Source organism: Scleropages formosus, chromosome 10 (assembly GCF_900964775.1).
Source record: "Scleropages formosus chromosome 10, fSclFor1.1, whole genome shotgun sequence".
Classification (NCBI taxonomy): domain Eukaryota; kingdom Metazoa; phylum Chordata; class Actinopteri; order Osteoglossiformes; family Osteoglossidae; genus Scleropages; species Scleropages formosus.
In genome coordinates this window covers 8,323,036-8,443,022 of record NC_041815.1, presented here as the reverse complement: position 1 = coordinate 8,443,022, position 119,987 = coordinate 8,323,036, and the positions used below count along the sequence as shown (strand labels likewise).

Below are 119,987 nucleotides of genomic sequence, written 5' to 3'. Positions count from 1 at the left end.
GGGTGCCTTGCGACGGACTGGCGTCCCATCCTGGGTGTGTCGCCTCCCTCTCCGGCCTTACGCCCTGTGTTGCCAGGTAGGCTCCGGTTCCCCACGACCCCGTATGGGACAAGCGGTTCAGAAAGTGTGTGTGTGCGCGTGCCTTTATGTGTACGGATAATTAAAACTTCAAAAGTGCAATATAATGCAGACAATTTTAAAGTGAGAGCAAGTAGTAAAGATTTTCAGGTTTTTCCAAGCTCCCCTTACTCTTTTGAAGACGGCAACTGTCATGACCACACCCGCACTTCAACCAGTAGTACCTGGCTCTGATTAAGCACCTGGCACCTTCAATCAGAGCAATCAGCTACAAAAGACACTTCTCAGCCTCTTCCCAGTTGTGGAATCTCTTTGAGACTACTGTCCTTTCTGTGCTCATAGCACTCACCATGGTCCATGTCCTGTTCCCCTTCGTCCTCGACTCCCGTTCTTCGTTCCTTGGCTCCTGACCATTCACCTTGTTTCTCGACTTGATCCACGGATCTTCGCTTTCACCCTAATCACCAATCAACCGACCATTCACCTGTCCTTGATAATAAGAACAAGTCTCTCCACTTGGCCTTAAATGAACGATCCTGCAGTTGGGTCCTGCCTTCCCCATATCCTTTGCTCTGCAGGACAGTAACAACATCAAAATCACTGTTGTTAAAATCAGCATTAAATGTGTCTTGTGCCAAATGTCTCACATTATACAGCTATTTTTACATACACGACAACTTGTATTTGGCATTGCAAACAGAGGAGGCTGAACCCCAGTGCAGTGCCAAAATTCCACCAGCATGTTGATTTCGCAGTCCATGGCACAAACACCTTAGAGCTTGTTTACACAAACAGTCACGGTGCTTACAAGGCTTTTTGAACACACAGACTGGAAGATGTTCAGAAAGGGTAATACATACCATAATATCACGGACTTGAGGAATACACAGAATCAGTGACTGGCTACATCAGTAAGTGCAAAGATGATGTGACTTCCTTGAAGACAATCGTCACACGTGCAAACCAGAAACTGCGGGTGACTGTTGAGGTGCGCTTGCTGTTGAAAACCCGAGACGCTGCCGTCAGGTCCGGCGACAAGGCAGCCTACTGCAAGGCTAGGGCCAATCCGTCTCGGGCTGTCAAAGACGCGAAGCGCAACTACGCAGGAAGAATCTCCTGTCACTTCCTAAATTCCAAGGACACAAAGCGCATGTAGCAAGGCATTCAGGCCATGACAGACTACAAAGTTACATCACTTGTCTGTGATGGTGATGCCTCGCTCCCAGCCGTGTTGAGTGTTTTCTACACACGGTTTGAAGCTCAGAACAACATGCCAGCAGGTGAGACCACCCCAACTCCCACCAACCAGGTACTTTGTCTGTCTGCAGTAGACATCAGGAAGACTCTGTCCAGAGTTAACTCTCACGGAAAACTGCAGGTCCTGACAACATAACTGGCCAGGTACTCAGGGAATGTGCTGTTTAGCTTGCAGATGTCTTCACGGACATCTTCAACATTTCCCTGACCCAAGCAGTTGTCACTGTGTGGTTCAAGACGACCACCGTCATCCCTGTGCCGAAGAAATCATCTGTGTCCAGCCTGAATGATTAACAGCCGGTTGCACTCATACCTATCACCATGAAATGTTTTGAGCAGCTTGTCATGAAACACATAACGTGGGGTCTTCCCACCACACTGGACCCATTTCAGTATGCCTACCATCCCAACCGTTCAACGGAGGACGCCGTATCTGCTACTATCCACCTTTTTCTGACCTATCTGGACAAAAAGGACAACTATGTAAGGATGCTGTTCATAGACTTCAGTTCAGCATTCAACACAATCATCCAGTCCATCAGGATCGGCATCTCCACCTCCAGCACCGCCACACTGAACACCGGCACTCCCCAGGGCTGTGTACTCAGTCCACTGCTGTTTACCCTGCTGACTCATGACTGTGCTGTGCAGTAAAGTTCAAATCATATCATCAAGTTTGCTGATGACACTATAGTTGTGGGCCTCATAAGCAACAATGATGAGTCAGCATACAGAGAGGAGGTGAATCAGTTCGCAGAATGGTGTGGAGACAGCAATCTATCTCTTAATGTGGATCAGACTAAAGATGACTGTCAACTTAAGGAAGACCCCAGTAGACCTCTCACCACTGCACATCAACGGACCAACTGGGTAGAGAGTAAAAAGCTCCAAGTTTCTTAGAGTGCACATGACGGAGGACCTCTCCTGGACTCTCAACACCACCTGCCTAGCTAAGAAGGCCCAGCAATACCTCCACTTCCTACAAAAGATGAATAGAGCCAAACCCCCCCTCCGATCCTCACCACCTTCTACAGAGGAACAATAGAGAGCATGCTGACCAGCTGTCTCACTGTATGGTACGAGAACTGCACAGCTTCCGACTGCAAGATCCTAGAACGGATTGTGAGGATTTATGGCTTCTGCTTTGCAAAAGACTGCCAGAAACACAAATACACAGTCTTCATTCTCAATCAAGATGTTATCCAGGACATAGAGCTCCCAGGTCCAAGCCAGTCCTTCAGAGCTGAACTCTTGTTTACTCTTGTTTTTAACCAGAGAGCCAGCAGTCTACCAAGGGAATACAGAACAGCAGATTTAAGTAGCAGGAGGTCGGATGTTGTGGAGTACCGGGTACCTGAAAGTGAAGAAGGCTTTGGTTTTAAACTGTAGGACCTACAGCTTTCAACAGTGGAACCTGGAATATAAAACTCTTTTGCCATTTTTGAATATCTGTCTGTACGAAAAAGAAAATGCATAATGCTCTTTATGTGATTTATTTCTTTTGAATAAAATTTATAGAGATTGTGAGTTCATATATAAAATGAATCATGGGCTGCCTTTTCAAAATCATTAATATTATTATTCAGTAATTATTTCAAAACACAATTATAACTTAGATCAGTATAGTTTTTCACTTATTACAGTGTTTAATATGTATGTATCATGTATATCGATTTTTGGGTAGATGACAGTCAAAGCACTATAGAAAGTTCTGTTGTATATCTGTAGATAAAACATGAACGTACACAGCTGTCTGTGCTTTATGATTTAATTTTGAAATAATGCTTTTCTTCAATATATGAAAAAAAGTTACTGCTAGATACTAATTGAAACATTTACATTCTCGCTTTCTCTAGGTGTTTTTGAAAGTGCCACACTGTGCAGCAAGATGTCGGAATATGCAGCAAGAAATATCTCTCATACGGACTTCATACTAAGTGGCTTCTCGGGACCCAAAGAGTGGAAACAACTTCTCTTCATCCCATTTTTCCTCTTGTTTGTAATGTCAATCACTGCAAACTCCATGATTATATTTATAATCTTATCGCACAGGGCTCTGCATTCTCCAATGTACCTGCTGATTTGTGTGATGGCTTTTGTTGATTTGGTTATACCAATATTCTTTGTTCCAAATATGCTTCTTAATCTCTTGTTTAACTGGAACCATATTTCTCTGATGGGTTGCCTGGTTCAGATGTTCTGCATTCACTTTTTTCAATCAGTGCAGTCTACTGTTTTGCTGTGGATGGCCCTGGATCGTTTCTACGCCATCTGCACTCCACTCCATTACAATGAACACATGAGATTCTCTGCATTCCTGAAATTTGTAATTATACCGATGCTCAGAAATGCAGTTTTCATTTCAGCAATAGTTGGCCTAGCTCGATCTTTGTCATATTGCCAGTCCAATGAGATTAAGCACTGCTTCTGTGAACACATGGCATTGGTCACCCTTGCATGTGGTCCCATATATGTTAACAGTGTTGTAGGACTGTGCCGCTTTCTTCATCTTAGCAGCTGATGTCCTTTTTATTGTTGTTTCCTATGTGAGAATATTTGTCTCTCTGTTTAAATCAGGCAGATCTTGTCAAAAAGCATTCAGTACATGCATCACTCATATTATTGTCATGTTTGTGGGTTTAATTTTTGCCTTAACATCGTTTCTTTCCTACAGAATAAAAAATGACATGTCCTTCAATAGTCATATGGTGATCAGCACAATGTATTTGCTTGTGCCTGCCTGTTTAAATCCAATAATTTATGGTATCAGGACAAAAGAAATAAGACAGCAAGTAATAAAAGCAATGAAGTGTGGAAAAAAGTCCCCATAAGACTCAAGTAAGCCAGTTGAAATAAAAAATATTGAATTACAAACATGTATCTTAACTGTATTTTTTAAATATCTTTTCAAGATGCACATCTTTGGTTGCCTATTAAATACTGTTAACTTGAAATTTCCTCATGAGAGAAATAATCTTAAAAATGATTTAAATGTATTTCTTGCAGAAGTCAATAGATCAAAACAATAAAGCAAGCTGTGATACATCCTCAAAAAAATAGTTTTGCCATTTTTGTCATCTTTCTGGGAACTTTTAATTTTTTCAACAAAACAGAAAAAATAGAACACGTCCTTGTGCGTCACTGTTAGTGGTTACAACACCAGATCATTCTGTTGCACAAATCACACACACACACATTTTCAGAACCGCCTGTCCCATACGGGGTCACGGGGAACCGGAGCCTACCCGGCAACACAGGGCGTAAGGCCGGAGGGGGAAGGGGACACACCCAGGACGGGACGCCAGTGCTTCGCAAGGCACCCCAAGCGGGACTCGAACCCCAGACCCACTGGAGAGCAGCACCCGGTCCAACCCACTGCGCCACCGCGCCCCCTCTGTTGCACAAATGATTCAGCAAAATAGTAAGAATATTATATTGTAAAAAAACAATACAGGCAATCAATAATACATAGAGCAGTCAGCAAACTTAAGTCAACAGCTTTCATAAATTGAAGTTCATGAACTACGGGTAATTTTACACGGTGCTGTTTGGTCGAGGAGGCATGCTGTGCAGCAATGATCAGGTCTGTCAGCAGCATGTATGGAGATGAGCTGACCATCCTTTTTCCTCTGTCTGTTGTGGCTTAAGTTTGTAGCTCTTACACAAGGTGTCAAGACGAAGGCTGATGGAGTTATTTAATAGGCTTATTAATATGTACTAGTAGTTGAATGCAAAGGTTGCTGCTTTGAGGGTACTTAGCCAAAATTGCTCTAGTAAAATTTTGTTGTTGTATAAATGGGTAAATAGTTGTAGGCTGCTTTGGAGAAAAGTGTCACATAAATGAATAAATGTAAATGTAGTTATGTGGCATTTTAAGACGAGATACGGATTAACACACATCTCAGTTGTGCTCAGGCAGGACAATCCACATGCTGGATAGTTCCTTGGTGATGAAGGAAGCACGGTATCGGGCAAAGGAGCAATTTTTGGGTGCATTGCTTAGGAACACTTGCTCTTTCATTCATTCGTGCCAGACATATTCAAAAAAAGGAGGACAGGCAGATTGAATTGGAAGACAAGGTGCCACTATTATTCCCCACCTCTAACTCCAAATTACTTGCCATGTTTAAAGGATCCTTCGCAGTCACACAGTGAGTAAGGGATGTAGATTATGAGGTCAATAAGAATGACAGGGTAATAGTTGGATCATCTCACTTCGTTAAAAAAATCAGTATAGCTAATTCACACATTCCTTGCAATGCCTAACTTGGACAAAGTCGAACATGGAATACTGGCTTTCCTCTCAGCACAAGCATGATTTAGTGACATTCTGGAATAAGCAAAAAGAGAATTCTGGTGTGTTAAGTCTCGCATTTTATTTAGATTTCTAAAACACTTGCATCTGCACTGGACTATGCATCTTGTTTAATATGGTTAAATCTCAACGTCGCTGCAAAAATTGGCAGGTGGGAGAAGTCATGACCACGCATGTCTTATCCTCTACCTCCCCACCACAACCCCACATTATTGAAAGGTTACACGCTAAATCTCAGTGTCAATTTTTTTTCTCTGTCAAACACATTTCAGTTAAAGAAACCAAAGTGACATGCTGAAGAACTTCATGAAACCAACTTGTCTTTCTACTGTTTGGAGCATTACATTTCTGTCACAAACATCAGCATTGACACTGCAACAGACATTAACATCTTTTTAGGTATACTGTACATAATTTTCCTGATACTGTGAACCCCATTATTTGAGCCTGGACCAAGGAAATAAGGAATGTCGTTCTAAAAATGTTCAAGGTGAGGTCACATAAAATTAAAAATATAAATGTGTCAGTACACACACACATTTTCTGAACCGCTTATCCCATACGGGGTTGCGGGGAACCGGAGCCTACCCAGCAACACAGGGCGTAAGGCCGGAGGGGGAGGGGGACACACCCAGGACGGGACACCAGTCTGTCGCAGGCACCCCAAGCGGGGCTTGAACCCCAGACGCACTGGAGAGCGGGACCTGGTCCAACCCACTGCACCACTGCACCCCCCCCATGTGTCAGCAGTGAAAGTTTAATCTTGGGGCATCAGCAACTTTTCCGTATAAAAAGCTTCAAACTGATAACACACACACACACACACACACACACACACTGTCTGTCCCATACTGGGAGCCGGAGCCTACCCGGAAACACAGGGCGTAAGGCTAGAGGGGGAGAGGACACACCCAGGACGGGACACCAGTCTGTCGCAGGCACCCCAAGCGGGACTCAAACCCCAGACCCACTGGAGAGCACATCCCACTCCAACCCACTGCCCCACTGCACCACTGCACCAACACACCACTGCACCCCCTCTCAACTGATTACACAATGAATATAATGTTTCAGCACAGCTTACAATTCAGTAGAGCTGAGAATGAAATTAGTCAGATTTGACAGCATATTAAATGAATTCATTCTTTTAAATAGCTGGTCATTTGAAACATGCAGTATAAAGAAAAAACACGAATATAATAAAAAAAACATGAATTTTCAGGAGGAAAACATTTTCTAATGCTCAGTGTGCATTATTTTGTGGTCATATGTTAGAAACTGTGACAAAATTAGCAAGAGTAGAAAACTCACTTGCATTAAATCAAAGCCTTTACATTTGTACAAGTTTTATTTGGGTGGCACATCGAGTAGTGTTGCTGTCTCACAGGGCCTCGGTGGTGTGAGTGGACGTGGGGTTCGATCCCTGCTCAGTCTGTGTGGAGTTTGCATGTTCGCCCTGTCTGCGGTGGGTTTCCTCCCTATTGTCCAAAGACATGCTGTTCAGGTTCCCCATAGTGTGTGGGTAACACAGAGAGAGTATGTTCCACTGGTGTATGGAGAGTGACCCATTGTTAGTATTGTAGCTAGCATGTAAGTCACTTGGTGGTTGGACTGCTGATAACACTACATAGAGTTCATTGAAGTCACTTTGGAGAAAAGCATCTGCTAAATAAATGTAATGTATTACAATATGGCTTTGGCTTTAATTTCAGCTGTAGGCCTAAGTCTGAATAACACCTGTATTTTGCAAGGGTGAACCATCAGAAGAAACATCTCTTGTGAAAAGTCAAAAGTTTCAACTCAAGATTAATTTTCTTTCAAGCTAAAGTACCATCTTCTGGTGAAAGAGTCTGAAGAAAAAAGATATTTTTTATAACACAAACATATTTTAGCTAGTTTTAAGAAGTTGTTCAAAGTCCATCATGTAACTTTAAAATGGCAGTTTATTTTAATGTATCATATAACAACGAAGTCTGAAACCATTGCTCAACTTCCAAGCATGCAGGGCCTTTCTGAGAGCAAAACTGTCCGCTGTCGATAAATAGGATGATGGTCCTGTGTTTCTGTCTGAAGGCCCTCTTCTAGGGGACTACCAAGGTAATAAAAAGGGTAATCTTAGGGACTCAATGCACAGCACACAACAGGTACGTAATGAGGACCAGTGATAAACAAGGATGTGTCCTAATTACTTCTTGCACCACTGTTAACACAATTAGGCTGCAACTTTTAAATGACCAACAGAAGGAGAAACAACACTCATGGGCAATCTTGAGGGCAGAGAGCTACTTCCATCAAAATACTTGAGTATAATTTTTCAAAACCCTTATACATTAATCAGGGAACACTTGTTGAAGGAGAGTGCCAACTTGGGAAAAAGGAAACAACCCAGGAAATCAGGACAATACCACACAGAAACATAGATCAGGTTCTTCTTTCATGCAGCTCTAAGTGTGATCAGTGCTGAGTAACTTTATGGCTTTTAACAGTGTCAAGTTGTGTACAGACTAATACCAAAGAGATTTTACTGTGTAAAATTGCTGCCAATGGTTACAACAAGTGGCAAATTTCCAAAGATATAAATATTTCCCAGTCTACCGCTTTCAGCTGTATTTTCTTCACTTTTCCCTTCATTTTGCTCAATGTATTTTTGTTGTGTAACAAATGTCACCAGTGATTACAATGCTAGGTGGTTAATGTCAATAAAACAAAATAAAACATGAATGTAGTACCTGCTCCACACATGCCAATCAATAATGAAACAAAATCTCTGCGTGTTGCTAATATGACTCTCTCAACATTCAGCATTAAACAAAACCGGAGACAATGCCTTATTTTCACCTACTTTATACTTGTTGTAATCATAATGTATCTCAAAGTCCAAATAGGTATTACAATGAGCCTTTCAAAGTATACTTGTAGCTGCAAAAAAAATTTACAGAACTTAACCAGATCTTTAAATTAATTCATCTATCTGATGCTTTTCTCCAAAGTATAAGCTGGTGGGAGGCAGCACACGGGCAGAGATGGAGTTGTATTGATGGAAAGCTCTTCAAATCCCCCTGCCTCAGACTAATTAATGACAATCAGCTGCAGCCACTTGAGTGAACTTCATGATGGACATTGAAGCAGCTGGTCTGAAAACTGTTGGAGAGGACTGCTTGGGGAATGTTTTTTGGGCGCTTTTTCTTTTTTTTTTTTTTTTTTTGCAGCTTCACATGAAAGGGCTCTTTTGGTTTAACTAAATCTGTTGTAACTTTTAGACACATGGGGGCAGTTGATAATGTAGTGGAAAATGCTGCTGTCTTTGGCTATAAAGGTTGCAAATTCAAATCCTGTGTACGGGTGTAGTATAGCTGAGCAAGGTACTTACCCTCCATTGCTCTTGTAAACATTACCCAACTGTATAAGTGGGTAAATAAGTTTAAGTAGCTTAACATTGTAACTTGCTTTGAGGTAAAGTGTGAGAGCGTAATAAAAGGAGAGGGTATTACAGCAATTAATTGCACCCAGCAGCATAGATGGATTATCTTAAACATGACTGGATTTAAACTTATTTTACATTGTAAGTAATTTATCTAGCAGTGTAAATCACCTTGGTGAATAAGGTGTGTGGACTGAAAACACAACATAGAGTTCATTGGAAGTCACTTTGGAAAAAAACATCTGCTAAATAAAAAGTGCAAATCTAGTGTCATAACGGGGGTCTGGAAAAAGCAACGGACACAGCTGCAGGCTCATTCATTTATCAAATGGACTAGGCACAAGAATGGTCCAGAGTTGTTCGGGGTCGATCGATCGGCAGATTGTTATGGCGAATAAAGGAGGCTGAACCCAAGTGCACAATCATTTATTCAGTACCAAAGGATTAGATGTGATCTCATGGTCAGGGACAGATCAAGGACAGATATATGGCTGGTCAATCGGTGAACTGAGCAGAGATGAGGATCTGAAGTCATGGTTGAGGGACAAGGCGGGTGGTCGTTACCAAAAAGACATGGAACGGAACTGGGGAATGATGATAAACAGGAGTTGGAAAAGGTGAGGTAGGTTAGAAAGGACAGTGGGAACAGTTGTCTCAAATAATATGCTGCACCTGGGAAGTGGTAGAATGGGGGTTTTTGTAGACTAGTGCTCCAGTTGAAGTCAGGTGCTTAATTGAAGCCTATCCTGTGGATGCATGGGTCAGAGAATTGTGTGTATATTTCGCCCAAGGTAAGCATCATATCCACTGTTGTGGCTTCTCTGTACAATAACTATGAAGTAACCGGCTGATGTCCTGTTGGAGCTAATCTACTTGTCCATTCACCTGGGGATGATACCCCGATGTTCGGCTCACATTCACTCCCAACTTCCGCCAGAAGGCTTTCCACAGCCGGGAGCTGAATTGAGGTCCTCGGTCATTCACGATGTCCTCTGGTAAGCCGAAGAGGCGAAACACGTGGAGGAAGAGGAGCTCGGCTGTTTCCAAGGCTGTAGGGAGCTTGGGGAGAGGTACCAGATGGCAGGCCTTGGAGAGCCTATCGATGATGGTCAGTATAGTGGTCTTACCTTCGGAACTGGGGAGATATTCGAGGAAGTCCAGGGTGATGTGGGACCACGGGTGATTAGGCACCGGCAGGGGGCTCCAGGAGTCCCCCGGGCTTCTGAGTCGACGGTTTGACTTGGGTGAGATCCTGCAAGCCTGAATGAAGTCTTGCACATCCTCTGGTAGGGATGGTCACCAAAAGTGTTTCTGCAGGAGAGTCTGGGTTTTGCTGAACCCTGGGTGCCCAGCCGCAGGATGATTGAGGGCCCACTGCAGAATGGTGAGGCGCACGCTGGTGGGAACATATTGTTTTCCGGCGGGCTTACCCAGCAGTACGGGTTCGGCTGCCTGGGCTTGGGCGAGGTCTTTGTGGAAGTCCCATTGCACAAGTGCTACGATGCAGGTCCTAGGTAGGATGAACTCTGGGGTTCATTTGGTTGACTCTTGCTCATGCATTCGTGACAGGGCATCCGTCTTGGTGTCTTACTGCCGGGCCTGTAGGTCACAATGAAATTAAAACGAGTCAAGAAGAGGGCCCACCTGGCTTGTTGGGGGTTCAAATGTCGGGCAGTTTGTAAATATTCCAAGTTCTTGTGGTTAGTGAAGACGACAAAGGGGTGTCTGGCCCCCTTAACCCAGTGCCTCCACTCTTCCAGGCAAGTTGACCGCCAGAAGCTCCCGGTTTCCGATGTCGTAGTTATGCTAGGCCTGGGACAATTTTTGGGAAAGAAGGCACAGGGGAAACAACTTGGCTGGGGCCCCGTGGCGTTGAGAGAGCATGGCTCCTACTCCCGTTTTGGAGGCATCGACCTCTGTGACAAACTGCACCTCTGGATTTGGGTGATAGAGGATGGGGGCTGATGTAAATCAGTGTTTTCAGGGTGTTGAAGGCTCGTTAAGCCTTCTCTGTCCAGGGGAGCCAAACCTTCTTGCTGGCGGCCAATGCAGTTAAAGGGGTGGCAACAGTACTGAAGCCTCTTATAAAGCGGCGGTTAAAAGTTGGCAAATCCCAGGAACCGTTGTAGAGCCTTCACGGTCAGAGGATGAGGCCACTGGAGGACGGTTTCTTACCTTGCCTGAGTCTATGGCAAGTCTGTCCGCTGCTGAGCACGAATCCCAGGAACGAGACTTGTGTCTGATGGAACTGGCACTTTTCCTCTTTAACGAAGAGGCGATGTTGAAGCAACCGACATAGGACTTGCCGCACGTGTGACACATGCTGTTCCATGGATTGGGAATAGATCAGAATATCATCTTGGCTAGACCAGAACACCATGATTCACCAGGTCTCTTAGGAGATGGTTAACAAAGGCCTGAACCACACTGGGCGCATTAGAAAGACGAAAGGCATAACCAAGTGACCAAGGGCGGTACTGAGCAGGCTTCCACTCAGTCACCCTCTCGGATCCTGATTAAGTTATAACACTTCGAAGGTCCACTTCGTGAATCATTGGCACAGTGGACGTGTTCTAGAGCGGCTGTGATTAGAGACAATGGGTTAGGGTACCGGACAGTTTATACGGTTCAACCCCCTATAGTCTATACAGGGATGGAGGCCACCACCTTTCTTCTCAACAAAAAAGAACCCAGCTGCAGCAGGAGAGGTTGGACGGACGCATTATACCTGCGGCCAGTGCCTCGGTTATGTATTGCTGCATGGCCTCTTGTTCAGGCAGAGGCAGGGGGTAGACCCGGCCTTGGGGGGGGGGGGGGGGGGGGGGTGTAGTCCCTGGGAGTAGGTCAATGGCACAGTCCCAGGGTCGGTGCGGATGTAGTGCGGCAGTAGTACGGAGGCCTGCTCCTTCCTAAAGACCTCCACCAGGTCTTGATATTCCCTCGGGACGTTCACCTGCTGGGGAGAGTTGAACACTCGTCAGAGGTGGCTCTGCATGGCAACCACAAACTGTTCTCATCACACTGAGGTCCCCAAGCCACCAGTTCCCCTGTGCTCCATCGGAAGATGGGGTCATGCAGGGTGAGCCATGGAAAACTGAGAATTACTGGTATCTCGGGCAAAGCGATGAGGTAGAACTGCAGATTTTCTTTGTGGCAGGCCTCCACCTCCAAGTGCAAGGGCTCGGTCCAGGTATTGACGAACCCTTGTCCCAGTGGCTGCCCATTGAGCATGCTGACTCTCAGCCGGACATTCCACCAGCGCCGGGGAATGCTGTTTTTATTCACAAAGCCTGCGTCCATGAAACAGCCCTCAGCTCCCAAATCAACGAGGGCGTGTGTCGTAACAGTGCGTTCCCCCCAGGACAAGACTATGGGAACTGTGAGACAGTTACACCGCAATGTCCTATTCACCTTAGGCTCTGAGCGGGCAGGACAGTCGGCACAGAAATGTCTGGAGCTCCTACAATAGAGACATAAATGGTCCCGGAGTCTGCGCTGTCATTCTTCAGGAGTGATTTGGCCGTGTCTGACCTGCATGGGCTCCGACTCGGCTCGGTTAGTGGAGGACCCTTCCATGGCCGGCTTTGGACGAGGGCTTCGATCCTGTGTGAGATTGTCCAGCATCGCCACCCGTCTTGATATAGCGATCAAGCATCCAGTTTTCTCCGCGAAAGGCCAGCTCCCTTTTCAACCCGTGGTTCAAGCCATGATAGAACTGGGCTAATAGAGCGGTTTTGCTTCAGCCGCTCCACTCAACCAGGGTCCGGAATTCGACGGCATAATTAGCAACACAGCGGTCGCCTTGACTGTGCTCTATGAGGTGTTCACTGGCGACCTGGTCTGTGTTAGGAAGCCCAAACACCACTTGGAAGCACGCCTTGAAATCCTGGTAGGAGCCCTTGGAACAGCTCCCCCATGCGCAGTGACCCGATCCAGAACTCAGCCAGTCAGGAGAGAGATCAGGTAAGTAATCCGGTTCTGGTCAGAGTGATAAACCTGTGGCAGACTGACGAAGATGAGTTCACACTGCATAAGGAACCCAGAACAACAAGACGGGGTGCCATCATACCTTACCGGAGTTGCCAGCCGCGGATTTTGTTCTGGAAGCTGGGGGGGCGGCGAGGCATACGCCGTAGGGGTGTGGTTGTTCCAGGCCAGTTCTGGTAGCATCAGTATCCCCCATTCGTGTAAAGCGCTTACCAGATCCTGAAAGGCTTCCTTCAGGCGGTTTAATGTCTGATCGTGTGTTACCAGCAATGCCCCTGGGAGGCAAGTGCATGCTGGAAGCACTCTTGCTCCACTGGGTCCGAGGCTGGGAACCTTCTGTTATGTTTTCCTCTCGGAACTCAGACGCCGGACCCAAGTGTGGGGCTCACAATGTTTTATTAAGGAAAATCCAAAACTCGTCAATAAACAGGCAGGGGTCACCAAGGCACAAATGTAGGCAAAAGGAGATGTTCTGCATTCACTTTCTTGAATCAGTTCAGTCTACTGTTTTGCTGTGGATGGCCCTGGATCGTTTCTATGCCATCTGCACTCCACTCCATTACAATGAACACATGAGATTCTCTGCATTCCTGAAATTTGTAATTATACCGATGCTCAGAAATGCAGTTTTCATTTCAGCAATAGTTGGCCTGGCTCGATCTTTGTCATACTGCCAGTCCAATGAGATTAAGCACTACTTCTGTGAACACATGGCACTGGTCACCCTTGCATGTGGTCCCATATATGCTAACAGTGTTGTAGGACTATGTGGTGTTTTTTTTCATCTCAACAGCTGATATCCTTTTAATTGCTCTTTCATATGTTAGAATATTTGTCTCTCTGTTTAAATCAGGCAGATCTAGTCAAAAAGCATTCAGTACATGCATCAACTCATCTCCATACACATGCTGCATGTCAGCAGCATGTGTATGGAGATGAGTTGAGCATCTGTTTATCCTGTGTGTGCTGTGGCTTAAGTGTGTAGCTTTTATACAAGGTTGTTGAGAGGAAGGCTGATGGACTTGTTGAAAGTTGAACTGGAATATTTTCTTTCCTCTCAGCACAAGCATGATTTACTGACATTCCGTAAGAAGGAAAAAGAGAATGCTAGAGTATTAAGTTTGGCATTTTACTTAGTTTATAAAACAGTTTCATATGCACTGGACTATGCAGCATGTTTAATGTGGTTTAACTCTCAATGTTGGTGTAACAATAGGCAGGTGGGAGAAGTCATGACCACGCATGTCTTATCCCCTAACCCCCTGACAACCACACATATTTGAAAGTTACACCCTAAACCTCTGTGTCATATTTTTCTCTGTCAAACACATTTCAGGTCAAGAAACCAAAGTGACATGGCTGAAAAACTTCATCCAACCAACTTGTCCCATACACCAGGTTTATTTTTGTAGGATTTCCAGAACTCTACAAGTACAGGCGGTTGCTTTTCTTACCATTTTCTTCATTTTTTTGCCCTAGTATATATATGGTAATAATATTATATATAAGGGGGTTTTTTTTCAAAAACCCCTTACGAAGAAAATAAAATCAAGGCTTCCCTTTACCCCGCCCGGTATGGGGTCACCTGGGCCCCACCCTGAAGCCAGGCCTGGGGGTGGGAGGGGGTGGCGCCTGGTGGCCAGGTCTATGCCCATGGGGCCTGGCCGGGCTCAGCCCGAAGCCATGACGTGGAGCTGCTCTTCAGTGGGCTCACCACCTGCCGGAGAGACCGTAAGGGGTGGGTGCATTGTGATTTGGGCGGTGGTCGGGGCCGAGTGCCCAGCCGACCCAAACCTCGAGCGCCAACTCTGGCTTTTGGGACTTGGAATGTCACCTCACTGGCGGGGAAGGAGCCTGAGCTAGTGCACGAGGTTGAGAGATACCGTCTAGATATAGCCGGGCTCACTTCCACTCACAGCTTGGGTTCTGGAACCACTCTTTTCGACCAAGGGTGGACTCTCCACTATTCTGGCGTTGCCCAGGGTGAGAGGCGGCGGGCAGCTGTGGGCTTATTAATAGCCCCCCAGTTCAGCCGCCATGTGTTGGAGTCTACCCCGGTGAAGGAGAGGGTCATCTCCCTGCGCCTTCGGGTCAGGGGACAGTCTCTCACTGTTGTTTGTGCTTATGTGCCTAGTGGCAGTGTAGAGTAACCGGCCTTCTTGGAGTCCCTGGAGGGCGTGCTGGAAAGCGCTCCCACTGGGGACCCTGTCGTTCTACTGGGGGACTTTAACGTCCACGTCAGTAGCGACAGTGGCACCTGGAGGGGCGTGATTGGGAGGAACGGCCTCCCTGATCTGAACCCGAGCTGTGAGTTGTTATTGGATTTCTATGCTAGTCACGGTTTAGCCATAACGAACACCATGTTCATGCATAAGGGTGTCCATCAGTGCATTTGGCACCAGGAGACCCTAGGTCGGAGGTCGATGATCGACTTTGTAGTCGTTTCTTCTGATCTTCGGTCATATATCTTGGACACTCGAGTGAAGAGAGGGGCTGAGCTGTCAACTGATCACCACCTGGTGGTGAGTTGGATTCGATGGTGGGGGAAACAGCTGGACAGACCTGGCAGTCCCAAACCATAGTGAGGGTCTGTTGGGAACGTTTGGCGGAGGCCCCTGTCAGAGAGGTCTTCAACTCCCACCTCCGACAGAGCTTCAACCAGGTCCCGAGAGAGACTGGGGACATTGAGTCTGAATGGACTATGTTCCACGCCTCCATTGTCGGGGCGGCAGTTCGGAGCTGCGGCCATAAGGTCTCCGGCGCCTGTCGCGGCGGGAATCCCCGAAACACGGTGGTGGACAGCGGAGGTAAGGGATGGCGTCAAGCTGAAGAAGGAGTTCTATCGGGCCTGGCTGGCTCATGGGACTCCTGAAGCAGCTGACGGGTATTGACAGGCCAAACGGAGCGTGGCTCTGGCAGTCGCCGCGGCAAAAACTCGGGCTTGGGAGGAGATCGGCAATGCCATGGAGGAAGACTTTCGGTCGGCCTCAGAGAGATTCTGGCAAACCGTCCGGCGACTCAGAGGGGGGAAGCGGTGTTCCACAAACACTGTTTACAGTGGAAGTGGTGCGCTGCTGACCGCAGCTGAGGATGTCCTCGGGCGGTGGAAGGAGTACTTTGAGGATCTCCTCAATCCCTCCGACACGCCTTCCGTAGAGGAAGCTGAGACTGGGGACTTGGAGGGGGACTCGTCCATTACCCTGGCTGAAGTTGCTGAGGTAGTCAAAAAACTCCTTGGTGGCAAGGCTCCGGGGGTGGATGAGATCCGACCCGAGTTTCTCAAGTCTCTGGATGTTGTGGGGCTGTCTTGGCTGACACGCCTCTGCAGCATCGCGTGGAGTTCGGGAACGGTGCCTCTGGACTGGCAGACCGGGGTGGTGGTCCCTCTTTTCAAGAAGGGGGACCGGAGGTTGTGTTCCAACTACAGGGGGATCACACTCCTTAGCCTCCCTGGGAAAGTCTATGCCGGGGTACTGGAAAGGAGAATCCGACCGATAGTCGAACCTCGGATCCAGGAGGAGCAATGCGGTTTTCGCCCTGGCCGTGGAACACTGGACCAGCTCTATACCCTCACTAGGGTGCTGGAGGGTTCGTGGGAGTTTGCCCAACCAGTCCATATGTGTTTTGTGGACCTGGAGAAGGCATTCGACCGTGTCCCTCGTGGCATCCTATGGGAGGTACTTCGGGATTATGGGGTTCGGGGCTCGTTGCTACGGGCTGTTCGTTCCCTGTATGACCGGAGCAGGAGCTTGGTTCGCATTGCCGGCAGTAAGTCAGACCTGTTCCCGGTGCATGTTGGACTCCGCCAGGGCTGCCCTTTGTCACCGATTCTGCTCATTATCTTCATGGACAGAATGTCTAGGCGCAGCCAGGGAACGGAGGGTGTCTGTTTTGGTGGCCGCGAGATCTCGTCTCTGCTTTTTGCGGACGATGTGGTCCTGTTGGCTTCATCAAGTCAAGACTTGCAGCGTGCACTGGGGAGGTTTGCAGCCGAGTGCGAAGCGGCGGGGATGAGAATCAGCACCTCCAAATCCGAGGCCATGGTTCTCAGTCGGAAAAAGGTGGATTGCCCCCTCCGGGTTAGGGGGGAGTTGCTCCCTCAAGTGGAGGAGTTTAAGTATCTCGGGGTCTTGTTCACGAGTGAGGGAAAAATGGAGCGGCAGGTTGACGGACGGATCGGTGCGGCGTCTGCAGTAATGCGATCATTGTACCGGTCTGTTGTGGTGAAGAGGGAGCTGAGTCGTAAGGCAAAGCTCTCAATTTACCGGTCGATCTACGTTCCTACCCTCACCTATGGTCATGAACTCTGGATCATGACCGACAGAATGAGATCGCGGATACAAGCGGCAGAAATGAGTTTCCTCCGCAGAGTGGCTGGGCGCACCCTTAGGGATAGGGTGAGGAACTCAGTCACCCGGGAGGAGCTCGGAGTAGAGCCGTTGCTCCTCCGCATCGAGAGGAGCCAGTTGAGGTGACTCGGGCATCTGTTCCGGATGCCTCCTGGACGCCTCCCTGGGGAGGTGTTCCAGGCTTGTCCCACTGGGAGGAGGCCTCAGGGGCAGACCCAGGACACGTTGGAGAGACTATGTCTCCCGGCTGGCCCGGGAACGCCTTGGGGTTTCCCCAGAGGAACTGGAGGAGGTGTGCGGGGGAGAGGGAAGTCTGGAGGACTCTGCTCGGACTGCTGCCCCCGCGACCCGCCCCCGGGATAAAAGCGGAGGAAGAAGAAGAAGAAATATTATATATTATTTAGATATTTATAAATATAATAGAAATATTCTGGCTTTATTTGGCAATTATTAATAGTGATTGTGATTAAAAAGTCAGAATTTGCACAGTCCAATCTATTTCTTTCCGTACTTAACATATATATCATCTTTGGCCGTTGTGAACATAGTTGTCCCTGCAGTGATTGTGCCAAATATGCTTTAGGTTTCAGTTTTGACTGGGATGAAATCTCCCATGGAAGGGTCCATAACTCCAGTGTTTCTCACTCACTTTTTTCCTCCGCGGAGTCCACCGTCCTCCTGCTTATGGCCATGGTGGCCATTTTCAATCCATGTGCTATGTGGAAATTGTGAACAACCGCTGCACTTAATGTCTGTAGCCCTGAACTTGATAAGGAGCAGCTTGTTCATGGTCCATCTTAGTGGTTTTTGCCTGCTCTTTTGCATTCTGCAGGTCAAACATCATCAGGGCCCAGCTACTGCGACCACATGGCCCTTGTTAGGCTGGCATGTGGAAATAAGGATAAGAAATGACAACATAGGCCTGGCAGTGATTGTTGTTTTTGTTGGCATTGACATTTCCATCATTGCCTTCTCATACATGCGGATTTTCAGCGTTGTTCTGCATGCTGCGGAAGGGGAGGACAGCTGGAAAGCATTCCACACCTGCAGTACTCACCTGATTGTTATGATGGCCTTTTACCTGTACATTTCTGTCACAAAGCATCAGCATTGATAGTGCACCGGACATTAAACACCTTTTAGGTATCTGTACAATAATTTTTCCTGCTACTGTAAACCCCATTATTTATGGAGTCCGGACCAAGGAAATAAGGAATGCCATTCTAAAAATGTTCAGGTGAGGTCAAATAAAGGGATAAATTTAAATGTGTCAGCAGTGAAAGCTTAATCTACTGTACTTTATTTGTCAAGTAAAATAGTGTAATCGATACCACCCACCGATTCAGATATTAGTTTCAGTTTCTTTTGTTGCCTGCATTCAAAATATTTGTATGACATTACAAGTACACCACACACACTCAATCTGAACCGCTTATCTCATACGAGGTCAGAAGGCTGGAGGGAGGAGGGGACGTACCCAGGACGGGACGCCAGTCCATCATAAGGCACCCCAAGCGGGACTCAACCCCAGACCCACAGGAGAGAAGGTCCAGTTTCAAACCACTGCACCACCTGCCACTCCCCAACAAAAACTGTATGCCATTAATTTAAAAAATAAACTGATAAGAAACTGAAACATAATTGAATTATGCTTTAGGTCCCCCTTTCAGTTTCCTATGTCAAATAAAGTATACCTTTTTAAAAAAAAAAAAAAATTAGGTTTCCCAAATAAGTAAATTTGGGTCTCTGTCTGTTGACTCTCACGTACACACACACACACACACACACACATTTTTTGAACCGCTTGTCCCATACAGGGTCGCAGGGGAACTGGAGCCTAACCCGGTAACACGGGGCGTAAGGCTGGAGGGGGAGGGAACACACCCAGGACAGGACGCCAGTCCGCCGCAAGGCACCCCAAGAGGGACTCAAACCCCAGACCCACCAGAGAGCAGGACCCGGTCCAACCCACTGCATCACCGCACCCATAAAGTCACATCAAAATAGTTTTCGGATGAAGAGCATCTGTAGAAGTTGACAAAAGGTTCAGCTTGGCTGTGGTATGCTGTAACCAGTGTAAACTCATATCACAGTTCCGTCACTGACATCAAGCATTGTACCAATACTGCCTGGAGTTGAACCTCCTTCGCCTTACAGTGCATACACTGACTTTAGCTGAAGCCCTATCCAAGACAATTACTGTCACACGGAACTGAGAACACAGGAATAGCTAGTCCCAAGTGCAGGATCGTTTGTCAGGAACCAAAGCAGGGTAGGTTTCAACATGTACGTAATGAGGACAGTGATAAACAAGGATGTGTCCTATCACTTCCTGCAACCACTGTTAACACAATTAGGCTGCAACTTCTAAATGACCAGCAGAAGGAAAAAACAAACACTCATGGGTAATCCTTGGAAGCAGGAAACTAGTTCCATCAAAACACCTGAGCCTAATTTTCTAAAAACCCTTATACAGTTAATCAGGGAACACTTGTTCAAGAGAATGTTGACTTGGGGAAAGGAAACACAAAAAATCAGGACAATATATAGAGAACACACAAAGGAAGTTAGTCTTTGTGCTCAGCTGTCATGTGGTTTGGTATTGAGTAACCTTATGGCTTTCAACTGGGTTATAAGCGTTGTGTGACATTAATACTAGAGAGACTATACTACACTGCTGTTTGTTGTTATAACCAGTTAAGTGGCAAATTTCCAATGATACAAATATTTCCCAATTTACGTCTTTCAGTTGTATTTTTTTCACTTTTCTCTACATTTTCTTCAATGCATTTTTGATGTGGAACAAATGCCACTAGTGATTACAATGCTAGGTAGTTGATGCCAATAAAACACACTAAAATAAAATAGGAATATAGGACTTGTTCTGCATGTGTCGATCAATAAAGAGACAAAAAAAACTGCATGTTTGTAAGATGAACTGGAGATGCCTTTTTATTTTCAGCTATCTTATACTTGTTTCAATCTTAATACATCTCATAGTCCATGTACATATTACAATAAAGCTTACAAAGTATGTCTGTAGCTACAAAAGAATTTTACAGAACATAACCTGATCTTTGAATGAATTCATGTAGCTGATGCAATTTAGGGTAGGGTGCCTTGCTCAAGGGTACTACAGTAGTAGAGACATTCAATCCAGCAACCGTGATCCAAGGCAGCAGCTCTAACCACTACACTACCGATGCCTCTATTAAATAACCACTGAACATTTTTTTTCTGTGAGCTGCTTTTTTGGTGTCAATAAAGTGCAGTTACTTTGTGACTCTGCCAAATGACATCAGTGTGCCTTTGGTGTCAGGAGCACCTCACTAGAGGGCGCAAGGCCCCTGTTTGTGTGGGTTCCATGTCTGACTCACGTCATTGTTATCTGAACTGTTACCTGATATTATTCCTTTATCAAGCCATTTGGTCACGTTTGGTCATGCCTTCCAGTTAGTGTTCTGATTGTCAAGTTTGTGGATCTTGTAATAAACGTCAACTATGTATTTATTTTGCTACTGCTTTGTAACAATTAACTCTCATCAGTTCACACTGACCACTCTTCTTTCTGCTTTTCATTCCTTCGAATTCTTTAACAACAATACACATGTTTGGTATATTTCTTCTTGCTGTCACATGGAGCTTCCGTGATGACAAATTCAACTTTTTCATGGATTGTAAATTGTGTAAAGTGTGTGTTCCATTGCATTTGAATTTTTATATGTGTTTAATGTCTCACATCACGGTACACACCTAGCTCCCTTGGATTAATTCCGACTCCCTCTTCTCTAGTCTCCGGCCTGCGCCATCACGCTCTTCACTGATGTAGAAAGCTGTTTCACAAGTTGTGACTGACCTGCCAAAGACTTTCTGTATGTCTTTGTGACTTGCAGGATATACACACATACAGAAGTACCATAAACGCAATACCTTTACCAATATCATGTACACATGCAGTAAAAACCTACCTCTACTTACTATGCTGGTAGCTAGGCCACCATAACACATACACCTAACAAACATAACTACATTCAGTTGCCATGATTCTCCTCTTTAAGTCCTTGCTTGACAGTGAAAAGGGACTTTCTCTGGAGCTCAAGAGCCCAGGGGGTTAAAAACTGTCCTCATTCTCTTCTCTCTGATTCCTTGTGCAGACTCTAGTTCAGAGTTACAGAAAAAAAAGACTATTAGAACCAGATAACCCAAGTTACAGTTCTCTGATCTCAAGAACTAGTACATTTTGTCACAGCCCCCAGACATTGGCTTCCTGCTGCCTTCTGGGTTACATTAAAAATTAGGTCAAAGGACCAGCACCCAACACCTGCAGAGCCTGGCCAAATCCCTACACCTTACCAGAACTTCTGTGCTTCTCCACCTCTGGCCACTTGCTTGTCCAACTCATGAGGGATCCAAATCAAAGGCCTGTCAGACCTCAGTTTCATGAAATAAACTCCCTTGTTTGCTTTGATAACCATATCATATTCTTGCAGTGTATAATAATCTATCCTGAGGCACTGCTTTCAAATGTCGCAGTTCAACAAAAGACTGAACATACACCAATAGCTGACCAACGCAAACTTGAAATATTTAAATTCATGTAAATTGGTCCATATATGAGCAGTCAATGGTAATGCACGTTTGAGGGATAATTAGGTGTTGACCTTAGCCTCAGAGAATTTAAAGGGTCTTTGTTGTTAAAAGTGCACTTTTAGTACAGCCCAATTCCAAAAAAATTGGGACGTAAGAAAAAGGCTAAGGAAATCAAAACTGAGCGATTATTAACTTTACTTTGATTTGTACTCAACAAAAGCGGTATAAAGAACAAGGAATTTAACATATCAGCTGCATAGTGCTGTGAAGATATGCATTTCTTCTGAAATTGCCTGCAGCACGTTCCAAAAGAATTGGAACAGTCGAGTGTTTACCACTTTGTAACGTCACCATATTTTTAACAACACTTAGGTATTTGGGCAAGTTAAGCAAGCATCATTTTCCCCCTTTCATCCAGTAGGTAGGTCTTCGGTGAAGCAATGGTACAGGACTTCTTTACCGTATTTTGCGCTTCATAAGTTGCTACACATTCCAATCGGAGACAAGTCAGGAGTGCAGGCAGGCCAATCTAGTTACAGTACTCTGCTTAAGCAGTCATGCACTTGTAATCTGGGCAGAATGTCGGGACAAACACCCCTGATAAAATGGCTCTGGGTGGCAGCATATGTTGTTCCACAATTTTGTTCATATCTCTCTGCATTAATGGTGCTCTCACAGATCTACAAGGTCACCCATGCCATGGGCCACTGACAAATCCCCGTATCATGACAGGCACTGCTTTTGGACCTGATGCTGATAACGCTTGGATAACCCTTTTTTCATCTTTGGTCTGGAGAACATGATGGTTTTCTTTTCCAGAAACTATTTGATTGTTCGCGAGCGTCAGACCACAAAATACAAGTGGTCTGTGCTGCGGTCCATCTCAGATGGCACCGAGCCCAGAGAGTTGAACTCTTGTTTATCTCTTGTCTTTAGCTTAGCACTCTACCAAGGGAATACAGAACTGTAGATTTAAGCAGCAGGGAGGTCGTGACTTGCTGGAATATCAGGTATTCACTGTGAAGAGGGTTTTGGTTTTGGACTGCAGGAGCCACAGCTTTAAACACTGGAACCTGGAATGTAAACACTTTGCCATTTTTTTTATTTCTCTCTGTACATGAAAAGAAAATGCATATAGCTTTTCAAATGATTTGTTCTTTGAATTAATATAATAAGATTGTGAAGATCAGAAAAAAATAAATCCTGGGTTGCCTTTTCCAAAATCATTAATTTTATCAATCATAATTATTTCAAACATAATTATAACTTAGGTCAGTATATTTTTCACTTTTTATAGTGTTTAACATGTATGTATCATGTATATCGATGTTTGGGTACATGCCCTTGAAAGTAGCGGAGAAAGTTCTGTTGTATACCTGTAGATAAAACCTGAATGTGCACAGCTGTTTGTGCTTTATGATTCACATTTGAAATATGCTTTCTTCAATAGACGAAAAAAGTTACTGCTAGATACTAATTAATTTAAACATTTACTTTTCTCGCTTTCTCTAGTTTTTTCAAAGTGCCACACTGTGCAGCAAGATGTCGGAATATGCAGCAAGAAATATCTCTCACACGGACTTCATATTAAGTGGCTTCTCTGGATCCAGAGAGTGGAAACAACTTCTCTTCATCCCATTTTTCCTCTTGTTTGTAATGTCAGTCACTGCAAACTCCATGATTATATTTATAATCTTATCGCACAGGGCTTTGCATTCTCCAATGTACCTGCTGATTTGTGTGATGGCTTTTGTTGATCTGGTTATAGCAATATCCTTTGTTCCAAATATGCTTCTTATCTCCTGTTTAACTGGAACCATATATCTCTGATGGGTTGCCTGGTTCAGATGTTCTGCATTCATTTCTTTACATCAGTGCAGACTACTGTTTTGCTGTGGATGGCCCTGGATCGTTTCTACTGCCATCTGCACTCCACTCCATTACAATGACCACATGAGATTCTCTGCATTCCTGAATTTGTAATTATACCGATGCTCAGAAATGCAGGTTTTCATTTCAGCAATAGTTGGGCCTAGCTCGATCTTTGTCATATTGCCAGTCCAATGAGATTAAGCACTGCTTCTGTGAACACATGGCATTGGTCACCCTTGCATGTGGTCCCATATATGTTAACAGTGTTGTAGGACTATGTGGTGTTTTTTTCATCTCAACAGCTGATATCCTTTTAATTGCTCTTTCATATGTTAGATATTTGTCTCTCTGTTTAAATCAGGCAGATCCAGTCAAAAAGCATTCAGTACATGCATCACTCATATTATTGTCATGTTTGTGGGTTTAATTATGGCCTTAACATCGGTTTCTTTCCTACAGAATAAAGAATGACATGTCATCAAATAGTCATATGGCGATCAGTACAATGTATTTGCTTGTGCCTACCTGTTTAAATCCAATAATTTATGGTATCAGGACAAAAGAAATAAGACAGCAAGTAATAAAAGCAATTGGAAGCAAATGTGGACAAATGTCCACGTAGCACTGAAGTAAGACAGTTTAAATAAAAATTACTGATTTACAAACATGTATCTTAACTGTGTTTTAAAATATTTTTCAAGAGACACGTTTGGTTTGCATACAAACTATTGCTAACTTCAAATTTTCTCAAGGGTGAAATTATTTTAAAATCATTTAATTAAATTTTTGCAGAAGTCAATGGATCATAGCAATAAAGCAAGCTCTGATACATCCCGAAAAAATAGTTTTGCCATTTTTGTCGTATTTTTGGGGACTTTTAATTTTTTCAAGAAGACAGAAAAAAAAACAACGTATCATTATGCATCACTGTTAATGGTAACAACGCCAGATCATTCTGCTGCACAATAGATTCAGCAAAATTGTAACAATATTAAATTGTAAAAAACAATACAGGCAATCAATAATACACAGAGCAGTCAGCAAACTTAAGTCCATAGCTGTCATTAATTGAATTTCATGACTTAATACTATTTTTACTACATGACTTACATTGTGGGGGTGTGATGGTGCAGTGGGTTGGACCACAGTCCTGCTGTCCGGTGGGTCTGGGGTTTGAGTCCCGCTTTGGGTACCTTGCGACGGACTGGCGTCCCATCCTGGGTGTGTCCCCTCCCCCTCTGGCCTTATGCCCTGTGTTGCTGGGTAGGCTCCAGTTCCCTGCGACCCTGTATGGGACAAGCGGTTCTGAAAATGTGTGTGTGTGTGTATTTACATTGTAGGGGGGTGCGGTGGTGCAGTGGATTGGACCAGGTCCTGCTCTCCAGTGGGTCTGGGGTTCGAGTCCCGCTTGGGGTGCCTTGCGACGCACTGGCATCCTGTCCTGGGTATGTCCCCTCCCCCTCCGGCCTTATGCCCTGTGTTGCCGGGTAGGCTCCGGTTCCCCGCGACCCCGTATGGGACAAGCAGTTCAGAAAATCTGTGTGTATTTACATTGTGCTGTCTGGTCTAGGAGGTATACTGTGCAGCAATGACCAGGTCTGTCAGCAGCATGTGTATGGAGATGAGTTGAGCATCTGTTTATCCTGTGTGTGCTTGTGGCTTAAGTGTGTAGCTTTTATACAAGGTTGTTGAGAGGAAGGCTGATGGACTTGTTGAAAGTTGAACTGGAATATTTTCTTTCCTCTCAGCACAAGCATGATTTACTGACATTCCGTAAGAAGGAAAAAGAGAATGCTAGAGTATTAAGTTTGGCATTTTACTTAGTTTTATAAAACAGTTTCATATGCACTGGACTATGCAGCATGTTTAATGTGGTTTAACTCTCAATGTTGGTGTAACAATGGGCAGGTGGGAGAAGTCATGACCACGCATGTCTTATCCCCTAACCCCCTGACAACCACACATATTTGAAAAGTTACACCCTAAACCTCTGTGTCATATTTTTCTCTGTCAAACACATTTCAGGTCAAGAAACCAAAGTGACATTGCTGAAGAACTTCATCCAACCAACTTGTCCCATACACCAGGTTTATTTTTGTAGGATTTCCAGAACTCTACAAGTACAGGCGGTTGCTTTTCTTACCATTTTCTTCATTTTTTTGCCCTAGTATATATATATGGTAATATTATATATATATTACAATATTTATAAATATAATAGAAATATTCTGGCTTTATTTGGCAATTTATTAATAGTGATTGTGATTAAAAAGTCAGAATTTGCACAGTCCCATCTATTTCCTTCCGTACTTACATATATATCATCTTTGGCCGTTGTGAACACTGTTGTCCCTGCAGTGATTGTGCCAAATATGCTTTTAGGTTTTCAGTTTGACTGGGATGAAATCTCCCATAGAAGGGTCCTTAACTCCAATGTTTCTCACTCACTTTTTTCCTCCGCAGACTCCACCGTCCTCCTGCTTATGGCCATTGGTGGCCATTTTCAATCCATTGTGCTATGTGGAAATTGTGAACACCGCTGCACTCAAAGTTTGTAGTCCTGATCTTAATAAGGAGCAGCTTGTCCATGTCCATCTTAGTGGCTTTGGCTGGCTCTTTGACATTTTGCGAGTGATGCATTTTTTGCCCTTAACAAAGGCTATTATCCAGCAGATGGCGAAGAACCTGCCGTATGTGCTCCGCATGCTCTGCTGCAGGAAGAATGGGAGAACACCAGTATGTCATCCTGGTACACAAGGACGCATTTGTTCAACAACCCAAAACATGGTTCATGAAAACTTGAAAAAATGGAGGGAGCATTTGCCAGTCCGAACAGCATTACCAAATACTTGTAATGACCCAGTGCGGTGCTAAACGCCATCTTCCACTCGTTGCCCTCCTTAATATGTATCAGGTTATTTGCGCTGCATAGGTCCAACTTGGTGAAAACCCGTGCTCCATGAACCTGTTCCAGGGCCACTGTGGTCAGTGGCAAGAGATGAGGGTATTTTACCTGTATCTCATGGAAATCGTGACAGTCTATACAAGGACTATTGAACTCTGGTGCTTAATTGAAGCCAGGTGCTGCTGGTTGCGGTGTGGGCGTGGTAGTGACAGTATCATGTGTGGTCTGTGTTAATTTGCGTGACATAATATAGATGTGACTACCCACACTAGAAGAAACAGATAACTGAAATAATTCTGTTGTTGAAATACACACACACACACACACACACATTTTCGGAACTGCTTGTCCCATACGGGGTCACGGGGAACCGGAGCCTACCCGGTAACACAGGGCGTAAGGCTGGAGGGGGAGGGGACACACCCAGGACGGGATGCCAGTCCGTCACAAGGCACCCCAAGCGGGATTCGAACCCCAGACCCACCGGAGTGCAGGACTGTGGTCCAACCCACTGCGCCACCGTACCCCCTTGTTGAAATACAAAACATGCAAATTTGGTTGTAAATTATTTGAGCTGCGTGAAGGTTCAGCCAGTTAATACATCGTTTATAACATGATGTATGTCAAATATGTCTATGATAGATATATAATTTCCAGAAGACTTATTCAGATCGATAAGCATTAACCTGAGCAAACCTTCATCTCGATGAGCAGCAGTTCTGCTCCAAGGGCCTCATATTGCTGAGTTTGTCACCTTGTGACATTAAGACTGTGAGTCTCAATATATTAAGTCTGGACTCCATTTATGAACAAGGTATTTACTCTGAGTGTGGTGGCGTGGTGGCGCAGTGGGTTGGACCACAGTCCTGCTCCCCAGTGGATCTGGGGTTTGAGTCCCGCTTGGGGTGCCTTGTGATGGACTGGCGTCCCGTCCTGGGTGTGTCCCCTCTCCCTCTGGCCTTACGCCCTGTGTTACCGGGTAGGCTCCGTGACCCCCTATGGGACAAGCGGTTCTGAAAAGGTGTGTGTGTGTGTGTGTGTGTTTACTCTGAATTGAGGTTGTAGAAAGTACCTAGCTGTAAAAATGGATAAATACTCTATTATGTGGGTTGGACCGGGTCCTGCTCTTTGGTGGGTCTGAGGTTCGAGTCCTGCTGGGGGTGCCTTGCGATGGACTGGCATCCTGTCCTGGTTGTGTCCCCTCCTCCAGCCTTTTGCTCTGGGTTAGGCTCTGGCTCCCCGTGACCCCATATGGAACAAGCGGTTCAGACAATGTGTGTGTGTACTGTATTATGTATTATACAAACCTAATATGGTTAGTCACAATGAAAAAGGTGTCACTATCACTGGGTGTTAATATGACAGATGAAAAATTCAAGGGATGCCATTCTGGGTTCACCTAGCTCTGTCAGTGCAGGGGAGCTCAGTATACTCAAAGCGCAATTCCCAGCCCTGTAAAGGGTTGAAAAGCTCATTTCATTTCACAGATTATTGATCAGCCTTCTATTGAATCACCTCTAATTTGTGTTGCATAGTGATTCCTGTTCTTCTGTAATTACGTTTCTTCAAGTCCAGTTCACCTGTGCGCTCCCATGAATCATCTCACAAGCCCTAGACTCTCCTTGTCACCAGATCTATGTTCCCTCATCTGGCAAGTTGTCCAGCCTCATCCTGGTGTGAAAAGTGCATATATTGTCAATCCAGTGAAAGAGAAGGCCATAAAACCGAATAGAATTTATTTTCCCTTGTTGGTGTCGCTCTTGCTTCTCTCAGTTGTTGCTGTAGTTTGCAGTAATGCTGAGACCTGGAAGGGAAATCCATAAACATACACCAAAAGTCACTTTTGGAGTGGCTTAAAAAGCAACATGGGTAATGCAATGTGATGGCGTAGCCCCGTCAAAGGCCAGACTGCAATCCAGTTGAGAAATTACAGCACAAAAAGTATTGATTGGGTCAATCTTTCTGCGTTCAGTTGTGTATGTTTCACTTTGACATTACACACGCGCGCACACACACTATTTGAAAGCAATTGTCCCGAGTGGGGTTGCGGTGAGCCGGAGCTTAATGAGAGGACACACCCAGAATGGGATGCCAGCCCATCGCAAAGTACCCCATGGGGGACTAGAAGCCCAGACCTGCCAGAGTGGGACCCGACCAAGCCCATTGCACCACCGCGCCCCCTGACGTTAGAGACGACTTTCTTAAATACGACATTGTTCCATGCTGGTCTCGGCAAGCATTTTTTTTGCTTTCAGCAGTTATTTACAATGAGGTCAGTTTTTTAGTGTATTCTTAGAATTTTTACCTCCAGTAGTAATTACTAACCTCTGGTTTTAAAGGGGTTATTGACTTTTCTTGGCTCAATTGCAATTATTTATTTTGCCGACACTTTTCTCCAATTATTTATCCATTTATACGGCTAGACATTTTTTTTTTAAGCGGAACAATTAGGGTAGGGTGCCTTGGTCAAGGGTACTACAGTAGTAGGTGACATTCAATCCAGCAACCGTGGATCCAAAGGCAGCAGATTTAACCACTACACTACGAGTTGCCTCTATTAAATAACCAACTGAACACTTTTTTCTGTTAGTTTCTTTTTTGGTGGTCATTAGAACGCAGTTATCTTTAGGACACTGCCAATGACATCAGTATGCCTTTGGTGTCAGGAGACCTCACTAGATGGCGCCAGGTCCCTGTTTGTGTGTGTTCTATGTCTGATCGCTCACGTCATTGTTCATACACCTATTCTCTATTCCTTTATCATCATTTGGTCACGTTTGGTCAATGCCTTCCAGTTAGTGTTCTGATTGTCAAGCTTGTGGATCTTGTAATAAACGTCAACTATGTATTTATTTTTGCCACTGCTCTGTAACAGTTAAACTCTCATCAGTTCACACTAACCAAGCTCTTCATCCTGCTTTTCATTCCTTGGAAATTCTTTAACAATACAACATGTTTGTGTATATTTCTTCTTGCTGTCACATGGAGCTTCTGTGATGAAAATTCAACTTTTTCATGGATTGTTAAATTGTGTAAAGTGTTTGTTCCATTGCATTTGAATTTTATATGTGTTAATGTCTCACATCACGGTACACCTAGCTCCCTTGGATTATTCGACTCCCTCTTCTCTAGTCTCCGCCCTGCGCCATCACGCCTCTTCAACTGATGTAGAAAGCTGTTGCACAAGTTGTGACTGACCTGCCAAAGACTTTCTGTATGTCTTTGTGACTTGCAGGATATACACACATACAGAATGTACCATAACGCAATACCTTTACCAAATATCATGCACACATGCAGTAAAACCTACCTCTACTTACTATGCTGGTAGCTATGCCACCATAACATATACACCTAACAACCATAAACTAACATTCAGTTGCCATGACTCCCATTTTAAGTCCTTGCTTGACAGTGAGAAGGGACTTGCCCTGGAGCTCAAGAGCCCAAGGGGGTTAAAACTGTCCTCGTTCTCCTCTCTTGTGCAGACTCTAATTCAGAGTTACAGAAAAAAAAAAGACTATTGAAACCAGATACCCCAAGTTACAGTTCTCTTATCTCAAGAACTAGTACATTTGTCACAGCCCCCAGACACTGGCTTCCTGCCGCCTACTGGTTACAATCAAAAATGGTCAAAGGACCAGCACCCAATACCTGCAGAGCCTGGTCAATCCCTACACCTTACCAGAACTTCTGTGCTTCTCCACCTCTGGTCACTTGCTTGTCCAACTCATGAGGGATCCAAATCAAAGGCCTGTCAGACCTCAGTTTCATGAAATAAACTCCCTTGTTTGCTTTGATAACCATATCATATTCTTGCAGTGTATAATAATCTATCCTGAAGGCACTGCTTTCAAATGTCGCAGTTCAAACAAAAGACTGAACATAACACCAATAGCTGACCAACGCAAACTTGAAATATTTAAATTCATGTAAATTGGTCCATATATGAAGCAGTCAATGGTAATGCACTTTTGAGGGATAATTAGGTGTTGACCTTGCCTCAGAGAATTTAAAGGTCTTTGTTGTTAAATGCACTTTTGTACAGCCCAAATTCCAAAAAAAATTGGGACAGTAAGAAAAATGCTAAGGAAATCAAAACTGAGCGATTATTAACTTTACTTTGATTTGTACTCAAACAAAAACAGTATGAAGACAAGGAATTTGTTTTAACAAATCAACTGCATAGTTTTATGAAGATATGCGTTTCTTCTGAAATTGCCTGCAACACGTTCCAAAAAAAATTGGAACAGTCGAGTGTTTACCACTCTGTAACATCAAAATGTCTTTCAGTAACACTTATTAAACACACTCTCACGCTCCCTTTTTCCCTCACTCGTGAACAAGACCCCAAGATACTTGAACTCCTCCAGCTGGGGCAAAAACCTGAGGGGGCATACCATCCTTTTCCGTGAGAGAACCATGGACTCAGACCTTGAGGTGCTGATCCTCATCCCCACCGCTTCACACTTGGCTGCAAGCCGTTTCAGTGCGTGTTGGAGGCAGCCATGTGACGTTGCCAAAAGGACAACATCATCCGCAAAAAGCAGAGATGTCACCTTCCGACTCCCACACAGAATACCCTCCTGGCCTCGACTGCGCCTTGATATCCTGTCCATGAAAACCACAAACAGGAGTGGAGACAAGACACAACCTTGGCGGAGTCCAACACCCACATTGAACAGGCTTGACTTAATGCCGAGTATGCAGACACAGCTTTCGCTCTGTATGTACAGAGACCGAATGGCCCGCAGTAGTGGCCCCGGTACCCCATACTCCCTAAGCACCTCCCACAGAATTTCCGGGGGAACACGGTCATAGGCCTTCTCCAAGTCCACAAAACACATGTAGACTGGATTAGCGAACTCCCATGCCCCTTCAATTATCTGTGAGAGGGTAAAAAGCTGGTTACACTGTTCCACCGCCAGGTTGGAATCTGCATTGTTCCTCTTCAATCTGAGGTTCAACTATCGGCCGGAGCTTCCTCTCCAGCACCCCAGCACAGACTTTCCCAGGGAAGCTGAGAAGTGTGATACCCCGATAGTTGGCAGACACTCTTCGGTCCCCTTTCTTAAAGATAGGGACCACCACCCCAGTTTACCAGTCCAAAGGCATTGTCCCCGAGGTCCATGCAACATTGACTCTGGCCCTGATTCCTGTTAGGGATGCATATCACTCGGGTTTAGGAGTTCTTCAAAGTGCTCCTTCCACCTCCCGACAATGTCCTCATCAGAGGTCAGAGTTTCTCCACTCCTGCTGAACACAGCCTGAGCGAAACTCCTCTGACCCCTTCTGAGCTGCCAGATGGTTCTCCAGAACCTCGTTAAAGCTGACTGATAGTCGTTTTCCATGGCCTCTCCAAACTCCTCCCATGCCCTGGATTTTGCTTCTGCAACCACAGCTGCCGCTGCCTTTTTCGCCTGCCGGTACCTGTCTGCTGAGTCAGGAGTCCCCAGAGCCAACTAGGCCCTAAAGGCCTCTTTCTTCAGCTTGACGGCTTCCCTCACCACCGGTGTCCACCAGCGGGTTCTCGGGTTGCCGCCCTGGCTGACACCAATAAGCTTTTGGCCACAGCTGTGCCTGGCTGCTTCCACAATGGAGGTTTTGAACAGGGTCCATTCAGACTCCATGTCCCCTACCTCCTCCGGGACATGGGAGAAGCTTTCCCGAAGGTGTGAGTTAAAATCATTCCGGACAAGGTCCTCCAACACTCATTCCCAGCACACCCTTATTAAACGTCTGGGTCTACCGGGTCTGTCCACCAGTTTTCCCCGCCATCTGATTCAACTCATCACCAGATGGTGATCGGTTGACAGCTCAGCACCTCTCTTCACTCCAGTGTCCAGAACATGTTGCCTCAAGTCAGATGAAACGACTACAAAGTCGATCATTGACCTTCAGCCCAAGGAGCTCTGCTGAGCATCCTTGTGTTTGAACATGGTGTTTGTTATGGACAAACCATGGCTCGCACAGAAATCCAATAACATTTCACCATTCGGGTTCAGATCGGGCAACCCGCTCTTCCCAGTTCCCCCCCCCCCCCCGCCAGATTTTCCAGTCATTGCCAACGTGAGTGTTGAAGTCCCCCAGCAGGACTATGGAGTCTGTAGGTGGGGCCATGTCCAGAATCCCACCCATCCTTTCCAAGAAGGCCGAATACTCAAAACTGCTGTTTGGTGAATAAGCACACGCAACAGTCAAAGTTTTCCTCTTTGTGAGCCTAAGTCGTATTGAGGCGATCCTCTCATCCACCGGGGCAAACTCCAACTGTATGGCAGCCAGCTGGGGACTTGTGAGTATCCTCACACCCGCCCAGCGCCTCTCACCCCGTGCAACTCCTGAGTAGGAGAGGGACCACCCCCTATTGAGGAGTTTGGTTCCAGAGCCAACACTGTGAGTGGAGGTGAGCCCAACTATATCTAGTTGGTATTTCTCAACCTCCCGCACCAGTTCCGGCTCCTTCCCCCAAAGTGAGGTGACATTCCACGTACCAAGAGCCATTTTTCGTTGCGAGGGGCTGCGACGCCATGCGCCACCCCGCCCCTTCCTGCCGCTAGGTATACATTGCGCCTGACCCCCATGCTGGACCTTGCAGGTGGTGGGACCACATGACCTCTCCACGATGCCTTTTCAGGCTGAGCCCGGCTGGGTTACTTGGGCTGCCCGGCCACCAGGCTCTCGCGTAGGAACACTACCCCCAGGCCTGGCTCCAGGGGTAGGTCCCGGTAATCCTACTCCTGGCAGGATAAACGTTCTTTTGTTCCCATTTTCCATAGCGGTTTTTTTTCGATCGTGTTAGTCTGGATCTTCACTCCAGACCTGTTCGCCTTGGGAGACCCTACCAGGAGCATACTGCTCTCGACAACATAGCTCTGGAGATCCCTAGATCACGCAAGCCCTTCGGCCACGCCAAGGCCCCAGTCCAGGAAGGGGTGATTGTGACTAAAAACTCAGAATTTGCACAGCCCCATGTATTTACTTATGTCTTCCTTAGCCATTGTGAACATAATTGTCCCTACAGTGATTGTGCCAAATGAAAATGTGTGTGTGTGTGTGTGTTTTCTGTTTGACTGGAATGAAATCTCCTTGGAAGGATGCTTAACTCAGATGTTTCTCACTCGCTTCTTTTCCTCCGTGGAGTCTACCGTCCTCCTGGCTATGGCCTTGGACCGACTAGTGGCCATTTGCAATCCATTGCGCTATGTGGAAATTGTGAACACTGCTGCGCTTGTAAAGTTTGTAGCCCTGACCTTGATAAGGAGCGGCTTGATCATGTCTATCTTAGTAGCTTTGGCCCGCTCTTTGACATTCTGTAGCTCAAACATCATCAGGCACAGCTACTGCGGCCACATGGCCCTTGTCAGTCTGGCATGTGGAAATAAGGATAAGAATGACAGCATAGGCCTGGCAGTGATTGTTGTTTTTGTTGGCATTGACATTTCCATCATTGCCGTCTCATACATGCGGATTTTGAGCGTTGTTTTGCACGCTGCAGAAGTTGAGGACCGCTGGAAAGCATTCCACACCTGCAGTACTCACTTGCTTGTTATTATGTCTTTCTACCTGGTAGGGAGCGTTACATTTCTGTCACATAACATCGGCATTGATATTGCAACAGATATTAACACCTTTTTAGGTATACTGTACATAATTTTTCCTGCTACTGTAAACCCCATTACTTATGGAGTCTGGACCAAGGAAATAAGGAATGTCGGAATGTCGTTCTAAAAATGTTCAAAGTAAGGTCAAATAAAGGGATAAATATAAATGTGTCAGCAGTGAAAGTTTAATCTACTCGACTGTATTTTGTACAGTAAAATCTTGTAATTCATGCCAACCTCCCTTTCAGATACTAGCTTCAGTTTCTTTGTTGCCGGCATTCAAAATATTTGTATGACATTGCAAGTACAAACAAAAGCCATACACCATTAATCTGAAAAATATGCTGAGAAGAAATTGAAACATAGAAGGAATTATGCTTTATTCCACCTTTCCCCCAGTCACGTCAAAATAGTTTTAGGATAAAGAGAATCTGTTGTAGTTTGAGAAAAGGTTCATCTCGACTGTGGTATGCGCTACCAGTGTGAACTATTGTCTTAGATTTCCATCAATGACATCAAGCATTGTACCAATACTGGCTGAAGTTTAACCTCCTTCTCCTTACAGTGCATACACTGACTTTAGTTGAAGCCCTATCCAATACAATTACAACACATGATATCCCTAATTACCAACGTGGCCTAAACACCAGAGCACATATTAACTAAAACCAAATGGTACAGAGAAATGATTGCATTTTAATTTTTCATTAAGCTAAAACAATACCTAAAATTCCACTCTTTTACAAATGGGATATGAACCAACACATCCCAAGGCATCAGCAACTTTTCCCTATAAAAGGCTTCAAATGATGACACAATGAATACATTGTTACAGCACAGTTTAAAATTCACTAGGAGGTGAGACTGAAGTTAGTCAGGTTTCCACAGTATATTAAAAGAATTCATTCTTTTAAAATAGCTGGTCATTTGAAACATGCAGTATGAAAAAGAACACAAAAGTTAAGAAAAAAAAGAATTTTCATGAGGAAAACGTTTTCTAATGTTGAATGTGAATTATTATGTGGTCATATGTTAGAAAACCTTGACAAAATTAGCTAGAGCAGAAACTCACTCTCATTAAATCAATGCCTTTACATTTGTACAAATAAAATTGAATAAATAAAGCAAATTTTGTACATGTACAAATTTTATTTGAAGGTCACAGCAAGTAGCACTGCTGTCTCACAGCGCCTCAGTGGTGTGAGTAGAGTCTGTGCGGAGTTTGCATGTTCGCCCTGTCTGCGTGGGTTTCCTTCCACGGTCCACAGACATGATGTTCAGGTTCCCCATAGTGTGTGAGTAACACAGGGAGAGTGTGTTCCACTGGTGTATGGAGGAGTGACCCATTGTTAGTATTGTATCTAGCAGTGTAAGTAACCTTGGTGAATAAGTTGTGTGGGCTGATAACACTACATAGAGTTCACTGGAAGTCACTTTGGAGAAAAGCATCTGCTAAATAAATGTAATATATTACAATATGGCTTTGGCTTTAATTTCAGCTATAGGCCCAAGTATGAATGACACCTGTATTTTGCAAGGTGAACCATCAGAAGAAACATCTGTTGTGAAAAGTCAAAAGTTTCAACTCAAGATTAATTTTCTTTCAAGCTGAAGTACTATCTTCTGGTGAAAGAGTCTGAAGAAAACATATTTTTCGTAACACAAAAATATTTTCAGCTAGTTTCAGGTACTTGTTCAAAGCCCATCATGTAAACTTTAAAATGGCAGTTTATTGTAGTGTATCATATATCAATGAAGCCTGAAACCATTGCTCATCTTCCAGGCATGCAGGGCCTTTCTGAGAGCAAAACTGTCCGCTGTCGATGAATAGGATGATGGTCCTGTGTTTCTGTCTGAAGCCCCTCTTCTAGGGACTACCACAGGTAATAAAAAGGGAAATCTAAGGGACTCAATGTACAGCACGCAACAGGCACGTAATGAGGACCAGTGATAAACAAGGATATGTCCTAATTACTTCTTGCACCACTGTTAACACAATTAGGCTGCGACTTTTAAATGACCAGCAGAAGGAGAAACAACACTCATGGGCAATCTTTGAGGGCAGAAAACTACTTCTATCAAAACACCTGAGCCTAATTTTCTAAAACCCTTATACATTAATCAGGGAACACTTGTTGAAGAGAGTGCCAACTTGGGAAAAAGGAAACAACCCAGGAAATACACACAGAAACACAGATCAGGTTCTTCTTTTCATGCAGCTCTAAGTGTGATGGGTGTTCAGTAACTTTATGGCTTTTAACAGTGTCATAAGAGTTGTGTACAGACTAGTACCAAAGAGATTTTACTGTGTAAAATTGCTGCCAATTGTTACAACATGTGGCAAATTTCCAAAGATATAAATATTTCCCAGTTTACTGCTTTCAGTTGTATTTTCTTCACTTTTCCCTTCATTTTGCTCAATGTATTTTTGTTGTGTAACAAATGTCACCAGTGATTACAATGCTAGGTGGTTAATGTCAATAAAACATGAATATAGGACTTGCTCCACACGTGTCAATCAATAATGAGACAGAAAAACTGCCTGTTTGCAAGATGATTCTCTCAACAGTGAGCATTAAACAAAACCAGAGATAATGCCTTTTTATTTTCACCTACTTTCTACTGGTTGTAATCTTAATGTATCTCAAAGTCCATTTACATATTACAATGAGCCTTTCAAAGTATACTTGTAGCTGCAAAGAGATTTACAGAACTTAACCAGATCTATAAATGAATTCATCTAGTTGATGCTATTCTCCAGAGTAATAAGCTGGTGGGAGGCACCATATGAGCAGAGGTTGTCTGAAAACTGTTTTAGAGGACTGCGTGGGAAGTGGTTTTTGGTTTTTTACAGGTTCACATGAAAGGGTTCTCTTGGTTTAACTAAATCTTGGTTATAATTATTACAGCTGCTGTTGAATGTAACTTTTAGAAACATAGGGACAGTTGATAGTGTAGTGTAATATGTTGCTGCCTTTGGTTATGCAGGATGCGGAATCAAATCCTGAGTACTGCTGTAGTATACATGACTGGATTTAAATTTAGATTCTCTGTATGCCTTTACGGGGGCGGTGGCGCAGTGGGTTGGAGCGGGTCCTGCTTTCCGGTGGGTCTGGGGTTGGAGTCCTGCTTGGGGTGCCTTGCGACGGACTGGCGTCCCATCCTGGGTGTGTCGCCTCCCTCTCCGGCCTTACGCCCTGTGTTGCCAGGTAGGCTCCGGTTCCCCACGACCCCGTATGGGACAAGCGGTTCAGAAAGTGTGTGTGTGCGCGTGCCTTTATGTGTACGGATAATTAAAACTTCAAAAGTGCAATATAATGCAGACAATTTTAAAGTGAGAGCAAGTAGTAAAGATTTTCAGGTTTTTCCAAGCTCCCCTTACTCTTTTGAAGACGGCAACTGTCATGACCACACCCGCACTTCAACCAGTAGTACCTGGCTCTGATTAAGCACCTGGCACCTTCAATCAGAGCAATCAGCTACAAAAGACACTTCTCAGCCTCTTCCCAGTTGTGGAATCTCTTTGAGACTACTGTCCTTTCTGTGCTCATAGCACTCACCATGGTCCATGTCCTGTTCCCCTTCGTCCTCGACTCCCGTTCTTCGTTCCTTGGCTCCTGACCATTCACCTTGTTTCTCGACTTGATCCACGGATCTTCGCTTTCACCCTAATCACCAATCAACCGACCATTCACCTGTCCTTGATAATAAGAACAAGTCTCTCCACTTGGCCTTAAATGAACGATCCTGCAGTTGGGTCCTGCCTTCCCCATATCCTTTGCTCTGCAGGACAGTAACAACATCAAAATCACTGTTGTTAAAATCAGCATTAAATGTGTCTTGTGCCAAATGTCTCACATTATACAGCTATTTTTACATACACGACAACTTGTATTTGGCATTGCAAACAGAGGAGGCTGAACCCCAGTGCAGTGCCAAAATTCCACCAGCATGTTGATTTCGCAGTCCATGGCACAAACACCTTAGAGCTTGTTTACACAAACAGTCACGGTGCTTACAAGGCTTTTTGAACACACAGACTGGAAGATGTTCAGAAAGGGTAATACATACCATAATATCACGGACTTGAGGAATACACAGAATCAGTGACTGGCTACATCAGTAAGTGCAAAGATGATGTGACTTCCTTGAAGACAATCGTCACACGTGCAAACCAGAAACTGCGGGTGACTGTTGAGGTGCGCTTGCTGTTGAAAACCCGAGACGCTGCCGTCAGGTCCGGCGACAAGGCAGCCTACTGCAAGGCTAGGGCCAATCCGTCTCGGGCTGTCAAAGACGCGAAGCGCAACTACGCAGGAAGAATCTCCTGTCACTTCCTAAATTCCAAGGACACAAAGCGCATGTAGCAAGGCATTCAGGCCATGACAGACTACAAAGTTACATCACTTGTCTGTGATGGTGATGCCTCGCTCCCAGCCGTGTTGAGTGTTTTCTACACACGGTTTGAAGCTCAGAACAACATGCCAGCAGGTGAGACCACCCCAACTCCCACCAACCAGGTACTTTGTCTGTCTGCAGTAGACATCAGGAAGACTCTGTCCAGAGTTAACTCTCACGGAAAACTGCAGGTCCTGACAACATAACTGGCCAGGTACTCAGGGAATGTGCTGTTTAGCTTGCAGATGTCTTCACGGACATCTTCAACATTTCCCTGACCCAAGCAGTTGTCACTGTGTGGTTCAAGACGACCACCGTCATCCCTGTGCCGAAGAAATCATCTGTGTCCAGCCTGAATGATTAACAGCCGGTTGCACTCATACCTATCACCATGAAATGTTTTGAGCAGCTTGTCATGAAACACATAACGTGGGGTCTTCCCACCACACTGGACCCATTTCAGTATGCCTACCATCCCAACCGTTCAACGGAGGACGCCGTATCTGCTACTATCCACCTTTTTCTGACCTATCTGGACAAAAAGGACAACTATGTAAGGATGCTGTTCATAGACTTCAGTTCAGCATTCAACACAATCATCCAGTCCATCAGGATCGGCATCTCCACCTCCAGCACCGCCACACTGAACACCGGCACTCCCCAGGGCTGTGTACTCAGTCCACTGCTGTTTACCCTGCTGACTCATGACTGTGCTGTGCAGTAAAGTTCAAATCATATCATCAAGTTTGCTGATGACACTATAGTTGTGGGCCTCATAAGCAACAATGATGAGTCAGCATACAGAGAGGAGGTGAATCAGTTCGCAGAATGGTGTGGAGACAGCAATCTATCTCTTAATGTGGATCAGACTAAAGATGACTGTCAACTTAAGGAAGACCCCAGTAGACCTCTCACCACTGCACATCAACGGACCAACTGGGTAGAGAGTAAAAAGCTCCAAGTTTCTTAGAGTGCACATGACGGAGGACCTCTCCTGGACTCTCAACACCACCTGCCTAGCTAAGAAGGCCCAGCAATACCTCCACTTCCTACAAAAGATGAATAGAGCCAAACCCCCCCTCCGATCCTCACCACCTTCTACAGAGGAACAATAGAGAGCATGCTGACCAGCTGTCTCACTGTATGGTACGAGAACTGCACAGCTTCCGACTGCAAGATCCTAGAACGGATTGTGAGGATTTATGGCTTCTGCTTTGCAAAAGACTGCCAGAAACACAAATACACAGTCTTCATTCTCAATCAAGATGTTATCCAGGACATAGAGCTCCCAGGTCCAAGCCAGTCCTTCAGAGCTGAACTCTTGTTTACTCTTGTTTTTAACCAGAGAGCCAGCAGTCTACCAAGGGAATACAGAACAGCAGATTTAAGTAGCAGGAGGTCGGATGTTGTGGAGTACCGGGTACCTGAAAGTGAAGAAGGCTTTGGTTTTAAACTGTAGGACCTACAGCTTTCAACAGTGGAACCTGGAATATAAAACTCTTTTGCCATTTTTGAATATCTGTCTGTACGAAAAAGAAAATGCATAATGCTCTTTATGTGATTTATTTCTTTTGAATAAAATTTATAGAGATTGTGAGTTCATATATAAAATGAATCATGGGCTGCCTTTTCAAAATCATTAATATTATTATTCAGTAATTATTTCAAAACACAATTATAACTTAGATCAGTATAGTTTTTCACTTATTACAGTGTTTAATATGTATGTATCATGTATATCGATTTTTGGGTAGATGACAGTCAAAAGCACTATAGAAAGTTCTGTTGTATATCTGTAGATAAAACATGAACGTACACAGCTGTCTGTGCTTTATGATTTAATTTTGAAATAATGCTTTTCTTCAATATATGAAAAAAAGTTACTGCTAGATACTAATTGAAACATTTACATTCTCGCTTTCTCTAGGTGTTTTTGAAAGTGCCACACTGTGCAGCAAGATGTCGGAATATGCAGCAAGAAATATCTCTCATACGGACTTCATACTAAGTGGCTTCTCGGGACCCAAAGAGTGGAAACAACTTCTCTTCATCCCATTTTTCCTCTTGTTTGTAATGTCAATCACTGCAAACTCCATGATTATATTTATAATCTTATCGCACAGGGCTCTGCATTCTCCAATGTACCTGCTGATTTGTGTGATGGCTTTTGTTGATTTGGTTATACCAATATTCTTTGTTCCAAATATGCTTCTTAATCTCTTGTTTAACTGGAACCATATTTCTCTGATGGGTTGCCTGGTTCAGATGTTCTGCATTCACTTTTTTCAATCAGTGCAGTCTACTGTTTTGCTGTGGATGGCCCTGGATCGTTTCTACGCCATCTGCACTCCACTCCATTACAATGAACACATGAGATTCTCTGCATTCCTGAAATTTGTAATTATACCGATGCTCAGAAATGCAGTTTTCATTTCAGCAATAGTTGGCCTAGCTCGATCTTTGTCATATTGCCAGTCCAATGAGATTAAGCACTGCTTCTGTGAACACATGGCATTGGTCACCCTTGCATGTGGTCCCATATATGTTAACAGTGTTGTAGGACTGTGCCGCTTTCTTCATCTTAGCAGCTGATGTCCTTTTTATTGTTGTTTCCTATGTGAGAATATTTGTCTCTCTGTTTAAATCAGGCAGATCTTGTCAAAAAGCATTCAGTACATGCATCACTCATATTATTGTCATGTTTGTGGGTTTAATTTTTGCCTTAACATCGTTTCTTTCCTACAGAATAAAAAATGACATGTCCTTCAATAGTCATATGGTGATCAGCACAATGTATTTGCTTGTGCCTGCCTGTTTAAATCCAATAATTTATGGTATCAGGACAAAAGAAATAAGACAGCAAGTAATAAAAGCAATGAAGTGTGGAAAAAAGTCCCCATAAGACTCAAGTAAGCCAGTTGAAATAAAAAATATTGAATTACAAACATGTATCTTAACTGTATTTTTTAAATATCTTTTCAAGATGCACATCTTTGGTTGCCTATTAAATACTGTTAACTTGAAATTTCCTCATGAGAGAAATAATCTTAAAAATGATTTAAATGTATTTCTTGCAGAAGTCAATAGATCAAAACAATAAAGCAAGCTGTGATACATCCTCAAAAAAATAGTTTTGCCATTTTTGTCATCTTTCTGGGAACTTTTAATTTTTTCAACAAAACAGAAAAAATAGAACACGTCCTTGTGCGTCACTGTTAGTGGTTACAACACCAGATCATTCTGTTGCACAAATCACACACACACACATTTTCAGAACCGCCTGTCCCATACGGGGTCACGGGGAACCGGAGCCTACCCGGCAACACAGGGCGTAAGGCCGGAGGGGGAAGGGGACACACCCAGGACGGGACGCCAGTGCTTCGCAAGGCACCCCAAGCGGGACTCGAACCCCAGACCCACTGGAGAGCAGCACCCGGTCCAACCCACTGCGCCACCGCGCCCCCTCTGTTGCACAAATGATTCAGCAAAATAGTAAGAATATTATATTGTAAAAAAACAATACAGGCAATCAATAATACATAGAGCAGTCAGCAAACTTAAGTCAACAGCTTTCATAAATTGAAGTTCATGAACTACGGGTAATTTTACACGGTGCTGTTTGGTCGAGGAGGCATGCTGTGCAGCAATGATCAGGTCTGTCAGCAGCATGTATGGAGATGAGCTGACCATCCTTTTTCCTCTGTCTGTTGTGGCTTAAGTTTGTAGCTCTTACACAAGGTTGTCAAGACGAAGGCTGATGGAGTTATTTAATAGGCTTATTAATATGTACTAGTAGTTGAATGCAAAGGTTGCTGCTTTGAGGGTACTTAGCCAAAATTGCTCTAGTAAAATTTTGTTGTTGTATAAATGGGTAAATAGTTGTAGGCTGCTTTGGAGAAAAGTGTCACATAAATGAATAAATGTAAATGTAGTTATGTGGCATTTTAAGACGAGATACGGATTAACACACATCTCAGTTGTGCTCAGGCAGGACAATCCACATGCTGGATAGTTCCTTGGTGATGAAGGAAGCACGGTATCGGGCAAAGGAGCAATTTTTGGGTGCATTGCTTAGGAACACTTGCTCTTTCATTCATTCGTGCCAGACATATTCAAAAAAAGGAGGACAGGCAGATTGAATTGGAAGACAAGGTGCCACTATTATTCCCCACCTCTAACTCCAAATTACTTGCCATGTTTAAAGGATCCTTCGCAGTCACACAGTGAGTAAGGGATGTAGATTATGAGGTCAATAAGAATGACAGGGTAATAGTTGGATCATCTCACTTCGTTAAAAAAATCAGTATAGCTAAATTCACACATTCCTTGCAATGCCTAACTTGGACAAAGTCGAACATGGAATACTGGCTTTCCTCTCAGCACAAGCATGATTTAGTGACATTCTGGAATAAGCAAAAAGAGAATTCTGGTGTGTTAAGTCTCGCATTTTATTTAGATTTCTAAAACACTTGCATCTGCACTGGACTATGCATCTTGTTTAATATGGTTTAAATCTCAACGTAGCTGCAAAAATTGGCAGGTGGGAGAAGTCATGACCACGCATGTCTTATCCTCTACCTCCCCACCACAACCCCACATTATTGAAAGGTTACACGCTAAATCTCAGTGTCAATTTTTTCTCTGTCAAACACATTTCAGTTAAAGAAACCAAAGTGACATGGCTGAAGAACTTCATGAAACCAACTTGTCTTTCTACCTGGTTTGGAGCATTACATTTCTGTCACATAACATCAGCATTGACACTGCAACAGACATTAACATCTTTTTAGGTATACTGTACATAATTTTTCCTGATACTGTGAACCCCATTATTTGAGCCTGGACCAAGGAAATAAGGAATGTCGTTCTAAAAATGTTCAAGGTGAGGTCACATAAAATTAAAAATATAAATGTGTCAGTACACACACACATTTTCTGAACCGCTTATCCCATACGGGGTTGCGGGGAACCGGAGCCTACCCAGCAACACAGGGCGTAAGGCCGGAGGGGGAGGGGACACACCCAGGACGGGACACCAGTCTGTCGCAAGGCACCCCAAGCGGGGCTTGAACCCCAGACGCACTGGAGAGCGGGACCTGGTCCAACCCACTGCACCACTGCACCCCCCCCATGTGTCAGCAGTGAAAGTTTAATCTTGGGGCATCAGCAACTTTTCCGTATAAAAAGCTTCAACTGATAACACACACACACACACACACACACACACACTGTCTGTCCCATACGGGGAGCCGGAGCCTAACCCGGAAACACAGGGCGTAAGGCTAGAGGGGGAGAGGACACACCCAGGACGGGACACCAGTCTGTCGCAAGGCACCCCAAGCGGGACTCAAACCCCAGACCCACTGGAGAGCACATCCCACTCCAACCCACTGCCCCACTGCACCACTGCACCACCACACCACTGCACCCCCTCTTCAACTGATTACACAATGAATATAATGTTTCAGCACAGCTTAAAATTCAGTAGGAGCTGAGAATGAAATTAGTCAGATTTGCACAGCATATTAAATGAATTCATTCTTTTAAAATAGCTGGTCATTTGAAACATGCAGTATAAAGAAAAAACACGAATATTAATAAAAAAACATGAATTTTCAGGAGGAAAACATTTTCTAATGCTCAGTGTGCATTATTTTGTGGTCATATGTTAGAAAACTGTGACAAAATTAGCAAGAGTAGAAACTCACTTGCATTAAATCAAAGCCTTTACATTTGTACAAGTTTTATTTGGGTGGCACATCGAGTAGTGTTGCTGTCTCACAGGGCCTCGGTGGTGTGAGTGGACGTGGGTTCGATCCCTGCTCAGTCTGTGTGGAGTTTGCATGTTCGCCCTGTCTGCGTGGGTTTCCTCCTATTGTCCAAAGACATGCTGTTCAGGTTCCCCATAGTGTGTGGGTAACACAGAGAGAGTATGTTCCACTGGTGTATGGAGGAGTGACCCATTGTTAGTATTGTAGCTAGCAGTGTAAGTCACCTTGGTGTGTGGACTGCTGATAACACTACATAGAGTTCATTGGAAGTCACTTTGGAGAAAAGCATCTGCTAAATAAATGTAATGTATTACAATATGGCTTTGGCTTTAATTTCAGCTGTAGGCCTAAGTCTGAATAACACCTGTATTTTGCAAGGTGAACCATCAGAAGAAACATCTCTTGTGAAAAGTCAAAAGTTTCAACTCAAGATTAATTTTCTTTCAAGCTAAAGTACCATCTTCTGGTGAAAGAGTCTGAAGAAAAAAGATATTTTTTATAACACAAACATATTTTTAGCTAGTTTTAAGAAGTTGTTCAAAGTCCATCATGTAAACTTTAAAATGGCAGTTTATTTTAATGTATCATATAACAACGAAGTCTGAAACCATTGCTCAACTTCCAAGCATGCAGGGCCTTTCTGAGAGCAAAACTGTCCGCTGTCGATAAATAGGATGATGGTCCTGTGTTTCTGTCTGAAGGCCCTCTTCTAGGGACTACCACAGGTAATAAAAAGGGTAATCTTAGGGACTCAATGCACAGCACACAACAGGTACGTAATGAGGACCAGTGATAAACAAGGATGTGTCCTAATTACTTCTTGCACCACTGTTAACACAATTAGGCTGCAACTTTTAAATGACCAACAGAAGGAGAAACAACACTCATGGGCAATCTTTGAGGGCAGAGAGCTACTTCCATCAAAATACTTGAGTCTAATTTTTCAAAACCCTTATACATTAATCAGGGAACACTTGTTGAAGAGAGTGCCAACTTGGGAAAAAGGAAACAACCCAGGAAATCAGGACAATACACACAGAAACATAGATCAGGTTCTTCTTTTCATGCAGCTCTAAGTGTGATCAGTGCTGAGTAACTTTATGGCTTTTAACAGTGTCAAGTTGTGTACAGACTAATACCAAAGAGATTTTACTGTGTAAAATTGCTGCCAATTGTTACAACAAGTGGCAAATTTCCAAAGATATAAATATTTCCCAGTCTACCGCTTTCAGCTGTATTTTCTTCACTTTTCCCTTCATTTTGCTCAATGTATTTTTGTTGTGTAACAAATGTCACCAGTGATTACAATGCTAGGTGGTTAATGTCAATAAAACAAAATAAAACATGAATGTAGTACCTGCTCCACACATGCCAATCAATAATGAAACAAAATCTCTGCGTGTTGCTAATATGACTCTCTCAACATTCAGCATTAAACAAAACCGGAGACAATGCCTTATTTTCACCTACTTTATACTTGTTGTAATCATAATGTATCTCAAAGTCCAAATAGGTATTACAATGAGCCTTTCAAAGTATACTTGTAGCTGCAAAAAAAATTTACAGAACTTAACCAGATCTTTAAATTAATTCATCTATCTGATGCTTTTCTCCAAAGTATAAGCTGGTGGGAGGCAGCACACGGGCAGAGATGGAGTTGTATTGATGGAAAGCTCTTCAAATCCCCCTGCCTCAGACTAATTAATGACAATCAGCTGCAGCCACTTGAGTGAACTTCATGATGGACATTGAAGCAGCTGGTCTGAAAACTGTTGGAGAGGACTGCTTGGGGAATGTTTTTTGGGCGCTTTTTCTTTTTTTTTTTTTTTTTTGCAGCTTCACATGAAAGGGCTCTTTTGGTTTAACTAAATCTGTTGTAACTTTTAGACACATGGGGGCAGTTGATAATGTAGTGGAAAATGCTGCTGTCTTTGGCTATAAAGGTTGCAAATTCAAATCCTGTGTACGGGTGTAGTATAGCTGAGCAAGGTACTTACCCTCCATTGCTCTTGTAAACATTACCCAACTGTATAAGTGGGTAAATAAGTTTAAGTAGCTTAACATTGTAACTTGCTTTGAGGTAAAGTGTGAGAGCGTAATAAAAGGAGAGGGTATTACAGCAATTAATTGCACCCAGCAGCATAGATGGATTATCTTAAACATGACTGGATTTAAACTTATTTTACATTGTAAGTAATTTATCTAGCAGTGTAAATCACCTTGGTGAATAAGGTGTGTGGACTGAAAACACAACATAGAGTTCATTGGAAGTCACTTTGGAAAAAAACATCTGCTAAATAAAAAGTGCAAATCTAGTGTCATAACGGGGGTCTGGAAAAAGCAACGGACACAGCTGCAGGCTCATTCATTTATCAAATGGACTAGGCACAAGAATGGTCCAGAGTTGTTCGGGGTCGATCGATCGGCAGATTGTTATGGCGAATAAAGGAGGCTGAACCCAAGTGCACAATCATTTATTCAGTACCAAAGGATTAGATGTGATCTCATGGTCAGGGACAGATCAAGGACAGATATATGGCTGGTCAATCGGTGAACTGAGCAGAGATGAGGATCTGAAGTCATGGTTGAGGGACAAGGCGGGTGGTCGTTACCAAAAAGACATGGAACGGAACTGGGGAATGATGATAAACAGGAGTTGGAAAAGGTGAGGTAGGTTAGAAAGGACAGTGGGAACAGTTGTCTCAAATAATATGCTGCACCTGGGAAGTGGTAGAATGGGGGTTTTTGTAGACTAGTGCTCCAGTTGAAGTCAGGTGCTTAATTGAAGCCTATCCTGTGGATGCATGGGTCAGAGAATTGTGTGTATATTTCGCCCAAGGTAAGCATCATATCCACTGTTGTGGCTTCTCTGTACAATAACTATGAAGTAACCGGCTGATGTCCTGTTGGAGCTAATCTACTTGTCCATTCACCTGGGGATGATACCCCGATGTTCGGCTCACATTCACTCCCAACTTCCGCCAGAAGGCTTTCCACAGCCGGGAGCTGAATTGAGGTCCTCGGTCAGTCACGATGTCCTCTGGTAAGCCGAAGAGGCGAAACACGTGGAGGAAGAGGAGCTCGGCTGTTTCCAAGGCTGTAGGGAGCTTGGGGAGAGGTACCAGATGGCAGGCCTTGGAGAGCCTATCGATGATGGTCAGTATAGTGGTCTTACCTTCGGAACTGGGGAGATATTCGAGGAAGTCCAGGGTGATGTGGGACCACGGGTGATTAGGCACCGGCAGGGGCTCCAGGAGTCCCCCGGGCTTCTGAGTCGACGGTTTGACTTGGGTGCAGATCCTGCAAGCCTGAATGAAGTCTTGCACATCCTCTGGTAGGGATGGTCACCAAAAGTGTTTCTGCAGGAGAGTCTGGGTTTTGCTGAACCCTGGGTGCCCAGCCGCAGGATGATTGAGGGCCCACTGCAGAATGGTGAGGCGCACGCTGGTGGGAACATATTGTTTTCCGGCGGGCTTACCCAGCAGTACGGGTTCGGCTGCCTGGGCTTGGGCGAGGTCTTTGTGGAAGTCCCATTGCACAAGTGCTACGATGCAGGTCCTAGGTAGGATGAACTCTGGGGTTCATTTGGTTGACTCTTGCTCATGCATTCGTGACAGGGCATCCGTCTTGGTGTTCTTACTGCCGGGCCTGTAGGTCACAATGAAATTAAAACGAGTCAAGAAGAGGGCCCACCTGGCTTGTTGGGGGTTCAAATGTCGGGCAGTTTGTAAATATTCCAAGTTCTTGTGGTTAGTGAAGACGACAAAGGGGTGTCTGGCCCCCTTAACCCAGTGCCTCCACTCTTCCAGGGCAAGTTTGACCGCCAGAAGCTCCCGGTTTCCGATGTCGTAGTTATGCTAGGCCTGGGACAATTTTTGGGAAAAGAAGGCACAGGGGAAACAACTTGGCTGGGGCCCCTTGGCGTTGAGAGAGCATGGCTCCTACTCCCGTTTTGGAGGCATCGACCTCTGTGACAAACTGCACCTCTGGATTTGGGTGATAGAGGATGGGGGCTGATGTAAATCAGTGTTTCAGGGTGTTGAAGGCTCGTTAAGCCTTCTCTGTCCAGGGGAGCCAAACCTTCTTGCTGGCGGCCAATGCAGTTAAAGGGGTGGCAACAGTACTGAAGCCTCTTATAAAGCGGCGTTAAAAGTTGGCAAATCCCAGGAACCGTTGTAGAGCCTTCACGGTCAGAGGATGAGGCCACTGGAGGACGGTTCTTACCTTGCCTGAGTCTATGGCAAGTCTGTCGCTGCTGAGCACGAATCCCAGGAACGAGACTTGTGTCTGATGGAACTGGCACTTTTCCTCTTTAACGAAGAGGCGATGTTGAAGCAACCGACATAGGACTTGCCGCACGTGTGACACATGCTGTTCCATGGATTGGGAATAGATCAGAATATCATCTTGGTAGACCAGAACACCATGATTCACCAGGTCTCTTAGGAGATGGTTAACAAAGGCCTGAAACACACTGGGCGCATTAGAAAGACCGAAAGGCATAACCAAGTGACCAAGGGCGGTACTGAAGGCAGGCTTCCACTCGTCACCCTCTCGGATCCTGATTAAGTTATAAACACTTCGAAGGTCCAACTTCGTGAATCATTTGGCACAGTGGACGTGTTCTAGAGCGGCTGTGATTAGAGACAATGGGTGAGGGTACCGGACAGTTATACGGTTCAACCCCCTATAGTCTATACAGGGATGGAGGCCACCACCTTTCTTCTCAACAAAAAAGAACCCAGCTGCAGCAGGAGAGGTGGACGGACGCATTATACCTGCGGCCAGTGCCTCGGTTATGTATTGCTGCATGGCCTCTTGTTCAGGCAGAGGCAGGGGGTAGACCCGGCCTTGGGGGGGGAGGGGGGGGGGGGTGTAGTCCCTGGGAGTAGGTCAATGGCACAGTCCCAGGGTCGGTGCGGATGTAGTGCGGCAGTAGTACGGAGGCCTGCTCCTTCCTAAAGACCTCCACCAGGTCTTGATATTCCCTCGGGACGTTCACCTGCTGGGGAGAGTTTGAACACTCGTCAGAGGTGGCTCTGCATGGCAACCACAAACTGTTCTCATCACACTGAGGTCCCCAAGCCACCAGTTCCCCTGTGCTCCATCGGAAGATGGGGTCATGCAGGGTGAGCCATGGAAAACTGAGAATTACTGGTATCTCGGGCAAAGCGATGAGGTAGAACTGCAGATTTTCTTTGTGGCAGGCCTCCACCTCCAAGTGCAAGGGCTCGGTCCAGGTATTGACGAACCCTTGTCCCAGTGGCTGCCCATTGAGCATGCTGACTCTCAGCCGGACATTCCACCAGCGCCGGGGAATGCTGTTTTTATTCACAAAGCCTGCGTCCATGAAACAGCCCTCAGCTCCCAAATCAACGAGGGCGTGTGTCGTAACAGTGCGTTCCCCCCAGGACAAGACTATGGGAACTGTGAGACAGTTACACCGCAATGTCCTATTCACCTTAGGCTCTGAGCGGGCAGGACAGTCGGCACAGAAATGTCTGGAGCTCCTACAATAGAGACATAAATGGTCCCGGAGTCTGCGCTGTCATTCTTCAGGAGTGATTTGGCCGTGTCTGACCTGCATGGGCTCCGACTCGGCTCGGTTAGTGGAGGACCCTTCCATGGCCGGCTTTGGACGAGGGCTTCGATCCTGTGTGAGATTGTCCAGCATCGCCACCGTCTTGATATAGCGATCAAGCATCCAGTTTTCTCCGCGAAAGGCCAGCTCCCTTTTCAACCCGTGGTTCAAGCCATGATAGAACTGGGCTAATAGAGCGGTTTTGCTTCAGCCGCTCCACTCAACCAGGGTCCGGAATTCGACGGCATAATTAGCAACACAGCGGTCGCCTTGACTGTGCTCTATGAGGTGTTCACTGGCGACCTGGTCTGTGTTAGGAAGCCCAAACACCACTTGGAAGCACGCCTTGAAATCCTGGTAGGAGCCCTTGGAACAGCTCCCCCATGCGCAGTGACCCGATCCAGAACTCAGCCAGTCAGGAGAGAGATCAGGTAAGTAATCCGGTTCTGGTCAGAGTGATAAACCTGTGGCAGACTGACGAAGATGAGTTCACACTGCATAAGGAACCCAGAACAACAAGACGGGGTGCCATCATACCTTACCGGAGTTGCCAGCCGCGGATTTTGTTCTGGAAGCTGGGGGGGCGGCGAGGCATACGCCGTAGGGGTGTGGTTGTTCCAGGCCAGTTCTGGTAGCATCAGTATCCCCCATTCGTGTAAAGCGCTTACCAGATCCTGAAAGGCTTCCTTCAGGCGGTTTAATGTCTGATCGTGTGTTACCAGCAATGCCCCCTGGGAGGCAAGTGCATGCTGGAAGCACTCTTGCTCCACTGGGTCCGAGGCTGGGAACCTTCTGTTATGTTTTCCTCTCGGAACTCAGACGCCGGACCCAAGTGTGGGGCTCACAATGTTTTATTAAGGAAAATCCAAAACTCGTCAATAAACAGGCAGGGGTCACCAAGGCACAAATGTAGGCAAAAGGAGATGTTCTGCATTCACTTTCTTGAATCAGTTCAGTCTACTGTTTTGCTGTGGATGGCCCTGGATCGTTTCTATGCCATCTGCACTCCACTCCATTACAATGAACACATGAGATTCTCTGCATTCCTGAAATTTGTAATTATACCGATGCTCAGAAATGCAGTTTTCATTTCAGCAATAGTTGGCCTGGCTCGATCTTTGTCATACTGCCAGTCCAATGAGATTAAGCACTACTTCTGTGAACACATGGCACTGGTCACCCTTGCATGTGGTCCCATATATGCTAACAGTGTTGTAGGACTATGTGGTGTTTTTTTCATCTCAACAGCTGATATCCTTTTAATTGCTCTTTCATATGTTAGAATATTTGTCTCTCTGTTTAAATCAGGCAGATCTAGTCAAAAAGCATTCAGTACATGCATCAACTCATCTCCATACACATGCTGCATGTCAGCAGCATGTGTATGGAGATGAGTTGAGCATCTGTTTATCCTGTGTGTGCTTGTGGCTTAAGTGTGTAGCTTTTATACAAGGTTGTTGAGAGGAAGGCTGATGGACTTGTTGAAAGTTGAACTGGAATATTTTCTTTCCTCTCAGCACAAGCATGATTTACTGACATTCCGTAAGAAGGAAAAAGAGAATGCTAGAGTATTAAGTTTGGCATTTTACTTAGTTTTATAAAACAGTTTCATATGCACTGGACTATGCAGCATGTTTAATGTGGTTTAACTCTCAATGTTGGTGTAACAATAGGCAGGTGGGAGAAGTCATGACCACGCATGTCTTATCCCCTAACCCCCTGACAACCACACATATTTGAAAAGTTACACCCTAAACCTCTGTGTCATATTTTTCTCTGTCAAACACATTTCAGGTCAAGAAACCAAAGTGACATGGCTGAAAAACTTCATCCAACCAACTTGTCCCATACACCAGGTTTATTTTTGTAGGATTTCCAGAACTCTACAAGTACAGGCGGTTGCTTTTCTTACCATTTTCTTCATTTTTTTGCCCTAGTATATATATGGTAATAATATTATATATAAGGGGGTTTTTTTTCAAAAACCCCTTACGAAGAAAATAAAATCAAGGCTTCCCTTTACCCCGCCCGGTATGGGGTCACCTGGGCCCCACCCTGAAGCCAGGCCTGGGGGTGGGAGGGGTGGCGCCTGGTGGCCAGGTCTATGCCCATGGGGCCTGGCCGGGCTCAGCCCGAAGCCATGACGTGGAGCTGCTCTTCAGTGGGCTCACCACCTGCCGGAGAGACCGTAAGGGGTGGGTGCATTGTGATTTGGGCGGTGGTCGGGGCCGAGTGCCCAGCCGACCCAAACCTCGAGCGCCAACTCTGGCTTTTGGGACTTGGAATGTCACCTCACTGGCGGGGAAGGAGCCTGAGCTAGTGCACGAGGTTGAGAGATACCGTCTAGATATAGCCGGGCTCACTTCCACTCACAGCTTGGGTTCTGGAACCACTCTTTTCGACCAAGGGTGGACTCTCCACTATTCTGGCGTTGCCCAGGGTGAGAGGCGGCGGGCAGCTGTGGGCTTATTAATAGCCCCCCAGTTCAGCCGCCATGTGTTGGAGTCTACCCCGGTGAAGGAGAGGGTCATCTCCCTGCGCCTTCGGGTCAGGGGACAGTCTCTCACTGTTGTTTGTGCTTATGTGCCTAGTGGCAGTGTAGAGTAACCGGCCTTCTTGGAGTCCCTGGAGGGCGTGCTGGAAAGCGCTCCCACTGGGGACCCTGTCGTTCTACTGGGGGACTTTAACGTCCACGTCAGTAGCGACAGTGGCACCTGGAGGGGCGTGATTGGGAGGAACGGCCTCCCTGATCTGAACCCGAGCTGTGAGTTGTTATTGGATTTCTATGCTAGTCACGGTTTAGCCATAACGAACACCATGTTCATGCATAAGGGTGTCCATCAGTGCATTTGGCACCAGGAGACCCTAGGTCGGAGGTCGATGATCGACTTTGTAGTCGTTTCTTCTGATCTTCGGTCATATATCTTGGACACTCGAGTGAAGAGAGGGGCTGAGCTGTCAACTGATCACCACCTGGTGGTGAGTTGGATTCGATGGTGGGGGAAACAGCTGGACAGACCTGGCAGTCCCAAACACATAGTGAGGGTCTGTTGGGAACGTTTGGCGGAGGCCCCTGTCAGAGAGGTCTTCAACTCCCACCTCCGACAGAGCTTCAACCAGGTCCCGAGAGAGACTGGGGACATTGAGTCTGAATGGACTATGTTCCACGCCTCCATTGTCGGGGCGGCAGTTCGGAGCTGCGGCCATAAGGTCTCCGGCGCCTGTCGCGGCGGGAATCCCCGAACACGGTGGTGGACAGCGGAGGTAAGGGATGGCGTCAAGCTGAAGAAGGAGTTCTATCGGGCCTGGCTGGCTCATGGGACTCCTGAAGCAGCTGACGGGTATTGACAGGCCAAACGGAGCGTGGCTCTGGCAGTCGCCGCGGCAAAAACTCGGGCTTGGGAGGAGATCGGCAATGCCATGGAGGAAGACTTTCGGTCGGCCTCAGAGAGATTCTGGCAAACCGTCCGGCGACTCAGAGGGGGGAAGCGGTGTTCCACAAACACTGTTTACAGTGGAAGTGGTGCGCTGCTGACCGCAGCTGAGGATGTCCTCGGGCGGTGGAAGGAGTACTTTGAGGATCTCCTCAATCCCTCCGACACGCCTTCCGTAGAGGAAGCTGAGACTGGGGACTTGGAGGGGGACTCGTCCATTACCCTGGCTGAAGTTGCTGAGGTAGTCAAAAAACTCCTTGGTGGCAAGGCTCCGGGGTGGATGAGATCCGCCCCGAGTTTCTCAAGTCTCTGGATGTTGTGGGGCTGTCTTGGCTGACACGCCTCTGCAGCATCGCGTGGAGTTCGGGAACGGTGCCTCTGGACTGGCAGACCGGGGTGGTGGTCCCTCTTTTCAAGAAGGGGGACCGGAGGTTGTGTTCCAACTACAGGGGGATCACACTCCTTAGCCTCCCTGGGAAAGTCTATGCCGGGGGTACTGGAAAGGAGAATCCGACCGATAGTCGAACCTCGGATCCAGGAGGAGCAATGCGGTTTTCGCCCTGGCCGTGGAACACTGGACCAGCTCTATACCCTCACTAGGGTGCTGGAGGGTTCGTGGGAGTTTGCCCAACCAGTCCATATGTGTTTTGTGGACCTGGAGAAGGCATTCGACCGTGTCCCTCGTGGCATCCTATGGGAGGTACTTCGGGATTATGGGGTTCGGGGCTCGTTGCTACGGGCTGTTCGTTCCCTGTATGACCGGAGCAGGAGCTTGGTTCGCATTGCCGGCAGTAAGTCAGACCTGTTCCCGGTGCATGTTGGACTCCGCCAGGGCTGCCCTTTGTCACCGATTCTGCTCATTATCTTCATGGACAGAATGTCTAGGCGCAGCCAGGGAACGGAGGGTGTCTGTTTTGGTGGCCGCGAGATCTCGTCTCTGCTTTTTGCGGACGATGTGGTCCTGTTGGCTTCATCAAGTCAAGACTTGCAGCGTGCACTGGGGAGGTTTGCAGCCGAGTGCGAAGCGGCGGGGATGAGAATCAGCACCTCCAAATCCGAGGCCATGGTTCTCAGTCGGAAAAAGGTGGATTGCCCCCTCCGGGTTAGGGGGGAGTTGCTCCCTCAAGTGGAGGAGTTTAAGTATCTCGGGGTCTTGTTCACGAGTGAGGGAAAAATGGAGCGGCAGGTTGACGGACGGATCGGTGCGGCGTCTGCAGTAATGCGATCATTGTACCGGTCTGTTGTGGTGAAGAGGGAGCTGAGTCGTAAGGCAAAGCTCTCAATTTACCGGTCGATCTACGTTCCTACCCTCACCTATGGTCATGAACTCTGGATCATGACCGACAGAATGAGATCGCGGATACAAGCGGCAGAAATGAGTTTCCTCCGCAGAGTGGCTGGGCGCACCCTTAGGGATAGGGTGAGGAATTCAGTCACTCGGGAGGAGCTCGGAGTAGAGCCGTTGCTCCTCCGCATCGAGAGGAGCCAGTTGAGGTGACTCGGGCATCTGTTCCGGATGCCTCCTGGATGCCTCCCTGGTGAGGTGTTCCAGGCTTGTCCCACTGGGAGGAGGCCTCGGGGCAGACCCAGGACACGTTGGAGAGACTATGTCTCCCGGCTGGCCCGGGAACGCCTTGGGGTTTCCCCAGAGGAACTGGAGGAGGTGTGCGGGGAGAGGGAAGTCTGGAGGACTCTGCTCGGACTGCTGCCCCCGCGACCCGCCCCCGGATAAAAGCGGAGGAAGAAGAAGAAGAATATTATATATATATTAGAATATTTATAAATATAATAGAAATATTCTGGCTTTATTTGGCAATTTATTAATAGTGATTGTGATTAAAAAGTCAGAATTTGCACAGTCCAATCTATTTCTTTCCGTACTTACATATATATCATCTTTGGCCGTTGTGAACATAGTTGTCCCTGCAGTGATTGTGCCAAATATGCTTTTAGGTTTTCAGTTTGACTGGGATGAAATCTCCCATGGAAGGGTCCATAACTCCAGTGTTTCTCACTCACTTTTTTCCTCCGCGGAGTCCACCGTCCTCCTGCTTATGGCCATTGGTGGCCATTTTCAATCCATTGTGCTATGTGGAAATTGTGAACACCGCTGCACTTAATGTCTGTAGCCCTGAACTTGATAAGGAGCAGCTTGTTCATGTCCATCTTAGTGGTTTTTGCCTGCTCTTTTGCATTCTGCAGGTCAAACATCATCAGGCCCAGCTACTGCGACCACATGGCCCTTGTTAGGCTGGCATGTGGAAATAAGGATAAGAATGACAACATAGGCCTGGCAGTGATTGTTGTTTTTGTTGGCATTGACATTTCCATCATTGCCTTCTCATACATGCGGATTTTCAGCGTTGTTCTGCATGCTGCGGAAGGGGAGGACAGCTGGAAAGCATTCCACACCTGCAGTACTCACCTGATTGTTATGATGGCCTTTTACCTGTACATTTCTGTCACAAAGCATCAGCATTGATAGTGCAACGGACATTAACACCTTTTTAGGTATGCTGTACATAATTTTTCCTGCTACTGTAAACCCCATTATTTATGGAGTCCGGACCAAGGAAATAAGGAATGCCATTCTAAAAATGTTCAAGGTGAGGTCAAATAAAGGGATAAATTTAAATGTGTCAGCAGTGAAAGCTTAATCTACTGTACTTTATTTTGTACAGTAAAATAGTGTAATCGATACCACCCACCGATTCAGATATTAGTTTCAGTTTCTTTTGTTGCCTGCATTCAAAATATTTGTATGACATTACAAGTACACACACACACACTCAATCTGAACCGCTTATCTCATACGAGGTCAGAAGGCTGGAGGGAGAGGGGACGTACCCAGGACGGGACGCCAGTCCATCATAAGGCACCCCAAGCGGGACTCAAACCCCAGACCCACAGGAGAGAAGGTCCAGTTTCAAACCACTGCACCACTGCACTCCCCAACAAAAACTGTATGCCATTAATTTTAAAAATAAACTGATAAGAAACTGAAACATAATTGAATTATGCTTTAGTCCCCCTTTTCAGTTTCCTATGTCAAATAAAGTATACCTTTTTTAAAAAAAAAAAAAAATTAGGTTTCCCAAATAAGTAAATTTGGGTCTCTGTCTGTTGACTCTCACGTACACACACACACACACACACACATTTTTTGAACCGCTTGTCCCATACAGGGTCGCAGGGGAACTGGAGCCTAACCCGGTAACACGGGGCGTAAGGCTGGAGGGGGAGGGAACACACCCAGGACAGGACGCCAGTCCGCCGCAAGGCACCCCAAGAGGGACTCAAACCCCAGACCCACCAGAGAGCAGGACCCGGTCCAACCCACTGCATCACCGCACCCATAAAGTCACATCAAAATAGTTTTCGGATGAAGAGCATCTGTAGAAGTTTGACAAAAGGTTCAGCTTGGCTGTGGTATGCTGTACCAGTGTAAACTCATATCACAGTTCCGTCACTGACATCAAGCATTGTACCAATACTGCCTGGAGTTGAACCTCCTTCGCCTTACAGTGCATACACTGACTTTAGCTGAAGCCCTATCCAAGACAATTACTGTCACACGGAACTGAGAACACAGGAATAGCTAGTCCCAAGTGCAGGATCGTTTGTCAGGAACCAAAGCAGGGTAGGTTTCAACATGTACGTAATGAGGACCAGTGATAAACAAGGATGTGTCCTAATCACTTCCTGCACCACTGTTAACACAATTAGGCTGCAACTTCTAAATGACCAGCAGAAGGAAAAACAACACTCATGGGTAATCCTTGGAAGCAGGAAACTAGTTCCATCAAAACACCTGAGCCTAATTTTCTAAAACCCTTATACATTAATCAGGGAACACTTGTTCAAGAGAATGTTGACTTGGGGAAAGGAAACACAAAAAATCAGGACAATATATAAAGAAACACAAAGGAAGTTAGTCTTTGTGCTCAGCTGTCAGTGTGGTTGGTATTGAGTAACCTTATGGCTTTCAACTGGGTTATAAGCGTTGTGTGACATTAATACTAGAGAGACTATACTACACTGCTGTTTGTTGTTATAACCAGTTAAGTGGCAAATTTCCAATGATACAAATATTTCCCAATTTACGTCTTTCAGTTGTATTTTTTTCACTTTTCTCTACATTTTCTTCAATGCATTTTTGATGTGGAACAAATGCCACTAGTGATTACAATGCTAGGTAGTTGATGCCAATAAAACACACTAAAATAAAATAGGAATATAGGACTTGTTCTGCATGTGTCGATCAATAAAGAGACAAAAAAACTGCATGTTTGTAAGATGAACTGGAGATGCCTTTTTATTTTCAGCTATCTTATACTTGTTTCAATCTTAATACATCTCATAGTCCATGTACATATTACAATAAAGCTTACAAAGTATGTCTGTAGCTACAAAAGAATTTTACAGAACATAACCTGATCTTTGAATGAATTCATGTAGCTGATGCAATTTAGGGTAGGGTGCCTTGCTCAAGGGTACTACAGTAGTAGGAGACATTCAATCCAGCAACCGTGAATCCAAAGGCAGCAGCTCTAACCACTACACTACCAGATGCCTCTATTAAATAACCAACTGAACATTTTTTTTCTGTTAGCTGCTTTTTTGGTGGTCAATAAAGTGCAGTTATCTTTGTGACTCTGCCAAATGACATCAGTGTGCCTTTGGTGTCAGGAGACCTCACTAGATGGCGGAAGGCCCCTGTTTGTGTGGGTTCCATGTCTGAGCTCACGTCATTGTTATCTGAACTGTTACCTGATATATATTCCTTTATCATCATTTGGTCACGTTTGGTCAATGCCTTCCAGTTAGTGTTCTGATTGTCAAGCTTGTGGATCTTGTAATAAACGTCAACTATGTATTTATTTTGCTACTGCTTTGTAACAATTAAACTCTCATCAGTTCACACTGACCAGCTCTTCTTTCTGCTTTTCATTCCTTCGAAATTCTTTAACAACAATACAACATGTTTGTGTATATTTCTTCTTGCTGTCACATGGAGCTTCCGTGATGAAAATTCAACTTTTTCATGGATTGTTAAATTGTGTAAAGTGTTTGTTCCATTGCATTTGAATTTTTATATGTGTTAATGTCTCACATCACGGTACACCTAGCTCCCTTGGATTATTCGACTCCCTCTTCTCTAGTCTCCGGCCTGCGCCATCACGCCTCTTCAACTGATGTAGAAAGCTGTTGCACAAGTTGTGACTGACCTGCCAAAGACTTTCTGTATGTCTTTGTGACTTGCAGGATATACACACATACAGAATGTACCATAACGCAATACCTTTACCAAATATCATGTACACATGCAGTAAAACCTACCTCTACTTACTATGCTGGTAGCTATGCCACCATAACACATACACCTAACAAACATAAACTAACATTCAGTTGCCATGATTCTCCTCTTTAAGTCCTTGCTTGACAGTGAAAAGGGACTTTCTCTGGAGCTCAAGAGCCCAAGGGGGTTAAAACTGTCCTCGTTCTCCTCTCTTGTGCAGACTCTAATTCAGAGTTACAGAAAAAAAAAAGACTATTGAAACCAGATACCCCAAGTTACAGTTCTCTTATCTCAAGAACTAGTACATTTGTCACAGCCCCCAGACATTGGCTTCCTGCCGCCTACTGGTTACAATCACACACACACACACACATTTCCAGAACCGCTCGTCCCATCCGGGGTCACGGGGAGCCGGAGCCTACCCGACAACACAGGGCGTAAGGCCGGAGGGGGAGGGGACACACCCAGGACGGGACGCCAGTCCGTCGCAAGGTACCCCAAGCAGGACTCGAACCCCAGACCCACCGGACAGCAGGACTGCGGCCCAACCCACTGCGCCACCGCACCCCCTATTGGTTACAATCAAAAATGGTCAAAGGACCAGCACCCAATACCTGCAGAGCCTGGCCAATCCCTACACCTTACCAGAACTTCTGTGCTTCTCCACCTCTGGCCACTTGCTTGTCCAACTCATGAGGGATCCAAATCAAAGGCCTGTCAGACCTCAGTTTCATGAAATAAACTCCCTTGTTTGCTTTGATAACCATATCATATTCTTGCAGTGTATAATAATCTATCCTGAAGGCACTGCTTTCAAATGTCGCAGTTCAAACAAAAGACTGAACATAACACCAATAGCTGACCAACGCAAACTTGAAATATTTAAATTCATGTAAATTGGTCCATATATGAAGCAGTCAATGGTAATGCACTTTTGAGGGATAATTAGGTGTTGACCTTGCCTCAGAGAATTTAAAGGTCTTTGTTGTTAAATGCACTTTTGTACAGCCCAAATTCCAAAAAAAATTGGGACAGTAAGAAAAATGCTAAGGAAATCAAAACCGAGCGATTATTAACTTTACTTTGATTTGTAATCAAACAAAAGCGGTATAAAGACAAGGAATTTAACATATCAGCTGCATAGTGCTGTGAAGATATGCATTTCTTCTGAAATTGCCTGCAGCACGTTCCAAAAGAATTGGAACAGTCGAGTGTTTACCACTTTGTAACGTCACCATATCTTTTAACAACACTTAGGTATTTGGGCAAGTTAAGCAAGCATCATTTTCCCCCTTTCATCCATTATGTAGGTCTTCGGTGAAGCAATGGTACAGGACTTTCTTTAGCGTATTTTGCGCTTCATAATTTGCTACACATTCCCAATCGGAGACAAGTCAGGAGTGCAGGCAGGCCAATCTAGTTACAGTACTCTGCTTAAGCAGTCATGCACTTGTAATCTGGGCAGAATGTCGGGACACCCCTGGATAAAATGGCTTCTGGGTGGCAGCATATGTTGTTCCACAATTTTGTTCATATCTCTCTGCATTAATGGTGCTCTCACAGATCTACAAGTCACCCATGCCATGGGCCACTGACAAATCCCCGTATCATGACAGGCACTGGCTTTTGGACCTGATGCTGATAACAGCTTGGATAACCCTTTTTTCTCTTTGGTCTGGAGAACATGATGGTTTTCTTTTCCAGAAACTATTTGAATTGTTCGCGCGTCAGACCACAAAATACAAGTGTCCTGTGCTGCGGTCCATCTCAGATGGCACTGAGCCCAGAGAGTTGAACTCTTGTTTACTCTTGTCTTTAGCTAGCACTCTACCAAGGGAATACAGAACTGTAGATTTAAGCAGCAGGAGGTTGGACTTGCTGGAATATCAGGTATGTCACTGTGAAGAGGGTTTTGGTTTTGGACTGCAGGAGCCACAGCTTTAAACACTGGAACCTGGAATGTAAAACACTTTTGCCATTTTTTTTATTTCTCTCTGTATGAAAAAGAAAATGCATATTGCTTTTCAAATGATTTTTTTCTTTTGAATTAAATATATAAAGATTGTGAAATCAAGTATAAAATAAATCCTGGGCTGCCTTTTCCAAATCATTAATGTTATCAATCAATAATTATTTCAAACATAATTATAACTTAGGTCAGTATATTTTTCACTTTTTATAGTGTTTAACATGTATGTATCATGTATATCGATGTTTGGGTACATGGTCCTTGAAAGTAGCGGAGAAAGTTCTGTTGTATACCTGTAGATAAAACCTGAATGTGCACAGCTGTTTGTGCTTTATGATTCACATTTTGAAATAATGCTTTTCTTCAATAGACGAAAAAAGTTACTGCTAGATACTAATTAATTTAAACATTTACTTTTTTCGCTTTCTCTAGGTTTTTTTCAAAGTGCCACGCTGTGCAGCAAGATGTCGGAATATGCAGCAAGAAATATCTCTCACACGGACTTCATATTAAGTGGCTTCTCTGGACCTAAAGAGTGGAAACAACTTCTCTTCATCCCATTTTTCCTCTTGTTTGTAATGTCAGTCACTGCAAACTCCATGATTATATTTATAATCTTATCGCACAGGGCTCTGCATTCTCCAATGTACCTGCTGATTTGTGTGATGGCTTTTGTTGATTTGGTTATACCAATATCCTTTGTTCCAAATATGCTTCTTAATCTCCTGTTTAACTGGAACCATATATCTCTGATGGGTTGCCTGGTTCAGATGTTCTGCATTCATTTCTTTACATCAGTGCAGACTACTATCTTGCTGTGGATGGCCCTGGATCGTTTCTATGCCATCTGCACTCCACTCCATTACAATGAACACATGAGATTCTCTGCATTCCTGAAATTTGTAATTATACCGATGCTCAGAAATGCGGTTTTCATTTCAGCAATAGTTGGCCTAGCTCGATCTTTGTCATATTGCCAGTCCAATGAGATTAAGCACTGCTTCTGTGAACACATGGCATTGGTCACCCTTGCATGTGGTCCCATATATGTTAACAGTGTTGTAGGACTATGTGGTGTTTTTTTCATCTCAACAGCTGATATCCTTTTAATTGCTCTTTCATATGTTAGAATATTTGTCTCTCTGTTTAAATCAGGCAGATCCAGTCAAAAAGCATTCAGTACATGCATCACTCATATTATTGTCATGTTTGTGGGTTTAATTATGGCCTTAACATCGTTTCTTTCCTACAGAATAAAGAATGACATGTCATCAAATAGTCATATGGCGATCAGTACAATGTATTTGCTTGTGCCTACCTGTTTAAATCCAATAATTTATGGTATCAGGACAAAAGAAATAAGACAGTAAGTAATAAAAGCAATTAGAAGCAAATGTGGACAAATGTCCACGTAGCACTGAAGTAAGACAGTTTAAATAAAAATTACTGATTTACAAACATGTATCTTAACTGTGTTTTTAAAATATTTTTCAAGAGACACGTTTGGTTTGCATACAAACTATTGCTAACTTCAAATTTTCTCAAGGGTGAAATTATTTTAAAATCATTTAGTTAAATTTTTGCAGAAGTCAATGGATCATAGCAATAAAGCAAGCTCTGATACATCCCGAAAAAAATAGTTTTGCCATTTTTGTCGTATTTTTGGGGACTTTTAATTTTTTCAAGAAGACAGAAAAAAAAACAACGTATCATTATGCATCACTGTTAATGGTAACAACGCCAGATCATTCTGCTGCACAATAGATTCAGCAAAATTGTAACAATATTAAATTGTAAAAAACAATACAGGCAATCAATAATACACAGAGCAGTCAGCAAACTTAAGTCCGTAGCTGTCATTAATTGAATTTCATGACTTAATACTATTTTTACTACATGACTTACATTGTGGGGGGTGTGGTGGTGCAGTGGGTTGGACCACAGTCCTGCTCTCCGGTGGGTCTGGGGTTTGAGTCCCGCTTTGGGTACCTTGCGACGGACTGGCGTCCCATCCTGGGTGTGTCCCCTCCCCCTCTGGCCTTATGCCCTGTGTTGCTGGGTAGGCTCCAGTTCCCTGCGACCCTGTATGGGACAAGCGGTTCTGAAAATGTGTGTGTGTGTGTATTTACATTGTAGGGGGGTGCGGTGGTGCAGTGGATTGGACCAGGTCCTGCTCTCCAGTGGGTCTGGGGTTCGAGTCCCGCTTGGGGTGCCTTGCGACGCACTGGCATCCTGTCCTGGGTGTGTCCCCTCCCCCTCCGGCCTTATGCCCTGTGTTGCCGGGTAGGCTCCGGTTCCCCGCGACCCTGTATGGGACAAGCAGTTCAGAAAATCTGTGTGTATTTACATTGTGCTGTCTGGTCTAGGAGGTATACTGTGCAGCAATGACCAGGTCTGTCAGCAGCATGTGTAGGGAGATGAGTTGAGCATCTGTTTATCCTGTGTGTGCTTGTGGCTTAAGTGTGTAGCTTTTATACAAGGTTGTTGAGAGGAAGGCTGATGGACTTGTTGAAAGTTGAACTGGAATATTTTCTTTCCTCTCAGCACAAGCATGATTTACTGACATTCCGTAAGAAGGAAAAAGAGAATGCTAGAGTATTAAGTTCGGCATTTTACTTAGTTTTATAAAACAGTTTCATATGCACTGGACTATGCAGCATGCTTAATATAGTTTAACTCTCAATGTTGGTGTAACAAAGGGCAGGTGGGAGAAGTCATGACCACGCATGTCTTATCCCCTAACCCCCTGACAACCACACATATTTGAAAAGTTACACCCTAAACCTCTGTGTCATATTTTTCTCTGTCAAACACATTTCAGGTCAAGAAACCAAAGTGACATGGCTGAAAAACTTCATCCAACCAACTTGTCCCATACACCAGGTTTATTTTTGTAGGATTTCCAGAACTCTACAAGTACAGGCGGTTGCTTTTCTTACCATTTTCTTCATTTTTTTGCCCTAGTATATATATATGGTAATATTATATATATATTACAATATTTATAAATATAATAGAAATATTCTGGCTTTATTTGGCAATTTATTAATAGTGATTGTGATTAAAAAGTCAGAATTTGCACAGTCCATTCTATTTCCTTCCGTACTTACATATATATCATCTTTGGCCGTTGTGAACATTGTTGTCCCTGCAGTGATTGTGCCAAATATGCTTTTAGGTTTTCAGTTTGACTGGGATGAAATCTCCCATGGAAGGGTCCTTAACTCCAATGTTTCTCACTCACTTTTTTCCTCCGCGGAGTCCACCGTCCTCCTGCTTATGGCCATTGGTGGCCATTTTCAATCCATTGTGCTATGTGGAAATTGTGAACACCGCTGCACTCAAAGTTTGTAGTCCTGATCTTAATAAGGAGCAGCTTGTCCATGTCCATCTTAGTGGCTTTGGCTGGCTCTTTGACATTTTGCGGGTGATGCATTTTTTGCCCTTAACAAAGGCTATTATCCAGCAGATGGCGAAGAACCTGCCGTATGTGCTCCGCATGCTCTGCTGCAGGAAGAATGGGAGTACACCAGTATGTCATCCTGGTACACAAGGACGCATTTGTTCAACAACCCAAAACATGGTTCATGAAAACTTGAAAAATGGAGGGAGCATTTGCCAGTCCGAACAGCATTACCAAATACTTGTAATGACCCAGTGCGGTGCTAAACGCCATCTTCCACTCGTTGCCCTCCTTAATATGTATCAGGTTATTTGCGCTGCATAGGTCCAACTTGGTGAAAACCCGTGCTCCATGAACCTGTTCCAGGGCCACTGTGGTCAGTGGCAAGAGATGAGGGTATTTTACCTGTATCTCATGGAAATCGTGACAGTCTATACAAGGACTATTGAACTCTGGTGCTTAATTGAAGCCAGGTGCTGCTGGTTGTGGTGTGGGCGTGGTAGTGACAGTATCATGTGTGGTCTGTGTTAATTTGCGTGACATAATATAGATGTGACTACCCACACTAGAAGAAACAGATAACTGAAATAATTCTGTTGTTGAAATACACACACACACACACACACACACACACACACACACACACATTTTCGGAACTGCTTGTCCCATACGGGGTCACGGGGAACCGGAGCCTACCCGGTAACACAGGGCGTAAGGCTGGAGGGGGAGGGGACACACCCAGGACGGGACGCCAGTCCGTCACAAGGCACCCCAAGCGGGACTCGAACCCCAGACCCACCGGAGTGCAGGACTGTGGTCCAACCCACTGCGCCACCGCACCCCCTTGTTGAAATACAAAACATGCAAATTTGGTTGTAAATTATTTGAGCTGCGTGAAGGTTCAGCCAGTTAATACATCGTTTATAACATGATGTATGTCAAATATGTCTATGATAGATATATATTTTCCAGAAGACTTATTCAGATCGATAAGCATTAACCTGAGCAAACCTTCATCTCGATGAGCAGCAGTTCTGCTCCAAGGGCCTCATATTGCTGAGTTTGTCACCTTGTGACATTAAGACTGTGAGTCTCAATATATTAAGTCTGGACTCCATTTATGAACAAGGTTCCCCGTGACCCCGTATGGGACAAGCGGTTCTGAAAGTGTGTGTGTGTGTGTGTGTGTGTATTTACTCTGAGTGTGGTGGCGTGGTGGCGCAGTGGGTTGGACCACAGTCCTGCTCCCCAGTGGATCTGGGGTTTGAGTCCCGCTTGGGGTGCCTTGTGATGGACTGGCGTCCCGTCCTGGGTGTGTCCCCTCTCCCTCTGGCCTTACGCCCTGTGTTACCGGGTAGGCTCCGTGACCCCCTATGGGACAAGCGGTTCTGAAAAGGTGTGTGTGTGTGTGTGTTTACTCTGAATTGAGGTTGTAGAAAGTACCTAGCTGTAAAAATGGATAAATACTGTATTATGTGGGTTGGACCGGGTCCTGCTCTTTGGTGGGTCTGAGGTTCGAGACCTGCTGGGGGTGCCTTGCGATGGACTGGCATCCTGTCCTGGTTGTGTCCCCTCCTCCAGCCTTTTGCTCTGGGTTAGGCTCTGGCTCCCCGTGACCCCATATGGAACAAGCGGTTCAGACAATGTGTGTGTGTACTGTATTATGTATTATACAAACCTAATATGGTTAGTCACAATGAAAAAGGTGTCACTATCACTGGGTGTTAATATGACAGATGAAAAATTCAAGGGATGCCATTCTGGGTTCACCTAGCTCCGTCAGTGCAGGGGAGCTCAGTAAACTCAAAGCACAATTCCCAGCCCTGTAAAGGGTTGAAAAGCTCATTTCATTTCACAGATTGTTGATCAGCCTTCTATTGAATCACCTCTAATTTGTGTTGCATAGTGATTCCTGTTCTTCTGTAATTACATTTCTTCAAGTCCAGTTCACCTGTGCGCTCCCATGAATCATCTCACAAGCCCTAGACTCTCCTTGTCACCAGATCTGTGTTCCCTCATCTGGCAAGTTGTCCAGCCTCATCCTGGTGTGAAAAGTGCATATATTGTCAATCCAGTGAAAGAGAAGGCCATAAAACTGAATAGAATTTATTTTCCCTTGTTGGTGTAGCTCTTGCTTCTCTCAGTTGTTGCTGTAGTTTGCAGTAATGCTGAGACCTGGAAGGGAAATCCATAAACATACACCAAAAGTCACTTTTGGAGTGGCTTAAAAAGCAACATGGGTAATGCAATGTGATGGCGTAGCCCCGTCAAAGGCCAGACTGCAATCCAGTTGAGAAATTACAGCACAAAAAGTATTGATTGGGTCAATCTTTCTGCGTTCAGTTGTGTATGTTTCACTTTGACATTACACACGCGCGCACACACACTATTTGAAAGCAATTGTCCCGAGTGGGGTTGCGGTGAGCCGGAGCTTAATGAGAGGACACACCCAGAATGGGATGCCAGCCCATCGCAAAGTACCCCATGGGGGACTAGAAGCCCAGACCTGCCAGAGTGGGACCCGACCAAGCCCATTGCACCACCGCGCCCCCTGACGTTAGAGACGACTTTCTTAAATACGACATTGTTCCATGCTGGTCTCGGCAAGCATTTTTTTTGCTTTCAGCAGTTATTTACAATGAGGTCAGTTTTTTAGTGTATTCTTAGAATTTTTACCTCCAGTAGTAATTACTAACCTCTGGTTTTAAAGGGGTTATTGACTTTTCTTGGCTCAATTGCAATTATTTATTTTGCCGACACTTTTCTCCAATTATTTATCCATTTATACGGCTAGACATTTTTTTTTTAAGCGGAACAATTTAGGGTAGGGTGCCTTGGTCAAGGGTACTACAGTAGTAGGTGACATTCAATCCAGCAACCGTGGATCCAAAGGCAGCAGATTTAACCACTACACTACGAGTTGCCTCTATTAAATAACCAACTGAACACTTTTTTCTGTTAGTTTCTTTTTTGGTGGTCATTAGAACGCAGCTATCTTTAGGACACTGCCAATGACATCAGTGTGCCTTTGGTATCAGGAGACCTCACTAGATGGCGGAAGGCCCCTGTTTGTGTGGGTTCCATGTCTGAGCTCACGTCATTGTTCATACACCTATTCTCTATTCCTTTATCATCATTTGGTCACGTTTGGTCAATGCCTTCCAGTTAGTGTTCTGATTGTCAAGCTTGTGGATCTTGTAATAAACGTCAACTATGTATTTATTTTTGCCACTGCTCTGTAACAGTTAAACTCTCATCAGTTCACACTAACCAAGCTCTTCATCCTGCTTTTCATTCCTTCGAAATTCTTTAACAACAATACAACATGTTTGTGTATATTTCTTCTTGCTGTCACATGGAGCTTCTGTGATGAAAATTCAACTTTTTCATGGATTGTTAAATTGTGTAAAGTGTTTGTTCCATTGCATTTGAATTTTTATATGTGTTAATGTCTCACATCACGGTACACCTAGCTCCCTTGGATTATTCGACTCCCTCTTCTCTAGTCTCCGGCCTGCGCCATCACGCCTCTTCAACTGATGTAGAAAGCTGTTGCACAAGTTGTGACTGACCTGCCAAAGACTTTCTGTATGTCTTTGTGACTTGCAGGATATACACACATACAGAATGTACCATAACGCAATACCTTTACCAAATATCATGCACACATGCAGTAAAACCTACCTCTGCTTACTATGCTGGTAGCTATGCCACCATAACATATACACCTAACAACCATAAACTAACATTCAGTTGCCATGACTCCCATTTTAAGTCCTTGCTTGACAGTGAGAAGGGACTTGCCCTGGAGCTCAAGAGCCCAAGGGGGTTAAAACTGTCCTCGTTCTCCTCTCTTGTGCAGACTCTAATTCAGAGTTACAGAAAAAAAAAAGACTATTGAAACCAGATACCCCAAGTTACAGTTCTCTTATCTCAAGAACTAGTACATTTGTCACAGCCCCCAGACATTGGCTTCCTGCCGCCTACTGGTTACAATCAAAAATGGTCAAAGGACCAGCACCCAATACCTGCAGAGCCTGGCCAATCCCTACACCTTACCAGAACTTCTGTGCTTCTCCACCTCTGGTCACTTGCTTGTCCAACTCATGAGGGATCCAAATCAAAGGCCTGTCAGACCTCAGTTTTATGAAATAAACTCCCTTGTTTGCTTTGATAACCATATCATATTCTTGAAGTGCATAATAATCTGTCCTGAAGGCACTGCTTTCACATGTCGCAGTTCAAACAAAAGACTGAACATAACACCAATAGCTGACCAACACAAACTTGAAATATTTAAATTCACGTAAATTGATGTATGAAACACACACACACACACACATTTCCAGAACCGCTCGTCCCATACGGGGTCACGGGGAACCGGAGCCTACCCGACAACACAGGGCGTAAGGCCGGAGGGGGAGGGGACACACGCAGGACGGGACGCCAGTCCGTCGCAAGGTACCCCAAGCAGGACTCGAACCCCAGACCCACCGGACAGCAGGACTGCGGCCCAACCCACTGCGCCACCGCACCCCCTATTGGTTACAATCAAAAATGGTCAAAGGACCAGCACCCAATACCTGCAGAGCCTGGCCAATCCCTACACCTTACCAGAACTTCTGTGCTTCTCCACCTCTGGCCACTTGCTTGTCCAACTCATGAGGGATCCAAATCAAAGGCCTGTCAGACCTCAGTTTCATGAAATAAACTCCCTTGTTTGCTTTGATAACCATATCATATTCTTGCAGTGTATAATAATCTATCCTGAAGGCACTGCTTTCAAATGTCGCAGTTCAAACAAAAGACTGAACATAACACCAATAGCTGACCAACGCAAACTTGAAATATTTAAATTCATGTAAATTGGTCCATATATGAAGCAGTCAATGGTAATGCACTTTTGAGGGATAATTAGGTGTTGACCTTGCCTCAGAGAATTTAAAGGTCTTTGTTGTTAAATGCACTTTTGTACAGCCCAAATTCCAAAAAAAATTGGGACAGTAAGAAAAATGCTAAGGAAATCAAAACCGAGCGATTATTAACTTTACTTTGATTTGTAATCAAACAAAAGCGGTATAAAGACAAGGAATTTAACATATCAGCTGCATAGTGCTGTGAAGATATGCATTTCTTCTGAAATTGCCTGCAGCACGTTCCAAAAGAATTGGAACAGTCGAGTGTTTACCACTTTGTAACGTCACCATATCTTTTAACAACACTTAGGTATTTGGGCAAGTTAAGCAAGCATCATTTTCCCCCTTTCATCCATTATGTAGGTCTTCGGTGAAGCAATGGTACAGGACTTTCTTTAGCGTATTTTGCGCTTCATAATTTGCTACACATTCCCAATCGGAGACAAGTCAGGAGTGCAGGCAGGCCAATCTAGTTACAGTACTCTGCTTAAGCAGTCATGCACTTGTAATCTGGGCAGAATGTCGGGACACCCCTGGATAAAATGGCTTCTGGGTGGCAGCATATGTTGTTCCACAATTTTGTTCATATCTCTCTGCATTAATGGTGCTCTCACAGATCTACAAGTCACCCATGCCATGGGCCACTGACAAATCCCCGTATCATGACAGGCACTGGCTTTTGGACCTGATGCTGATAACAGCTTGGATAACCCTTTTTTCTCTTTGGTCTGGAGAACATGATGGTTTTCTTTTCCAGAAACTATTTGAATTGTTCGCGCGTCAGACCACAAAATACAAGTGTCCTGTGCTGCGGTCCATCTCAGATGGCACTGAGCCCAGAGAGTTGAACTCTTGTTTACTCTTGTCTTTAGCTAGCACTCTACCAAGGGAATACAGAACTGTAGATTTAAGCAGCAGGAGGTTGGACTTGCTGGAATATCAGGTATGTCACTGTGAAGAGGGTTTTGGTTTTGGACTGCAGGAGCCACAGCTTTAAACACTGGAACCTGGAATGTAAAACACTTTTGCCATTTTTTTATTTCTCTCTGTATGAAAAAGAAAATGCATATTGCTTTTCAAATGATTTTTTTCTTTTGAATTAAATATATAAAGATTGTGAAATCAAGTATAAAATAAATCCTGGGCTGCCTTTTCCAAATCATTAATGTTATCAATCAATAATTATTTCAAACATAATTATAACTTAGGTCAGTATATTTTTCACTTTTTATAGGGTTTAATATGTATGTATCATGTAAATCGATGTTTGGGTACATGGCCCTTAAAAGTAGTGGAGAAAATTCTGTTGTATACCTGTAGATAAAGCTTGAACGTGCACAGCTGTTTGTGCTTTATGATTCACATTTTGAAATAATGCTTTTCTTCAATAGACGAAAAAAGTTACTGCTAGATACTAATTAATTTAAACATTTACTCTCTCGCTTTCTCTAGGTTTTTTTCAAAGTGCCACACAGTGCAGCAAGATGTCGGAATATGCAGCAAGAAATATCTCTCACACGGACTTCATACTAAGTGGCTTCTCTGGACCTAAAGAGTGGAAACAACTTCTCTTCATCCCATTTTTCCTCTTGTTTGTAATGTCAGTCACTGCAAACTCCATGATTATATTTATAATCTTATCGCACAGGGCTCTGCATTCTCCAATGTACCTGCTGATTTGTGTGATGGCTTTTGTTGATCTGGTTATAGCAATATCCTTTGTTCCAAATATGCTTCTTAATCTCCTGTTTAACTGGAACCATATATCTCTGATGGGTTGCCTGGTTCAGATGTTCTGCATTCATTTCTTTACATCAGTGCAGACTACTGTTTTGCTGTGGATGGCCCTGGATCGTTTCTATGCCATCTGCACTCCACTCCATTACAATGAACACATGAGATTCTCTGCATTCCTGAAATTTGTAATTATACCGATGCTCAGAAATGCAGTTTTCATTTCAGCAATAGTTGGCCTGGCTCGATCCTTGTCCTACTGCCAGTCAAATGAAATTAAACACTGCTTCTGTGAACACATGGCATTGGTCACCCTTGCATGTGGTCCCATGTATGTTAACAGTGTTGTAGGACTATGTGGTGTTTTTTTCATCTTAGCAGCTGATGTCCTTTTTATTGTTGTTTCCTATGTTAGAATATTTGTCTCTCTGTTTAAATCAGGCAGATCTAGTCAAAAAGCATTCAGTACATGCATCACTCATATTATTGTCATGTTTGTGGGTTTAATTATGGCCTTAACATCGTTTCTTTCCTACAGAATAAAGAATGACATGTCATCAAATAGTCATATGGCGATCAGTACAATGTATTTGCTTGTGCCTACCTGTTTAAATCCAATAATTTATGGTATCAGGACAAAAGAAATAAGACAGCAAGTAATAAAAGCAATTGGAAGCAAATGTGGACAAATGTCCACGTAGCACTGAAGTAAGACAGTTTAAATAAAAATTACTGATTTACAAACATGTATCTTAACTGTGTTTTTAAAATATTTTTCAAGAGACACGTTTGGTTTGCATACAAACTATTGCTAACTTCAAATTTTCTCAAGGGTGAAATTATTTTAAAATCATTTAATTAAATTTTTGCAGAAGTCAATGGATCATAGCAATAAAGCAAGCTCTGATACATCCCGAAAAAAATAGTTTTGCCATTTTTGTCGTATTTTTGGGGACTTTTAATTTTTTCAAGAAGACAGAAAAAAAAACAACGTATCATTATGCATCACTGTTAATGGTAACAACGCCAGATCATTCTGCTGCACAATAGATTCAGCAAAATTGTAACAATATTAAATTGTAAAAAACAATACAGGCAATCAATAATACACAGAGCAGTCAGCAAACTTAAGTCCATAGCTGTCATTAATTGAATTTCATGACTTAATACTATTTTTACTACATGACTTACATTGTGGGGGGTGTGGTGGTGCAGTGGGTTGGACCACAGTCCTGCTCTCCGGTGGGTCTGGGGTTTGAGTCCCGCTTTGGGTACCTTGCGACGGACTGGCGTCCCATCCTGGGTGTGTCCCCTCCCCCTCTGGCCTTATGCCCTGTGTTGCTGGGTAGGCTCCAGTTCCCTGCGACCCTGTATGGGACAAGCGGTTCTGAAAATGTGTGTGTGTGTGTATTTACATTGTAGGGGGGTGCGGTGGTGCAGTGGATTGGACCAGGTCCTGCTCTCCAGTGGGTCTGGGGTTCGAGTCCCGCTTGGGGTGCCTTGCGACGCACTGGCATCCTGTCCTGGGTGTGTCCCCTCCCCCTCCGGCCTTATGCCCTGTGTTGCCGGGTAGGCTCCGGTTCCCCGCGACCCTGTATGGGACAAGCAGTTCAGAAAATCTGTGTGTATTTACATTGTGCTGTCTGGTCTAGGAGGTATACTGTGCAGCAATGACCAGGTCTGTCAGCAGCATGTGTAGGGAGATGAGTTGAGCATCTGTTTATCCTGTGTGTGCTTGTGGCTTAAGTGTGTAGCTTTTATACAAGGTTGTTGAGAGGAAGGCTGATGGACTTGTTGAAAGTTGAACTGGAATATTTTCTTTCCTCTCAGCACAAGCATGATTTACTGACATTCCGTAAGAAGGAAAAGAGAATGCTAGAGTATTAAGTTCGGCATTTTACTTAGTTTTATAAAACAGTTTCATATGCACTGGACTATGCAGCATGCTTAATATAGTTTAACTCTCAATGTTGGTGTAACAAAGGGCAGGTGGGAGAAGTCATGACCACGCATGTCTTATCCCCTAACCCCCTGACAACCACACATATTTGAAAAGTTACACCCTAAACCTCTGTGTCATATTTTTCTCTGTCAAACACATTTCAGGTCAAGAAACCAAAGTGACATGGCTGAAAAACTTCATCCAACCAACTTGTCCCATACACCAGGTTTATTTTTGTAGGATTTCCAGAACTCTACAAGTACAGGCGGTTGCTTTTCTTACCATTTTCTTCATTTTTTTGCCCTAGTATATATATATGGTAATATTATATATATTACAATATTTATAAATATAATAGAAATATTCTGGCTTTATTTGGCAATTTATTAATAGTGATTGTGATTAAAAAGTCAGAATTTGCACAGTCCATTCTATTTCCTTCCGTACTTACATATATATCATCTTTGGCCGTTGTGAACATTGTTGTCCCTGCAGTGATTGTGCCAAATATGCTTTTAGGTTTTCAGTTTGACTGGGATGAAATCTCCCATGGAAGGGTCCTTAACTCCAATGTTTCTCACTCACTTTTTTCCTCCGCGGAGTCCACCGTCCTCCTGCTTATGGCCATTGGTGGCCATTTTCAATCCATTGTGCTATGTGGAAATTGTGAACACCGCTGCACTCAAAGTTTGTAGTCCTGATCTTAATAAGGAGCAGCTTGTCCATGTCCATCTTAGTGGCTTTGGCTGGCTCTTTGACATTTTGCGGGTGATGCATTTTTTGCCCTTAACAAAGGCTATTATCCAGCAGATGGCGAAGAACCTGCCGTATGTGCTCCGCATGCTCTGCTGCAGGAAGAATGGGAGAACACCAGTATGTCATCCTGGTACACAAGGACGCATTTGTTCAACAACCCAAAACATGGTTCATGAAAACTTGAAAAATGGAGGGAGCATTTGCCAGTCCGAACAGCATTACCAAATACTTGTAATGACCCAGTGCGGTGCTAAACGCCATCTTCCACTCGTTGCCCTCCTTAATATGTATCAGGTTATTTGCGCTGCATAGGTCCAACTTGGTGAAAACCCGTGCTCCATGAACCTGTTCCAGGGCCACTGTGGTCAGTGGCAAGAGATGAGGGTATTTTACCTGTATCTCATGGAAATCGTGACAGTCTATACAAGGACTATTGAACTCTGGTGCTTAATTGAAGCCAGGTGCTGCTGGTTGTGGTGTGGGCGTGGTAGTGACAGTATCATGTGTGGTCTGTGTTAATTTGCGTGACATAATATAGATGTGACTACCCACACTAGAAGAAACAGATAACTGAAATAATTCTGTTGTTGAAATACACACACACACACACACACACACACACACACACACACACACACACACATTTTCGGAACTGCTTGTCCCATACGGGGTCACGGGGAACCGGAGCCTACCCGGTAACACAGGGCGTAAGGCTGGAGGGGGAGGGGACACACCCAGGACGGGATGCCAGTCCGTCACAAGGCACCCCAAGCGGGATTCGAACCCCAGACCCACCGGAGTGCAGGACTGTGGTCCAACCCACTGCGCCACCGTACCCCCTTCTTGAAATACAAAACATGCAAATTTGGTTGTAAATTATTTGAGCTGCGTGAAGGTTCAGCCAGTTAATACATCGTTTATAACATGATGTATGTCAAATATGTCTATGATAGATATATATTTTCCAGAAGACTTATTCAGATCGATAAGCATTAACCTGAGCAAACCTTCATCTCGATGAGCAGCAGTTCTGCTCCAAGGGCCTCATATTGCTGAGTTTGTCACCTTGTGACATTAAGACTGTGAGTCTCAATATATTAAGTCTGGACTCCATTTATGAACAAGGTTCCCCGTGACCCCGTATGGGACAAGCGGTTCTGAAAGTGTGTGTGTGTGTGTGTGTGTGTGTGTGTGTATTTACTCTGAGTGTGGTGGCGTGGTGGCGCAGTGGGTTGGACCACAGTCCTGCTCCCCAGTGGATCTGGGGTTTGAGTCCCGCTTGGGGTGCCTTGTGATGGACTGGCGTCCCGTCCTGGGTGTGTCCCCTCTCCCTCTGGCCTTACGCCCTGTGTTACCGGGTAGGCTCCGTGACCCCCTATGGGACAAGCGGTTCTGAAAAGGTGTGTGTGTGTGTGTGTTTACTCTGAATTGAGGTTGTAGAAAGTACCTAGCTGTAAAAATGGATAAATACTGTATTATGTGGGTTGGACCGGGTCCTGCTCTTTGGTGGGTCTGAGGTTCGAGACCTGCTGGGGGTGCCTTGCGATGGACTGGCATCCTGTCCTGGTTGTGTCCCCTCCTCCAGCCTTTTGCTCTGGGTTAGGCTCTGGCTCCCCGTGACCCCATATGGAACAAGCGGTTCAGACAATGTGTGTGTGTACTGTATTATGTATTATACAAACCTAATATGGTTAGTCACAATGAAAAAGGTGTCACTATCACTGGGTGTTAATATGACAGATGAAAAATTCAAGGGATGCCATTCTGGGTTCACCTAGCTCCGTCAGTGCAGGGGAGCTCAGTAAACTCAAAGCACAATTCCCAGCCCTGTAAAGGGTTGAAAAGCTCATTTCATTTCACAGATTGTTGATCAGCCTTCTATTGAATCACCTCTAATTTGTGTTGCATAGTGATTCCTGTTCTTCTGTAATTACATTTCTTCAAGTCCAGTTCACCTGTGCGCTCCCATGAATCATCTCACAAGCCCTAGACTCTCCTTGTCACCAGATCTGTGTTCCCTCATCTGGCAAGTTGTCCAGCCTCATCCTGGTGTGAAAAGTGCATATATTGTCAATCCAGTGAAAGAGAAGGCCATAAAACTGAATAGAATTTATTTTCCCTTGTTGGTGTAGCTCTTGCTTCTCTCAGTTGTTGCTGTAGTTTGCAGTAATGCTGAGACCTGGAAGGGAAATCCATAAACATACACCAAAAGTCACTTTTGGAGTGGCTTAAAAAGCAACATGGGTAATGCAATGTGATGGCGTAGCCCCGTCAAAGGCCAGACTGCAATCCAGTTGAGAAATTACAGCACAAAAAGTATTGATTGGGTCAATCTTTCTGCGTTCAGTTGTGTATGTTTCACTTTGACATTACACACGCGCGCACACACACTATTTGAAAGCAATTGTCCCGAGTGGGGTTGCGGTGAGCCGGAGCTTAATGAGAGGACACACCCAGAATGGGATGCCAGCCCATCGCAAAGTACCCCATGGGGGACTAGAAGCCCAGACCTGCCAGAGTGGGACCCGACCAAGCCCATTGCACCACCGCGCCCCCTGACGTTAGAGACGACTTTCTTAAATACGACATTGTTCCATGCTGGTCTCGGCAAGCATTTTTTTTGCTTTCAGCAGTTATTTACAATGAGGTCAGTTTTTTAGTGTATTCTTAGAATTTTTACCTCCAGTAGTAATTACTAACCTCTGGTTTTAAAGGGGTTATTGACTTTTCTTGGCTCAATTGCAATTATTTATTTTGCCGACACTTTTCTCCAATTATTTATCCATTTATACGGCTAGACATTTTTTTTTTAAGCGGAACAATTTAGGGTAGGGTGCCTTGGTCAAGGGTACTACAGTAGTAGGTGACATTCAATCCAGCAACCGTGGATCCAAAGGCAGCAGATTTAACCACTACACTACGAGTTGCCTCTATTAAATAACCAACTGAACACTTTTTTCTGTTAGTTTCTTTTTTGGTGGTCATTAGAACGCAGTTATCTTTAGGACACTGCCAATGACATCAGTATGACTTTGGTGTCAGGAGACCTCACTAGATGGCGCCAGGTCCCTGTTTGTGTGTGTTCTATGTCTGATCGCTCACGTCATTGTTCATACACCTATTCTCTATTCCTTTATCATCATTTGGTCACGTTTGGTCAATGCCTTCCAGTTAGTGTTCTGATTGTCAAGCTTGTGGATCTTGTAATAAACGTCAACTATGTATTTATTTTTGCCACTGCTCTGTAACAGTTAAACTCTCATCAGTTCACACTAACCAAGCTCTTCATCCTGCTTTTCATTCCTTGGAAATTCTTTAACAATACAACATGTTTGTGTATATTTCTTCTTGCTGTCACATGGAGCTTCTGTGATGAAAATTCAACTTTTTCATGGATTGTTAAATTGTGTAAAGTGTTTGTTCCATTGCATTTGAATTTTTATATGTGTTAATGTCTCACATCACGGTACACCTAGCTCCCTTGGATTATTCGACTCCCTCTTCTCTAGTCTCCGGCCTGCGCCATCACGCCTCTTCAACTGATGTAGAAAGCTGTTGCACAAGTTGTGACTGACCTGCCAAAGACTTTCTGTATGTCTTTGTGACTTGCAGGATATACACACATACAGAATGTACCATAACGCAATACCTTTACCAAATATCATGTACACATGCAGTAAAACCTACCTCTACTTACTATGCTGGTAGCTATGCCACCATAACATATACACCTAACAACCATAAACTAACATTCAGTTGCCATGACTCCCATATTAAGTCCTTGCTTGACAGTGAGAAGGGACTTGCCCTGGAGCTCAAGAGCCCAAGGGGGTTAAAACTGTCCTCGTTCTCCTCTCTTGTGCAGACTCTAGTTCAGAGTTACAGAAAAAAAAGACAATTGAAACCAGATACCCCAAGTTACAGTTCTCTTATCTCAAGAACTAGTACATTTGTCACAGCCCCCAGACACTGGCTTCCTGCTGCCTTCTGGTTACAATCAAAAATGGTCAAAGGACCAGCACCCAATATCTGCAGAGCCTGGCCAATCCCTACACCTTACCAGAACTTCTGTGCTTCTCCACCTCTGGCCACTTGCTTGTCCAACTCATGAGGGATCCAAATCAAAGGCCTGTCAGACCTCAGTTTCATGAAATAAACTCCCTTGTTTGCTTTGATAACCATATCATATTCTTGCAGTGTATAATAATCTATCCTGAAGGCACTGCTTTCAAATGTCGCAGTTCAAACAAAAGACTGAACATAACACCAATAGCTGACCAACGCAAACTTGAAATATTTAAATTCATGTAAATTGGTCCATATATGAAGCAGTCAATGGTAATGCACTTTTGAGGGATAATTAGGTGTTGACCTTGCCTCAGAGAATTTAAAGGTCTTTGTTGTTAAATGCACTTTTGTACAGCCCAAATTCCAAAAAAAATTGGGACAGTAAGAAAAATGCTAAGGAAATCAAAACTGAGCGATTATTAACTTTACTTTGATTTGTAATCAAACAAAAGCGGTATAAAGACAAGGAATTTAACATATCAGCTGCATAGTGCTGTGAAGATATGCATTTCTTCTGAAATTGCCTGCAGCACGTTCCAAAAGAATTGGAACAGTCGAGTGTTTACCACTTTGTAACGTCACCATATATTTTAACAACACTTAGGTATTTGGGCAAGTTAAGCAAGCATCATTTTCCCCCTTTCATCCATTATGTAGGTCTTCGGTGAAGCAATGGTACAGGACTTTCTTTATCATATTTTGCGCTTCATAATTTGCTACACATTCCCAATCGGAGACAAGTCAGGAGTGCAGGCAGGCCAATCTAGTTACAGTACTCTGCTTAAGCAGTCATGCACTTGTAATCTGGGCAGAATGTCGGGACACCCCTGGATAAAATGGCTTCTGGGTGGCAGCATATGTTGTTCCACAATTTTGTTCATATCTCTCTGCATTAATGGTGCTCTCACAGATCTACAAGTCACCCATGCCATGGGCCACTGACAAATACTTTGATTTGTACTCAAACAAAAACAGTATGAAGACAAGGAATTTGTTTTAACAAATCAACTGCATAGTTTTATGAAGATATGCGTTTCTTCTGAAATTGCCTGCAACACGTTCCAAAAAAAATTGGAACAGTCGAGTGTTTACCACTCTGTAACATCAAAATGTCTTTCAGTAACACTTATTAAACACACTCTCACGCTCCCTTTTTCCCTCACTCGTGAACAAGACCCCAAGATACTTGAACTCCTCCAGCTGGGGCAAAAACCTGAGGGGGCATACCATCCTTTTCCGTGAGAGAACCATGGACTCAGACCTTGAGGTGCTGATCCTCATCCCCACCGCTTCACACTTGGCTGCAAGCCGTTTCAGTGCGTGTTGGAGGCAGCCATGTGACGTTGCCAAAAGGACAACATCATCCGCAAAAAGCAGAGATGTCACCTTCCGACTCCCACACAGAATACCCTCCTGGCCTCGACTGCGCCTTGATATCCTGTCCATGAAAACCACAAACAGGAGTGGAGACAAGACACAACCTTGGCGGAGTCCAACACCCACATTGAACAGGCTTGACTTAATGCCGAGTATGCAGACACAGCTTTCGCTCTGTATGTACAGAGACCGAATGGCCCGCAGTAGTGGCCCCGGTACCCCATACTCCCTAAGCACCTCCCACAGAATTTCCGGGGGAACACGGTCATAGGCCTTCTCCAAGTCCACAAAACACATGTAGACTGGATTAGCGAACTCCCATGCCCCTTCAATTATCTGTGAGAGGGTAAAAAGCTGGTTACACTGTTCCACCGCCAGGTTGGAATCTGCATTGTTCCTCTTCAATCTGAGGTTCAACTATCGGCCGGAGCTTCCTCTCCAGCACCCCAGCACAGACTTTCCCAGGGAAGCTGAGAAGTGTGATACCCCGATAGTTGGCAGACACTCTTCGGTCCCCTTTCTTAAAGATAGGGACCACCACCCCAGTTTACCAGTCCAAAGGCATTGTCCCCGAGGTCCATGCAACATTGACTCTGGCCCTGATTCCTGTTAGGGATGCATATCACTCGGGTTTAGGAGTTCTTCAAAGTGCTCCTTCCACCTCCCGACAATGTCCTCATCAGAGGTCAGAGTTTCTCCACTCCTGCTGAACACAGCCTGAGCGAAACTCCTCTGACCCCTTCTGAGCTGCCAGATGGTTCTCCAGAACCTCGTTAAAGCTGACTGATAGTCGTTTTCCATGGCCTCTCCAAACTCCTCCCATGCCCTGGATTTTGCTTCTGCAACCACAGCTGCCGCTGCCTTTTTCGCCTGCCGGTACCTGTCTGCTGAGTCAGGAGTCCCCAGAGCCAACTAGGCCCTAAAGGCCTCTTTCTTCAGCTTGACGGCTTCCCTCACCACCGGTGTCCACCAGCGGGTTCTCGGGTTGCCGCCCTGGCTGACACCAATAAGCTTTTGGCCACAGCTGTGCCTGGCTGCTTCCACAATGGAGGTTTTGAACAGGGTCCATTCAGACTCCATGTCCCCTACCTCCTCCGGGACATGGGAGAAGCTTTCCCGAAGGTGTGAGTTAAAATCATTCCGGACAAGGTCCTCCAACACTCATTCCCAGCACACCCTTATTAAACGTCTGGGTCTACCGGGTCTGTCCACCAGTTTTCCCCGCCATCTGATTCAACTCATCACCAGATGGTGATCGGTTGACAGCTCAGCACCTCTCTTCACTCCAGTGTCCAGAACATGTTGCCTCAAGTCAGATGAAACGACTACAAAGTCGATCATTGACCTTCAGCCCAAGGAGCTCTGCTGAGCATCCTTGTGTTTGAACATGGTGTTTGTTATGGACAAACCATGGCTCGCACAGAAATCCAATAACATTTCACCATTCGGGTTCAGATCGGGCAACCCGCTCTTCCCAGTTCCCCCCCCCCCCCGCCAGATTTTCCAGTCATTGCCAACGTGAGTGTTGAAGTCCCCCAGCAGGACTATGGAGTCTGTAGGTGGGGCCATGTCCAGAATCCCACCCATCCTTTCCAAGAAGGCCGAATACTCAAAACTGCTGTTTGGTGAATAAGCACACGCAACAGTCAAAGTTTTCCTCTTTGTGAGCCTAAGTCGTATTGAGGCGATCCTCTCATCCACCGGGGCAAACTCCAACTGTATGGCAGCCAGCTGGGGACTTGTGAGTATCCTCACACCCGCCCAGCGCCTCTCACCCCGTGCAACTCCTGAGTAGGAGAGGGACCACCCCCTATTGAGGAGTTTGGTTCCAGAGCCAACACTGTGAGTGGAGGTGAGCCCAACTATATCTAGTTGGTATTTCTCAACCTCCCGCACCAGTTCCGGCTCCTTCCCCCAAAGTGAGGTGACATTCCACGTACCAAGAGCCATTTTTCGTTGCGAGGGGCTGCGACGCCATGCGCCACCCCGCCCCTTCCTGCCGCTAGGTATACATTGCGCCTGACCCCCATGCTGGACCTTGCAGGTGGTGGGACCACATGACCTCTCCACGATGCCTTTTCAGGCTGAGCCCGGCTGGGTTACTTGGGCTGCCCGGCCACCAGGCTCTCGCGTAGGAACACTACCCCCAGGCCTGGCTCCAGGGGTAGGTCCCGGTAATCCTACTCCTGGCAGGATAAACGTTCTTTTGTTCCCATTTTCCATAGCGGTTTTTTTCGATCGTGTTAGTCTGGATCTTCACTCCAGACCTGTTCGCCTTGGGAGACCCTACCAGGAGCATACTGCTCTCGACAACATAGCTCTGGAGATCCCTAGATCACGCAAGCCCTTCGGCCACGCCAAGGCCCCAGTCCAGGAAGGGGTGATTGTGACTAAAAACTCAGAATTTGCACAGCCCCATGTATTTACTTATGTCTTCCTTAGCCATTGTGAACATAATTGTCCCTACAGTGATTGTGCCAAATGAAAATGTGTGTGTGTGTGTGTGTTTTCTGTTTGACTGGAATGAAATCTCCTTGGAAGGATGCTTAACTCAGATGTTTCTCACTCGCTTCTTTTCCTCCGTGGAGTCTACTGTCCTCCTGGCTATGGCCTTGGACCGACTAGTGGCCATTTGCAATCCATTGCGCTATGTGGAAATTGTGAACACTGCTGCGCTTGTAAAGTTTGTAGCCCTGACCTTGATAAGGAGCGGCTTGATCATGTCTATCTTAGTAGCTTTGGCCCGCTCTTTGACATTCTGTAGCTCAAACATCATCAGGCACAGCTACTGCGACCACATGGCCCTTGTCAGTCTGGCATGTGGAAATAAGGATAAGAATGACAGCATAGGCCTGGCAGTGATTGTTGTTTTTGTTGGCATTGACATTTCCATCATTGCCGTCTCATACATGCGGATTTTGAGCGTTGTTCTGCACGCTGCAGAAGTTGAGGACCGCTGGAAAGCATTCCACACCTGCAGTACTCACTTGCTTGTTATTATGTCTTTCTACCTGGTAGGGAGCGTTACATTTCTGTCACATAACATCGGCATTGATATTGCAACAGACATTAACACCTTTTTAGGTATACTGTACATAATTTTTCCTGCTACTGTAAACCCCATTACTTATGGAGTCTGGACCAAGGAAATAAGGAATGTCGGAATGTCGTTCTAAAAATGTTCAAAGTAAGGTCAAATAAAGGGATAAATATAAATGTGTCAGCAGTGAAAGTTTAATCTACTCGACTGTATTTTGTACAGTAAAATCTTGTAATTCATGCCAACCTCCCTTTCAGATACTAGCTTCAGTTTCTTTGTTGCCAGCATTCAAAATATTTGTATGACATTGCAAGTACAAACAAAAGCCATATACTATTAATCTGAAAAATATGCTGAGAAGAAATTGAAACATAGAAGGAATTATGCTTTATTCCACCTTTCCCCCAGTCACATCAAAATAGTTTTAGGATAAAGAGAATCTGTTGTAGTTTGAGAAAAGGTTCATCTCGACTGTGGTATGCGCTACCAGTGTGAACTATTGTCTTAGATTTCCATCAATGACATCAAGCATTGTACCAATACTGGCTGAAGTTTAACCTCCTTCTCCTTACAGTGCATACACTGACTTTAGTTGAAGCCCTATCCAATACAATTACAACACATGATATCCCTAATTACCAACGTGGCCTAAACACCAGAGCACATATTAACTAAAACCAAATGGTACAGAGAAATGATTGCATTTTAATTTTTCATTAAGCTAAAACAATACCTAAAATTCCACTCTTTTACAAATGGGATATGAACCAACACATCCCAAGGCATCAGCAACTTTTCCCTATAAAAGGCTTCAAATGATGACACAATGAATACATTGTTACAGCACAATTTAAAATTCACTAGGAGGTGAGACTGAAGTTAGTCAGGTTTCCACAGTATATTAAAAGAATTCATTCTTTTAAAATAGCTGGTCATTTGAAACATGCAGTATGAAAAAGAACACAAAAGTTAAGAAAAAAAAGAATTTTCATGAGGAAAACGTTTTCTATTGTTGAATGTGAATTATTATGTGGTCATATGTTAGAAAACCTTGACAAAATTAGCTAGAGCAGAAACTCACTCTCATTAAATCAATGCCTTTACATTTGTACAAATAAAATTGAATAAATAAAGCAAATTTTGTACATGTACAAATTTTATTTGAAGGTCACAGCAAGTAGCACTGCTGTCTCACAGCGCCTCAGTGGTGTGAGTAGAGTCTGTGCGGAGTTTGCATGTTCGCCCTGTCTGCGTGGGTTTCCTTCCACGGTCCACAGACATGATGTTCAGGTTCCCCATAGTGTGTGAGTAACACAGGGAGAGTGTGTTCCACTGGTGTATGGAGGAGTGACCCATTGTTAGTATTGTATCTAGCAGTGTAAGTAACCTTGGTGAATAAGTTGTGTGGGCTGATAACACTACATAGAGTTCACTGGAAGTCACTTTGGAGAAAAGCATCTGCTAAATAAATGTAATATATTACAATATGGCTTTGGCTTTAATTTCAGCTATAGGCCTAAGTATGAATGACACCTGTATTTTGCAAGGTGAACCATCAGAAGAAACATCTGTTGTGAAAAGTCAAAAGTTTCAACTCAAGATTAATTTTCTTTCAAGCTGAAGTACCAACTTCTGGTGAAAGAGTCTGAAGAAAACATATTTTTCGTAACACAAAAATATTTTCAGCTAGTTTTAGGTACTTGTTCAAAGCCCATCATGTAAACTTTAAAATGGCAGTTTATTGTAGTGTATCATATATCAATGAAGCCTGAAACCATTGCTCATCTTCCAGGCATGCAGGGCCTTTCTGAGAGCAAAACTGTCCGCTGTCGATGAATAGGATGATGGTCCTGTGTTTCTGTCTGAAGCCCCTCTTCTAGGGACTACCACAGGTAATGAAAAGAGAAATCTTTGGGACTCAATGCACAGCACACAACAGGCACGTAATGAGGACCAGTGATAAACAAGGATGTGTCCTAATCACTTCTTGCACCACTGTTAACACAATTAGGCTGCGACTTTTAAATGACCAGCAGAAGGAGAAACAACACTCATGGGCAATCTTTGAGGGCAGAAAACTACTATCAAAACACCTGAGCCTAATTTTCTAAAACCCTTATACATTAATCAGGGAACACTTGTTAAAGGGAGTACCAACTTGGGAAAAAGGAAACAACCCAGGAAATACACACAGAAACACAGATCAGGTTCTTCTTTTCATGCAGCTCTGAGTGTGATGGGTGTTCAGTAACTTTATGGCTTTTAACAGTGTCATAAGAGTTGTGTACAGACTAGTACCAAAGAGATTTTACTGTGTAAAATTGCTGCCAATTGTTACAACATGTGGCAAATTTCCAAAGATATAAATATTTCCCAGTTTACTGCTTTCAGTTGTATTTTCTTCACTTTTCCCTTCATTTTGCTCAATGTATTTTTGTTGTGTAACAAATGTCACCAGTGATTACAATGCTAGGTGGTTAATGTCAATAAAACATGAATATAGGACTTGCTCCACACGTGTCAATCAATAATGAGACAGAAAAACTGCCTGTTTGCAAGATGATTCTCTCAACAGTGAGCATTAAACAAAACCAGAGATAATGCCTTTTTATTTTCACCTACTTTCTACTGGTTGTAATCTTAATGTATCTCAAAGTCCATTTACATATTACAATGAGCCTTTCAAAGTATACTTGTAGCTGCAAAGAGATTTACAGAACTTAACCAGATCTATAAATGAATTCATCTAGTTGATGCTATTCTCCAGAGTAATAAGCTGGTGGGAGGCACCATATGAGCAGAGGTTGTCTGAAAACTGTTTTAGAGGACTGCGTGGGAAGTGGTTTTTGGTTTTTTACAGGTTCACATGAAAGGGTTCTCTTGGTTTAACTAAATCTTGGTTATAATTATTACAGCTGCTGTTGAATGTAACTTTTAGAAACATAGGGACAGTTGATAGTGTAGTGTAATATGTTGCTGCCTTTGGTTATGAAGGATGCGGAATCAAATCCTGAGTACTGGTGTAGTATACATGACTGGATTTAAATTTAGATTCTCTGTATGCCTTTATAAGGGCGGTGGTGCAGTGGGTTGGAGCGGGTCCTGCCTTCCGGTGGGTCTGGGGTTCAAGTCCTGCTTGGGGTGCCTTGCGACGGACTGGCGTCCCATCCTGGGTGTGTCTCCTCCCTCTCCGGCCTTACGCCCTGTGTTGCCAGGTAGGCTCCAGTTCCCCACGACCCCGTATGGGACAAGCGGTTCAGAAAGTGTGTGTGTGCGTGCCTTTATGTGTACGGATAATTAAAACTTCAAAAATGCAATATAATGCAGACAATTTTAAAGTAGTAAAGATTTTCAGGTTTTTCCAAGCTCCCCTTACTCTTTTGAAGACGGCAACTGTCATGACCACACCCGCACTTCAACCAGTAGTACCTGGCTCTGATTAAGCACCTGGCACCTTCAATCAGAGCAATCAGCTACAAAAGACACTTCTCAGCCTCTTCCCAGTTGTGGAATCTCTTTGAGACTACTGTCCTTTCTGTGCTCATAGCACTCACCATGGTCCATGTCCTGTTCCCCTTCGTCCTCGACTCCCGTTCTTCGTTCCTTGGCTCCTGACCATTCACCTTGTTTCTCGACTTGATCCACGGCTCTTTGCTTTCACCCTAATCACCAATCAACCGACCATTCACCTGTCCTTGATAATAAGAACAAGTCTCTCCACTTGGCCTTAAATGAACGATCCTGCAGTTGGGTCCTGCCTTCCCCATATCCTTTGCTCTGCAGGACAGTAACAACATCAAAATCACTGTTGTTAAAATCAGCATTAAATGTGTCTTGTACCAAATGTCTCACATTATACAGCTATTTTTACATACACGACAACTTGTATTTGGCATTGCAAACAGAGGAGGCTGAACCCCAGTGCAGTGCCAAAATTCCACCAGCATGTTGATTTCGCAGTCCATGGCACAAACACCTTAGAGCTTGTTTACACAAACAGTCACGGTGCTTACAAGGCTTTTTGAACACACAGACTGGAAGATGTTCAGAAAGGGTACTACATACCATAATATCACGGACTTGAGGAATACACAGAATCAGTGACTGGCTACATCAGCAAGTGCAAAAATGATGTGACTTCCTTGAAGACAATCGCCACACGTGCAAACCAGAAACTGCGGGTGACTGTTGAGGTGCGGTTGCTGTTGAAAACCCGAGACGCTGCCGTCAGGTCCGGCGACAAGGCAGCCTACTGCAAGGCTAGGGCCAATCCGTCTCGGGCTGTCAAAGAAGCGAAGCGCAACTACGCAGGAAGAATCTCCTGTCACTTCCTAAATTCCAAGGACACAAAGCGCATGTAGCAAGGCATTCAAGCCATGACTGTGAGGGTATGGACGACGGATGGAAGCAGCAGTGGAGAGTTGAAGTAGTTGGACCAAAAAGGTTTATTTTCTTTTACTAAAAAGTATTCCTCAAAACACATTAACCCCCAACCAAGTACAAAACAAACATTAAGTTACGAAGAACATGAGGCCTATGAGCCATGGGCTTAACCCCTTGTATCAACATTAATGCATAGCTTTCCTGTTTACTGCATGAGAGTGTCTACATAAGTTTGCATCAATTCACCCTCTCCACTAGTGCCCTAATACAAACTTATATAGCAATAACTCCGCCCTTCTGGTTATACCATAACAGCCTCAACTATTCCAAAGTACATTTCCCCAAAAATTACATCCAACATAAATACTAAAACATACAAACAATACAAAACATTTTCTACTATAAATATCCCTACGTTACAACTTATAAAAACATTTATCACACTACACAATAAAACACCCCTGCCTAGTTGGTTGTGCCCAAGGACTCCCACCTAGATATACCCCAAATAGCTCACGCCATCTGGTTTACAACACAAGGCACCAAACACAACAGAATACCAGACAGCTACATGGTAAGGAAAAAGTCTACAGAAATGATTTTCTAAAAACAATAAATACATTCACTCTCCACAACCAGTTACATATACCTGCCATACCTTTATAAAAGAAATATTATTAATTAATGACAAACAGACAGATACCGGTAGGCCTTTCCCAGCACCCAATCTAGTTCAAACAAAAAGTGTTAAATGGAATACTAAACCAGAACAAGCAATATAACAATACAAGGTAAAATGCATGTGACAGGCAACAGCAACAAGGTTCAGCATTTCATTGATGGTACTTTGCCGGCATCTTACTGATTCCTTGCAACCAACTTGCCTGTCACAGCTCAGTCTGTGACAATGACACACTACAAAGTTACATCACTTGTCTGTGATGGTGATGCCTCGCTCCCAGCCGTGTTGAGTGTTTTCTACACACGGTTTGAAGCTCAGAACAACATGCCAGCAGGTGAGACCACCCCAACTCCCACCAACCAGGTACTTTGTCTGTCTGCAGTAGACATCAGGAAGACTCTGTCCAGAGTTAACTCTCACGGAAAACTGCAGGTCCTGACAACATAACTGGCCAGGTACTCAGGGAATGTGCTGTTTAGCTTGCAGATGTCTTCACGGACATCTTCAACATTTCCCTGACCCAAGCAGTTGTCACTGTGTGGTTCAAGACGACCACCGTCATCCCTGTGCTGAAGAAATCATCTGTGTCCAGCCTGAATGACTAACAGCCAGTTGCACTCATACTTATCACCATGAAATGTTTTGAGCAGCTTGTCATGAAACACATAACGTGGGGTCTTCCCACCACACTGGACCCATTTCAGTATGCCTACCATCCCAACCGTTCAATGGAGGACGCCGTATCTGCTACTATCCACCTTTTTCTGACCTATCTGGACAAAAAGGACAACTATGTAAGGATGCTGTTCATAGACTTCAGTTCAGCATTCAGCACAATCATCCAGTCCATCAGGATCGGCATCTCCACCTCCAGCATCGCCACACTGAACACCGGCACTCCCCAGGGCTGTGTACTCAGTCCACTGCTGTTTACCCTGCTGACTCATGACTGTGCTGTGCAGTAAAGTTCGAATCATATCATCAAGTTTGCTGATGACACTATAGTTGTGGGCCTCATAAGCAACAATGATGAGTCAGCATACAGAGAGGACGTGAATCAGTTCGCAGAATGGTGTGGAGACAGCAATCTATCTCTTAATGTGGATCAGACTAAAGATGACTGTCAACTTAAGGAAGACCCGAGTAGACCTCTCACCACTGCACATCAACGGACCAACTGTGAGGAGAGTAAAAAGCTACAAGTTTCTTAGGGTGCACATGACGGAGGACCTCTCCTGGACTCTAAACACCACCTGCCTAGCTAAGAAGGCCCAGCAATGCCTCCACTTCCTACGGAGGATGAATACAGCCAAACTCCCCCCTCCCATCGTCACCACTTTCTACAGAGGAACAATAGAGAGCATCCTGAGCAGCTGTCTCACTGTATGGTATGAGAACTGCACAGCTTCTGACCACAAGACCCTACAACGGATTGTGAGGATTTATGGCTTCTGCTTTGCAAAAAACTGCCAGAAACACAATTACATATTCTTAGTTCTCACTCATGATGTTGTCCAGGACATAGAGCTCCCAGGTCCAAGCCAGTCCTTCAGAGCTGAACTCTTGTTTACTCTTGTCTTTAACCAGAGAGCCAGCAGTCCACCAAGGGAATACAGAACAGCAGATTTAAGTAGCAGGAGGTCGGATGTTGTGGAGTACCGGGTACCTGAAAGTGAAGAAGGCTTTGGTTTTGCACTGCAGGACCTACAGCTTTCAACAGTGGAACCTGGAATATAAAACTCTTTTGCCATTTTTGAATATCTGTCTGTACGAAAAAGAAAATGCATAATGCTCTTTATGTGATTTATTTCTTTTGAATAAAATTTATAGAGATTGTGAGTTCATATATAAAATGAATCATGGGCTGCCTTTTCAAAATCATTAATATTATTATTCAATAATTATTTCAAAACATAATTATAACTTAGATCAGTATAGTTTTTAACTTATTACAGTGTTTAATATGTATGTATCATGTATATCGATGTTTGGGTAGATGACAGTCAAAAGCACTGTAGAAAGTTCTGCTGTATTCCTGTAGTTAAAACTTGAATGTGCACAGCTGTTTGTGCTTTATGATTTACATTTGAAATAATACTTTTATTCAATACATGAAATAAAGTAACTTCTAGATACTAACTGAAACATTTACTTTCACCCTTTATTTAGGTGTTTTTGAAAGTGCCACACTGCAGCAAGATGTCGGAATATGCAGCAAGAAATATCTCTCACACGGACTTCATACTAAGTGGCTTCTCTGGATCCAGAGAGTGGAAACAACTTCTCTTCATCCCATTTTTCCTCTTGTTTGTAATGTCAGTCACTGCAAACTCCATGATTATATTTATAATCTTATCGCACAGGGCTCTGCATTCTCCAATGTACCTGCTGATTTGTGTGATGGCTTTTGTTGATTTGGTTATACCAATATTCGTTGTTCCAAATATGTTTCTTAATCTCCTGTTTAACTGGAACCATATATCTCTGATGGGTTGCCTGGTTCAGATGTTCTGCATTCACTTTTTGGGTCAGTGCAGACTACTATCTTGCTGTGGATGGCCCTGGATCGTTTCTACGCCATCTGCACTCCACTCCATTACAATGAACACATGAGATTCTCTGCATTCCTGAAATTTGTAATTATACCGATGCTCAGAAATGCAGTTTTCATTTCAGCAATAGTTGGCCTGGCTCGATCTTTGTCATACTGCCAGTCCAACGAGATTAAGCACTGCTTCTGTGAACACATGGCACTGGTCACCCTTGCATGTGGTCCCATATATGTTAACAATGTTGTAGGACTATGTTGCGCTTTCTTCACCTTAGCAGCTGATGTCCTTTTTATTGTTGTTTCCTATGTTAGAATATTTGTCTCTCTGTTTAAATCAGGCAGACCTAGTCAAAAAGCATTCAGTACATGCATCACTCATATTATTGTCATGTTTGTGGGTGTAATTTTTGCCTTAACATCATTTCTTTCCTACAGAATAAAAAATGACATGTCCTTCAATAGTCATATGGTGATCAGCACAATGTATTTGCTTGTGCCTGCCTGTTTAAATCCAATAATTTATGGTATCAGGACAAAAGAAATAAGACAGCAAGTAATAAAAGCAATGAAGTGTGGAAAAAGTCCCCATAAGACTCAAGTAAGCCAGTTGAAATAAAAAATATTGAATTACAAACATGTATCTTAACTGTATTTTTTAAATATCTTTTCAAGATGCACATCTTTGGTTGCCTATTAAATACTGTTAACTTGAAATTTCCTCATGAGAGAAATAATCTTAAAAATGATTTAAATGTATTTCTTGCAGAAGTCAATAGATCAAAACAATAAAGCAAGCTGTGATACATCCTGAAAAAATAGTTTTGCCATTTGTGTCATATTTCTGGGAACTTTTAATTTTTTCAACAAAACAGAAAAAAAAAACAGAACATATCCTTATGCGTCACTGTTAGTGGTTACAACACCAGATCATTCTGTTGCACAAATGATTCAGCAAAATAGACACACACACACATTTTCATAACTGCTTGTCCCACACGGGGAACCGGAGCCAACCCAATAACACGGGGCATAAGGCCAGAGGGGGAGGGGACACACCCAGGATGGGACGCCAGTCCACCACAAGGCACCCCAAGCGGGACTCGAATCCCAGACCCACCGGAGAGCAGGACTGTGGTCCAACCCACTGCGCCACTGTACCCCCCGTAGTAAGAATATTATATTGTAAAAAACAATACAGGCAATCAATAATACACAAAGCAGTCAGCAAACTTAAGTCCATACCTTTCATAAATTGAATTTCATGAATTAATACTATTTTTACTACATAATATACACTGTGCTGTCTGGTCGAGGACGCATGCTGTGCAGTGATAACCAGGTCTGTCAGCAGCATGTATGGAGATGAGCTGACCATCCTTTTTCCTCTGTCTGTTGTGGCTTAAGTTTGTAGCTCTTACACAAGGTTGTCAAGACGAAGGCTGATGGAGTTATTTAATAGGCTTATTAATATGTACTAGTAGTTGAATGCAAAGGTTGCTGCTTTGAGGGTACTTAGCCAAAATTGCTCTAGTAAAATTTTGTTGTTGTATAAATGGGTAAATAGTTGTAGGCTGCTTTGGAGAAAAGTGTCACATAAATGAATAAATGTAAATGTAGTTATGCGGCATTTTAAGACGAGATACGGATTAACACACATCTCAGTTGTGCTCAGGCAGGACAATCCACATACTGGATAGTTCCCTGATGATGAAGGAGGCATAGTATCAGGCAAAGGAGCAATTTTTGGGTACATTGCTTAGGAACGCTGGCTCTTTCATTCATTCATGTCAGACATGTTCGAAAAAAGGAGGACAGGCAGATTGAATTGGAAGACAAGGTGCCACTATTATTCCCCACCTCTAACTCCAAATTACTTGCCATGTTTAAAGGATCCTTCGCAGTCACACAGTGAGTAAGGGATGTAGATTATGAGGTCAATAAGAATGACAGGGTAATAGTTGGATCATCTCACTTCGTTAAAAAATCAGTATAGCTGAATTCACACATTCCTTGCAATGCCTAACTTGGACAAAGTCGAACATGGAATACTGGCTTTCCTCTCAGCACAAGCATGATTTACTGACATTCTGGAATAAGCAAAAAGAGAATTCTGGTGTGTTAAGTCTCGCATTTTATTTAGATTTCTAAAACACTTGCATCTGCACTGGACTATGCATCTTGTTTAATATGGTTCAAATCTCAACGTAGGTGCAAAAATAGGCAGGTGGGAGAAGTCATGACCACGTATGTCTTATCCTCTATCTCCCCACCACAACCCCACATTATTGAAAGGTTACACGCTAAATCTCAGTGTCAATTTTTTCTCTGTCAAACACGTTTCAGATAAAGATACCCTGGTTTGGAGCATTACATTTCTGTCACATAACATCAGCATTGACATTGCAACAGACATTAACATCTTTTTAGGTATACTGTCCACAATTATTCCTGCTACTGTGAACCCCATTATTTGAGTCTGGACCAAGGAAATAAGGAATGTCATTCTCAAAATGTTCAAGGTGAGGTCACATAAAGTGAAAAATATAAATGTGTCAGCAGTGAAAGTTTAATCTTGGTGCATCAGCAACTTTTCCCAATGAAAAGCTTCAACTGATAACACACACACACACACACACACACACACTGTCTGTCCCATACGGGGAGCCAGAGCCTAACCCGGCAACACGGAGCGTAAGGCTAGAGTGGGAGGGGACACACCCAGGACAGGACGCCAGTCCACCTCAAGGCACCCCAAGCGGGACTCAAACCCCAGACCCACTGGAGAGCACAACCCACTCCAACCCACTGCCCCAATGCCCCACTGCGCCACCACACCCCCTCTTCAACTGATTACACAATGAATATAATCTTACAGCACAGTTTAAAATTCAGTAGGAGCTGCGAAAGAAGTTAGTCACATTTGCACAGCATTTTAAAAGAATTCATTCTTTTACAATGGCTGGTCATTTGAAACATGCAGTATACAGAAAAAACACAAATGTTAATAAAAAAACATGAATTTTGATGAGGAAAACATTTTCTAATGATGAATGTGAATTATTTTGTGGTCATATGTTAGAAAACCGTGTCAAAATTAGCAAGAGTAGAAAGTCACTTGCATTAAATCAATGCCTTTACATTTGTACAAATTTTATTTGGGTGGCACAGCAAGTAGCACTGCTGTCTCACAGCGCCTCGGTGGTGTGAGGGGACGTGGGTTTGATCCCTGCTCAGTCTGTGTGGAGTTTGCATGTCCCCCCCGTCTGCATGGGTTCCCTCCTACTGTCCAAAGACATGATGTTCAGGTTCTCCATAGTGTGAGAGTAACACAGAGAGAGTATGTTCCACTGGTGTATGGAGGAGTGACCCATTGTTAGTATTGTAGCTAGCAGTGTAAGTCACCTTGGTGTGTGGACTGCTGATAACACTACATAGAGTTCATTGGAAGTCACTTTGGAGAAAAGCATCTGCTAAATAAATGTAATGTATTATGATATGCCTTTGGCTTTAATTTCAGCTGTAGGCCTAAGTCTGAATGACACCTGTATTTTGCAAGGTGAACCATCAGAAGAAACATCTGTTGTGAAAAGTCAAAAGTTTCAACTCAAGATTAATTTTCTTTCAAGCTGAAGTACCAACTTCTGGTGAAAGAGTCTGAAGAAAACATATTTTTCGTAACACAAACATATTTTTAGCTTGTTTTAAGAAGTTGTTCAAAGTCCATCATGTAAACTTTAAAATGGCAGTTTATTTTAACGAATAATATAACAACGAAGTCTGAAACCATTGCTCAACTTCTAAGCATGCAGGGCCTTTCTGAGAGCAAAACTGCCCGCTGTCGATAAGTAGAACGATGGTCCTGTGTTTCTGTCTGAAGCTCCTCTTCTAGGGAATACCATAGGTAATAAAAAGGGAAATCTAAGGGACTCAATGTACAGCACGCAACAGATACGTAATGAGGACCAGTGATAAACAAGGATGTGTCCTAATTACTTCTTGCACCACTGTTAACACAATTAGGCTGCAACTTTTAAATGACCAACAGAAGGAGAAACAACACTCATGGGCAATCCTTGAGGGCAGAGAGCTACTTCCATCAAAACACCTGAGTCTAATTTTTCAAAACCCTTATACATTAATCAGGGAACACTTGTTGAAGAGAGTGCCAACTTGGGAAAAAGGAAACAACCCATGAAATACACACAGAAACACAGATCAGGTTCTTCTTTTCATGCAGCTCTAAATGTGATCGGTGCTGAGTAATTTTATGGCTTTTAACAGTGTCATAAGAGTTGTGCAGACGAATACCAAAGAAATTTACTGTGTAAAATTGCTGCCAATTGTTACAACAAGTGGCAAATTTCCAAAGATATAAATATTTCCCAGTCTACTGCTTTCAGCTGTATGTTCTTCACTTTTCCCTTCATTTTGTTCAATGCATTTTTGTTGTGTAACAAATGTCACCAGTGATTACAATGCTAGCTTGTTGATGTCAATAAAACAAATTAAAACATGAATGTAGGACCTGCTCCACATATGTCAATCAATAATGAGACAAAATCTCTGCGTGTTGGTAATATGACTCTCTCAACATTCAGCATTAAACAAAACCGGAGATAAAGCGTTTTTATTTTCACCTACTTTATACTTGTTGTAGGGGGCGCGGTGGCGCAGTGGGTTGGACCGGGTCCTGCTCTCCGGTGGGACTGGGGTTCGAGTCCCGCTTGGGGTACCTTGTGACGGATTGGCGTCCCGTCCTGGGTGTGTCCACTCCCCCTCCGGCCTTACGCCCTGTGTTACCGGGTAGGCTCCGGTTCCCCGCGACCCCATATGGGACAAGCGGTTCAGTAAATGTGTGTGTGTATACTTGTTGTAATCTTAATGTATCTCAAAGTCCATATAGGTATTACAATGAGCTTTTCAAAGTATACTTGTAGCTGCAAAAAAATTTACAGAACTTAACTAGATCTTTAAATGAATTCATCTATATGATGCTTTTCTCCAAAGTATAAGCTGGTGGAAGGCAGCACACGGGCAGAGATGGAGTTGTATTGATGGAAAGCTCTTCAAATCCCCCTGCCTCAGACTAATTAATGACAATCAGCTGCAGCCCCTTGAGTGAACTTCATGATGGACATTGAAGCAGCTGGTCTGAAAACTGCTGGAGAGGACTGCTTGGGGAATGTTTTTTGGGTGCTTTTTCTTTTCTTTTTTTTTTTTTTTTTGCGGCTTCACGTGAAAGGGCTCTTTTGGTTTAACTAAATCTGTTGTAACTTTTCGACACATGGGGGCAGTTGATAATGTAGTGGAAAATGCTGCTGTCTTTGGCTATAAAGGTTGCAAATTCAAATCCTGTGTACGGGTGTAGTGTAGCTGAGCAAGGTACTTACCCTCCATTGCTCTTGTAAACATTAACCAGCTGTATAAATGGGTAAATAAGTTTAAGTAGCTTAACATTGTAACTTGCTTTGAGGTAAAGTGTGAGAGTGCAATAGAAGGAGAGGGTATTACAGCAATTAATTGCACCCAGCAGCATAGAGGGATTATCTTAAACATGACTGGATTTAAATTTATTTTACATTGTAAGTAATTTATCTAGCAGTGTAAATCACCTTGGTGAATAAGGTGTGTGGAGTGAAAATATAACATAGAGTTCATTGGAAATCAATTTGGAAAAAAACATCTGCTAAATAAAAAGTTCAAATCTATTGTCATAACGGGGGTCCGGAAAAAGCAACGGACACAGCTGCAGGCTCATTCATTTATCAAATGGACTAGGCACAAGAATGATCCAGAGTTGTTCGGGGTCGATCGATCGGCAGATTGTTATGGCAAATAAAGGAGGCTGAACCCAAGTGCACAATCATTTATTCAGTACCAAAGGATTAGACGTGATCTCATGGTCAGGGACAGGTCAAGGACAGACATATGGCTGGTCAATCGGTGAACTGAGCGGAGAGGAGGATCTGAAGTCATGGTTGGGGGGCAAGGCGGGTGGTCGTTACTAAAAAGACATGGAACGGAACTGGGGAATGATGAGAAACAGGAGTTGGAAAAGGTGAGGTAGGTTAGAAAGCACAGTGGGGACAGTTGTCTCAAGTAATATGCTGCAACTGGGAAGTGGTCGAGTGGGGGTTTTTGTAGACAAGTGCTCCAGTTGAAGTCAGGTGCTTAATTGAAGTCTATATGCCCCTGGTAGGATCTCCCAGAGCAAACAGGTCCTGGGTGACAGACGAGACAAAGCGCGGTTCAAAACTCCCTTATAACTATTAAATCAAGGTTCTCGTTTACCCCGCCCGGTATGGGGTCACCGGGGCCCCACCCTGGAGCCAGGCCTGGGGAGGGGCTCGCATGCGATCGCCTGGTGGCCAGGTCTATGCCCACGGGGCCTGGCTGGGCTCAGCCCGAAGCCAAGACATGGAGCCGTTCTTCGGTGAGCTCACCACCTGCCAGAGAGGCCGTAAGGGGCCGGTGCATTGTGATTTGGGCAGTGGTCGGGGCCGAGTGCCCGGCCAACCCAAACCTCGAGCGCCAACTCTGGCTTTTGGGACTTGGAATGTCACCTCACTGGCGGGGAAGGAGCCTGAGCTAGTGCACGAGGTTGAGAGATACCGTCTAGATATAGCCAGGCTCACTTCCACTCGCAGCTTGGGTTCTGGAACCACTCTTTTCGACCAAGGGTGGACTCTCCACTATTCTGGTGTTGCCCAGGGTGAGAGGCGGCGGGCAGCTGTGGGCTTATTAATAGCCCCCCAGTTCAGCCGCCATGTGTTGGAGTCTACCCCGGTGAAGGAGAGGGTCGTCTCCCTGCACCTTTGGATCAGGGGACAGTCTCTCACAGTCGTTTGTGCTTATGCGCCTAGTGGCAGTGTGGAGTATCCGGCCTTTTTAGACTCCCTGGGGGGCATTCTGGAAAGCGCTCCCACTGGGGACTCTGTCGTTCTACTGGGGGACGTCAACGCCCATGTGGGCAGCGAAAGTGACCCCTGGAGGGGCGTAATTGGGAGGAACGGCCTCCCTGATCTGAACCCGAGCTGTGAGTTGTTATTGGATTTCTGTGCTAGTCACGGTTTGTCCATAACAAACACCACGTTCATGCATAAGGATGTCCATCAGTGCACTTGGCACCAGGAGACCCTAGGTCGGAGGTCGATGATCGACTTTGTAGTCGTTTCTTCTGATCTTCGGTCATATATCTTGGACACTAGAGTGAAGAGAGGGGCTGAGCTGTCAACTGATCACCACCTGGTGGTGAGTTGGATTCGATGGTGGGGGAAACAGCTGGACAGACCTGGCAGGCCCAAACACATAGTGAGGGTCTGTTGGGAACGTTTGGCGGAGGCCCCTGTCAGAGAGGTCTTCAACTCCCACCTCCGACAGAGCTTCAACCAGGTCCCGAGAGAGACTGGGGACATTGAGTCTGAATGCACTATGTTCCACGCCTCCATTGTCGGGGCGGCAGTTCGGAGCTGCGGCCATAAGGTCTCCGGCGCCTGTCGCGGCGGGAATCCCCGAACAGGGTGGTGGACAGCGGAGGTAAGGGATGGCGTCAAGCTGAAGAAGGAGTTCTATCGGGCCTGGCTGGCACATGGGACTCCTGAAGCAGCTGATGGGTACTGGCGGGCCAGACGGAACGCGGCTCTGGCAGTCGCCACAGCAAAAACTCGGGCCTGGGAGGAGTTCGGTGAGGCCATGGAGGAAGACTTTCGGTCGGCCTCAAAGAGATTCTCGCAAACCGTCCGGCGACTCAGAAGGGGGAAGCAGTGTTCTGCCAACACTGTTTACAGTGGAAGTGGTGCGCTGCTGACGTCAACTGACGATGTCCTCGGGCGGTGGAAGGAGTACTTTGAGGATCTTCTCAATCCCTCCGACACGCCTTCCGTAGAGGAAGCTGAGGCTGGGGACTCGGAGGGGGACTCATCCATTACCCTGGCTGAAGTTGCTGAGGTTGTCAAAAAACTCCTCGGTGGCAAGGCTCCTGGGGTGGATGAGATCCACTCCAAGTTTCTCAAGTCTCTGGATGTTGTGGGGCTGTCTTGGTTGACACGCCTCTGCAGCACTGCGTGGAGCTCGGAAATGGTGCCTCTGGACTGGCAGACCGGGGTGGTGGTCCCTCTTTTTAAGAAGGGGGACCGGAGGTTGTGTTCCAACTACAGGGGGATCACACTCCTTAGCCTCCCTGGGAAAGTCTATGCCGGGGTACTGGAAAGGGGAATCCGACCGATAGTCGAACCTCAGATCCAGGAGGAGCAATGCGGTTTTCGCCCTGGCCGTGGAACACTGGACCAGCTCTATACCCTCACTAGGGTGTTGGAGGGTTCATGGGAGTTTGCCCAACCAGTCCATATGTGTTTTGTGGACCTGGAGAAGGCATTCGACCGTGTCCCTCGTGGCATCCTGTGGGAGGTACTTTCGGATTATGGGGTTCAGGGCTCGTTGCTACAGGGTGTTCATTCCCTGTATGACCGGAGCAGGAGCTTGGTTCGCATTGCCGGCAGTAAGTCAGACCTGTTCCTGATGCATGTTGGACTCCGCCAGGGCTGCCCTTTGTCACCGATTCTGTTCATTATCTTCATGGACAGAATTTCTAGGCGTAGCCAGGGAACGGAGGGTGTCTGTTTTGGTGACCGCAGGATCTCGTCTCTGCTTTTTGCAGACGATGTGGTCCTGTTGGCTTCATCGAATCAAGACTTACAGCGTGCACTGGGGAGGTTTGCAGCCGAGTGCGAAGCGGCGGGGATGAGAATCAGCACCTCCAAATCCGAGGCCATAGTTCTCAGTCGGAAAAAGGTGGATTGCCCCCTCCGGGTTAGGGGGGCGTTGCTCCCTCAAGTGGAGGAGTTTAAGTATCTCGGGGTCTTGTTCACGAGTGAGGGAAAAATGGAGCGACAGGTTGACAGACGGATCGGTGCGGCGTCTGCAGTAATGCGAACATTGTACTGGTCTGTTGTGACAGAGAAGGAGCTGAGTCGTAAGGCGAAGCTCTTAATTTACCGGTCGATCTTCGTTCCTACCCTCACGTATGGTCATGAACTCTGGATCATGACCGAAAGAATGAGATCGCGGATACAAGTGGCAAAAATGAGTTTCCTCCGCAGAGTGGCTGGGCGCACCCTTAGGGATAGGGTGAGGAGCTTAGTCACCCAGGAGGAGCTCGGAGTAGAGCCGCTGCTCCTCCGCATTGAGAGGAGCCCCCGGGAGGAGGTCAATGGCACAGTCCCAGGGTCGGTGCGGATGTAGTGCGGCAGTAGCATGGAGGCCTGCTCCTTCCTAAAGACCTCCACCAGGTCTTGATATTCCCTCGGGATGTTCACTTGCTGGGGAGAGTTTGAACACTCGACAGAGGTGGCTCTGCATGGCAACCACAAACAGTTCTCATCACACTGAGGTCCCCAAGCCACCAGTTCCCCTGTACTCCATCGGAAGACGGGGTCATGCAGGGTGAGCCATGGAAAACTGAGAATTACTGGTATCTCGGGCAAAGCGATGAGGTAGAACTGCAGATTTTCTTTGTGGCAGGCCCCCACCTCCAAGTGCAAGGGCTCGGTCCAGGTATTGACGAACCCTTGTACCAGTGGCTGCCTATCGAGCGTGCTCACTCTCAGCCGGACATTCCACCAGCGCTGGGGAATGCTGTTTTTATTCACAAAGCCTGCGTCCATGAAACAGCCCTCAGCTCCCGAATCAACGAGAGCGTGTGTCGTAACAGTGCGTTCCCCCCAGGACAAGACTATGGGAACTGTGAGACAGTTACACCGCAATGTCCTATTCACCTTAGGCTCTGAGCGGGCCGGACAGTCGGCACAGAAATGTCTGGAGCTCCTAAAATAGAGATATAAACGGTCCCGGAGTCTGCGCTGTCATTCTTCAGGGGTGATTTGTCCGTGCCCGACCTGCATGGGCTCCAACTCAGCTCGGTTAGTGGAGGACCCTTCCATGGCCGGCTTCGGACGAGGGCTTCGATCCTGTGTGAGATTGTCCGGCATCGCCACCGTCTTGATAAAGCGATCGAGCATCCAGTTTTCTCCACTAAAGGCCAGCTCCCTTTTCAACCCGGGGTTCAAGCCGTGATGGAACTGGGCTAATAGAGCAGTTTTGCTCCAGCCGCTCCACTCAGCCAGGGTCTGGAATTCGACAGCATAGTCAGCAACACAGCGGTCGCCTTGACTGTGCTCTATGAGGTGTTCACTGGCGACCTGGTCTGTGTTAGGAAGCCCAAACACCACTTGGAACCGCGCCTTGAAATCCTGGTAGGATGGCATCTGGATGGTTTGTATTTTTCTACATTAATGGTGCCCTCATAGATACAAAATTTACCCATACCATGAGCACCGACACATCCCCATATCGTGACATGCGCTGGCTTTCGAACCGCTGATATCAGCTTGGATGGCCCTTTTCCTCTTTGGCCCAGAAAACATGACAGCTGTTTTTTTCCAAACCTATTTGAATTTCTGACTTGTCAGACGACAAACATGAGTGTACTGCAGTACTCTCTGCCTAAGATGACACCGAGCCCAGAGAAGCCAGCGGTGCTTCTAGGATTTATGGCTTCTGCTTTGCAAAAAACTGCCAGAAACACAAATACGTACTCTTCATTCTGACTCAAGATGTTATCCAGGACATAGAGCTCCCAGTTCCAAGCCAGTCCTTCAAAGTTGAACTCTTGTTTACTCTTGTCTTTAACCAGAGAGCCAGCAGTCTACCAAGGGAATACAGAACAGCAGATTTAAGCAGCAGGAGGTCAGACTTGTTGGAGTTTCAGGAACCTGAAAGTGAAGAAGGCTTTGGTTTTGGACTGTAGGACCTACAGCATTCAACAGTGGAACCTGGAATGTAAAACACTTTTGCCATTTTTTTATTTCTGTCTGTACGAAAAAGAAAATGCATAATGCTCTTTATATGATTTATTTCTTGTGAATTATAGAGATTGCAAGATCAGATATAAAAGGAATCCTGGGCTGCCTTTTCAGAATCATTAATATTATCAATCAATAATCATTTCAAAATATAATTAGATGTTATATATGTATATGGTCTTGTTTTGTATATATGGGGGGGTGCGGTGGCGCAGTGGCGCAGTGGGTTGGGCCACAGTCCTGCTGTTCGGTGGGTCTGGGGTTCCTGTCCTGGGTGTGTCCCCTCCCCCTCTGGCCTTACGCCCCTGTGTTCCCCGTGACCCTGTATGGGATGAGCGGTTCTAAAAGTGTGTGTGTCTGTGTGTGTGTGTGTGTGTGTGTGTGTGTGTGTGTGTGTGTGTGTGTGTGTGTATATATATACATATACATATATGTATGTGGTGTGCTGGGTGGTGTGGTGGTGCAGTGGGTTGGACCACAGTCCTGCTCCCTGGTGGGTCTGGGGTTCGAGTCCCGCTTGGGGTGCCTTGTGGTGGACTGGTGTCCCATCCTGGGTGTGTCCCCTTTGGCCTTATGCCCTGTGTTGCTGGGTAGGCTCCGGTTCCCCATGACCCCTTATGGGGCAAGCGGTTCTGAAAGTGTGTATGTGGTGCAGTGGGTTGGATATTAATTAACTTCAGGAAAGTGGAGAACCTCATATGTTCTCATTAGTGGAGTGGAGTGCAGATGGCAAACTATCAATCCAGTGCCATCCACAGCAAAATGGTAGACTGGAAGGCACCAGCTATATGAACAAAGAACATCTGAACCAAGCAACCGAAGAGAGATATATGGTTCCAGTTCAGTAGAAGGCTGAAGAGCATGTTTGGAACACAGAAGATCATTACACTGAGGTCAACAAAAGACATTGCACATATCAGCAGATACATTGGAGAATGCAAGGTCTTGTGTGATATTATGGTAAACATAAGGATTAAGTTTGCAGCTAAAGATAGCAAGAGCATGAAGAGAAAGGTGGTAAAGAGCAGTTGTCTCCACTCTCTTGGTCCTGAGAAACCAATTAGGACAAAGTCTGTGTGGGAGAAATTTCTGACAATGTATTCTTGCATGATGTTGAATTGTTACCTTGAACAAAACCTGGATAAGGAAAGAAACAGGGTTTTTTTTCTCGTTCTCTGTAAAATGACTAAAACATAAGATAACACTCTTTTTCTATTAATTTAAATCAAAACAAGTACACTATACACAACAAAAATATGACACCATTTTTGTCTGGAATGCTTGAAAAATGCTTCTACTGGAAATATTTAACAAAAATTTATGCAGCTTTTTCATATGAACTGCTTTTGCACTCAGTCACAAGAACACATCATTGAAAAGCTAATAAAGTTTATCCCCCTTAGAGTATTTTTTTATGATATAATTGTAAAAATACTTAAGTAACAATTTCTGTGTAATATCGTGCAATATTTGTCATATTTTAAATCTTCAGCATTTTTTTAGGTAATATGGATTACATTGGCGCGGTGGCGCAGTGGCGCGGTGGGTGGGTGGGTGGGCACGGTCCTGCTCTCCGGTGGGTCTGGGGTTCGAGTCCCGCTTGGGGTGCCTTGCGACGGACTGGCGTCCCGTCCTGGGTGTGTCCCCTCCCCCTCCAGCCTTACGCCCTGTGTTGCCGGGTAGGCTCCGGTTCCCCGTGACCCCATATGGGACAAGCGGTTCTGAAAATGTGTGTGTGTGTGTGTGGATTACATTTCCGTTTGAATTTGAAATACATTAAAGACAATAAAGGAATATGCAAAGTACTTATGACTGTATGTTCCAGTGTGTCACTCCTTGGTGAAAAACTGAGATGGAAAAGTGTTCAGCTTGGTATCTGAAATTAGTATGCTCCTCACATTCCCGTTCGCAGAACTTCAATAACTCAGGCTTGCTGCTGCTTAAATCCACTGTTCTGTATTCCCCTGGTAAAGGGAAAGTCCTCTAGTTAATTTTTTTTTTTTTTTCACAGAAGCAAACAAAGATCCAAATCTCTAGGCCCAAATGACAGCTGCTATGAGATATGTTGTAGGAGAAAGTAAAATAATCTTCTGAACTCTAGTAAATTTTTTGAATGAAACAATAATCTTTAGTAATATGTTTCACAATTTAAAATTTATAGCATTCTATGGGTGCTATTCAGCTGAAATCTTATATACATAGACTACAAGTTTCCTGACAATTTTGACAGTAACAAGGAAAGAGTGAAATAAAGATAAACTCTTTTAACAATTTATTCTTCAGCTTCCTGGGGTCAGATGCATTTTGTTGTTGTTTTGGTGTACTTATGGCCCAAAAAATCCAGAAAATGGCAATAGAGTCATAATACCAGAGTGAGTGCTACAATACTTCAAGTCCGGATAAGTGAATCTCCACACAGTGAATGTCCATATTTACATTTACATTTATTCATTTAGCAGACACTTTCCTCCAAAGCGATGTGCATCTCAGAGAAATATAATTTGTGCATTACATTAAGAGAAAGGGAGACAGAGTTACAGAGGTGAGATTCTTAAGTAAAGTTAGTTTGTTTCTTTCCACTAAATGCTCTGATGTTCATCGCACGAGTAGGTGCATAAAACTCAGAATAGACGATTCTTGATCATGTTCCTACAAATTTTTTTAAGGTACACAAACAAGAATTATGTACAATACAGGAGTAGCAGCTGTGTGAAGGCTTAATATACACGGTATATATACTGTACTACATATACTATACTATGTATATTAAGGGGGGTGTGGTGGCACAGTGGGTTTGGCCTAATCCTGCTCGCTGGTGGGTCTGGGGGTCAAGTCCTGTTTGGGGTGACTTGTGACAGACTGGCGTCCCATCCTGGGTGTGTTGCCGGGTTAGGCTCCGACTCCCTACGACCCTGCTTGGGACAAGTGGTTTCATTCAATGTGTGTGTGTATGCATTAAGGTATATATACTATGGTATATATGGTATGTGGCAAAAGTATGAGTTACACATTTTTTATAGGTACAAACATTTTTTGGTTCGTTTAATTAATTCTAATTGTATTTTCCTTTCCTTTTTTCTTTCTGGGGTGAATGTCACCTGCATTTCCATGTCAAGCCAGCTGAGCTAGAAGCAAGAGTACCTAAACAGAATAGGAGTCTAGGCCCTTAAAACCCTCTTCATTTCATCTGGCTCCCACAGCACTTACAGCTTGAGTCTGGTGCTCCTGCGTTTTTACGTGACATTTAGTATTTTAACTGACACTTTTCTGCAAGATGACTTAAGATGTTAAGGTAGCCACAAATATCTACCTATTTATACAGCTGGGTAATTTCACTGGAGCAATTTCAGGCTAAGAACCTTGCTTAAGGGTACTACAGCTGGAGGTGAGACTCAAACCTCTGACCTTTGGGTCAAAAGAAATAACTCTGCTACCAGCCATCCTATAGACTATGTACTGACATCATATTGTAAACAGATATATTTTCTTTATACAATACATAATGTAATTGTACACACGCACACACACACCTTGTCTGAAACTGCTTGTCTTATATGGGGTCGCAGAGAGCCGGAGCCTAACCCGGCAACAAAGGGCATAAGGCTGGAAGGGGAGGGGACACACCCAGGACAGGATACCAGTCCGTCAAAAGGCACCCCAAGTAGGACTCGAACCCCAGATCCACCAGAGAGCAGGACCCAGTCCAACCCACTGCACCACCATATCCCCCATGTAAGTGTCATAACAGTGACAATTATTATATTATCATTTCACATTTAATAATTATGTAATTGATAGAAAATATAATGTACTACTGTAAGTTCATTAATCTATTCTCAGTAACTGATTATGCCATTCGGGGGGTGCGGTGGCGCAGTGGGTTGGATCATGGTCCTTCTCTCTGGTGGGTCTGGGGTTCGAGTCCTGCTTGGGGTGCCTTGTGATGGACTGGTGTCCTGCCCTGGGTGTGTCCCCCTCCCTCTCCGGCTTTACGCCCTGTGTTACTGGGTAGGCTCCGGTTCCCTGCGACCCTGTATGGGACAAGCGGTTCTGAAAGTGTGTGTGCGTGTGTGCGTGTGTGTTTGTGTGTGTGATTATGCCATTTTAGGCTTTGGTGATTTAGAGTCCATTCCAGGAACCAGAATATGTAAGTCAATGTACACCCTGTGAAAAGCCCTTTTAATAGTAATATCATCCACACATAAAGGACATTTTAGACCCATGTGAAATATATTTTTGGAATGTGGCAGGAAGCCAGAAAACCTTGGTGATATCCATAAACAAAAGACAGATCTGAACTCACAACCTACAAGTGATGAGGCATCAGGGCTTCTCCCTGCACCACCTTGGTGGTTTTTGATTTTGTGCAGCAATACAAAATGTAGTATTTGTGGAATGAAATGTGGTACAAAATGTGACCACTCAATTTAATGTATATTTCACTTCCACTGAAATGGAATCCGAAGCCTGTTTGTTTTATCCTGTTTCATCACGACTAGATGTCTCTGAATATTTTTCCACCAATAAAATTTTCTGTGAAAAATTAACACTGTTAATATTTTGATTTAAGCAACAGAAATTTAATTAAATGGTGAGAAATGGTTATTGTACTGACACTGAGAGAATCTGGAACTTATAAATGCCAGTAAAAAAGTTGTTTCGTTTTTCCCAAGTTGGCACTCTCTTTAACAAATGTTCCCTGATTAATGTATAAGGGTTTTAAAAAATTAGGTTCAGGTGTTTTGATGGAACTAGTTTTCTGCTTTCAAGGATTACCCATGAGTGTTGTTTTTCCTTCTGCTGGTCATTTAAAAGTTGCAGCCTAATTGTGTTAACAGTGGTGCAAGAAGTGATTAGGACACATCCTTGTTGATCACTGGTCCTCATAACGTATCTGTTGCGTGCTGTACATTGAGTCCCTTAGATTTCCCTTTTTATTACCTATGGTATTCCCTAGAAGAGAGGCTTCAGACAGAAACACAGGACTATCCTCCTATTTATTGACCGCGGACAGTTTTGCTCTCAGAAAGGCCCTGCATGCTTGGAAGCTGAGCAATGGTTTCAGACTTCATTGTTATATTATACAGTATTAAAATACAATAAACTGCTGTTTTTTTTTTTTAGATTGCATTAATTTATTGTATATTTTCATGGTTGTCATAAATTCAATTACAATGAACAGAAGTCAATGCCACTTACACTGAAAGAATTACACACACACACATTTTCAGAACCGCTTGTCCCATACAGGGTCACGGGGAACCGGAGCCTACCCGGTAACACAGAGCGCAAGGCCAGAAGGGGAGGGGAGGGGACACACCCAGGACAGGACGCCAGTCCGTCACAAGGCACCCCAAGTGGGACTCGAACCCCAGACCCACCGGAGAGCAGGACTGTGGTCCAACCCACTGCGCCACCACACTCCCTGAAAGAATTAAAAAATTAAAATATCTATGTATCCACCCATATGTTATGAGTAACCGCTTGCTTCCAACTCAGCTGACGTGACATGGAAATGCAGGTGAAATGCAGGGTCTCAGTGAGGCAAGAAGCAGGGGATGTAGGATAGCGTACCCCTGGACAAGATGCTTCTGTGAAATAACTTTATTCATTAATGTGAAAATATACTGTATACGCAATAAGTACTATGTAATAATTCTTGTTTTTAGGTAAATAATTTCATTAAGATAGTCATTTATGACAAATTTTAGATTACAGCATTAAAATCCATAATATAATTTGTTTTCAAGTTTATAGCATGGATTTTCTACAAGTACTTAAAATTAGCTGAAAATATACTTTATTTTAATCAAACATGAAATATAAAATATATATCTTTTTTGAGACTTTCAGTACAAGTGAGTACTTTGGGAAGAAAATTAATCTTGAGATAAAACTATTGACTTTTCACAAAATAAGTGTCCTCTGAGGGTTCATCTGATGAAAGATGTGTCATTTCAGCCTTACAGGTGAAATGAAAGCCACATTTTAATTTTTTTTTTTTTTACAAATGTAAAGATATGGATTTAATGTGAGTGAATTTCAGCACTAGCGAATTTTGTTAAGGTTTTCTAACATATGAGCACATACTAATTCACATTCAGCATTAGAAAATGTTTTCTTCAGGAAATTTTATTTTTTTTATGAACATTCATGTGTTTTTATACTGTACATTTCAAACAACCGGCTATTTTAAAATAATTAATTCTTTTAATATACTGTAAAAATCTGACAAACTTCATTCTCAGCTCCTACTGAATTTTAAACTGTGCTGTAACAATGTATTCATTGTGTCATCAGCTGAAGCTTTTATAGGGAAAAGTTGCTGATGCCCAGGGATGTGTTGGTTCATATCCCATTTGTAAAAGAGTGGAATTTTAGGTATTGTTTCAGCTTAATGAAAAATTAAAATGCAATCATTTCTCTGTACCATTTGGTTTTAGTTAATATGTGCTTTGGTGTTTAGGCCACGTTGGTAATTAGGGATATCATGTGTTGTAATTGTATTGGATAGGGCTTCAACTAAAGTCAGTGTATGCACTGTAAGGAGAAGGAGGTTAAACTTCAGTGAGTATTGGTACAATGCTTGATCTCATTGATGGAAATCTAAGGCAGCAGTTCGCACTGGTACAGCATACCACAGTCGAGATGAACCTTTTCTCAAACTACAACAGATTCTCTTTATCCTCAAACTGTTTTTATATGATTGTATGAGAGTCAACAGACTCTCAGCAGACCCAAAATTACTTATTTGAGAAACCTATATGTTTTGTTTTTAAAAAATTTAAACTTTATCTGACATAGGAAACTGAAAAAGCGGGAATAAAGCATAATTCCTTTTATGTTTCAATTTCTTCTCAGCATATTTTTCAGATTAATGGTATATGGCTTTTGTTTGTACTTGCAATGTCATGCAAATATTTTGAATGCCGGCAACAAAGAAACTGAAGCTAATATCTGAAAGGGAGGTTGGCATGAATTACAAGATTTTACTGTACAAAATACAGTCGAGTAGATTAAACTTTCACTGCTGACACATTTATATTTATCACTTTATTTGAACTCACCTTGAATATTTTTAGAATGGCATTCCTTATTTCCTTGGTCCGGACTCCATAAATAATTGGGTTTACAGTAGCAGGAAAAATTATGTACAGTATACCTAAAAAGGTGTTAATGTCTGTTGCAATATCAATGCCGATGTTATGTGACAGAAATGTAACGCTCCCTACCAGGTAGAAAGACATCATAACAAGCAAGTGAGTACTGCAGGTGTGGAATGCTTTCCAGCGGTCCTCAGCTTCTGCAGCGTGCAGAACAACGCTCAAAATCCGCATGTATGAGACGGCAATGATGGAAATGTCAATGCCAACAAAAACAACAATCACTGCCAGGCCTATGCTGTCATTCTTATCCTTATTTCCACATGCCAGACTGACAAGGGCCATGTGGTCGCAGTAGCTGTGCCTGATGATGTTTGAGCTACAGAATGTCAAAGAGCGGGCCAAAGCTACTAAGATAGACATGATCAAGCCGCTCCTTATCAAGGTCAGGGCTACAAACTTTACAAGCGCAGCAGTGTTCACAATTTCCACATAGCGCAATGGATTGCAAATGGCCACTAGTCGGTCCAAGGCCATAGCCAGGAGGACGGTAGACTCCACGGAGGAAAAGAAGTGAGTGAGAAACATCTGAGTTAAGCATCCTTCCAAGGAGATTTCATTCCAGTCAAACAGAAAACCTAAAAGCATATTTGGCACAATCACTGTAGGGACAATTATGTTCACAATGGCTAAGGAAGACATAAGTAAATACATGGGGCTGTGCAAATTCTGACCGTTTTTAATGACAATCACTATTAATGAATTGCCAAATATGGTCAGCATATAAATTAAAGAAAATGGCAAGAATAGCAACCGCCTGTACTTGTAGAGTTCTGGAAATCCTTCAAAAATGAACCTGGTATGTGAGAAGTTGGCTTGAGGAAGTTCTTCAGCCATGTCACTTTGGTTTCTTGACCTGAAATGTGTTTGACAGAGAAAAATATGACACAGAGGTTTAGGGTGTAACTTTTCAAATATGTGGGTTGTGGTGGGAGGTTAGGGGATAAGACGTGTGATCATGACATCTACCACTTGTCCATTGTCACACCTATGTTGAGATTTAAACCATATTAAAAAAGTTGCATAGTCCAGTGCATATGCAATTGTTTTATAAATTTAACTAAAATGCCAAACTAAAACATGTAACACCATTCATCATATTTTAGTTCAAACCAGCACACGTCATACCTGTTGATGGTATTTCCTTTTACTTTCTTCCACTGTTTCTCATCCGCTGTGCCTGTCGAAGGGTGCTTGAAAACATGAAATATTTGTGTGTTGCCACAGAGCTTAATTTATACATAGCATAGTGGTCATGTTCCCTAAGGACTTCCCACAATCCTTTAACTGTTTGCTTTGACTCTCATGCACAAGCCTTTAATATCATAACTATTATGACACCATATTTTATGATTCCTGTATATATACCTGTATTTTTTACTTGTATACAGTATGGTTGATGCGTTTGCCTATTTGATTAACAATAATAAAAATGCATTGCGCTTTACAACACGTTATTAAGAAAACCTAACACATGTATACATATTTAATTCTTTTTCAATCAACTTATTTATAAGAAATGCATAAATAATGGTTAATTATGAAATTCTGGGATGTAATCTGTTTCAGCTTCATACAGGGTCTAATGCTACTTTCACAAAAACTAAAGAAAACCTCAGACAGTCCAGTTTAGTTTTCCAAACTTTTGTTCAAAGAAATCAAAGCACAATCCCTGGGGTGTGGGGTGTCAGTTGTTAACAGTGTCTCGCAGGAGAGAGTTCTCCAAACCTTTTTGAACTCAGTTCCAATGTCAACAGCAACCATAATAATTTTCATACTGCTGCACAAAAGTATTCCTAAGGGTAAAACTGCTGGACCACAGTCTGATTTGGAAAGCACACCATTCTGTAGCCAGTGCCTAATTAGTGAAACTAGAGAACTTCAGTTAGATAATTTTTGGTTATACAGCATATCCTTGATTGTGTGACAGCAATTCAGAAAATTTTATTTTATAAGAATATCTATACAAAACACGTTTCATAAGTGTGTAAGTATGAGAACAATATTAGTACAGATTTTGTATCCTGTGCTATCTAGTAGTACACTAAAAACAAATTAAACACACTTTAACTGAATTACTAGAGATACTGATTCAATCAGAACTGGACTGAATGAACGAATGGATAAATGAATAAATGAATAATTTCCAATCCTTTTCTTGTTATAATGCTATTTTTATTATTTAGATTTACATTTGTTTATTCAGCAGTCGCTATCCTCCAAAGTGATGTACCTCAGAAAAATACAATTTGTGCATTACAAGGAGAAAGAGAGACATAGTTGCAGACATGTAATTCTAAAGTAAAGTTTTTGTTTCTTTCCACTATATACACCAATGTTCATCATGTGAGTAGCTACAGAAAACTCAGAATAAATGATTTCTGATCACCCTCCCAGAACTTTTTTTTTTTTGAGATACACAGACATTTACATACCATACAAGAGTAGCGGCTGTGTAAAGGTTTATCTGGGCATGATCATAAAGTTATAGTGAATGAACATTTACACCTAAAATAAGCTTAAGAAATCATGGGAAATGTGAGTCTGGAAGAGGCGATGTTTAAGACCCTTTTTAAATGTGGACAGAGTTTCAGCAGTTCTGAGTGAGGGGGGAGGTCGTTTCATCACAACAGAGCCAGAACCGAGGACCTCCATGCTTTGCCTTTCATGCGTGGGACCACCAAGCGGGTAGAAACAAACAAGCGAAGTGATCTGACTGGGGTGTAGCGGTTGATCAAGTCTTGTAAATAGCAGTGAGCCGTTCTACTGATGAATCTGTAGGCCAGAGCCAGGGTCTTTGGACTGGGCAGCAATGGGAAACCAGTGCAGAGAAACGAGTAGAGGAGATACATGGGAATGTTTTGGCAAGTCAAACACAACTCGGGGAGCAGCGTTCTGTATCAGCTGTAGAGGTTTGATGACAGTTGCAGGAAGGCCTGACAAGACAGAACTTTGGAGCTGCATTTGTCTCTGTGTAATCAACATAGAAGGGGAACCAAGGCATCAGGTTTAGGCAAAGGTGCTAAAGGGCTACTCCACATACTTCACGATTCCTCTGTGACTCCCATCTTCCTCATTTTATCAATTTATCTTTCACCACTTTTTATTGGTTGATGTGAAGGCAATAGAGGTGACCACAAACCGCTATCCATGGTTTGAGTTACATGTGGTGTTTTACTGAAATGGGTTTGTCTTGGGAGGGAACAGAATACATCAGGAATCTCTGCTGGTAACTTGTGTCCTCTTGATGTGCTGTATACAGCCTGATATCAAAAAAGACTGGGATAGATTCTGTGACGTTTGGTGCCAGTGGTCCAAGTTTGACTTTGTCCAGGTTAAGCATTGCAAGGAATGTGTGAATTTACTCATACTACTATTTTAACAAACTGAGATGACCCAACTCTTACACATTACCTGTCGTTCTAATTGACCTCATACTCTACATCCCTTACTCACTGTGTGACTGCAAAGAGTCCTTTAAACTTGACAAGTAATTTGGAGTTAGAGGTGAGGAATAATAGTAGGACTTTGTTTTCTAATTATCTTAACTTCCAATTCAACCTGCCTGTCCTCCTTTGTTCAAACATGTCTGACACGAATGAATGAAACAGCAAGTGTTCCTAAGCAATGTACCCAAAAATTGCTCCTTTCCATGATGTCTGAGTATATACTGATTTTTGCAGGAACCTGGACAATTTCATTGTTAATTTTGCACTGTAATGGTGTATTTAAAGGGGGATGCGGTGGTGCAGCAGGTTGGATCAGGTCCTGCTTTCCGGTGGGTCTGGGGTTTGAGTCCCGCTTGGGGGGCCTTGTGACGCACTGGCGTCCTGTCCTGGGTGTGTTCCCTCCCCCTCCAGCCTTATGCCCTGTGTCGCTGAGTTAAGCTCCGGCTCCCCATGACCCTGTATGGGACAAGTGGTTTCAGATGGTGTGTGTGTGGTATATTTAAGGCTGTTAGCTTGTACAGTTACTTGTGGCACTGGTAGACTTCAGCAATTGCAAGTGATCTTCTGAGACTGAGGATCAAGATTTAACCTGGACACACACCCCGAAAGGACCTTAGAGAGTCAGCTTTCCAAAACAATGAGAAGCACTAGAACATGTATAGACTAACACTCTTGTTTTCAGCATAGCCTGATAAAGTGTATCCCTTCAAGAGTACTTTACTTAATAAACAGGAAGTTGTCTGTGGTGAGTGTTACCTAGGAACTTCCTGTTGCAGTTTTATAGCAGAGCTGTTGCATCTTGATTCCAGGATGAGAGAATCCAAGTTCTGCCTGTGAGTGCTTAACATGTTTTCTCTGGGTTTGTACACCCTCCCATGATCCAAAAAAATGCCATTCAGATTCAAAAATATACTGATCTTATGATTGTCATTGTGGCCGGGTGGAATAGAGCGGAGGACTCAAGAGCAGAGCTCGTTTTCTTGAGTTTTTATTAATTGGGCAAGAAAAGAGTGGTCAAAAAAACAGGCGAGGGTCAAGTGATCAGCAAACAGAGTCCAAAGGGAAAAAACAAGAATCGTTGACGGAGGAAACAGGCAAAAGGTCCGGAGAAACCAGACACAAGGAACCATGGCGCACAATTGAGGGGGAAGCACAGCAGATGCTCTTTGCAGAGGTTCCACATTGAAGGTCTTCTGGGGAAGCCTTTTATCTCTTGTTCCCTTCATTGGCAGCAGGTGTCACAGATGAGCTGGCCAATGGGGGCATGACAATAATGCAGCATGCATATACGTTTATACATTTTCATCAATAACAAATTTTATAACAGAGTGCTTTCTTCAGCACCAGGAAACTATCCAGGATGTGGATTTTTCTGCCTGAGCAGAACTGAGATGTGCGTTAATCAGTATCTCATCTTAAAATACAGCATAACTACATTTACATTTATTCATTTAGGCTACACTTTTCTCCAAAGCAGCCTACAACTATCTACCCATTTTTACAACAGGGTAACTTCACTAGAGCAATTTAGGCTAAGTACCTTGCTCAAGAGTGCTGCAGCTGGAGGTGAGCTTCAAACCAGCAACTATTGCATTCAGCTGCAAGTACATATTAATAAGACTATTAAACAACTCCATCAGCCTTCCCCTCGACAACCTTGTATGAAAGCTAGAAACTGAAGCTACGAGCAGACGGAGGAAAAAGGATGGTTAACTCATCTCCCTACACATGCTGGTGACAGACATGATCATCACTGCATGGCATCTTTTTTAATGAAAAAAAATCACCATCATTAAGTCACCAAATATATAACAAAAATGGCAAAATATTTCTCTCAGAATGTATCACAGCTTGGTTTATGGTTTTGACCCATTGACTTCTGCAAAAAAATATACTTAAATGATTTTAAGATTATCTTTGTGAAAACTCCAAGTTAACAGTATTTAATAAGCCAACCAAACATGTGCATCTTAAAAAGATATTTGAAAAAAAATACACAGTTAAGACACATGTTTGCAAAGCAATATTTTTTAAATAAACTGTCTTACTTCAGTGCTGTGTGAACCTTTTTCCACACTTCATTACTTTTATTATTTGCTGTCTTATTTCTTTTGTCCTGATACCATAAATTATTGGATTTAAACAGGCAGGCATCAGCAAATACATTGCACTGATCACCATATGACTGTTTGATAACATCTCATTTTTTATTCTGTAGGAAAGAAATGATGTTAGGGCCAAAATTACATTCATGAACATGACAACAATATGAGTGATGCATGTACTGAGTGCTTTTTGGCTAGATTTGCCTGACTTAAAAAGAGAGACAAATATTCTAACATAGGAAACAGCAATTAAAAGGACATCAGCTGCTGGGATGAAGAACATAGTACACAGTCCAACAACATTGTTAACATATATGGGACCACATGCCAGGGTGACCAGTGCCATGTGTTCACAGAAGTAGTGCTTAATCTCATTGGACTGGCAGTATGACAAAGATCGAGCTAGGCCAACTATTGCTGAAATGAAAACTGCATTTCTGAGCATCGGTATAATTACAAATTTCAGGAATGCAGAGAATCTCATGTGTTCATTGTAATGGAGTGGAGTGCAGATGGCGTAGAAACGATCCAGGGCCATCCACAGCAAGATAGTAGTCTGCACTGACCCAAAAAAGTGAATGCAGAACATCTGAACCAGGCAACCAATCAGAGATATATGGTTCCAGTTAAACAGGAGATTAAGAAGCATATTTGGAACACAGAATATTGGTATAACCAGATCGACAAAAGCCATCACACAAATTAGCATGTACATTGGAGAATGCAGAGCCCTGTGAGATAAGATTATAAATATAATCATGGAGTTTGCAGTGATTGACATTACAAACAAGAGGAAAAATGGGATGAAGAGAAGTTGTTTCCACTCTCTGGATCCAGAGAAGCCATTTAATATGAAGTCCGTGTGAGAGATATTTCTTGCTGCATATTCCGACATCTTGCTGCACAGTGTGGCACTTTCAAAAACACCTAGATAAAGGGAGAAAGTAAATGTTTCAATTAGTATCTAGCAGTTACTTTATTTAATGTATTCAAAAAAGCATTATTTCAAAATATAAATCATAAAGCACAAACAGCTGTGCATGTTCAAGTTTTTGCTACTTTTACATTTATTTAGCAGACAATTCTCTACAAAGTGACTTCCAAAGAACTCTATGTAGTATTATCAGGCCATACACCTTATTCACCAAGGTGACTTAACACTGCTAGATACACTACTTACAACAGGTCACTCATTCATACATCAATGGAAAACACTCTCTCTGCATCACTTACATACACTATGGTGGAACATGAAATGCATGTCCTTGGTCTGTGGGAAGAAACCCATGCAGACAGGGGGGAACATGCAAGCTCCCCACAGACTGAGCAGGGGTCAAACTCCTGTTCTCTTGCACCACCCAGGCAACGTGAGTCAGCAGCACTACTTGCTGTGCTACCATGCCACCCAGTCCATGCATTCAACAGAATTTTCTACGCTGCTTTTGAGTGTCATGTACCCTAACATCAATATACGTGATACAGACATATTAAACACTATAAAAACTGAAAAATATATTGATCTAAGATATAATGATGCATTTTAAAATAATTATTAATATGTAATATTAATCATTTGGAAAAAAACAACCAAGGATTTTTAATATATTATCTTACAATTTCTATATATTTTCCTAAAAAAAAAAAAATCATATTAAGAACATTAAGCATCTTCTATTTCGTACAGAGAGAAATAGAAAATAGCAGAACTCTTCTACATTCCAGGTTCCACTGTTGAAAGCTGTGTGTCTCGCAATTCAAAGCCAAAGCGCTCCAAACAATCAGGTACATCAAGAAGTCCGACCTCCTGCTGCTTAAATCTACAGTTCTCTATTCCCTTGGTAGAGTGCTGGCTCTCTGATTAAAGACAAGAGTAAACAAGAGTTCAGCTCTCAAGAACTGGCTTGAACCTGGGAGCTCTATGTACTGGGTGACATCATGAGTGAGAAAGAAGAACATGTACTTGTGTTTATGGTGACTTTTTAAGCTGTATTTCTTCATCTGACATACATTTAACTAAGAATATACAACTCCCATTCCAAAAAAACTAGGAACCTATGGAAAAATGCTAACATTTTTTTAAATAAAAAAAATAATTTTGCATTATTCATATATATATATATATATATATATATATATGTATAGATATACATATATATACACACACACACACACATTTTCTGAACCGCTTGTCCCATACGGGGTCACAGGGAACCGGAGCCTACCCGGTAACACAGGGTGCAAGGCCGGAGAGGGAGGGGACACACCCAGGACGGGACGCCAGTCCGTCGCAAGGCACCCCAAGCGGAACTCGAACCCCAGACCCACCGGAGAGCAGGACTGTGGTCCAACCCACTGCGCCACCGCGCCCCCCTACTATATATATATATATATATATATATATATATAAATTTACTTTGACCTGTATACAGACAAAAACAGTATAAAGACAAGGTATTTCATGTAGTACTTAATCAGCTGCATTGTTTTTTAACATATATGTTTATTCTGAAATTGATGCCTGCAACAAATTCCAAAAAAAATGGTACATGAGTTGTTCAGGACTAATAATGATGTGACACAATTAATTAACAAGGTGATGTTAAATGGATGAGGCAATCATGTTACTGTAAATAAGGAGACTACAAAAATGGCTTGGTCCTTGAAGAGCAAGGGTAGGTCAAGGGTCATCAGTTTGCCAACAGATGTGTCAGTATTCCCCAAATTTTCTCCAGTATTCCCCAAAAACAAATTGATAGTATTTTGGGCATTTCATCCTCTACAGTGCACAACATAATGAAAAGATTCAAGGAATCCAATCAAATCTTGGTGCACAAAGGGCAAGGCTCAAAACTCTTTCTGAATGCTCCTGATTTCCAATCCCTTAGGTGTCACTGTCTTAAAAAAACGGTCATGCATATGTAATAGATCATGGCATGGCCTCAGGAATACTTCTTTAAACCTTTGTCAGTCAACACAGTTCATTGCTGCAACCACAGATGCAAGTTAAGGCTTGACCATGCAAGGCAGAAGCCATACATCAACACTGCCTAGAAGTGCCACCAACTTATCTGGGCTCGGTCTCATCTGAGATGAATAGTAGCAGAGGGAATTCGTGTTTTGTTGTCTGAAGAGCCAGCTTTTTAAATAGTTTCTGGAAAAAAACAGCCGTCGTGATCTCCGGACAAAAGAAGAAAAGGACCATCCAAGCTGTTATCAGTATCAGGTCCAAACGTCAGTGTCTGTCATGGTATCGGGGTGTGTCAGTGCCCATGGCATAGGTAACTTATACATCTGTGAGAGCACCATTAATATAGAATCATTAGAAATTGGGTGGCATAGTGAGTAGTGCTGCTGTCTCACAGTGCCTGGGTGGTGCGAACGGGCATGGGTTCAATCTCTGCTCAGTCTGTGTGGAGTTTGCATGTTCTCCTCTTGTCTGCGTGAGTTTCCTCCCATAGTCCAAAGACATGCTCTTCAGGCTCCCCCATAATGTGTGAGTGACACAAAGAAAGTATGTTCCACTGATGTATCAATGAGTGATCCATTGTAAGTAGTGTACCTAGCAGTGTAAGTCACCTTGGTGAATGAGGTGTTTGGGCTGATAACATTACATGGAGTTCACTAGAAGTCTCTTTTTTTTTTAGAAAAGCACCTGCTAAATAAATAAATGTAAATTTGTAAAAACATACATGGGCATCCAGACGTTGCCTTTTCCAGGTACATCCCTGCATTTTCCAGCAGGACATCGCCAAACCGCATTCTGCCTGGATTACAAGTACATGGCTGCATAAGCAGAGAGTAGGGATACTAGACTGGCTTGCCTCCACTCCTGACCTGTATCCGACTGAGAATATGTGTGTGTGACGCTGGCACATCGGCGCATTGGAGAGTGGACCCAGGTGCAGGATTGTTCATTCGTCTGAGACCACATTCTCGCCGGGACATAGTCCAGTCCTGCTAGGGATTCCTTGGGTCCTGGCTCCTTGTCCTGAGCAACTGGAAGTTCCAGTAGGAATTGCCACTGCACGGGAGTAATGAAGCAAGATTCTGGCAAGATGGGTTCTGGTGCAGCAGTTACCAGATCCCTGTCATGAATTCAGGAGAGGGTGTCAGCCTGAATATTACTGAAACCAGGTCAATAGGACACCGTGAACCTAAACCTCTTGAAGAACAGTGCCCATCGTGCCTGTCTGAGGTTTAGCCTGCAGGCCATCCGCAAGAATTGAAAATTGCAGTGATCTTTTAGGACCAAGAACGGGTGAGTGGCCCCCTTCGGTCAGTGCCGCCACTCCTCCAGGACCAGCTTAATGGCTAACAGTTCCTGGTTCCTGATGTCATAATTGCATTCGGCGTGTGACAGCTTTTGCAAAAAACAAGCACATGAGTGAAGCTTCCGTGGGGTTCCCTGTTGCTAGAAGAGGACCACCGCCATCCCATTAACCAAGATGTCTACTTCCACTATGAAGGGTAGAGTTGGGTCAGAGTGCTAGAGCACCAGAGCTGTTGTGAAGGAGGTCTTTAACTCCCGGAAGGCATCGAGGGCTTCTGGGGACCATGCGGACCGGATTCTCTTTCCACAAAGCAGGAAGGTGGGTGGGGACACAATTGAGCTGAAACCCCAAATAAAACAGTGGTAAAAGTTTGCAAACCTCAAAAACCACTGCAACACCTTCCCTGAGGTTGGTCTGAGCTAATCTAAAATGGCTTAGACCGTCTATGCAGCACCTGACACACGTGCTGTAAATGCTCCATAGAACCCCAGAAGATGTCATCCAGGTAAAGCAGAACATATTTGTTTACCAGATCCCCCAGCACACACACACACACACACACACACACACACACACACACACACACACACACACACACACACAACACACATACAGTGTGAAACCGCTTGTTGCAGCAAGCCGGAGCCTAACCCAGCAACACAGGGCGCAAGGCTAAAGGGGGAGGGGACACACCCAGGACAGGATGCCAGTCCATCACAAGTCACCCCAAACAGCACTGGAGCCCCAGACCCGCCAGAGAGCAGGACTCGGCCAAACCCACTGCGCCACCACGCCCCCGTATAGCTTGTATACAGTGGAACGAAATGCCATTTCTCTGGAGATCATGGTGCAACACAGAACAGAAGTACAGAACAATAAATACACAGGACAAAGGAAAAAAAGGGCTGTACTGAAGGCAGTTTGTAGTCTATGGAGTCATGCTGGGTTAACTGTTTCACTGTGCCAGGTCAGCATCAGGAAGCAGCAGGGTGTTGAGAAATCTGACTGCCTCAGGAAGGAAACTGTTGCGGAGTCTGCTGGTGGTGGCACGGATGCTCCTGTACCTCCAATCCGATGGCAAAAGGGCAAAGAGTCTATGAGAGGTGTGAAACGGGTGATCTACAATGCTGGTGGCTTTACGGGTGTAGTGGTTGTAGTATGAGGTGTCGATGAAGGATAGAAAGACTCCGATGATCTTTTCAGCTGTTCTCACAATCAACTGTAGGGTCTTGTGGACGGAAGCTGTGCAGTTCCTGTACAATACAGTGAGACAGCTGGTCAGGATGCTGTCTATCCTTCCTCTGTAGAAGGTGGTGAGGATGGGAGGGGGGTGTTTGGCTCTCTTCATCCTCTGTAGGAAATGGAAGCGTTGCTGGGCCTTCTTAGCTAGGCAGGTGGTGTTGAGAGTCTAGGAGAGGTCCTCCGTCATGTGCACCCTAAGAAACTTGGAACATTTTTACTCTCAGAATCAGAATCAGAATCAGGATCAGAACGAGCTTTATTGCCAAGTATGTTCGCACATACAAGGAATTTGTCTTGGTGACAGGAACTACCACAGCACAGACAGAATGACAGTGACAAGACAGGTGAAAAGATAAAGTATGTGAGCAAGGGATAAAAAATATTTAGAAATATAAAGTACCCAATATACAAAAATAGTCACTAGATACAAATGCAAGGGAGTGTGAGTAAGAGAATGTGATAAATAGCTATAAATATAAATAGCATTATGTATTGCACGGTTTACTCTCTAGGGGAGAGATTTAGGTGTTCATGAGGTAGATGGCCTGAGGAAAGAAACTTTTCTTATGCCTGGCTGTCCTGGTGCACAGTGCTCTGTAGCGCCGGCCAGATGGCAAGGGTTCGAAGAGGAAGTGGCCTGGATGTGAGGGGTCTAGAATGATTTTGCTCGCCCTTTTACTGACTCTGGACGAGTGCAGTTCTTGGAGAGCTGGGGGGGATGTGCCGATGATTCTTCCAGCAGTCCGAACTATCCGCTGCAGTCTTCTGATGTCTGACTTCGTAACTGAGCCGAACCAGACAGTTATAGAGGTGCAGAGGACGGACTCAATGACTGCAGAGTAGAATTGCAGCAGTAGCTCCTGTGGCAGGTTGAACTTCCTCAGCTGACAAAGGAAGTACAACCTCTGCTGGGCCTTCTTCACAATGGAGTCTATGTGGGGCTCCCACTTCAGGTCCTGTGAGATGGTGGTGCCCAGGAACCTGAATGACTCCACTGTTGCCACAGTGCTGTTCATGATGGTGAGTGGGGATAATGCTGAGGTGTTTCTCCTGAAGTCTACGATCATCTCCACTGTTTTGAGCGTGTTCAGCTCCAGGTTGTTATGACTGCACCAGACAGCCAGCTCTTGGACCTCCTGTCTGTAAGCAGACTCATCGCCATCCCGGATGAGGCCGATGAGTGTGGTGTCGTCTGCAAACTTCAGGAGTTTGACAGAGG

The 119,987-nt window shown here is 44.1% G+C and overlaps 7 protein-coding genes and 4 pseudogenes across 7 annotated transcripts; 9 read left to right on the top strand and 2 right to left on the bottom strand.

The window, feature by feature from the left end:
* The first annotated feature begins 3,223 nt into the window (after positions 1-3,223).
* On the top strand, positions 3,224-4,166 carry LOC114911681 (olfactory receptor 52D1-like; annotated as a pseudogene).
* A 9,161-nt stretch (positions 4,167-13,327) lies between these two features.
* Positions 13,328-24,491, top strand: LOC114911624 (olfactory receptor 52J3-like). The gene is made up of 4 exons (XM_029255539.1): positions 13,328-13,340; positions 13,698-13,790; positions 14,275-14,278; positions 24,329-24,491. Exons 1-4 carry the CDS (start codon positions 13,328-13,330, stop codon positions 24,489-24,491), a joined length of 273 nt encoding a protein of 90 aa, XP_029111372.1.
* A 1,278-nt stretch (positions 24,492-25,769) lies between these two features.
* Positions 25,770-34,502, top strand: LOC114911623 (olfactory receptor 51E2-like). Its single transcript, XM_029255538.1, has 4 exons — positions 25,770-25,777; positions 25,924-26,027; positions 26,093-26,151; positions 33,729-34,502. The coding sequence occupies exons 1-4, from the start codon at positions 25,770-25,772 to the stop codon at positions 34,500-34,502; spliced, it is 945 nt and encodes a 314-aa protein (XP_029111371.1).
* Positions 34,503-40,732: 6,230 nt separating this feature from the next.
* LOC114911661 (olfactory receptor 52D1-like) lies at positions 40,733-41,675 on the top strand (annotated as a pseudogene).
* A 13,827-nt stretch (positions 41,676-55,502) lies between these two features.
* Positions 55,503-58,760, top strand: LOC114911622 (olfactory receptor 52K2-like; annotated as a pseudogene).
* A 2,531-nt stretch (positions 58,761-61,291) lies between these two features.
* Positions 61,292-62,197, top strand: LOC114911689 (olfactory receptor 52K2-like). Its single transcript, XM_029255857.1, has one exon. It carries the CDS (start codon positions 61,292-61,294, stop codon positions 62,195-62,197), a length of 906 nt encoding a protein of 301 aa, XP_029111690.1.
* Positions 62,198-70,630: 8,433 nt separating this feature from the next.
* Positions 70,631-71,728, top strand: LOC114911687 (olfactory receptor 52K1-like). Its single transcript, XM_029255854.1, has 2 exons — positions 70,631-71,543; positions 71,700-71,728. Exons 1-2 carry the CDS (start codon positions 70,631-70,633, stop codon positions 71,726-71,728), a joined length of 942 nt encoding a protein of 313 aa, XP_029111687.1.
* Positions 71,729-73,005: 1,277 nt separating this feature from the next.
* Positions 73,006-82,199, top strand: LOC114911690 (olfactory receptor 51E2-like; annotated as a pseudogene).
* Positions 82,200-88,244: 6,045 nt separating this feature from the next.
* Positions 88,245-90,126, top strand: LOC114911621 (olfactory receptor 56B1-like). Its single transcript, XM_029255537.1, is given in 5 exon segments — positions 88,245-88,562; positions 88,716-88,790; positions 89,298-89,652; positions 89,655-89,923; positions 90,115-90,126. Coding segments are annotated over 5 exon segments (1,029 nt in total).
* Positions 90,127-107,554: 17,428 nt separating this feature from the next.
* LOC108934722 (olfactory receptor 51E2-like) lies at positions 107,555-108,538 on the bottom strand. The gene has a single exon (XM_018752780.2). It carries the CDS (start codon positions 108,536-108,538, stop codon positions 107,555-107,557), a length of 984 nt encoding a protein of 327 aa, XP_018608296.2.
* A 4,685-nt stretch (positions 108,539-113,223) lies between these two features.
* Positions 113,224-114,985, bottom strand: LOC108934723 (olfactory receptor 52D1-like; the record flags this gene model as incomplete). The annotated part of the gene is made up of 2 exons (XM_029255843.1): positions 114,971-114,985; positions 113,224-114,182 (listed from the first exon to the last, which is right to left on the bottom strand). A coding segment is annotated over exon 2 (927 nt), but the record flags the coding sequence as incomplete, so codon positions are not given.
* Between the last annotated feature and the right edge of the window lie 5,002 nt (positions 114,986-119,987).

Coding starts and splice junctions, on each gene's coding strand:
- LOC114911623 (XM_029255538.1), top strand. Junction 26,028..26,092: donor CTTACCATTTTCTTCATTTT/TTTGCCCTAGTA, acceptor AATATAATAGAA/ATATTCTGGCTTTATTTGGC. Junction 26,152..33,728: donor TGATTAAAAAGTCAGAATTT/GCACAGTCCCAT, acceptor CTAAAAACTCAG/AATTTGCACAGCCCCATGTA.
- LOC114911689 (XM_029255857.1), top strand. CDS start 61,292: ATGTCGGAATATGCAGCAAGAAATATCTCTCACACGGACTTCATATTA.
- LOC114911687 (XM_029255854.1), top strand. CDS start 70,631: ATGTCGGAATATGCAGCAAGAAATATCTCTCACACGGACTTCATACTA. Junction 71,544..71,699: donor AATAAGACAGCAAGTAATAA/AAGCAATTGGAA, acceptor ATTGCTAACTTC/AAATTTTCTCAAGGGTGAAA.
- LOC108934722 (XM_018752780.2), bottom strand. CDS start 108,538: ATGGCTGAAGAACTTCCTCAAGCCAACTTCTCACATACCAGGTTCATT.